Raw genomic sequence first — 135,046 nt, forward strand, 5'->3', positions numbered from 1 at the left:
AAGATTCCCCTCCACAACACTCCTACATGACTCAATGGCATTCCTATTTGGGCCAGGAGCTCCCACTCTCTCTGTGGCTAATTATATGGTTCCATGCAGCCAAATCATTCTATTATTTAGGAGACTAGAGTCATTGACTGCACCAATTAACAACCAGGTGAACCTTTTTTTCTGCCGTGTGGTCCCAGTGGAATTCTTATGACTCCAGTAAGCCACCTTCACTTGTGTCTATTCTTTTTCGTGAAATTTGGCAATTTCTGATTTACAAGGCTTTTTTTCCCCCACTCTTGTCTTCTTGTCCGTTTTGGTCTGTGCCTACGTATCCCCCTTGTTTGTCTCCTAAAAAAAATAAATAAATAAAAAATTGCCGACTCGAGTATAAGCCGAGGGGGGCTTTTTCAGCACAAAGACTGGGCTGAAAAATTCAGCTTATACTCGAGTATATACATATTTTTATGATCCGGTTATTTTTTTTTATTTTTTTTCCTTAAATGTAGAATGTGAGCCTCATATAGGGATCACATTATACATTTTTTTTAAAAAATCTATCAGTATTTCTTTGTAGAATGAGAGAAAATCCATGCAAACACGGGGAGAACGTACAAACTCCTTGCAGATGTTGTTCCTCGTGAGATTCAAACCCAGGACTCCAGAACTGCAAGGCTGCAGTGCTAATCACTGAGCCACCGTGTTGCCCCAGTTATTCTTTTGTTTCTTGTGAAACAAAACTTTAATAAAACACAATTGGTAAAATAAAAAGCAAAAAAACAAACAAAAAAAAACTCCACCGGAACACATTTCTCGGTTGGCAGATCGGAACCCCAATATATAGTATGTAACCCGAAGATATCGCAGTCATGTTTGACTGGGGCATCTCAAAGGTTAACACCTGCGATCAGAACTCAGCCCCAACCACGGGTGATAGGGTCAGCCGACTCCGCTAAACATGATCCGCACACAGTTTCTGGGGAAGGCATGGAGCTCAGAATCACATGCCTTGCTGTTCCTACCTGACAGGACAGAGACTAAGTAGCACATCAGACACAAAAACTAACAGTACTGATTGCTCAGGAATGGTGGGAGCTATAGAAAAAATTCCAACTGTATAAGAATCAATCAGTGGAGCAGCACCTATTAACATAAGAAGAACTGGAGTTGATGAAACGTCCTCCTTGATGATGATGATCTGTTTGTAGCCAGGTGACTACTATGGTTGGTGACTGGCTCTAGCAGGTCCTTAACCTTTCAGCAGTTTTTGCATAAATGAATGGTACAGTGTAATGATATCTCTGAGCCACAGCACTACCTTGCTGGAGCACAGAAATTAGATTAGATTGTCAGGTTAAAAAAAGAGAGAACAGGAAAAGAACTACAAGAAGAAGTAGTATTCATTATCTGATAAGATATTTTGGCCTTGTCTGACAAGGGCATGTGACTTCCTAAAAGTGGATATAGCTTATGATGATATTGTGCCAGAACTGCACCAAAACTTTGAGCCCTTAAATCCAACATGCACCAACTTTATCATCCAGCAACAACCACTGTGAAAGTTTACAGTGTCTCAGACATGGCACTTCTTTCCACCCAGTAAATTTTATACTACATTAGAAAGTCTAAACTATTTGTATAGATAGTATAGGAATCCCTATACCAAAAACAATGGGGGAAATTTATCACCCCATCTTCCCCATTTTTCTGCCATAGATGGGTGGTAATTTGACAAATCTTTGGCTGAAGGCACTTTCTTGCATCAAAGTAGTGTCACAATCCCCCCTCCCCCCAGCGCCTTGCTCACCACTTTATGCCAATGTGGGGAAAGTACCTCTACTGCCGTTGTTATAACGGTGTTTGGAACATGGTGTGGCATCATCCATTCCCCCCCTCAGTTTGAAGAACAACAAAATTTAGAAGCAGAGCTAACTATTCAATTGAAAGAGTTAGAAGTAGGCTGTCTGGAACGCTACACACAGGTCCTAGGTTGGACTAGTAGCTTGGCACCCCAAATAGCCCAGAAGAGGTCCTCTTTAAAGTGTACCTCCAGCCACACTCTCCTGTACAATCAGACATCAGGAAGGAAGGTAGAGTATTGCCTGAGGCAAATTTTAAGTAAATAAATGACTGGACATGCCAGTAAGACACAAAGTCAAGTTAAAGATTGAAAAGTTTACTTATAGTATTCAGTGAAATAAAAGGGGTTAAATACATTTACAATAAATCAAAGCTCTAAAACTTTATATGTTGGTCTCTAAAATAGACATTACTTGCATAAGTATAAAACACATGGTCAAGCAAAATATGTTTAATTAGTATGTCAGTCATAAATAAATCCACAAAGGTACTTTAAACAGAATTTTTTTTTGTCTCTGGGATAAATGTATTTATAGAAGGACTCGACATTCATCATATTTCACACTTCAGTAAATTTTTTTTTTTGTACTTACATTTTTTTTTATTTTTTTTTTACACTTTACAAATGACTATATACATGATATAGTTTAGCTCTATAGAGATATATACCAAGTCTAAAACTTCCCGGTCAAGACTGCCAAGAGATCACAGAGGTTTCTTAAAATGTAGTAAACACTGTATCGCTGGTCTTTGGAGTCTCTTCATATCCGGAAGAAGAATAGATGTAAAGAGAAAAATTGTTGCCAAATGTAGTCATTCATCACATAAAATAAACACAGCACCAAAATGCCACACAACTCAACACGTATATTTGTCTAAAATGTAGACGCCAGAGTGACACCCCTTACCAACAGCTTGAAAATTGTACAAAAAAAGGACTAAAGACTTTGGTGTATATCAATTCGGTTTCTTATGAACAAGCTACACCAAATGTCGGGACTCTCCATATTCAGAGTATTTATTTTTTTCATTTAAGATAAGGGTGCCTTTGCATACCCTCGTCACTTGCATATTTGTTGTTGAACGTGAAGTAAAAATTCATAGTAGGAGAATGCAGCTTCTGAACGGTCTTCAATTAAATGTTGGAAGAAGTCGGTCTTTCCAACGCTGTCGTCCCTGAAATGACAAAGATGAATTGCTACTACGAAGCGGAACGAGGCAAGTATTAAATTGCTTTCCAGCCACACAAGATTAACATTTTATGGGATTTTTAAATAACAGGATTTTTTAAAAGAAATTTTAAAGGCATCAAAGATATTCACATAGAAGCCAAAAGTAAAAGCCGTAACAACTTTTCATTTTCTGGCAGCATTTGTTTAATAAAAGTTTTTCTGGCAGCATTAATAAAAGTTTGTAATCTACTTTATTAACACATTTTGGTCCTTTCTCTGAAAACCTGCATGTCTAATTGTTTCCATTTCTGTAAAAATCAAGGAAAACTGGTACTCTCTCTGTAAATAATAAAAGGTAGAACAGCAATGACACCAATGTACTTTTTTAGGTTTTATAGACAACTGTTTGAAGGGATCCCTCTATACCTGAACTTCCTTAAATTACACAAAAGCCCACCCCTCACACCTAGCGAAAGCAGTGTATAGATTTCAGCTCTCAATACAATAAGAGAAAGAATAAAGTAATGCAGGATTTCACATAAAAGAGACAAAATTTGCTAACAAAGTATATTACAGAGTTTATTAAAGGGAGTCTATCACTTCCTACGAGCATATTCCACTGTCACCACCATGTTGCAGAGCATTTTGCAGTGATAAACAACATACCTTTGATAACACTTTTGTAGATTTGGAGAAAAACAACTTTGAAATCTAATGTAAATGAAGTTGGTATACTGGGGGAGCACTGCTCTATCTGGCTGAGGATGGGCAATATAGGAGTGGGAGAATCAATGGGGGGGGGGGGGACAGGCAAAGCATAGTTGGGGTCTGAGCAGCAAGATCAGTGCGGTGGGAGCCTAAGACCTGCCCAAAGTCTCTCATTTGCATAAAATTTCAAAGTACCGTATATACTCGAGTATAAGACGACTTTTTCAGCGCATTTTTCATGCTGAAAAAGCTCTCCTCAGCTTATACATGAGTCAGGGTCCATGGAGCACAGAAAACTGGAAGGACCTGGAAGGGGGAGGTCCTTTAGTGCTACTGCTCTGTCATTGGCTTGTCATGAGGTCACGTGACTGATGTCATGAAAGGTCCTGTAGCCACTGGTATGTAACATCTGCAGATAAGATTGAGTCTAAATCCTAGTAGCTCCGCCCACACCAGAGTCCGATCACATGGTCATGACGTCATCAGAGGTCCTTTAGCACACTAGGATTTAGCATCTACCCTGCAGATGAGTGGCCAGGATTCATTGTGTCTTATGGAAGATGTCTGTTGTATGGAGGAGAGGAAGCTACAGTAAAGTGACACACACAGGGACCTTCCTTTAGTTACTCTGCCTATTAATGTCAGGCATTTGGGGTTATTAATTTAGTTTCAGTAACTCCATGTGCCTCACATTAATAGCAGTTAACCCCATCATGTCCCTCATATTAACCCCTGTGTGCCCCCTTATAAGGGTTACTAATATGTGAGACACATGAGGGTACTAATGAAGGACCTTAATTATTACCTCCATATGTCCCACATACCAGTAACTCTTATGTGAGGCACAACGGGGGTAAATGTGAGGGACATGATGGGGTTAAAGGGGTTGTCCCATCACAAGGATCCTATCTATACTGCTTGTTAATGTGGATGTAAGACTTTTCCTAAATACACTGTTTCAGCAAAACTGCTTTGTTTGTCCACTATCTTACTTTTTTCAATTCATTATTGACACAGCCCTTGACTTATCTGCTCAAAAGTCAAGTGATGTATCTGCTGCTCTCAGGGGGGAGGGAGGAGGGGCTAAGTGCAGGGGAGCGAGACTGTGTTTCTAGCTATTCCTGTGTCTACACCACATGACCTAACTCCCTGCTCTCAGATAGGGGAGAGGAGCTGCTTTCATTTCTTCTGTTCTCCCAGTTATCAGGCTAGCTAATTCAATTGTGTTCATTATGGCAGAGACAGGCAGTCTCTGTATGTAAGACAGAATGGAGATGCTGCTGCCTGTACTTCATAGTCCAATATGGGTGGGCAGAGCTACACGCTAATTTGGGGGCGGAGCTAAACAGCAGGTTGCATGTGAAACTCCGCCCACCAAATGATGCAAAAAAACAGGAAGAAAGAAGATTTTACAGCAGTGAAGACTGCTGAGTATGCGACGTGGGAACACCCCTTTAACTGCTATTACTATGATCCCCATGGAGTTACTAAGCTGTAATGAACATGACCAGACTTTTTATCTGCAATGGTGGATTTCCCCCCCTCGGCTTATACTCGAGTCAATAAGTTTTCCCAGTTTTTTGTGGTAAAATTAGGGGTCTTGGCTTATATTCAGGTCGGCTTATACTCGAGTATATATGGGTAGTTTTTCTCCAAATCTATAAAAGTGACACACAAAGATATACTGATTATCACTGCAATGTGATCTGTAACATAGTAGAAGTATTGGAATGTGCTTGGGGAGGTGGTAGACAAATATTGTGCAAAGCTTAGTTTTGCTTTAAGGTTAAAAATGCACATAAATCAATTCCTCATATTATTAAAAACAAAACAAAGTATACATTTCTGATTATCTCAAAATCGCAGTAGTGACAAGATGCTGATCTTTAGAATGTGACAAAATAGAAAAAATAAAGTTTACAATGTATCTAGTATATTGGAATGGAGAGGTCTGTAATTTTTATTGTAGGTACGCTTCAAAAGTGAGAGACAGAATCTAAGAAATCCAGAAAATCACAATGTATGATTATTAAATAATTAATTTGCATTTTATTGCATGAAATAAGTATTCCATACAATAGAAAAACATAACTTAATATTTGGTACAGACAGCGGCCACAAGAAAACGGCCGCTTACTCCAGGCGGGCATGCGCAGTTGGCTCTGCCCAAGGCCTAACAGCAGAGCCGACTGCACATGCATAGAAATTTGAAGCCAACTCCGGAAGACGACGCGCAGAGAGGCTGCTCCTGAAGAAGATGGAGGTGGCGCTGGAGAGTTGTCTCGCAGCATTGGGGACGCCCCAAGTGCTGGGGACCGCCCCCAGTGCTGTGAGAGAACTCATTTGCATACAGACAACAACCGGGATTTCTAATGGTGGGAGAATAATAGCCTTTCTTAAGGCTATTCCTATGAGTGAGCGAGAAAAAAAACTTGATTTTAATGATAGAATCCCTTTAAAGAGATCAGACATTTCCTGTAGTTCTTGACCAAATTTATCCACACTTCAGAAAGTATTTTGCCGAAGCCTCCAGATTTCTCAGGTTTTGGTGCTGTCACTGGGCTACATTGAGTTTCAGCACCTTCCAAGTATTTTCCATTGGGTTTACGTGTGGAGACTGCTTAGGCCTCTCCAGGACCTTGAAATGCTTCTTACGGAGCCACTTTTAGTTGCCCTGGCAGTGTGTTTCAGGTCATTGTCATGCTGGAAGACACAGTTTCTACACGTCTTCAATGTTCTTACTGACTGAAGGAGGTTGTTGGCCAAAATATTGCAATACGTGGCGGCATCCATCCTCCCTTCAATACAGTGCAGTCGTCCTGTCTTCTTTAAAGAAAAGCACCTCCAAAGTATGAGGTTTTCACCCCCCATGTTTCACGGTTGGTATGATGTTCTCGGGATTGAACTCATCTGACCACGACTTTCTCCCATACCTATTCTGGATCATCCAGATGGTCAGTGGTAAACTTCTAATAGGCCTGAACATGTGCTGTAGTGAGCGGGGGAACCTTGCGTGCTCTGCAGAATTTTAATTCATGACACCGTATTGTGTTACTAAAGGATATTTTGGAGTCTCTCTTCAGCTCATTGACCAGGTCCTCTCGTGTAGTTTTGGACTGATTCCTGACCTTTCTCAGAATCATCCTTTCCCCATGAGGTAAAATATTGTCATCTTGTGTTTTTTCCATTTTCTAATAATTGTGCCTACAGTTGCTGCCTTCTCACCAAGCAGGTCTACAATTTTGTCCTTGGTGTCCTGTCTCGACCATGGGGGAAAGGTTGGAGTGTGGTTGAGTGTGTGGACAGGAGTCTCTTATACAGGTAATGAGTTCAAACAGGTGCAATAAATACAGGTAATGAGTGCACAGTAGGAAAACCTGTAAGAGGTCTGTGAGAGACAGAATCATTGCTGGTTGGTAGGTGATCAAATACTTATTTCATGCAAATTATTTAAACATCAATGTGATTTTCTGGATTTTTTTTTTTTAGATTCTGTCTCTTGCAGTTGAAGTGTACCATGATAAAAACTACAGACCTCTCCATTCTTTGTGGGTGGGAAATACTAATTTTCCCCACTGTATGCTTTTATTATGAAATAATAATCACACTATTCAATAACCACTTATACACATACTTACTTCAGCACATACAAAACAGGGTTTAAAGGTCTGTCCTGCTTAAGCCATGCAATAAAATTTCTTGTTCTTTCTGATGCCACTGTGTCCAACTCTGGAAGCTGTGTCTGCAAAAGACAACCTGGATCAGTGAACTAAATTATGCATGATATGTAAAAAATTGAAGAGACGTTAATGAATTCATTAATAAATGTGTATAGGGCAATGGCTTTGTCCCATGCAAATGAAGCTGCAATACCCTGCACTTCAGGCTAGATGGCATGCAGGTAGACAGACCGATGTAAACAATGAAGATGCCCTTATTTGTGCATTATGGCCCCTTCCAACAGCAAATCTGCGGGGTTGGATTGATGGTTAGGGGACAAAGGGTTGGACCCATACTGATTACCGTATTTTCCGGACTATAAGGCGCACATAAAAACCTACGATTTCCTCAGAAATTGTAAGTGCGCCTTATAGTCCGGTGCGCCTTATATATGGATGGAAGCGGCGGCAAAGTCTGCGTGCTGCTTCCATACATACATAAAAGGCACCGTAAGGGTGCATTCACACTACGGAACGCCAGCGTGTATCACAGCCGTACACGCCGGCGTTACAGCACGGCTGCCGGACACTTCCCATTCATTTCTATGGGAGCCGGCATGCGAGTGCTCCCCATAGAAATGAATGGAAAAAAGCAGTCCATTCATTTCTATGGGGAGCGCTCGCATGCCGGCTCCCATAGAAATGAATGGGAAGTGTCCGGCAGCCCTGCTGTAACGCCGGCGTGTACGGCTGTGATACACGCTGGCGTTCCGTAGTGTGAATGCACCCTTAAAAGTTATATTAAACTACCCCCCCCCCCCGTTTAAAATAAAACCCTGAAACAGAATGTGAAACTTACCGAACGGTGCAGGGTGGGCGGGCATTCAGGCCTCCTCTTCCTCCGATGTCCTGACCACTTCCTCCGGCGCTCGCGAACTGATAATGGCCTGGGCGCATGCGCAATATCATAATGCTTCTACTACGGCTACTGCGCATGCGCCCAGGCCATTATCAGTTCGCGAGCGCCGGAGGAGGAGGACGGAACATCGGAGGAAGAGGAGGCCTGAATGCCCGCCCACCCTGCACCGTTCGGTAAGTTTCACATTCTGTTTCAGGGTTTTATTTTAAAACGGGGGGTAGTTTAATATAACTTTTACGGTTGGACTCTATCAGCATGATTTTGCTGATAGAGCCCCTTTAACTCCTCGTCTGCCGAGCGCTTCCAATAGAAGCGGCTGGCACGCGGGGGGTTAAGCGGCCGCTGGCAAAGTCTGCGTGCCGCCGCTTTCAATAACATATAATGCGCACCGGACTGCGCCTTATAGTCCGGTGCGCCTTATATATGAACCAAGACGGACTATAAGGCGCTCATGGGCAATGCGCCTTATAGTCCAGTGCGCCTTATAGTCCGTAAAATACGGTAGTTATTGATGGCCTTTCCTAATTAGAAATATTCTGATCCTGATTAAAAAAAAAAAAAATTAAATTAGTATAAAAACAGGGGTTTTTTTTTAATTGTAAGATATGGTGAAAATTGCCATGCTAGTTTAATGGCATATTGATAAGAATTTACATCTATAACTGGTGCAAACTATCTCAGATTTATGCCAGCACCTAGCTGTAGTAGATTTGACTGCCAGCAGTATGGAGGACCACTGAAACATCTATTAATAATCTCCATTCTCATCTCTACGTCAGTACACAGGGGGATCAAAACTGGTGTAGGAAATGCCAGTCCTAGTCCTATAAAGTTTCCCAGTATTGCTCAACGCTGTATAATAGCTACTGTATATTAACAATTAGTTACATAGTGGGTCATAATGTCTAACAATGTCCGTGTATGTGTACACAGGAGAGTAAAGACAGCATCCAACTCCATCTTCTATTGCAGACTAGCAGTGAACTGAATGTACTCAAAAGCATGTGCTTTTCACAGTGATTGGGGAAAGGAAAGGGGGTGGGGGTGTGAAGGTTGTCGTCTTCATAACTATGGATTCTATAGTAGAAGTCATTGCACACATGATAAATTCCACCAGTGGCTTCTGGCAAAGGAGGAGGAGCAGATTCTAGGAGACCCAGCACTACCGTGCATAAGCAAGAAAATGAGATCCCCAGGTAAATACTGCACAGTGGTTCTCAACCCCCCCCCTAAATAAATAAATGGTTAATAATATAATTGAATACAAATAATAATAGAATTAAGTTTACCATTTTTTGTGGCACTGATGCATAGTTTGGGAACCCTAGAACATCATTCAAAAAATTGGTGTCACAATTCCTTCCAATCCAAAGGTAAAATGTCTAGATAGAAAAAAATATATATACATTTATAAAAACAAACAAAACAACATTCATATTTATAGAGATTAGAGTTGCTGTGTATAAAATGATACAAAAATTAAGATGATGAAACACAGTATAAAGTATATGCCTGACACTAGAACAACATTAGAATGTAATACATTTTCCAACTATCTGAATAACTTCAATCTTGGGTTTACAAGAAGTCCAATTTGTAGGATTTATATGCTTAGTGCATTTGCAATTACCAAGCCCTGACAAAGAAGTGAACATATCACTGCTTAGAAATGCATACTACAATGTCAAACATTTACATATTTTAATTGTATGGGAATGTACATGCTTCATCATCTGCATCTGCCCAAGGGCACTACAGTTCCATTACTTATCTCAAAGATATTGGCTGCTTTCAGGACAATGTCTACACATTTGACACACAAAAAATCTGAATAAGGCAACATGCAAGGATGGCATAGTCGGCACATGAATGACATCTTTGTGCTCCTGATGCCTCCAATGCCCCCTCACACGGTCATTAAACCTGGCCAGTAAAACGGACAGGTATAGCACCTGTTCTGAGTTTTCCCCCGGGCATATGTGTGTGCGGCTATAGAAATGAATGGAGTCAGTGCTAAACATCATCTAGTCTACCTTTTTCAACACTTTTATGGAGGGGACTCCCATCTTACTCCTATCCCAAAACCTGGGAGGGAGCATCTAGACTGTTTCCCAAGATCCTGACTTCTAGACTCAATGAGTGCTTTCCTTCACTGATAGATAAGGTCCAGGTGGGATTTTGTCTCGCCATCAAAGCAGCGACAACACTCTGAGGATGACTGATCTGATAGATACTGCTTCCAGATCAGATTCTGAACTCTTCTGTATTTTATCACATGCTATATTAGCCCTTCTTGATCACAGGAACAGAGGATTGTGGGGGGTGGGTGTCAGATGGCAAAGCCTGATTAATTACTAGAAGTGGCCTGCCAGCTCTGATCATGGCCTTCTGTTGCTTCCTGACCAACCCTATTACCATACCTGTGCTAACCTCGTTATTTCCCAAGGGGTTTCCTGTGAGGCAAGGGCCTGAGGCAGACAACTCCAGACTATCCGGAGCCAGGCCTCACTCACAGAGATATGGTTGTTATGATGATATCGCCCCAGGAGAATATGTTACGGTTACCCCAATAAATTCCTCAGGTGCACAATGTGAAGACACACGTTCCAAGTCCAAACATTGTGTAGTTGAGGGAAAGGGAAAGACACTGAACTCTTTACCCAAAGGGGATTGGGGTGTCATCCTTGGTGACTACACAATGAGGACCTCACTACAAACCCCATTGTGTCACTGGCTTGGCCCTATAATAACAGAGAAAACAGTGGCAATCCAGCACTTGAAGATCCGAAGTCAGAAATAAGCTAAAACTTCACTTTTATTGTAGTGGAATCATGCTTCCATTAAAATCTTTGTGCAGGGGTCTTTATTTACTGCAGCAAGCAGTAAATAAAGACCCGGGACCCCAACAGAGACTATCTGCTGGACCTCCGGATCAACAGAGAGGTAAGTATATAGTATTTCTTATGTTAAGTTTTAATATGAACTAGGACACCCTGTAGGCTATGGCTCCACATAGCGGGCGCAGCAAAAAAGTGTTTCTTCTGCAGATTTTCTGCTTCCATTATACTAGAGGGAAACCGTTGGCATTTCTGTAGGTATAATTGACATGCTGTGATTTCCAAAACCGCAATGTTTTAACTCTTATAGGAATTTCTCGGAACTATTACTTCATTTCACTTATAAAATGTTAAACATGTCCACGTGACATAGAAGGAGCAACGATTGAAAAACCCTGAGTGTAATGCCTGGTGTCAGGGGACAGAAGGAGAACAGCAGTGGAAAGTATACTACAAATAATGTGTAGACTAATTTATGAGTCTCCTTTATCATAAGTAAAAAAAATCTGTCCAAAGCAAAGAGAATAAAGAAAGTGTACGGCTCACGGAAAAATACTACTTTAAAGGGGCTATCACTGGGAAAAGTCATTTTTAACTAATCACATCCTTGATTAGGCTTTAGAAAGGCTACTTCACACCTACCTTTAGTATGTAGATTGCCTCAGTGGTTTCTGAATAAGTCAGTTTTTATGCATATGCTAATGAGCTTAGAGCCAGCACAGGAAGTTCCCAGCAGCACTCATCTCTTCTATTATCTTCTATGTGTGTGAAAACAGGAAGCTGAGTCATCAGCAGCAGCCGCCTCCCATAGGAAACAATAGCAAAGGGGGTGCACAATGTATTGTACACCAGTCTAATTAGCATATGAATAAAAACGGACTTATTCAGAAACCACTGAGGCAATTTACATACTAAAGGTAGGTGTGGAATAGATTTTCTAAAGGCTATGCAAGGATGTGATTAGTTAAAAATAACTTTTCCCAATGATAGAGCCTCTTTAATACTATTAAAATCTAGTGGACAGGCAAAAGAAATTCTTGTCAAGAAATATAAATGAAACCAGTGCATTGTACTTTGGAATAATAAAATGCTTACTGTACATGCACATTTCTGAAGTGTCTTTATAACTAATACACGTTACATTTATTACAAGAGACAAAACCCCTATAAAATACCAGGAATAAACAGACTCCTTCAAGAGACTTCTCATAAGAATAATTCTAAAACTTCTGGATAGAGTGTAGCTATTGTAAGAACCACCCAGGCCCATTGTGAAGACTCTTTGTTTATTATGTAGAATGGACACCGGAGACAATAGCACAGCCAATAACTGAGAACAACTGCTCTCAATACTTTTCCTTTTTCTCTTTTTAGCTATAGATTTAGTTTGAGATTAGCAGCATTCTTCCTTCAGACACTATTTAGGGATGCATGCGCATCAGTTAAAAGATGCATTTTTATTTATTATGGGATTCTATATTAAGATACACTGATGTGAAGGATGCCAGCTTGTGCCTATGTCCATCTTACATTCCTTTCTCTGGCGCTGCTCAGGGCTCGCCTCACTCCTTTTCAGAAAACAGATTTCTAGAATGGTATGAAACGACTTCTTTGTGCCTCATCCAATAGTTATGTGCTAAAAACTATGTGACATGTTTCTACCCAATCCTGTTATGTTAATTATACTAATTACAACTTCTTAGTCTCAGCAATGGATAACCACACCTACAAAGTATAAAAACCTCACTATCCACCATTAAAGACCAGAATCCATACTGGTCACATACTTGCACCTTGTAACTCTGTGTTTCTGTGAGTTGCCTAATATATCATTATATGCTAATGTGGACATCAATAGGCCCGGTTCGCATATGTGTTCGGTATTCCGTTTGGGGAACCCACTTGCGGACCACCCTGAACGGAAACATATACGCATTAAAAAGCGGTTAGCTAAGAAACCACACAGACCCCATAGACCATAGGGTCCGTGTGGTATCTGCTCAGTCTCCACACAAATCATGTGGAGAGAAAAGTACTGCAAGCAGCAGTTTTCTCTCCGCATGTCTCATGCGGAAACCACACAGACCCCATTAGTCTATGGAGTCCAAGTGGTTTCTTAGCTAACCGCTTTTTTATATGTATAGGTTTCTGTTTGGGGGTCCCCAAGCGGACTCCCCAAAAGGAATACCGAATGCAGATGTGAACCGGGACTTAGAGCAAATCGCAATCACACCAATATGGAATTTAGACTGAGTCCTACTTGGGACAATGTTGACAATATCTGTAAAGAGCTATGGAATATATAGGTGCAATATAACAAATTAGACACAAACAGAAAGCCAAAATCTAATTCAATTTTGCCTTTGACATTTTAAATAACTTGCTAAATGGGCAGTAAAAAAACAGATAGGCCTCTACAGATAACATACTGATGACCTGACACCCATACCCTGCATAGAGCAGCTATTTTGGCAGCTTCTAGGTGCCTGAAATGGTGCAGTGGATGGAAAGCGTGTGCAAGCAGCTCTTATGCAAGTAACAGGAACAGCGCAACACTTACCCAGAACCACCGCTATTCAGTGGACAAGGCAGTGTGCGATTCCTATTACTTGAATAGCAGCAGTCTGGGGCCACTCCTCATACACTGCACTTCTGGTGAAAAGAGGCTACCAAAACAGCTGATCCGTGCTGGGTCCAGATGTGAGACACTGACAGATCATGACTGATGTCCTATACTCCAAACTCCATTAGGGACTTTTAGCTAAGGGTATTTTCATACAGAGGAAAAGGTGGCGGAAACTTTTTCTGCCATGTGACCTTTCCGTGCGGCTAGCCACAACAGGATGCCGATATAGCATCAGCATTTCGTCGCGGCATCCGGCTCCTGATTAGGCCCGAATGAATGGGCCTAAACAGGGGCGTGTCTCGAGTGATGGATGCCGTGGCTAACTCAGCCGTGGAATCCACAGCAAGATAGGACATGTCACTTCTTTTTTCTGCTACTAGCTAGTGGGAATAAAAATGAGCAGGCGAATTCCACGTCAAAATCCGCCTGCAAAAAACTCCGTATGAACATACAAAAAGGCTTGACTTTGCTGAAACGCAGGGGGTTTTTGGTTGCAGATTTTGCTGAGTTTTTTTAAGCTAAAGCCAGAGGTGGATTAAGCAGAAGGTAGAAATACTTCTTATACACTCACCGGCCACTTTATTAGGTACACCTGTCCAACTGCTCGTTAACACTTAATTTCTAATCAGCCAATCACATGGCGGCAACTCAGTGCATTTAGGCATGTAGACATGGTCAAGACAATCTCCTGCAGTTCAAACCGAGCATCAGTATGGGGAAGAAAGGTGATCTGAGTGCCTTTGAACGTGGCATGGTTGTTGGTGCCAGAAGGGCTGGTCTGAGTATTTCAGAAACTGCTGATCTACTGGGATTTTCACGCACAACCATCTATAGGGTTTACAGAGAATGGTCCAAAAAAGAAAAAACATCCAGTGAGCGGCAGTTCTGTGGGCGGAAATGCGTTGTTGATGCCAGAGGTCAGAGGAGAATGGCCAGACTGGTTCGAGCTGATAGAAAGGCAACAGTGACTCAAATAGCCACCCGTTACAACCAAGGTAGCCAGAAGAGCATCTCTGAACGCACAGTACGTCGAACTTTGAGGCAGATGGGCTACAGCAGCAGAAGACCACACCGGGTGCCACTCCTTTCAGCTAAGAACAGGAAACTGAGGCTACAATTTGCACAAGCTCATCGAAATTGGACAATTGAAGATTGGAAAAACGTTGCCTGGTCTGATGAGTCTCGATTTCTGCTGCGACATTCGGATGGTAGGGTCAGAATTTGGCGTCAACAACATGAAAGCATGGGTTCAACCTGCCTTGTATCAACGGTTCAGGCTGGTGGTGTCATGGTGTGGGGAATATTTTCTTGGCACTCTTTGGGCCCCTTGGTACCAATTGAGCATCGTTGCAACGCCAAAGCCTACCTGAGTATTGTTGCTGACCATGTCCATCCCTTTATGACCACAATGTACCCAACATCTGATGGCTACTTTCAGCAAGATAATGCGCCATGTCATAAAGCTGGAATCATCTCAGACTGGTTTCTTGAACATGACAATGAGTTCACTGTACTCCAATGGCCTCCACAGTCACCAGATCTCAATCCAATAGAGCATCTTTGGGATGTGGTGGAACGGGAGATTCGCATCATGGATGTGCAGCTGACAAATCTGCGGCAACTGTGTGATGCCATCATGTCAATATGGACCAAAATCTCTGAGGAATGCTTCCAGCACCTTGTTGAATCTATGCCACGAAGAATTGAGGCAGTTCTGAAGGCAAAAGGGGGTCCAACCCATTACTAGCATGGTGTACCTAATAAAGTGGCCGGTGAGTGTATATTTCTCATTCCATTTATGGCCATTTTTGGTTTTGGCTCGGCACCTCGATTGATGAGTTGCTCACAGCAGGTGATACACTGATAACCATACCAGGTTTACTGCTGATCACCTCCCCACTCACTTGGGAGCTAAACTGCAGTGTCTTAAGTTCAGTCGCTAAATAGAGAAGATAGACTTAGAAGAACTCTGTAGTAGGAATACTCCCACCCACTACCAACAGCAGTGAACGAGTTAACAAACATCAGCCTAATACGGAGAGACCTGGCAGTGTGTAGAATATTACAGAATAAACAGATTAAAAAAGTGAGAACATACTGAACCAGCGTCCATGAGAAAAGCTCCTTCCCTCTCAAGTTTCTCGGCAGATAAATGCTGAAGATGTGGCTGTGGTACAACTAAGTCATTAATAAGAATAGCTCCCTGTGAAACAAAGCATAACATATAATCATTATTCTTACACTTATTGCCCTGACTAAAGAAAAATGAAAGTGTTTAGAAAGCAGTTAATACACAATAACACCACTTATTTTTCCCATTGTCTCTCCTCTTGCAGTGCATTTCACATTACAGCACAAGTGTGAGATAACTGGGAGTGTGAAACCTACAGACCATTCTATGGCGGCAAAAAAATATGGCGTTTTTGATGCAGTTTCAAGACTACAAACAAAAGTATACCTTGCTGAAGAAAAGAGATTTGCCAGATTCCCCACAAAAGTAATATCCATTTCCCACTGTGAAATAAATACATAAATTCTCCTTTTTTGAAGTTGCAAAACTGAAGTGCTTGAAGTATGCTTCACAGGTCAAGAGTACAAGGGAGCACACAAAACTGCATGCCTTTAAAACAGAATAGAACTAGTGACATCCCATATACTGGGCTAGGAATATTGGGATGGCACTAAAGCAGGAATAAAGCTGAAAATGAGAGTACCCACTGCATTGCAACCTATATCTGGAATATATAGAGAATACATAACAAGGGCAAAGTTGCCCATAATGACCAATCAAGTCACTGTTCAAAACACAAAAATAAGGTCATAATTCCACACGGACTTGTGGGATAACACAGAAGCAATCTAAAAACAAAGCAGGGACACCATAAAACACATTTATGGCTACAACGACAACAGTAATTATATGAGAAACAATCAGTCTACAGCTGCACAGCCCAAAGCCCATCCTTAAATTGCCTAATATTTCATGCAGACGTTTTCTTACCTCATCTGTAAGCCTGTCTATTCGGTAGAGGCTTGGGTGAATCATTTTCATCAGATGAAGTAGCGGCTGATATTTCATCTGGCACATTGCAAAAACGCGATCATCCAGACGCGTACAGGTGCCAGTCCTGAAGGCTTTCTGTGGAGACGGTACAAATAAAATGATTCTTTCAATTGCTATCAAGTACATTAACAATGTGTCAGATGACTCAGGCAATCAGAGCTTTACAGCTATTGAATTCCATTATCTGGACTGACAGAACAGTGGGAACGCTAGCGGAATCGCTGAAATAAACCAAATTTCATACATAGTTTACAGAATGAGTCCTCAGCAAATTGCACAGAATCAGGAACATAGAAACATTTGATTTGGTTATAGTACCACATCAATGAGTACTACATATTGTGCATGGCCCATGAAGGGATGGAGGGGGAGTTTGGGAGGTAGAATTAGTAACAGTCGGTGGCCCACACACACTGTGGCTGGCACTAAATTATGTGCCTCAGATGATACATATCCTCCCGTATTATTCTCCTCTCCCTTTATTCTAGCCTACTTTATGGTGCAAATAAAACAGAAATATATACCGGTCAAGTTTCCAAGAATTCAGTTATTTATCCTCCCTCCTATTCCCAATCATGTCTTTAGCTTACCCACTTCCGGACCACCCATTGGGTATATATGTCCGGAAGGTGGCTGCCTTGTTCTGCAAGGACATACTGTTACGTCCAAGCAGAACTCAGCAGCTGCACGAAATCAAGCAGCTGCTGAAACAGGGAGCCGGCTGTAACTTCATCATCTTTCCTGCCTTCTTGATCGCTGTGTATACAGCGCTCAATGAGCGATGTATACACAGCTATGGGCGCCGCCATGATGCGGCCGCCCTCTGACCTGGCGGTCACATGATCCACCGGGCTCAGCGTCTTACAAGAGCTGCTGGGTCCTACAGGACCCAGATCAGCTCTATAAACTGTACAGTAGCGTGCGGGAGGCTGTATTCCTCCTGCAATAGAGGCTAAATGTACCAGTCCCAGTTGCAAGGGAAATCAGTCTCCAACACAAAAGAAACAGTGAACAGATGTCCTCAAAGGTCTATTATGACCTTATGGGGACACAATGAAATAAATGAATAAAAAGAGGACTTTCCTGAAGAAGATGGAAGCGGTGCTGGAGAGTTCTCTTGCAGCATTGGGGATGCTGTTTGAGAGCTGGGGACAGCCCCCAGTACTGCGAGAGAACTCATTTGCATACTGACAAAAAACGGGATTTATACCCAACTGCGGCACGGAGAAGACATCTAAAGGTGGGAGAAGAAAAGCCTTAAGGCTATTCCTATTTGTCAAAGAGAAAAAAAATGATTTTAATGGTAGAATCCCTTTAAAACCTGTTTGTAGGTAATCAGTATATAAAGAGAAAACCCCACTTTACACAATTTTTGATAACTCTTCCCAAATAAATTTTAAAGGAAATCTCAATGACAACCAGGTTGGTCTGGCCAATTGCCAATGCTAGTTTCCTTTAACCTTATGAGCTTTAGAAAATGAACACATACCTGCTTCAGAAGAGCTAGAATATATAAAGGGAATAGTTTAAGAGAACTGGGTGCAATGAGGGTGGACTGTTGTAGGTTTGAAAGCGTTGACTTGTAGGATGACAGGGAGTCGACCACTGCATTTATCAAGGCATCTCTAGCATCAGAAAGACTGGATGTAATTGATCGATCTACAGCTGTAAAAATTGAAAGACAAAATAACAGATGAAGAAACGCAATGTCAGGGTTCAAGTGGTGTGTGTAACTAAGCAGAGCTCCATGTATGAAGTGACAAGGCATCCCTGTAGAACCAATTGCTCTACCTGTACCAAAGTATGAATAATACAGAATATTAACATGGAAGTATCTCCTGTAACAACACTTTTAGATTCCTTATTATTTTATAATTTTAATATGTCATGGAATGAGTATACTTTTGTATACACTCTGCCAAGACGTAGAAACAAAAGATATCTAGGCTAGACAAAGCTCTGTGAGCAAAACAGCCTATTATTTAGCAGCAATGCATAATTCCAGGCTTTCTAGCTCACAGAGCATTGTCTGCAGCAGAAACATTTGTATTCACATCTTAGAAGGACTAGATACGTACAGACTTCAGCAAGAGTGTTTTCATTCACTGACAGCAAACAAAATATCATGAAAATAGTGAAGAATTCAAACAAAAGATTAGAAAGTTATAGAACTTTTTACTTACACAATGACTAAGCGTTAACATTAAAATGAAACCCCCACTTAAACAGGTTATCCAGCTTTTCCAAATTGATGCCCTGTCCATAAGAAAGGATATCAATTTTAAATTGGCAGGATCCGACTGCTCACTGTTTCCTCATGACAGCATGACCTGCAGCACCCACCCATTCTACTTTTAGTAGCGGTCATTCTAAGTACTGAGACGGTTTACCCATTCTAGTCTATGGGACAGCCACTGCAGTACTCACAATCAGCAAGATTTAAATGGATCCTATCATTGGATATCCTTTTTTCTGAATAACACATAGGAATAGCCTTAAGAAAGGCTATTCTTCTCCTACCTTTAGAAAATGGCCGCTTACACAGCTTACTGTGTAAGCGGCCATTTTCTTGTGGCCGCTGGCATGCAGTCGGCACTGCCTGAGGCCCGATGGCAGAGCCGACTGCGCATGCCTAGAAGATTGAAATCCAGGATGGAAGACGACGCAGGGAAAGGGGATTCCAGAAGAAGATGGAGGCGAGTTCTCTCACAGCATTGGCGATGCCCCCAGTGCTGCGATAGAACTCATTTGCATACCAAAGAAAACCCGGATTTCTACCGAACGGCAGCGCGGAGAAGACTTCTAAAGGTAGGAGAAGTATAGCCTTTCTTAAGGCTATTCCGACGTGTTAGTCAGAAAAAAAACGTATCCAATGATAGAATCCCTTTAAAGGTAAGGCAAGTGAGCAATCTGGTGTACACAGTCACAGGGTGATGCCCTACTCTAAGTAAGTGTGCTCATCAGTAAGCTACATGCTGATTTCAACATGTATTTCATGCTGAAACCTGCCTCACACTGAAGCTGATGGGAATCTGGGCTGCAGTTCATATGCTGAGTAATTTTTGGTGTGTGTAGACACATATGGATTAGCTACATAACTCTGGCATGTATTTGCAATAGGATCTGCAGCAGACTGTACGGCAAATATATGAGAGAAAAGTGTTCGGTGAAGCTTTTAGCTTTAATATAGTTTTATCTATGGAAACACAACAGAGTACAATGCAAGATGTATATATAATACAGATGTATATATAATACATGAGATTTAGAAGTTCTAGTTTATAATATTAAAAGGAGTCTATCACTGCTCACAACTACATAAATTTAAGAAAGGTATGGTTTTTATTCTGCTAACAGTATCTTCAGCGCTATGGGAGCAGTTTTATGTAGCTGGAGGTAGTGATAAACTCACTGTAAAAGTCAATGTAATTAAGTAATAACTAATAATACATATTGGAATAGAGGGAAAACCACATTTTTCTCATTGAAATAGATATATATCTTGGCAACAGCATCCTTAAAGAGGACCTCTCACCACCTCCCCCAACGTTTTGCATCCACTGATTCTCAAGGAATTATTTGTATTTCACCATATGTGGTGCCCTGGACTTCAACAGACAGCTTGGGGGCCACCTAACAGTATAATTGTGGGACTAGAGAACACTAGAGTGGCATCTATTGAAGGATGCAAAGAATTGGAGGAAAAAAGCTCCTCCTAAGTGTATGATCACACAGAGCTTTTTGGAGCGGATTTTGACACAGCAATGGGAGCCGCTCACTTCTTTTTTTCACTAGCTAGTAGCTGAAAAAAGAAGCTAACTGCCCTATCTTGCCGTGGATTCTGCGGCTGACTCAGCCGCATCGTCCGCGGCACAAGACTACCTCCCGATTAGGCCCATTCTTCAGGCTCAATCCGAAGCGGAATGACGCATGGAAGTGTTCACACGTGGAATGCAAATTCTGCCATGTGAGCATACCCTAATACCATCAGGAAATATGCTTTACAATTGTTTTATATTAAAGCAGGTAGTCTTTCATCAAACCATGCTGCCCTACGTAATGTCAGGGCAAAAAAAGGTCACAAAATTATTTACACCTGACACACAATTTTATCCAGTGTATCCTTAAGGATAGACTCTTCCCCCACTTATGCCCCAATAATTGAAATGCTGCACTGTATTTACATCCATCTGGCTAACACAATGACGGTGTTATTTCTGATCTTTTTTATTAGCCCAACAGCACAATAAGAAAGCTGTTCTGTCCCTGAAATATGTTGCCCTTATACAGTCTGATGACAGGTCTGATTTAACTTGTTATTGCATAATGTTTTCTATGAATATTAGGATTATGAATTCTGTGGCCTCTGGATGACATATTGAGGTCGAATCGAGAATAATCTTCTAAAACTGAAAATATTTGTCACTAAGCAAGCCCTAGTTATGTCACAAAAGCTTCTCAGAAGTAACATGTTTAGGAGAGACACATGCCTCAGCATCAGTACTATGCCTTACTAAAGGAGTGAATAATGACAACATGTAAATACTGTATTCTTCAATATTTTCCACCCAAGGGGTGTGTGTGTGTGTGTGTGTGTGTGTGTGTGAGAGTGAGAGAGCGGGCTGAGTAGTCAGTGTGTATTAAAAAGCAAAGGTGCCAAGAATCAAGTTTGCACTAGCGTCATCTTTTCAGCCCCCAAAGTATAATCGGAGGCCCCAGGGAAGCATTTAAAAACATAATAAACAGTGCAACTCTCCTCTTCTGGGCTCCAGTTCATTGAGATGTTTCTGAATGAAGTCACGTCGTTGTCATGATGGAAAATGACAGCAGGGTAACCCACGTGACATTATGCCGACATCATTTTGCGTGAAGGTGTATCACAGGCCTCAGCAGTCATTCAGAGACAGGAGCCCAGGTGAGGAGAGTTACACTGTTTATTACATTTGATCACCTTCTCTGTTGTAGGTGGCAAACCCAAGAATTTGGTGTACTTCCTATCCCGAAATATTGGAAAAATTCATAAAGAAAACCATATAGGCTAGTACAAGGCATTATACTGGGTGCGTGGAGGGGCCACTATGAGGCATTATACTGTGTGCGTGGAGGGGCCACTATGAGGCATTATACTGGGTGCGTGGAGGGGCCACTATGAGGCATTATACTGTGTGCGTGGAGGGGCCACTATGAGGCATTATAATGTGTGCGTGGAGGGGCCACTATGAGGCATTATACTGTGTGCGTGGAGGGGCCACTATGAGGCATTATACCGGGTGCGTGGAGGGGCCACTATGAGGCATTATACCGGGTGCGTGGAGGGGCCACTATGAGGCATTATACCGTGTGCGTGGAGGGGCCACTATGAGGCATTATACCGTGTGCGTGGAGGGGCCACTATGAGGCATTATACAGTGTGCGTGGAGGGGCCACTATGAGGCATTATACCGTGTGCGTGGAGGGGCCACTATGAGGCATTATACTGGGTGCGTGGAGGGGCCACTATGAGGCATTATACCGGGTGCGTGGAGGGGCCACTATGAGGCATTATACCGGGTGCGTGGAGGGGCCACTATGAGGCATTATACTGTGTGCGTGGAGGGGCCACTATAAGGCATTATACTGGGTGCGTGGAGGGGCCACTATGAGGCATTATACTGTGTGCGTGGAGGGGCCACTATGAGGCATTATACTGTGTGCGTGGAGGGGCCACTATGAGGCATTATACCGGGTGCGTGGAGGGCCCACGACGAGGCATTATACTTCGGTTTCATATTCTTATTAAGACCAGTCATGCATTAGAAAAAAATCTGATAAACTGTATAAATGACTTACCCATATTTGCCAACAAGCAGGTAATAGCCTGAACATCTGCTCCAGCAAACACATCAGGTAGTGAATTTACCACGGGCAAGCACAAGGTGTGCACACGTATCCTCCGCTGACCTGTACGAAATTAATACATTGAGTTCACAGTATATTTAAAGACAAATTTTTCATGCTTTTACACAGTCATGTAAACATCTTACATGTGCACAAGTTTATAAGGTAAAATCAGGGAATGAGCACATTAACTGTGAAGCTATGGAAACAATGTAACCCTGCAGTGCTAAGCTGTTTGTCACTTCCATTCTCCTATATGGGAGTAACATGAATTGCCATTCCTGTAAATTCTGGTCAAAGGGGTCAGAACAGAAAGCAGCTGGCTGAGATGGGAATAACCCTTTAAAATGGTATTACATGACCTCCCTTCCTCTATCCAAGCCTACTTTCACACTGCTGGTTAGCATTCAGCTAGCTGTGGTCAGGATGAATGTGGAGTTAGAGAAAAATCCATTTTGTCTATTTCCTTATCAATGCAGTGGACTGATATAGAAAGTGTTCTGTCTGCATTAGTTAATCTGAGTTCTACAGGATATTGTTCTGATAATCTGAAGGATCAAAAGAACAGAAATAAAATTATAGTGCGAAGTTAGCCTGTCAGGGATTCTCACCTATACACCAGAAAAATGGCGCTAGCAACAACAACATAATGATAATTATAAATAATTATACTTTTATTTATATAGCACCAACATATTCTGCAGCACTTTATAAATCAGAAGGTTCATGTACAGACAAAATGAGAAACAACATATGAAACAATAGGCGAGAGGACACTGCTCATGTGAGCTTGCAATCTTAGATATATTATCACACAATTTTGACTTTAAAAACCCAGTCGCAGTAAAAATGTGCCAAAATTTGGTACATTCCTGGTGAAAAACATGATCCTCAGTGTTAAACCAAGGAGACATAGCTTAGACAAAAGGAGGCCTGATTTGGCTGTAAGGGGCATGGCTTGAAAAGAAATAGTGGCAGATTTACCATTTAAAGAGGACCTTTCATGTCTTCAAGTACATGTAGTTCTATATACCGCTGAATTCAGCGCACTGCCGGCTTTCCCATTATGTGCCCTCGGGCTGGAGATATCGGTGCTGTTACTGATCTCTGTCCACTGTCAGTAGGGCGTTCCTGACAGTCTAGCTGGGGGGTGAGGACCCCCCCTTCCCCCCGACAGTTCTCATCCATAGGCTCTGTACTGTCAGAGGGGGTGTTCCCTACTGCCCAGCGATATCGATGAACTGTGAGGAACTCCGCCCAGTACAAGTCTATGGACGAGTACAGTCAGGGGAGGGGCATTTTTCACAGCTTAGCATAATTGCTGGGTGGTAAAGAACGCCCCTCCTACAGTACAGAGCCTATGGATGAGTACTGTCAGAAGAGGTGTTCCTCACAGTCCAGATAGACTGTCAGGAATGCCCTTCTGATAGTGGGTAGAGGTAATTAACGGCACCGTATCGGGGCACATAACGGGAAAGCTGGCAATGCACTGAATTCAGTACACTGTTGGCTTTCTAGCAGTATATAGAACTACATGTGCTAGAGGACATGAAAAGTCCTCTTTAAATGGGGTATTCCCATCATGCTTGTTCACCAACCTGCAAGCTGTGTGCTCTCTTCACTTCCTGGTTTTCTCGGCACATTGGTGGGCGGGGTTTCACTTGTTCTGCTATGTTTGAAGTCAGTAATGAGGGATTGGATGTAAATGAATTACCACAGTATGAAGGTGATGTAGAGGCTGATGTAGCAGAGCCGGATTTGAGTCAGTTTGTAATACATACAGAGATATCGGACTCCCTATCTCAGCCCTTATCAGCCAAATTCAATTAAACTGACTGATAAGTGGAAGACCAGGAGATAAGAGCTCAGAAATCCTGGAGCACTCACCTCCCCCCTCCCCTATCTGAGGAGATCCGTTGCTTGTCTGTGGCAGAGACATACACAGCTCAGAGCTGCTCCCAGCAATCAGCGGAGAGAAAAGTCCTGCACAAAGGACTTTACATTCTGCCAGTTTCAGCATTAAAATGGCAGACACCCGACGGAATCCATTATAGTCTATGTGGTCTGTCAGTGTCCGCAAGTGGCTGCAGTTTTGGCAGTCAGGCTCTCCATTGTTCAGATTCCCTCGGTGGACCTCCAACTAGACTCTGGTATAACGTGCCATAATATGACATAACTTGGTGCATCTAGCTTGAGGAAAAAAAATGTACTTGTTCGGCAAGTGGGCATGGCATAGTAGTAAAAGGGGGGTTTAAGATGCAAGAAACCTTATAACATTCGAGCTCAAACTATATCAAATAAGTTGTGTAATCTGGACGACAACTAGGTGACTGACACTGGATAATAAAGACTGTGTCTAGTCTAAGATAAATCTGGTGGCTTTTCCGAATGTCTGTTCAAGTTTAAACTATTCAAATATTAGACAGGATAAGTAAATTTGTCCTGTAAATCTGAAAAATTTTGGCACAAACTAGGTCAATCAGTAAGTGGTATGAACTTTTATGCAGTCTAAATCAGGGCTCGTTCACATCTGTGCCTGGGACTCTGTTATCTGCACAAAACTGGGCAGGAGACGGAAACCTGCCGGCATCTTTCAAACTCATTCATTTGAATGGGTTTGAAAAGTGTCTGGACGTGAGCAGCGGTGAGCATTTTATGCTGTGTGCGGCGAAACCGGATTTTTAAACCGGGCACAGAGTCGGACATGCAGTACTCCGTACAGGTGGCCCTCAAAGTCCAAGACCAATCAGGTAGCAGAGGAGTGGGGTAAGGCGCGCCCAAACCAGCTGGACATAAATTCTTCCAGAATCCTTATTGACAAGGCACTACGCGTTTCGGGCACTAGCCCTTTCTCAAGTGCATATAGGACTACAAGGAACAAACCGTACACATATATAAATTAGTCATATACAGGAAAAAATATCTAAAAAATTATTATAAACCCTAAGATATAAGCAAAAACATTGAGATTAAAATAAACAGATTGTCACCAAGAGTGCGATCAAATAGTAGTGGACAGATTAAAAGCTCACAACATGCCATATAAACATATAAACAATAGACAAGGCCTAGCCATGTACCACATATAAATAGAGGTTAAGAGGAGACATATTAGTATGGGGATTACAGCAGGTGTCTCTCTGAGGCAGTCGTCCCCTTGCATTCCACACAAATCCAAATAAAACAGGAGAGGATATATTAAGGCTCCTAGTATTCCGCCACAAACAATAATCATAATAAACAAACGTTCAGGGGCTTACCTGTTTAATTCGTCTGCAGCGTCTGACATGTGTATAGTCGGCACTGAAGCACATGTGGCTTTAAGTAGAGCCCACATAATTCGCGGTTGGAAACGGCCAGCGCGCATGCGCAGATACTCGATGACCAACACGAGGACTGCCGACCCGGCGTTCTAGTGTCTTTCTCTGCGCATGCGTGTATACATTGTTTAGACTTGGCTCCACTCGTCAAAAGGACGAATCGTGTGAGCTGTTTACTGTTTTATATATATGCAAAAGACAAAGTGATTCCCAACCCTTCAGAGTATAGCTATACAATGAATGGTTAAAATCAGCATAACCGAATTTGTTAAAGATATCATAATGTACCAATTACATAAATAAATAAATATAAATACATATATATGTATATACACATCTACATGCATAACATATAAAAAAAATTAATCAAAGAAACATACTTCCTATAAAAAAAGCACACATATAAGACAGGAGAATTCTACCCGAAATATATATATGACTCTGGCAGTCAAAAAATAATATATAAATAAATATAAAATTTGGACATTATAAAACAGTTCGTACAGCATTAATACATATCCAGAAGGTATTGAGAGTTTCTATAATTTTTATATAAAATAAAGCGGAAAGAAGGAATTTATACATTAATAAAACGGGGTCATACAGTATAAAACCAAGAGAGAGTGAAGGCATTAATACAATCAATATTTAGTGATGTCCTCCAGAGTCTCATTTAATCCTATTGGGGTAAGCGTGTTAATTTCATATATCCAACAGATCTCTCGTTTATTAAAATTGCCAAAATGATTTGGTGTCCCTTCAGGAATCTGATCTATATTACAGTGTATTACAGTGAATTCCCCAAAGTCACAAGTGTGAAATTGGGCTCCATGTCTGGAAACGCTATGATTCAAATTCCTTCTTTACGATTTATTTTATATAAAAATTATAGAAACTCTCAATAACTTCTGGATATGTATTACCCCCTTCCTGACATGCGCCGTAATAGTACGGCGCATGTCGGGTCTGTAACTATGGCGACCGCCTGGGAGCCGGGCGGCCGCCATAGCCGCCGGGTGTCTACTGCTTTAAGCAGTAGACAACCGGCTCTAATGTCTCCGATCGGTCCCCGGACCGATCGGAGGCATTAACCCCTCCCACTCCACGGTCAAAGGCGCCAGAGGCGCCATTTTGCCGGTGATCGCCGGCTCCTGGAGCATGCTCCAGGGCCAACGTCACGTTGCCATGACAGCTGGGAGCCTTTACAAGGCTCCCAGGCTTGTCTGCAAATTCTCTCTTATGCAGCCTGCAAAAGAAATGATGATTTTTTGCAATGCATTAGCATTGTAATGCATTGCATTAGTGTTCAGACCCCTTGGGGTTCAACACCCCTAGGGGGTCTAATAAATGCAAAAAAAAAAAAAAGTTTAAAAAAAAATAAAAAAAATATAAAAAGTATTAAAAGTTCAAATCACCCCCCTTTCCCTAGAACACATATAAAAGTAGTTAAAAACTGTGAAACACATACATGTTAGGTATCTCTGCATCCGAAATCGCCCGATCTACAAATCTATAAAAATATTTTTCTTGTTCGGTAAACGCCGTAGCGGGAAAAAGTCAAAATTGCCAAACCGCCGTTTTTTCACTGTTTTGATTCTGATAAAAATTTGAATAAAAAGTGATCAAAGCAATAACATTTCCCGAAAATGGTAGAAGTAAAAAGTACACCCGGCCCCGCAAAAAAAGACGCCCTATGCATCCCCGTACACTTACGTATAAAAAAGTTACGGCCGTCGGAATATGGCGACTTTTAGAAAAAAAATTTTTTAACACAGTTTTGGAATTTTTTTTAAGGGGTCAAAATGTAAATAAAACCATATAAATTTGGTATCCCTGGAACCGTACCGAAACACAGAATATAGGGGTATATAGAATATATCATTTTGGCTGCACAGTGAACGCCGTAAAACCAAAGCCCGTAAGAAAGTCGCAGAAATGCATTTTTTCTTCAAATCCTCCCCATTCTGAATTTTTTTCCTGCTTCCCAGTACATTATATAGAATAATTAATGGTGGCATCATGAAGAAAAATTTGTCCCCCAAAAATTAAGACCTCATATGGCTCTGGGAGCGGAGAAATAAAAAAGTTATGGGGTTTAGAAGGAGGGGAGTCAAAAACGAAAAACGAAAATAAAAAAATGCCATCGGCGGGAAGGGGTTAATGCTGTACGAACTGTTTTATAATGTCCTAATTTTATATTTATTTATATATTATTATTTTTTGACTGCCAGAGTCATATATATATTTCGGGTAGAATTCTCCTGTCTTATATGTGTGCTTTTTTATAGGAAGTATGTTTCTTTGATTAATTTTTTATATGTTATGCATGTAGATGTGTATATACATATATGTATTTATATTTATTTATGTAATTGGTACATTATGACATCTTTAACAAATTAGGTTATGCTGATTTTACCATTCATTGTATAGCTATATACTGAAGGGTTGGGAATCACTTTGTCTTTTGCATATATGTAATACAGTGAACAGATCACGATTCGTCCTTTTGACGAGTGGAGCCGAGTCTAAACAATGTATACACGCATGCGCAGAGAAAGACACTAGAACGCCGGGTCGGCAGTCCTCGTGTTGGTCATCGAGTATCTGCGCATGCGCGCTGGCCGTTTCCAACCGCGAATTATGTGGGCTCTACTTAAAGCCACGTGTGCTGCAGCGCCGACTATACACATGTCAGACGCTGCAGACGAATTAAACAGGTAAGCCCCTGAACGTTTGTTTATTATGATTATTGTTTGCGGCGGAATACTAGGAGCCTTAATATATCCTCTCCTGTTTTATTTGGATTTGTGTGGAATGCAAGGGGACGACTGCCTCAGAGAGACACCTGCTGTAATCCCCATACTAATATGTCTCCTCTTAACCTCTATTTATATGTGGTACATGGCTAGGCCTTGTCTATTGTTTATATGGCATGTTGTGAGCTTTTAATCGGTCCACTACTATTTGATCGCACTCTTGGTGACAATCTGTTTATTTTAATCTCAATGAATGTTTTTGCTTATATCTTAGGGTTTATAATAATTTTTTATATATTTTTTTCTGTATATGACTAATTTATATATGTGTACGGTTTGTTCTTTGTAGTCCTACATGCACTTGAGAAAGGGCTAGTGCCCGAAACGCGTAGTGCCTTGTCAATAAAGATTCTGGAAGAATTTATGTCCAGCTGGTTTGTGCGCGCCTTACCCCACTCCTCTGCTACCTGATTGGTCTTGGACTTTGAGGGCCACCTGTATGTTTAATTTTTTGCGAGCCTTGGCTGTCGCAAGGGGATTAGCTGCTGCCACCACGCTTTAATTCTGTGTGCTAATAGTGTTGTGATTTGTCACATCACAACACAACAAGGTAAGGGGCTTTAATTTATGCCTATTGCCTCATCTTATCGGGAATACTACACTATTGGCGCTCGGTGTCTCCCTCTTTTCTTTTTTCATGCAGTATTCCGTGTCAGGTTTAAAAAAAACGGTTTCGCCGCGGAGAGCATAAAACACTCACCGGCGCTCACAGCCGGACTCGGCATGACTGGTTTCCATCTTCTGCATGCATGATAACAGAGTCCAGACACTGATGTGAACCCAGCATCAGAGCCAGTCACTAAGATAAATCTGGTGCATTTTCTGCCAACATACACAATTTCTATTAGTGAACGTGAGCCACTATGTTGCACACTGACTCCCATAGGAAGTCAGTCATGCAAAAAGAAAGGATGAATAAGGTTTCACTCTTTCAAGGTATAGGACTTAAAATGACTGTCCACAGCCAAATTTTATCTTTTGGAATTACATATTTTAAAAGGATGATTTTATTTCTGTCTAACCTATAAAACTATTAAATTTTTTTTATTTTCTGGCACAAAGATTGGGAAATATTGCCATGTTTTGCACATCTCAGACCACTCCCTTTCCTGATATGCCCCACTTAGACAAGGTTTAAAAAAAAAATAAAAAAAAAAGATTTAAATCAATCACTCATCATGCAGGCCAGTTTTGGGTACAAAATTCTGTCCCATTTTCATTAGTAAATCCGTATAGTATGAGTCCATGCCCATTGTTCATGGAGGTGCTTGGACAATATGATTGTGTTTTATATGCAGATCACAAAAGATAGTGTCTGCTGGCCCGTGATCTGCATACTAAGGAAGGCTGGGACGGCAAAGAATTTGTCCTCCAAGTATGCTTCTCTGTTTTTATGTGACAATTGTGGCATTTGAGCTCTGCGTTAAGGATTTCAGCTCTCTGCTAGTTCAAGAAAATAAGGCTTCAAACCAACTGCATTGAATGCTTAGGAATGGTGAGGGCTGCCAAATAGGTGCCGATTCATTAATTCCAGCAGGGCTTATTATACATTAAGGGAAACAAAGAACTAAACTTGGTGTAAGAGATAAAAGGAGCACTTTAAACATTAGAATTACATTATATTTTTTTTCCCTCCTTTTGTATGTAATACTTATATATACTTCAATTCCTCATTGTGCTACTAAGATATAGCATAGGTATTGCCCAACAGGGATTAGCAGAGAAAGGCACTAGAAGCCTCTACTTAAAACCTGATAAATCAGCGATCATAGAGCTCCTGCTGCAGGTTTTCTTTGACCCCAGTCAATCACAATGGTCCCCCTCAACCATGGGGTATCAGCAGTGATGGTGTAATTGAGCAACTTAAACTTCCACAAGTCCTAAAAAAATTTCACTTTAGCAAATAAATAAAACAAGCACAAAGTATCTGGCCCATAATACCTCAAAAATAAAATACCTTTGCTAGATGTGTACAACAGGGCCACCTGACAACAAGCCAAAGAGGTGTCTGTCAGACTTTCTTCTAAAGACATCTGCACTGCAAATCCAGCATCCTCATTGATATTGGCAAGTGATAACAGGTCCGTTGAACGTACAAAGAAATTCCCATGAAAAGTATGTATTGCAAGGCCTGAAAAAGAATATGGATGAATGACACAACACCACAGTTGAAAAAAAATATAGTAAACAAAAGACAAAACTTAAATGGGTTTCACATACTACTATTAAAGAGGACCTTTTATGTCCTTGGGAACATGCGGTATTATATACCTTTAGAAAGCCAAGAGTGTGCCGAGTTCAGAGCACTATCGGCTTTCCTGTTATGCGCCCCTGGTGAAGAGCTATCTGTGCCGTTACCATAGCTCTTCAGTGTCAGACGGGTGTTTCTGACAGTCTGCGGGGAACGCCCCCTGACAGTAGAGTCCATAGCGCTGTACTGTTAGAGGGGACGTTCCTTACCGCCATGCTGCGGCTTTCCACTCCGGATTAGGCCCAAATGAATGGGCCTAGCTCGGAGGATGCTGGCGTGAGGCGGACACCGCGGCTGAATCAGCTGTGGAATCCGCCTGACGAAAGGGCAGCTCGCTTCTTTTTTACGCTAGCAGGAACAAACCGCTAGCGGAAAAAAGAACGCTAGCGGTCTACAGAGACCTCTACTGTGAGGGTAATATATAAATGGCAGTGGAACCGCACACTGATGACTTAAGGAATATGGGTGCTAGCAGTCAAAGAGTCCTGCGACTCGTGTACAGTATAGACAAATGCTGCTGCACACCGTAAATAGGTGAAAGGGTGAAACAGAATTTTATTTTTGGTACATTATTTTTGGTACATAAACGCCATGAATAGATTTGACAAGCATAAAGAAAGTACTAGATCAATAAATGAACATAACGTTTCGGTCATTTTGGACCTTCATCAGATCGGATCTAGTATAAAGAAAGCAGAGTGCGCAGCAGGGTCATGGCGTCACTCTGCTTTCTTTATACTAGATCCGATCTGATGAAGGTCCAAAATGACCGAAACGTTATGTTCATTTATTGATCTAGTACTTTCTTTATGCTTGTCAAATCTATTCATGGCGTTTATGTACCAAAAATAATGTACCAAAAATAAAATTCTGTTTCACCCTTTCACCTATTTACGGTGTGCAGCAGCATTTGTCTATACTCTACTGTGAGGGGGCAGATTTTGAGGAGGATTCTGCGCCAAAATCCGCCCCCTCTTGCCACGTGTGAACTAGGCCTAAAAATGAAAGAACAGTGAGACTGCAATGGATCATAAATGATAGCCTGGAATAAATATTGACATGGCAATTTGCATTAGGCAAGTAATGTATTTATAAGTTAACAATGACAGTGTTACTAATAAATCTGTAATATGGGAAACCACCCATACGCTTCTGAAAATCTCATTTACGAGATTAAAGTTCTGGCATTACTATAAAACACCTCTAGGACAAGGGACAGCAAAAGCTAATTTACCAAATTACAAATACCTTTTGTACAGCGGATTCTCATTACTGCTTCAAAACCAATCTTCCTAGTAAGATAATGATCCAGATCTCGCTTCAATTTATCAGCTTGAGCTGGACTGTGCTTGTGATGGAATGATGGATAGTAATAGATGCATCCAGCAGAGTACTTCGACATACAACCTGAAAAGAAATTATCAATAGCATAAAGAAATTGTTTTAAGAGCAAGCTGCCAAGATATATAATACATAAATATCACGACATACCACAGATAACTGTGAAACCTCAATGACTATAGAGCAGTGGATAAGAACAGTACAAAATCAGCAATGAATAGTGGATATGTACTTTATTTTTGTTCAGCTAAACTGCACAAAAAAAGTGCTAAGTGACAGTTTCTCTTATAAACCAAAGGCTAGTTTACACGGGGATTGTGCGGTGCATATTCTGTCGCAGCTTTCTGCTCTGGATTCAGCCCAAATGAATGGCCCTAGTCCGGAGCGTGCTGTCGCGAGGCGGACGCCTCGGCTGAATCTGGCGTGGAATCCACCTGAAGAAAGGGCAGTTCACTTCCGCTGGAAAAAAGAACGCTAGTGGTCTACATAGATCGCTATTGTGAGGAGGCGGATTATGACGTGGATTCATCACCATAATCCACCCCCTCTTGCCCCGTGTAGCAAGCAGCAGCAAAAAAAGCATTACGGATAATACAGCAGTGAAATACACTGCGCTTTTTTCCTGCATCACTCTTGACAGAAAATTTGCAGTTTTCCCCTGGTTTCTTTCTGGTTAAATTATACCTATATGGAAAATGTCAGCGCTTCTGTAGGTATAATTTACATGCGGCGAATTCCATAAATGCAACGGTTTTTGAAATCACAGCATGTCCGCTGTAGATAATTTTCTGCTATGTGGTGATGGGATTAGCCAGAATCCCAACTACTGTGAAAGTACTGTAAACTGCAACCAAATTGCGGTGTTTATGTTACATGAAGCCATAGTCTAAAGGGGTTTTCTGGAAGTTTCATATAGATGACCTCTCCTTAGAAAAAGTCATCTGTATGTGATCTGTGGGGGGACAATACAGAAAAACTGCTTGACGCTGCTTCTGCTTTTACAACAGTGATGTCACATTTGCCACTAGGCCCATCTACAGTTCTGTCCCATTCAAATGAATGGTGCTGGGCTGCAATACCAAAGCACAGTCCCTATGTAATGTAAGGCTCTGTGCTTGGTATTCAATAAAGTCAGTGCTTATATGAACACTTCAGTCTCATTAAACAGATGATCATTTGGGTGCTAGATGTCATACCCCCATCGATCTGAGACCCCTGCAACTCTCAGAAACCCATTTTAGGCTACGGCCTAAATGCAGCTTTCTTTTTTTTGCAAATTTAGCTGCAGCTTTTTTTTTTTCACAAGGTCAGTATTTAGTATCTGTTTTAGCAAGCCAAAATCAAGAGTGGAACTTACAAAAGAGACAAATTTTAAATGGAAATATTTGCACCAGTTATGTACAACCACTACTTATTAGAGATGAGCGAACACTGTTCGGAACAGCCGTTCCGAACAGCACGCTCCCATAGAAATGAATGGAAGCGGCTGGCACGCGGGGGGTTAAGTGGCCGGCCGCCGGCAAAGTCTGTGTGCCAGGTGCTTCCATTCATTTCTATGGGAGCGTGCTGTTCGGATCGGCTGATCCAAACAGTGTTCGCTCATCTCTACTACTTATGTTGGATTACAAATAACACTGCAAAATACTGACCAAATAATCCATGAGAAAATGGCCTTAGCCTGTATTCACACCATGCATATTTTATTTATTTATTTTTAATCCATTAAAATTTTTTGAGTGGATTACACATTGAACATTGAAGAGAGCGAGTAGTATTCGATCGAATACCTCCCCTGCATAGGTATTGGTGTAAAAAAAGTGCCAGGGAAGGTGGGAGGAGAATCAAATTGTTACTGCATTTACCACATGGTATTCGACAGAGTACACCAATACCTATGCATGGGAGGTATTTGATCGAATACTACTCGCTCATCTCTAGTGTTCATGCATGTAGAATATTTGAAAACCCCCGGTCCACCTATTGGAAAATAATTTTCCATAATTACAGCATGCCATATTCAGTCAGCCATTTCTGTTGCATACTTTATGGATTTAGATCTGTGTAATGCATAATCACTGAGAGGTGTAGGGAACTATGCTTAGCGAATACACCAAGTCATAAAATCTAGGAACCCCTCAGTAATTGGAGATTTTGGCCCTCAGCGAATACCGTATTTTTCGGACTATAAGACGCACCCAGGTTTTAGAGGAGAAAAATAGGGGGAAAAAAAATTTCAGGCAAAAAATGGTAAAATATTTAATGTATGGGAGTTGTAGTTTTGGAACAGCTGCAAGGCCACATTGACAGGTGACCCTGCAGCTGTACGGGGATGTATAGGGCGTTTTTTTTTGTGGGGCCAGGTGTACTTTTTAGTTATACCATTTTGAAATGTTTATTGCTTAGATCACCTTTTATTTAGATCAGCTTTTTTTTGCTCCAGATTTTTCTGGATTTTTTTTTTTTTTAACCTAAAGAGAAAAGTGTCTTCAAAAACAATGAGAAACGTATGCTGTCATCTCTATATTCTCCTCAAGCTTGACATTTATAAAAATAGGTCAGAAAATGTCTGAAGTGGTTACCAAAGGAAACACCTGCTGTTTTCCATAGAAATATTTATTTGGGCCTTTTGCAAACCATTACGCTGGGTTCACACCAGCGTTCAGTCTCTGTACTCAAGTTTCCATCTTCTGCCGGCAGAAGATGGAAACCTGTCAGACTGGGTCCGGCCGTGAGCGCCAGTGAGCATTTTATGATCTCCGCGGCGAAACCAGACACAGAGTACTGCATGTCCGACTTTGTATCCAGTTAAAAAAAAAAAAACCTGTTTCGCCGCGGAGAGCACAAAATTCTCACCAGCGCTCACAGCCGGACACTTTTCATACCCATTCAAATGAATGGGTTTGAAAAATGCCTGCAGGTTTCCGTTTCCTGCCAGTTTCGGGCAGGAAAAAGGAAACCTGAATAAACGGAGACCGGGCGCAGATGTGAACGAGCCCTTATGTGTATACACTAGAATAGGTAAAATTGAATAACTTGCCACTTTATGAACATGTATACTTAGAGTGGCCAAGTGTGCCTACTTTTTGTACATAACATAGTGAAACAGTTTAGTATCCAGTATACTCTTCTGCTATTGGGGAGCACCATAGATACAAGACCTGGAATAATGGAGACCTGGTGACACACAGAGCAGGAACCCAGCTATGTGTGTCAGAGTTTTCAATCACAATGATGAATCAGTTTAGTATCCAACCTGTCTGCTACTCTTCCTCTTGTGAAATCTGCCATTGGGCAGGCAAAATAGATATAAATTGGGGAATGATTGAAACCTGGTCATAAAGAACCTCCACTTACAGTCAGTTGTATATTTTAACCTGACTATATCAGAAGAAGATCAGGGGATAATCATACTCACATACTCATTCTGCTCTGGTAGGGATTATGGGTAAAAAATATGCAAATCTGTTTTCCAGGATGTAATTAGGAGAACAGTGCCTCTGTTTGCTGCCCTCTAGGGGCAGCCCCCATAACATCATGCATGACTTGTTTAGTGAGCCTAATAACATAATGCAGGGATTATTATCAAACTAGTATTTCTATTCCAAAAGGAACAGATTCCCAGCTATGGACAGTGCTGTTTCAATCTGTTGGATCTCCTCAGCATAGCGTAGGGATACTAGTTTGGCAGAGTGAGAGACTATAGACAAGGATCAGGGGATAATCATACTCATTAGGGAGAGTGTGCACATTCAACCTAGAGGGCAACAAACAGAGGCACTGTTCTCCTAATTACATCCTGGAGAACAGATTTGCATATTATTTACCCCTAATCCCTAGCAGAGCAGAAATGGCTTGTAAGTCTCCGTACGCCTGTGTAGGTGCACACTCTCCCTGATGAGTATGATTATCCCCTGATCCTGGTCTATAGTCTCTCACTCTGCCAAACTAGTATCCCTACACTATGCTGAGGAGATCCAACAGATTGAAACAGCACTGCCCATAGCTGGGAATCTGTTCCTTTTGGAATAGAAATACTAGTTTGGTAATAATCCCTGCATTATGTTATTAGGCTCACTAAACAAGTCGTGTTTGTTTTTGTACTGTGTTAGCCAGTGGGTATGAAATATAAAAAACAAAAATCTTGAGAGTCTTCAGTAGATGATACCTTTTTTTTAATGGCTAACTCAGAATGAATGCACATCGCCATACAATTAGAGAACAGAGAATGGACCTCCCCGTGCCAAAACATTTCTGCAGTGAAGATCATAATATCACCAGTCACACGAAAATTTTGATTTTAAGAGGGAATTTTAAATCAAGGAAACAGCGACTGATTCATGAATACAAGAGCATGACTCTATTTAACACTCTGGAGAATGGAATGAATGTCTCACATGGGTTCATGTCATGCTACAGAAATCACTGAACTAAGACAGCCATAAAGATAAGAACGTGGGACCTGTGAATTGTTTACATATTTATACTAATAAGCTTTTTCTCCTCATCCCCCTCCCTCCTGAAATCCTATCCCTATGTGTCCTGTTGTACATAAATATGCAGCCTTCAGAAATTGTTCTTAGTTATATATGAAGAAGAAGAAGCTTTGAAACGTTATATTCTGTCATCATTATGAGTTAGCCATTAAAAAAAGGTATCATCTACTGAAGACTCTATAGTTTTTTGTTTTTTATATTTCATAAACGAGTCGTGCATGATGTTAATGGGGCTGCCCCTACAGGGCAGCAAACAGAGGCCCTGTTCTAATTACATCCTGGAGAACAGATTTGCATATTTTATATCAGAAGAACTAGATAATATTATATGATTCTATAATGTATGAAAGATTTGACAAACCTAACGATGCCAGATCAGAATATTGAGAACTGAGAAGAAATAAGTCCACCGCAGTTTGCTGTCCGGAACAATCCAAAGCCAACTTCTTATAGAAATCAGTGGCAGGGCCCAAGTGTTGTATTCCCTTAAGAAACAAACAAAATATTAGAAGCAATTACATACATATACAATAACATAAAATCTTAACTGTCAGGGCAACCTGGTCACCAATGTGGGTAAACATTTGTGAATGGCACCAAGACTATACACAATACCTTCAAGCTGGATCTCTGGTTTGGATCTTCTCTAGACTGCAGAGCTCCGGCTCCTAAAGATGGCAGCTGCGTCTGAAATACTGATATTCTTCCTCCAGTGGGAGACATCAATTTACAAGCTCCTTGAAGGGCAGGGCCAAGAGCACTGTGCGTTTCTCTTGTGCTGGTAAACAAGGCAGGTAAGGCAGTCAACAAATCTTTGATAAGCTAAAAACAGCAAAAGAAGAAAAAAAGTAAAATAATATTTAGTAAAACATTGATTAACAAAGAACAGTATCCTCATTAACCATAAAAATGAAGACGACTAGAGTGTACAGCATTCACATGTGGCAGAGTTGTCGAGGTCATTGAATAGGTCTTGCAAATCCATGCACACACTGTATTCATACACAGTCCAGTCATATTAATGTGACCACCGCCTACTTTTGACATCAACGTTAAATAACCAATTGCAGAAGGCACGTGTGTTATCAGCCATCTGGGTGCACTCATCATTGTGGAAGGCACGATGGATCAACATAAGTATGCATCTATCCTTGCGGACCATGTTCACCCCTACATGTGAATTGTTTTTCCTCAGGATAATGGCATCTACCAGCAGGACAATGCAACGTGTCATTAAGATCACAGTGTACGTGCGTGGTTCGAGGAGCACCAGGATGAGTTTACCATACTCCTTTGGCCAGCAAATTCCCCAGACTTGAACCCAATCGAGAATCTGTGGAACCACATTGATCGGGTTCTTCGCGCCATGGATGCTCAACCGCGTAACCTAGCACAGCTGGCCACGGCACTGGAGTCAGCATAGCTCAACATCCCAGTGATCATCACCACAACATCCCCTCTCTTCCTGCACGTCTCGCAGCGATCCACTCTGTGAGAAGTGGTTATTGTGGATTTTGACAGGTGGTCACATTAATGTGACTGGACTGTGTATATACGAATTAGGTTTAGAATGTCATTATATCATTAAATTACCGTACCATGTTCATAAAAGGAAAAAAAAATGTAAAAAATGATATCTATAAATTCTAAGGCCAGTTTCTGACAAGCGTATTATTACTGCATTAGCCGTGTCTTATATTACTAACAGGTGACATGACTGAGGGCCGATAATGCTATTGTTTGTCTGGTTAGAAATTCTGAAAGAAAACTAAAGAGAAGAAAGAAAACTCTCACCTCTAAGCTTTCATGAAGATTTACGAGTAATCCATCAGGTGTCGGCAAGAATATTTCTGGGAAAAGCAAGACAGTGGAATAAATTACAAAAACTCCTAACCCACATGTACATGGAGCAGAAAGAAGGCAATACAGAAATTATAGTGATAAACTGGTGAAATGTCCTGGCCACCTAAAAAGGAAATGTCGAATAAATTTAATGCTTAACTCTCTGTGGTCTGTGGAGTCAGAATTGGGACCGATTTTTGGTGGGAGTTATAAAAAAGTTTATTTTTTTTAATGATATTAAACAATGATTGATACTGTAATTAATTGCATAGTTATCTCTACTGCTTCTGACTGACTACGGCTGGCAGCTATTTGTGAAGGAGTCGGAGTTAGGCTGTGGAAAAAAAGAGTAGGTGGTTTGGCTGCACAACTCTGCTTTAACCACTTAATGATACCGCCAATTTTGCCATAGTTTTTGGCTTTTTTTCATTTTTGTCCTTAGAGCAATAACTTTTTTTTTTTTTTGCTTCCATTGACATAGCTATATACAGCTTGATTTTGATGACATAAGTATTTTTAACCCCTTCCCGACATGCGCCGTAATAGTACGGCGCGTGTCGGGTCTGTAACTATGGCGACCGCCCGGGAGCCGGGCGGCCGTCATAGCCGCCGGGTGTCTACTGCTTTAAGCAGTAGACAACCGGCTCTAATGCCTCCGATCGGTCCCCGGACCGATCGGAGGCATTAACCCCTCCGGCGCTGCTGTCAAAGGCGCCGGAGGCGCCATCTTCCTGGCGGCGCATGGGCGCCGCCATTTTGGCAAGGATCGCCGGCTCCTGGAGCATGCTCCAGGGCCGACCCCCCGTTGCCATGACAGCCGGGAGCCTTGTTAAGGGCTCCCAGCCAGTCTGCAAATTCTCTCTTTTGCAGGCTGGTGTATACAGCCTGCAAAAGAGATGATGATTTTTTGCAATGCATTGCAATGCATTAGCATTGTAATGCATTGCATTAGTGATCAGACCCCCTGGGGTTCAACACCCCTAGGGGGTCTAATAAATGCAAAAAAAAAAATTAAAAAAAAAGTAAAAAAAAAAAATATATAAAAAAATATAAAAAGTATTAAAAGTTCAAATCACCCCCCTTTCCCTAGAACACATATAAAAGTAGTTAAAAACTGTGAAACATATACATGTTAGGTATCCCCGCGTCCGAAATCGCCCGCTCTACAAATCTATAAAAATATTTTTCCTGTTCGGTAAACGCCGTAGCAGGAAAAATAGTCAAAAGTGCCAAACCGCCGTTTTTTCACTGTTTTAATTCTGATAAAAATTTGAATAAAAAGTGATCAAAGCAATAACATTTCCCGAAAATGGTAGAACTAAAAAGTACACCCGGCCCCGCAAAAAAAGACGCCCTATGCATCCCCGTACACCTATGTATAAAAAAGTTATGGCCATCGGAATATGGCGACTTTTAGAAAAAAAATTTTTTAACACCGTTTTGGAATTTTTTTTAGGGGTCAAAATGTAAATAAAACCATATAAATTTGGTATCCCTGGAACCGTACCGAAACACAGAATACAGGGGACATGTCATTTCGGCTGCACAGTGAACGCCGTAAAACCAAAGCCCGTAAGAAAGTCGCAGAAATGCATTTTTTCTTCAAATCCACCCCATTCTGAATTTTTTTCCTGCTTCCCAGTACATTATATAGAATAATTAATGGTGGCATCATGAAGAAAAAATTGTCCCGCAAAAATTAAGACCTCATATGACTCTGGGAGCGGAGAAATAAAAAAGTTATGGGGTTTAGAAGGAGGGGAGTCAAAAACGAAAAACGAAAATCAAAAAATGCCATCGGCGGGAAGGGGTTAAACAGAACCATTCGGGAGTACAAGTAATGCAGCAAAAACTAACTTTTTTGTGTTATTTTGCTATGTGTGCAATCACAATGAAGAATATACTCGCCATGGACCCCATGCTAATGATGAAAATATTCGTCTTATAGTGTATAGGGGTTAATTAACTGGATTAAGAGAAATATTAATGTAAGATTATTACTTATAGGAGTGTGTCCTCACCGAGAAGAGTCTCAGTTATGGTTGTGATTTACAGAAACAGCGTGGCTCTATTCTATGTTGTTTCCATAATTCCCACTCACTTCTATGGGAACAAAGTTTAGAGACAGGCTGTTTTTGTAAAACACAATAATCAGGATCAGGTAAGTTAGGCACTGAGACTTTGGGAATATTTTAGAAATAGGTGGGGGTCCCACATCTATCAGCATTTATCACCATATTTATAAGCATATTCTCTGAATATGGCGTAAATGTGTTTCATGGGAAAACTTCTTTAGGCTAAGGACTCAGACAGCAGGGCGAAATGAAATAGCACTGCCAGAAAAAACATGGTGGAAATGCATTGCGTTTTTTCCTGCATCACTTTTTACAGAAAGTCTGCAGAGGTTTCCTCTGCTGACTTTCTGCTTCCATTATACCTACAGCCAAACTGCCGGTGTTTACGTAGGTATTAGGAATTTGCAGCATATCCACTGCACAGATTTATTTGCAATGAGTAGATGGGATTCTAGCAAGTCCCATCTACTTTGTTGGGACTGTAATGCTACGTGTTTTTTTATGCTACGTGGGGCCCTGGACTTAAACAGTATGTCAATTTCTGATGACACTCACTTTAAACCATCACTTCAACCAAACGCAATTTATTCTACCCCAATAAGTAAATTCAGCTTCTGCAGCTGATAAAATATAATACTGCATGCTGCACTAATGACCTTTAGGTGGAGACTACCCCGATGCCCACTATGGCACTAGATTTGTCTTACTCTTGCATGCCGCAAGTCTCATTTTTAATTGTATGTATTTGAATTATTTCAATAAAGATATCAGTTTTTATGATGCGTCTGTATATATTATTTTGGACATTACATATGTTAACAAGTATTAACTCTTAGCAGGAACAGTATGGGATGACTGGTCAGATCTATCCCTCCAACCTGGAATCTGAGGCTTGTTGAACTGGTTGTTAGTGCTTGAAACTCCACCAAAATCTTGGCATTTTCCCTAACATATATGTATTGCGCTTGTTCCTTATTCTGCCATGGCACAGCCTTACTTCATCTCTCTAAAAACTCACCATCGACATCAGACACGATCAGCATTTGTGGCTGTGAAAGACCTTCCTGTAAGTTGTAGAAATGCACAGTGCTGTCAAAAGTTATGAAGCCAATCTTTGTTCTTGAATCTCCCCGTAACCTTAAACAAAAATTGAAGTACAGGCAACATAAGCACAACAAATAAGGATACATAATTCTCATGCAAGAAATTATATATTGGTAATGTGCCGATGATTATACGCACTTGTCTAGATTATCCAGAAGCGACTGAGAGAAATATTGGAGATAACCAGATTCAACAGCATTGTAGGACACATCCAGAACAAACAGATAAACTGCAGGTGGTGGAGGTCGAAGCTATGGGAAAGATAAAAAATAAGGATCATTTAACATTATAAAGTGAGAAAAATCCTCCATGAAAAACTTTTTCTCTCCGTAGGTTTCTGCGGCAATATCTCCAACAGAGACTCTATGGCAGATGTGAACCTAGCCTAAGGCACAGAGAGCCAGAAAAGTGCAAAATGAAAATAAAAAATTAGCTTCTCATTGCACCTCCCCCCCATATTGACTTTTTTCAGTACATCATATAAAAGAGGTTAACATAGTGGATAACAGGTATGCTTGGATGACAAGATAACCCCTTTAGTGCAAGTACAAGCAATAGCAGATTCCATAGCTGAGCTTGACATCAAATAAGAACAAATATAGTAAATAATTATAGATATGACAAGTTACAAAACAAACAAAGCAGTGATCTGGCACTTCATTAAATGTCCATTATTTTATTACTAAGCCATTAAAATCCATGTATACAAGCAGACAAGCACAACCATATAGAATCAATGCAGTGCACCCCTGAAAAACACCGGTTTACGTGTTTCAGATTTACCAGTCTTTAGTCATAACCCAGTCGTCTTGTATACTTTTTGGATTTTAATGGCTAAAATAATAACAGTGCTGGATCGCTGCTGTTTGGACAGTGCATTACAAGTGCACTCTTTTAGGTGAGTTGACCACTATTTTTCTTCTATATGACAATTTTATTTACAAGTGTGATCTCTGATGGATATAACATTTGGGTTAGTCTTTAACACATTTTAAAAGCCATAGCTTTAATTTGAAAACCCATCCTCTTTCAATAATAAAACAGATGTAAAATATGCATAAAGTATTAGATCACAAAATTAAACAATTTGAGGCCGTACTGAGATTCTTACCATGTAATCTGATGAAGCAATGAATTCCACTGAGGAGTTCAGAACCTCAGGTCGTTTATGTGGTTCCCCATAGGATCTAGTAACTGGATTGTACATAAACTCTTCTGGTACTTGAAATAAAACAATACAAATTTTACTAAAAGGCAACAATAGAAAAAGAAAAAAATCCCAAAGAAAATAAAATTAAAAAAAAGCCACCATACAAGCAATTACATACAGTTAAATCAAATCCAAAACATAAAAAAGTCGTAAATATCTGATTGAAGAATGGAGCTACATGGGCCCATACAGTACACACAATGTGCCAGTAAATTAAAAAGGAGCAGCCCTCACCTAATGTCCACAGGAGCAGTATATCCCAGCACAAGTTAAAGGGGCTCTATCATTGGGAAAAGTCATTATTAGATAAGTACATCCTTGCATAGCCTTTAGAAAGGCTATTCCACACCTACCCTTTGTATGTAAATTGCCTCAGAAGTCTCACTGTGCACTGTCTGCTCTATGTGTATGTATAGCAGAGGCTGCTGTGCTGATGACTCATCTCTGCTATACATACACATAGAGCAGACTGTGATCACAGACACTTCCGTTGCACGGTCGAAGCTCAATAGCATATGTATAAAAACGGACTTATTCAAACACTACTGAGGCGATTTACATACAAAAGGTAGGTGTGAAATAGCCTTTCTAAAGGCTATGCAAGGATGTGCTTACCTAAAAATGACTTTTCCCAAAGATAGAGCCCCTTTAAGAGCAGTACACTACATGCAGGTCTGCTCCACAATACAGAATAGAGATACTAGTTAGTCAATTCGTGCATGCACTACACTAATCTACTTGCTGCAATGTGAGGTGCTAACTTACAGAAACTTTGACCACTGAAATACACACAATCATCTGCCACAGATGTGTAGCTTTTAGGAAAAGTCATTGAAAACTTAACATAATACATGATAATTGTACTAGACTATTCCTGAGAGAACGGGTTATAACCAATATGGCCATCGTCACAGCAACACGACTGATATTCTGTACTGTTACCTGTGATTTGGAAAACAGGGGATATATAAATCCAGGTAGCTAAGCAGATATGTCAGTCTGGCTTTGTCTTAGTAAAATAGCTGAAACATTATACTTACCATCATTTACCCTGTAACAAAGATTACATTTCCACCTTCTCTGATCAATAAAAGATACAAACGGATTGATGTATGTTCTACAACTCCTGCATCGTACGATGGTGCTTGGGGATATGGTGGGGATACGCTAAACATCACATGGAAGAAAAGGAGATACATTTAAGTGTTATAGACACATTGCACCAAGACACCTGACATTTCTGGGTATCTACAATTTCTTACTGGTTTGCTTTTAAAAGGATGAAGCATCAATCCAAGGGGGAGCTTTGCTTTGTTTAATAGAGCCTGAGTCTGTGGAATATTTGTAAGTGTGCACCTAAAAAACCTGCAGAGAAAGGACCCAGTTTTATGTAAAATTTTGTTTTATACCACAAAATATAACAAAGAAAAATAAAATGATCAAAAACCATCCAATCAGATTAAATACTAGAAAATGCACAGAAGTTGGGCTAACTGTTCATAACATGAGAAATGGAATGATTCACTAAAACAGATATGTCAGGAGGGGTGAAAAGTAAAGTGCCCATTTGTATGGAGAAACAGTCACCAATGTGTGCTGCCGCCCCATTCAATATCTACTGGACTGACTAAAATAGCAGAGCTCTGTACTTGCCAACAAAATAGGCAGCACCACCAACTCAGAAGAAAATGACTTTTATTTGGTCTATGGGCAACATTTTAATCCATATGTCCTAGATCTTTCTCAAGCACTCTGAGCTCTGTACTTACCCATCTCCATTATACCTATAGAGACTGACTGGAGCATGAGGAACATGGAAGCACTACATTAGGCTAAATGCAAGTAATAACATCTTCAATGAGCAGCTCCCCTAGCTTTAGGGGAGAGTCATCAACAGCTCAGACGTGCTCCAATTTTTACATTGCTCCCATTGACGTCTATAGGAGTTATGGAAACAGCACAGAGCAGTGTCACCCTCCTAGATCCAGAATTCCTGATCTTATGGTCAGGACTTGCTGCCATGATTTGTTGAGATGGGAATACACCTTTACCTTATTCTTGGTGCAATTTGTGCCCCAGTTTTCTCATAAACCTTCCTAAATAAGCTGTCTATAAGGCTGCTGTCGATATTACCTAATTTTCGAAAGTCTCTGAATGACAAAAAAAGTGTCTAGTTTTGCTGATATACAGGAGCAGAGAGTGCATTGTTGTATAACACCCCCCCCCCCCCCCAAAAAAAAAAAAAAGAGAAAAATAACTGTTAAAAAAAAATAAACAATTTACAGGAGATTCATTTGCATCAGTCTCTGGAGTCTGAGCTTGGGGAGCTGAAGCCAACAGTAGTAAACAACAACATTCTCTCTCGTTACAAGGCAATACCTACTCCGGATTGCAGTTCAATTTTTTAAGGTCCGCATTGAGATTTGGGGCTGGAGGTGGTAAAGATGATACCGGAAGGAGGTTCCGATCCTGAATAAGGTTGACAGGACGAAGACTCTCAGGTTGCTGGGCTTGCTGCAGACTTAATCCTGCTAGTGAGGCAGGTAATTGATTCATGCCACTGTAGTGCTAATACACAGGGGTGAATAAGAGGGAAAATACATTCAATTATTTCAAGAGAATTTCCCAGGGGAATACATTAACACACAGCGTAACAGTATGAGCCATCACTGCTACATTATAAAGCAGGGTTAAACTACATAAACACTCTGACATTGCAGGACAGGTGACCTACAGTGTATGGAAGTATTCAGACTATGTTGGGAAAAAGGAGTTGGTATACTGGATTTTACAGAGGGATAAGCCGCTTCTAGAGGTGTCTGGCAGTGCCTTTTACTCCTCATCCTATTGAAAGCACATGCATCCTGGATCAAGCCATGTGTGAATGTATATCAAAGAATCCTTTGGCATAGCCATCAACAAATAGTGAAATTGTGACCATTTCACCTTAACCAGAAATAGGGTCCACATTACTTAGAACGATTACCAATGCAAATACAATATTTACAACAAAAGACAGTGCCTTACTTTCATGTTTACCTATAATAGACATTAAGACAGACAATGTCTGTCCAGTACTTAAGGGGATTCACAGTTTATTATGGATTATACAGATAATCCAATCTTGAAACAAAACCATATTCCTCTAAACAACAATTACACATACATGTACACACGGATGCATACAAGAGGCAAAAAAAAGGACATCCAATTCTATGGTTCACATATAAGTACAAAATAAGAAAACGTGTGGTCCTCAGCATTTGGCAATCTCTAGCACTTGCGCTGAAATGAATGGAGTGTTGTGTGTGCTGCCTGATAACTGGAGAGAGGGAAGTTATGGTAAAATTGAATATGCCGATCTATGTTCTTTTTAGCTTATAACTTGACTTTTCAGCAACAGAAAGCTTAGTGAGGTGCACCATAGGAAAGGTCATTAGTACATCAAACACATGATGGAGTCAGTTTAGGGTGGGAATACATCTGACAAATTTGCAAACCTACATCTGAACAAACCACAAGACTTCTGAAACAATAACCTTTGGAAAGATGAAACCAAAGTGGAGATGTTTGGCTATAATACATAGCATCAAGTTTGGTGAAAACCACAAGAAAGCATAACACCACAAATGCACGGTGTTTTGCAGCTAAAAGAGCTGGGCACCTTACAGTCTTACAGCATATCAAAGCATTCTGAGAGCAAAATGTAAGGCCATCTATCTAACAGCTACAGCTTGGTCAAAGCTGAGTAATGCAACAGGACAATAATTCCAAGTATAAAAGCAAATCTACAACAGGATGGCGGAAAAGCAAAATAATCATAGTGTTGTGTTGGCCCAGTCAAAGTTCAGATCTCAACCCGACTGAAAAGCTGTGGCAGGACCTTAAGGCTGAGGCCACACATTGCAGCGAAAACAACACTGCCTTTTAAAAAGTGATTTTTTTTTTAATCTACTCCCCATAATTTCTAAAAGAAATTCAGCAGAAAACACAACGTTTTTAAAATATGTACCATGTTAATTTTACTTGAAAAACGGTGCATTTTCCCCAAAAAACTTAGCAAAAAAAAAAAGCGTATTCAGATTGCTATTTCAGCTGATTTCCTCAATGAACTGAAGCAACATTGTAAAGAGTGGGCCAAAATTCCACCAGAAGAATGTCAGAGACTGATAAAGTCATACTTCCAAATTATGCTAAAGGAGATTCCACAAGCTATTGATTCGTGACTTGTAATTTTCACACATGGCTTTTTGATTCTGGATGTTTTTTGTTAAATAATGAAAATGTGGAACCTGAAATGTGTTGTTGCTCACCTAACGTTGTATTAAAGGGGTCGTCCCATCACAAGGATCCTATCTATACTGCTTGTTAATGTGAATGTAAGACTTTTCCTAAATACATTGCTTCAGCAAAACTGCTTTGTTTGTCCACTAGATCACTTTATTCATTTTTTTTTTTTTTACACATCCCTTGACTTATCTGGCCATAAGTCAAGTGATGTATCTGCCTGCTCTGAGAGGGGAGGGAGGAGGGGCTAAGTGCACGGGAGCGAGCCTGGAGGGGGGGTAGTTTACACTTTGGGGGGGGGGGGGGGAAGGGGCCACCAATACAGACCCGGCATCCGCTGTAATAGAGAGGTGGATGCCGGGGAGTGTAGACGCCAGCACAGGTGAAGCCAGCAGTGGCAGGAGTGATGCTGATATTCCGGAGGGGAGGGGGGGAGGGGGGGGCGGAGGAGCGGAATAGTAGCATTGCTCCTGCTGCTGCTGGCTTCACCTGTGCCGGCATCTACACTCCCCGGCATCCGCCTCTCTATTACAGCGGATGCCAGGTCTGTATTGCATTGTGAAGGCTGTACGTCCGATGCCTAGTGCATCGGCAGCGCACACGCAGGGCCAGCAGCATAGAAGCGACGACTTCTTGCCGCTGGCTTTGCATATGTAACCCCGCCCACCAATGACACAACAAAGCCGGAAGACAGAAGAATTTACTGCAGCGAAGAGTGGTGAGTATGCGACGTGGGACAACCCCTTTAAGACCAAGGACCAGATGTTCTTTGTTATGTCCTGATACGTAAAACCATAGAATTCTAAGATGGTGTACTTTGTCTCATAACTGTGTATATTATAGTACACTAAGTTACAGTTACAATGGGCACTCCAAATTGCGACATAACTTTAAAGAAAATAACGTTCTTAATGTTTACCACATTTATAAATAGATGTGTAGCCAATATTATTACTAGTGGCTTTATTGCTGGTGGATTGTCTGGTCTCCCGTCATCTCATGTAACCCGCACTCCAATTGTCTGAATCTTATTCTGTTGTGTAGACTGGTATTCAGTCTCTTTGCAGATGGTCTCAGCCTTCCTTCAGAGAGACTGACTCCCAATCTACACCGCAGAAGCAGCAGGATTCAGAGGCTCAGGATGCAGGTCACCTGGTATTATGGGTACCAGCAACGGATGATAAATCAGTCGAAAATCCACTGGTAACAAAATTAATTGCACAGCCATTTACCTGAGGAAAAACAGAGTAATAGTCATATAGCCATAAAATGTCCTTACAGAAGCATGCTGTGAATAATTTGGCTGATGAACAGGAGTACTAGGCTGGGAGCTGTGGGGACTGGCTGCATTTTGATATCCTGGCTGGAGAGCTGGGTACCCATGGCCAAATGGTTTGGACAGCCTAGACACATTAGAGGCAGCATTAACAGGAGCCTGGATGTTTGCCGCAGGAGGCATCTCTATAAATGCAGGGGGAAAAAAAATACAGCTGTCAGTGACTGCGATTATACATGTGAACCTATGACACTTAAGACCAGGAGAGGGCACTTCACCTGTGTATCCTCCTCCTTCCAACACATCATAATTTCTTGGCTCGGATGATGCACTGCTGGTCGTGGAGGAACTTTCATCAATACCTTAAACGATAAGAACAAACAATGTAATCTCCTTGTAAGAACCAGAATTAGCATATTATGAGGGCACCAAACTATGTTCACATGTGGTCGTGTTTCCAGAAATTCAATGTCAATGCCATGTGGAAGATTCGGCAATAGCCTTTGTATTCCTTAGAGAGTATGTTAACTTTCTTTACTACTTCATAAATCAATATTTCAGGTGACTGCAACAGCTCCGGTAAAATTATTTATTAAAGAAAAGTGCCTGTGTCTTTATTTACTTTCTCTTGTTTCAGCTCTTATCTTGTACTGCTTTCAGTGATCCTGTCCAAACACATGATCTCCATAGACAGATCAGCTTACAATGAATTCTATGGAGACAGGAGAGGCGGAGGACTGATAAACAGGGTAGAGTGACACTTTAGATCGTCTACATCACATAATGAGTGAATACCCTTACAACAGAGTAGTATAATAATTCGCCTGATAATCCAGCTCCATTCTAAAATAAAACAATCACTCATATGCCTCTGCCTCTCTCTCCATAGACTTTTTTTTGCCACCTCCTTAAACCTAAACAGACTTCTGCCATAGATAAACAACTTACACAGAAAAACAGAACAACGTGAAATAAAATCAGGCAATTTACTTTAATAAAAAATATTACAAAGCTTACTACTATCACGTGCACTAGTGATTCATGATACAAATTAATAGTAGGTATGTTAACCAACTTATCATGCTTGCTTATGACGGCACCATGCTATTAATGGACATCCAGTTTTGCAACATCTAAGGCACAGCGCATGTTGTGTAATGATTCAACCTTCAAGTATCTATGACACAGCACCCCTGAAGTCCCAGGAAGTGACTCAGTGTATTTTACTACATTGCTAAAACCAAATGTCACGACTTATTCATATTTCATAAAGTGACAGCATATCACCAAGGTCTTCACGTTCATTAGAGGTAGCCTTCCCCACTGATTGACCGCTTTCTCCCTACTACAGTACCTAGGGAGAAAGCAGTCAATCAGCCAAACTCAAATATTATGAGCTCCAGAAAGCCCTCAAATCATTGAAAGAACTCAAGTGTCTGTCTCAGTATCAACTAACAAAAGTGTGATTAAATGGAAACTAATGCAAGGAAATCTGTAAAAGACAGAGGTGCATGTCGCTAATTTAGCTTTATAATTACGTCAAGTGATGCCAGAGATTAAAAGAAAACAAAAAAAAGAGAGACTATATAAAATAATGATGTTCAGCCATGTAGGAATATTAAATTACAATTTCTTATATTCCAGTTGTTTTTCCATGTTCCATAAAAATCCTCTACATACACACCCATTAGCAAAAAGGAAGGAAACAGGAAAGGCTGCAAAGGGCTTCCAAGTGAATGTTCATTATGAAAGGATCGTTTCATGGGGATATTCATAATATATTATATGGGAAGAATATGCAAATCTGACTTCCAGGATGTAATTAGGAAGCCAGTGCCTCAGTCAAGCAAACCAATAGAGTGACGATATTCCCTCAACCCTAATATATTATATTCATTGAATATACTATACCTGCATTTAAGGGGCAATCCAATCGTAAGACATTTATGGCATAGCAACAGGATATGCAGTAAAAGTCTTACAAATTCAGCTTATTTAGAGAGGACCTTTCACCATTTTGCCCACAGGCAGTTCTATATACTGCCGGAAAGCTGACAGTGCGCTGAGTTCAGCGAACTGTCGGCTTTCCCGATCTGGGCCCGGTGTGAAGAGCTTACGGTCCGGTACCGTAGCTCTTCTATGGTCAGAAGGGCGTTTCTGACAGTTAGCCAGAGACGTCCTTCTTCACAGCACAGCCAATCGCGCTGTGCTGGGAGAGCCGGGAGGAACGCCCCCTCCCTCTGCTCGCAGTACTCGTCCATAGACGAGCATTATCAGGGAGGGAGGGGGGAAGTTCCTCCCGGCTCTCACAGCACAGCGCAATTGGCTGTGCTGTGAAGAAGGACGTCTCTGACTGAGTGTCAGAAACGCCCTTCTGACCATAGAAGAGCTACGGTACTAGGACCGTAAGCTCTTCACACCGGGCCCAGATCGGGAAAGCCGACAGTTCGCTGAACTCAGCTCACTGTCAGCTTTCCGGCAGTATATAGAACTGCCTGTGGGCAAAATGGTGAAAGGTCCTCTTTAGTTTTTTTTGTGTGGCTCCCACAAAATACTGTGGACTGTGGTAAATGCACAGCAGTCTACATTTACAGTGTTTATGGTATCCAAACCGCAGCCCCCATGCCCCACACAGGTATGAGTTCCAGAGGTGGGGACTGCATCTGAAGTCCAAAATGGAGAGAACTACTGAATATTAAAGCAGAAGTGCATATTGATAATGTCCATCTAACATTATTATAAGCTGGGGATGCCATACTGGACTCTTTGTTAGTCAGAAAAGACAGGCTGGGCTCCCTGACTGAATGATCTTCAGGCTCTGGCTTGACATCACCTTTGGCCTTGTCTCACGCTGTGCGGCCAACAATTGCAAAGTATCGTTACGTTCACTACAGCTAATGAAAGTGACTTGTAATTTGCTAAGACATTGACAGGATGATCACAAAAGTTCCGAAGCAGATGATATTTTTTGTGATTGTGTTGCAGTAATGTAGGAGTTGCAATGTGATCACTTTAGCTTTCATTAGCTGTAAGGAATACAGTGATATCCTGCGTTCTTTGGCCAAAGTTCCCATGTACCACTATCCTTACTCAAAATGGTGGGATAGAGAATTCCATATCAAAGGAAGATTTGTAATGGTCCTGTGTATAAAACAACATCTATGATAAGCCTGTTGCAAACATCAAGTAGAATAAAGCAGGTAATATATAACTATATTCTTGTGAGATTCCCTCTAATTTCTGCCACGCAAATACTGCAGTATGTCAGACACAGTCATGTCAAAGGAGAGATCAGGTTAATGATTAGGATTGTAAAAAGCTAAAGCAGACCTGCTTCCTCATCATCCTCCTCCTCTTCCTCATCATCTGAGCTGGATGACAAGGGAGTTGGTGCAAAGTTAGCTTGATTATTGACATATCCAGCATACTGCATGCCTGTAAATTATAGAAAGCACAAGAAAAGTCAGACAGACAGAAAACACACCATACTGTGTAAAGGACAGAAGGCTCACACAGGATCAGGTTGTCAAATAACATTCCAAACCAAGCGGCTGTGTCAATGAAGATCTCTGATGGCACATTAAAGGCGTTTTCCAGGCTATAGATGTTGATGACCTATCAGGAAATAGCACAGCATACCAAGCCTAAAGCGATGGCTCCATACACTGTGTACTGGCCAGTTCAGATTCCTGCAGCTCTGCTCCCATGTATGTGAATGAAAGCTGAAATGCAGTAACTCAGCACAGCCACTACACAGCGTGCAAATACATTCTAGCTTTGTATACCTTGCTTATTCTGGCAGCCACGGTTGCTGATATCAGCTGGTCTGTGGGAGTTCCAGGTGTCTATATGATGATCTGATATGGACGACCTATCCTAGAAAGAGGTCATCAACATCTAAAGGGTGTAAAACCCCTTTAATGCTTTCATAGCAGCAAACCTGCAAAGAATTGTAGAATAGGGAAAAAAGGGTCTAATTTTTGAGGTCTGACTTCTGGGACAGTGAAGCTTCCATTAGTGTTTCATGTGAATGGAGCTATGCACTTCCTTGGGACTGCGGGAAAAGCAGACTTCAGCACTCCTATATAAGTGAATGGAGCAGCAGGCGCACACACACACCACTGCTACATCACAGGAAGCACTTAGGGTCCATTCACACGGAGGAAAACGGTGTGGAATTTCAGCGCTGAAAAAAAAGCCTTCCATTGACTTCAACGGGTTCCTTTTTCTGCTAGCAATGAAATTCCACACCAAACTCCTCACCATTTTCCTCCATGTGAATGGACCCTTAGGGAACATTCTGGGTTTCTTGTTCCCATGGAGTCCTCACATTTCATCCTGTGCAATGGTACTAAATGTTTTTCATGAAATAACCCTTAGAACTGTCACTGGAGACTAAACCTAAGGGCATGTTCACATGAGAAATTAAGGCATGTATTTTAGTGTTAAACAGCAGATTCAGGACCATTTTTTGTACCTAGATACGCTCCAATAGCTTCCAATTGACTTAAATGGGAAATATGCACTGTTCTCCAGCTTCTGGATTTCGGAAATTTATTTCTCTTGAAAACAGCTATGTATTTTTCAGCTTGTAAAAAATCAATTAGCTCCAAAGGGGAATCAGCTCAAGGACCTAAAGGAACCATTTATTTTTCCAATAATGGGGAAATAAGTGTCTGAACATTAGGGGCCCATTCTTGGGGAGCTCCTCTGATGGGGTCCCGTAACTAACCTCCTTACTGCAAAACCAAAGCTAGGGGAAGTGGGAATACTCACCAAGAGAAACAGGTTTGGGGCTTATATTAAGAAGAGGTTGCTCTAAGGTCTTGTTCACATCTGCGTTGGTATTCCGTCCAGGGGAATCCGCATGAGGACCCCCCGAATGGAATACGAAACGCAATTTCAAGCGGTGTGCAGTGAAAGCAGACGGACCCCATTAGTGTATAAAAACATTGGTGGTCACTAGAGGTGATATGCAGACCAAAAGAGCAAAGGTAGAGAGGTGTCTAAGCAGGCATGTCTGGTTAGGAAAACAAATTAATCCCTTTTTATATACTGAATACAAGGTTGTCAAGACTAAGGGGAAACATATCAGTAGACAGAAAAAGATAAAATATACAGTTTTGTCATAATCTATTCTTAAAGTGATACCTTGAGCAAAAGATGTAAATACAGTTATTGCACAGAGTTCAGGGACCTGCTTCATTCTCAGGGTTCCAGCCTGTACATTCAAACCCTCTCCCATTGCCCGTCATTGAATTCCTATACAGGTTTCTAAGAAATGTGCCTACAGGAGCCAGGAGCGGTAATCCAGAAAACACAGATCCCAAGATTGATGGAGCCATGTAAGGAAGTGCCTGTATTCCAGCTGTATTTTCAGTCCCAATTAAAGGGGTTGTCCCATGAAAAGCATCCTATCTATACTGCTAGTTTATGTGGATTTAAGACTTTTCCTACATACATTGCTTTATCAAAACTGCTTTGTTTGGCTGCTATCTTAATTTATTCACTTCATTGTTGACACTGCGTTTCTATGGCCACTGGGCTTATCTGCTCATTTCCCAAGTGATGTAGCTGCCTGCTATAAGGGGGAGAAAGAGGGGCTGACAAGCAATGGAGCTCCTCAGATAGGGGAGGGGGAGGTGAGAGCTCCGGGATTACTGTGCTGTCTATCTTTAGCTTTTCCACTTATCAGCCGGTTTAATTAAATTTGGCTGATAAGGGCTGAGATAGGGAGTCCATTACCTCTGTATGTAATGCAAGCTGACTCAATTCCAGCTCTGCTACATCAGTTTCCACAACAGTTTCATACTGTGGTAATGCATAGCAGATAGCAGAGCAAGTGAAACCAGCCCATCAATGTGCCAAGAAATCCAGGAAGTGAAGAGAGTACAGAGCCTGCAGGCTGCAGAACAAGAGTTATTGGAATAACCCTTTAACCCTTAAGTACCATCATGGTGTCTATCATACACCACTACCATAGACATATCATTATGATAGAAACCATGATAGAACTTAAGGGTTAAGGATCAATGATCAACAGCATGCGAGGACAATTATCAATTAATCGGTACATGCATCCCTTGTGAACATGCAGGGAACCCATTCAGAGTTTGCACAGGAGAAAGTACCGGTCATAATTATAAGCATAACACATCCACAACTTTGGTTATGAATACTTATTAAAGGGGTTGGCCACTTTCAGACCAATATTGACAAACAAATGTACAATAAAAACAATTTTCTAATATTCTAACTTTCTGTATCAATTCCTCACGGTTTTCTAGATCTCTTCTTGCTGTCATTCATTCTGTTACTTCTAGAGGATAAAACTCTGACCATGGTCATGTGATTTACAGTCCAGGGTCATGTGATGAGCACACAGGTGAGCCTGTTAGGGCTAGTTCACACGTGAGTATAAGGGGAGGTTTTTGACAGCGGATTTCGCGTCCAAAACCTCCCCTTATAATGGTGGTCTATGGAGACCGCCAGGCTTCTGTTCTCCGCTAGCGGCGAGCTGCTGCTAGCGGAGAAAAGAAAGGACATGTCCTTTCTTCAGGCGGAAGCCGCGCTGTCTCAGTCGCACGGCTTCCGCCCCCCGTAGCTCCCTCCTATGTCGGCTCATTCATCTGAGCCGACAGCAGAGGGTTAAGCCGCGACAGCGATGGTCGCGGCGGGCGGGTTTTGACAAGAGAGAGACGCGGCTCGCCGCGTCTCTCTCTGTGTCAAAACCCGCGCGGGCAGTTCACGTGTGAACTAGCCCTTATAGTCACAGCACAATAATCTGCCTGGTAATCAGCTGCGCACCTGTGTGCTAGTCACATGACCATGGACCGTAAATCACATGACCATGGTCAGAGTTTTACCCACTATAAGTAACAGAATGAATGACAGCAAGCAGAGATCTAGAAAACTGTGAGGAATTGATACTGAAAGTATATTGGAAAATTGTTTATATTGTAAATTTGTTTGTCAATATTGGTCTGAAAGTGGCCAACCCCTTTAAGTGATAAATCTGCATAAAGCTTTTAATATGAAATATTAGAAGGATAGAAGAAGAATAATAGTTGTCAGTTCTCTTCTACCATATTTAAGATGGCTGCCTGTTGTTTTTTTTTTGCTTCCAGATGGTAGGGAAGACTAGACAAAATGTTGGACAGCCGCAAAAAGAACAGTGCTGTCTGTACTTTTAAAGGGGTTATCCGGCTTTTTAAAATGCATGTTTTATTATTAGCATAAGATAACAAGTTTGACTGCTGGGACCCCCGCAGATCAGCTGCTTCTCTCTAATTGTCCTGTATACTTTAATAGGACAATAATTACAGTACTTACTACATCAGCTATTAAGCGTACGGCAAATAAGCACTGCGGTTTGTGCTAGTAAAGGGAGGCAGCTGATCTACTAGAGTCCCAGCACCTAGCAATCTAAAATTGATTGAATCAACAACGATTTTAATCCCTTACTTTTATTCTTCGGTTCAGAGTCACCTGTTGGCTTATTTTTTGTGGGACAAATTGTACTTTGTAATGGCACCACTAAATATCCTTTGCAATGTACTGGGGTTATTTTATGGCATTCACTATGCGGTAAAAATTAATGTTACCTATTCTATGGGTTAGTATGATCACAGCGATACCAAATTTATAGAATATGTTTAATGTTTTACTACCTTTGAAAATCTTTGTAAAATATAAATTTCTTTGCGTCGCTATATTTTGACATCCATAACTTTTTCATCTTTATATGTATGGAGCTGTGGAAGGTGCCCATTTATGGAAAATAAGATGTAGCTTTTATTGATACCTTTTTTGAGTGAAAGGAGCGCTCTGAATTCTTTTTTCTTTTTATACTTTCAAAAAGTTTATTTTTTTTTTATTTACTTTTAGATTCCCTAGGGATCTTGAACATACTGTAGTGTATAGTGGTGAATGTATTGTAGCGTATAGTAAAAGCCATTCACCATTACACTCTGCAACATCTATCTATGGTACCTAAAACGTTAACTTCTGAGATCGGTGCCAGCGCAGATTGTGGCTGTTAGCAGCGGGTGCGTTGTATAGAGAGGGTTCATCTCCTGAGCCCTCTACATACAGTTATGTCATTGGTCATTAAGAGGTTAAAAAGCTAGCTAGCCCCTTCAACCATTCCATTAAATAGGTTTCAAGTAGGGGAGGTCAACAGTGTTAGATTGGTGGGGTTCGACTCCCAGGAGCCCCAGTAATCTGTTCTCAGCAGCCTCTATTTCAAGAACAGATTCAGAAGCAGACAGCTCTGTTCTCTGTTTAGTGGCTGTACTGAGTTACTGCAGATTAGCCCACACACACTTGTATAGCAGCAGAGTTGCAGAGCCAGCGGCTTATAGTGGCTGTGGAGATCAGCTGATGATGGGTCATCAATATAGTTTGCCTGAAAAAACCCCTATAGGTCGGGGCCCCACGGGACATAAACGCCGTGATTTGCCTGCAGCGGAGATGCTGTGGGAAAAATTGCGGCGTTTTACAGTGCAAGCAAAGGAGATGGGATTCATGTGAATCCCATGCCCACTTTGCGAAAGAAATTGCAGCGCGGACATGCTGCGATTTGCAAAGCCATTGCGGCTTTGCAAATCGCAGCATGTCAATTATATCTGCGGAAACGCCGGCGGCTTTCCCGTAGATATAATGGTAAGAGAAAGTCCGCGGAGGAAAACTCTGCGAACTTTCTGTTGAAAGCGCTGCAGAAAGAACAGCAATGCATTCACACCGTGGTTCTTTCTGCAGCGCTTTAGCACTGAGATTACAGCCTGTGGGGCCTTAGCCTTACAGACAGATCCATAAAGGGTTAAACCTCTCGCACTCTAACACAATGGGCATAGCTATGTGCACTGTTGGTCTTTCTGAATGGACGAAACACATGTTATGGCCAGAAGTCACCAAATAACTCTGTTTCATGTGGGACTCCAAGTCTACGTAACACATAAAACCCCTTGGGTGTGTATTCTTCTATACAGCTTACCATGCTGTACTGCTGTTTGAGGTGTATGTGAAGGAGCCAGCAGAGCCGGAGATCCTGATGACTGGCTTCCAGAAGCCATTGCCATTGAGTTGGGAGCTGATACAGCCGGTCTAGGTTGTACGATATCTGACGTCTGTCCTGGTACAGCAAAGGCAGGAGACACTAAAGAAGACAAAGTGGAAATTTACCATTGAGGGAGCAGTTAAAGATTTGCTGGTGTCTGCACAGTACAGTTTTGATCACATTAAAAAAATAAATAAAAAACACGTCACAAAAGCTTTATGCAAATACATTCAAAATAGGCAAATAAACAAAACAAACCTTTTTAGGGCTAGTTCACACAGGGACATGGACGCTGATTTTGACAGCAGATTTTACGGCCAAATCAGCGTCCATACAATGTCCACACTATGTGAACTGCTCCCGCCGCGACCATCGCGGTCGCGGCTTTCACCTCCGCTGTCGGCTCAAATGAATGAGCCGACATGGAGGGCGTTGCGGCTGGGCGGAAGCCGCGGCTCATCGCGAGCGGCTTCCGCCCAAAACATAGGTCACGTCGCTTCTTTTTCTGCTAGCGAGCTAGCAGAAAAAAATAAGCGAGCAGTTCACATAGGGATACATTGTATGGACGCTGATTTGGCCGCGAAATCCGCTGTCAAAATCAGCGTCCATGTCCCCGTGTGAACTAGCCCTTACTGTCAGTTTTTGCCACAAGAATTCCCAACATAATAGATAACTATTTTAGGGGGATAAAATTAAAACAAAGCCCTGGAAACAGAAGCCCTGGGAGAAGGAACTTATTTTATTGTATCCCCCTTATTTGCAACACACACAAATCTTCTAAAAGGAGTTGAACATCCACTTTATATACTACAGGACATATATATTTCATGTTATTCTCTTTTCCACAACAATGTCTAAATTTGCAATTGTGCATTCACATTGTACCTTTATAGGGGTTTTCTAAGACTAAGAAAATGTGACAACTAAAGACAGGAAACATTTGTTACAAGATAAGATAACACATAGTCCCATCATGGGGAAATTCAGTGTGTTATAGCAGCATAGATAATCCAATCCAATAATAATATAAAATAAAAAATGTGAGTACAAAAAAGCTCCACAGTAGAGGCATTGCAGTAATAGTGGGTACAGATAAAAACACACACATACATTTTATATATATATATATATATATATATATATATATATATATATATATATACACTCACCGGCCACTTTATTAGGTACACCATGCTAGTAACGGGTTGGACCCCCTTTTGCCTTCAGAACTGCCTCAATTCTTCGTGGCATAGATTCAACAAGGTGCTGGAAGCATTCCTCAGAGATTTTGGTCCATATTGACATGATGGCATCACACAGTTGCCGCAGATTTGTCGGCTGCACATCCATGATGCGAATCTCCCGTTCTACCACATCCCAAAGATGCTCTATTGGATTGAGATCTGGTGACTGTGGAGGCCATTGGAGTACAGTGAACTCATTGTCATGTTCAAGAAACCAGTCTGAGATGATTCCAGCTTTATGACATGGCGCATTATCCTGCTGAAAGTAGCCATCAGATGTTGGGTACATTGTGGTCATAAAGGGATGGACATGGTCAGCAACAATACTCAGGTAGGCTTTGGCGTTGTAACGATGCTCAATTGGTACCAAGGGGCCCAAAGAGTGCCAAGAAAATATTCCCCACACCATGACACCACCACCACCAGCCTGAACCGTTGATACAAGGCAGGATGGATCCATGCTTTCATGTTGTTGACGCCAAATTCTGACCCTACCATCCGAATGTCGCAGCAGAAATCGAGACTCATCAGACCAGGCAACGTTTTTCCAGTCTTCAATTGTCCAATTTCGATGAGCTTGTGCAAATTGTAGCCTCAGTTTCCTGTTCTTAGCTGAAAGGAGTGGCACCCAGTGTGGTCTTCTGCTGCTGTAGGCCATCTGCCTCAAAGTTCGACGTACTGTGCATTCAGAGATGCTCTTCTGGCTACCTTGGTTGTAACGGGTGGCTATTTGAGTCACTGTTGCCTTTCTATCAGCTCGAACCAGTCTGGCCATTCTCCTCTGACCTCTGGCATCAACAACGCATTTCCGCCCACAGAACTGCCGCTCACTGGATGTTTTTTCTTTTTCGGACCATTCTCTGTAAACCCTAGAGATGGTTGTGCGTGAAAATCCCAGTAGATCAGCAGTTTCTGAAATACTCAGACTAGCCCTTCTGGCACCAACAACCATGCCACGTTCAAAGGCACTCAAATCACCTTTCTTCCCCATACTGATGCTCGGTTTGAACTGCAGGAGATTGTCTTGACCATGTCTACATGCCTAAATGCACTGAGTTGCCGCCATGTGATTGGCTGATTAGAAATTAAGTGTTAATGAGCAGTTGGACAGGTGTACCTAATAAAGTGGCCGGTGAGTGTACACACACACACACACACACACACACACACACACACACACACTGTTACCGTCTTGCTATATATTTATTATAGCAGGGTATACTAGGCATGGATGAAAACTGCTAGGAGGTGCACACACACACACACACACTATATAAATAAGATATCTATGTATGTGCACAGACATATTTACCTATATACACGTATGTGTATACACTGCGTTCCAAATTATGCAAATTATATTTTTGCCTGATTTTCCTCTGATGCAAATAAGAGTCAGTATAATGTTCACATCTTCATCCGTTCCCAATGATAACATTTATTTTAACAAATTATAAAATCTAAATCCACTGTTCCAAATTATTATGCACAACAGAGTTTCTAAGCAAGTTATAGGTTGCAAATAAGTGAAGATGGTAATTTGCTGAATTTGCAATATTAAGAAGTGACATTTACTGAAAATAGAATATATATATAAAAAAAAAAAAAGATTCAAAAACAACTTAATAGGTCAATTTATATGCTAACATATGAGCCCTTCTTTGATATCTCCCCTTCACAATTCTTGAATCCATTGACCTTGTGAGTTTTTGCTTACGGTAATTTCTTAGCAGCCCTAGGAGGCTATTCTGACATCTTGAAGTTTTGATGTGAACTGCCTCCCACCCTCATAGATCTTTTGCTTGAGAATACTACAGAATATATTGGCGCTATATAAATAAAGTTATTATTACTCCAAAGGTTCTCAGTAGGGTTGACATATATATAGTTCACAATCTACTTTCCTACCCCCATGATTCATGCGGGCAGCACGTGGCAAGCACACGGACCACATTATAGTCTACTTGCAGTTGCATTCGGTATTCCGGTTGGGGGCTCCCCATGCGGACTCCCCGAACGGAATACCGAACACAGATGTGAATGAAGGGTAAGCAGGACCCGGCCTGATGCTGATCATGCATTCACATCTATTACAGGGGAGATGAACACAATGCTGAATGTTTCTCATCTCCTTCTACACTCCCTAGCCAAATCCTGTTGTCATCAGAAATAACATTACGTTCATGGTGGGCATGGCCCTAACAACTAAAGTCATGTGCACAATGAACAGCCAGTAAAGAATTGAAACAGACTGTGTTGCTCACACAATTCTGCAAAATGGTAGGAAATTTTTATGTGGTCTTAATTAGAAAAAAAATCATTTCAGCAAATGTTTGTCTATTTGACCAACTGCAGTTTTCTTGAACTGTATTTTTTACGTAAAATCCCAAAGTCTGACAGAAGCTATATTTCTCCCTGCTCTCACTCATTTCTACATTTAGCCAACAAGTTAGTTGTAACCAGTGTCTCATCCACAAGTAAGACGTGTAAAGTGCTCTAATTCACAGAGCTTTTCATTTAGATCTTGTAATCCAATGCAGCTTACACACACACTGTCTCAGCAGCTAATGCTTAAGATCAGCCCAACATCTGTCACCTAGACATTGGTTGGAGGAATCGGCTAGGATCACTAGAAGAAACAAGTCTATGATCTGAAACATGTAACATGCTAGATCATAGCATCTGACAGTACGGAAAGAAAAGGGATCGGTTTATCCTATTTAAATTTAGTCCCATTAGGTCCATTTTAAAACAATTTGGTACATGGTAGAGAGAAATCTGGTAAATGGAGTTGTCAATAGCAAAATCGATATCAAACTAATGACATGGTCACGTAAGCGGCCACAAAAAATGGCAGCGCGCATGTGCAGTCGGCTCAACCCGAGCGCAGAGCCGACTGCGCATGCGTAGAAATTTGACCCCCAGCGCCGTAAGAAGATGCAGGGAGAAGCCGTTCCAGAAGAAGATGGAGGCGGCGCTGGAGAGAGTTTTTTTTTGGAGTTAAAAATGGCAAAAAAAAAAATCACTAGCTTTGACTAACCATGGCTGTCAGCTATTTATAACAGTCTCAGACTAAGAGTCGGAGTCATAGTCCGGCTGTGGAAAAACTGAAGAGTCAGAGGTCTGGCCAACTGACTCCACATCTCCCAGAATTCTCAGATGTTCTCAGAATTGCTGGGAGTTGTAGTTCCACAGCAGCTGGAGGTGGCTTATCACTGAAGTTGATGTTACTCTGCATTTCATCTGTTTCATAGAGTACAAACCCCTGGTTTACTGGCAAAGCAGAAATGTGCTACTCATAACTGAAATGAAAAACTACAAGTAGGTTTTCAGGAAAAAGCGCTGTGTAAACCCAGTCTAAGTAAACCTGCTTTCTAGAAGCACAAGCAGGTGATGTTGTTCTCAGTCATCTCCCTTGGGAATATAACCTACAGGAGACACCTGCACACACGCTCAACAGTCGTACCACGAAACAAAGACTTTGAGGTTTCAAACCAACTAAAATAGACAATCCAGTTACACTATATGACACCACCATACAGTGAAACTGTGCAGTTCACTCTTACATCCCCAAACTCTTTGCAATGATGGCTGAGGGGGAAATACAGCAATGAAACGCCAATGGCTTAAAGGGATCCTATCATACAAACGTTTTTTTTTTCTGAGTAACACGTCGGAATAGCTTTAAAAAAGGCTATTCTTCTCCTACCTTTCGTTGTCTTGACCACGCCACTGTTCACCTGAAATCCTGGTTTTTAACGGTATGCAAATAAGTTCTTTTGCAGCACTGAGTGCGTCCCCAATTTTGCGAGAGAACTCTACCCAGTGCTGCCTCCATCTTCGTCAGCAACGTCCTCTTCTTCCGATGCAGGTTTCAGACTTCTAGGCCTCGGGCAAAGCAGACTGCGCATGCCCACATGCCACAAGAAAATGGCCGCTTACACAGTAAGCAAGCGGCCATTTTCTCGTGGCCTGTGGGCATGCGCAATCTGCTCTGCCTGAGGCCTAGAAGTCTGAAACCTGCGCCGGAAGAAGAGGACGTTGCTGACGAAGATGGAGGTGGCGCTGGATAGAGTTCTCTCGCAGCACTGGAGACGCTCCCAGTGCTGTTTGAGCACTGGGACGTGCCCCCAGTGCTGCAAGAGAACTCATTTACATACCGTTAAAAACAGACATTCCTATGGAACGGCGGCACAGAGAAGACAACGAAAGGTAGGAGAAGAAAAGGCGTTCTTAAGGCTATTCCGACGTGTTACTTAGAAAAAAAATGTGTTTGAAAGATAGGATCCCTTTAACGTTATAGCAACATATGCAATTACAGTTAGTAATAGAATAGAGCACACTTGTAATGATTTGGGGCATTTTCAACAATGGTCCATATAACCCCTGAGTAGTAATAGTGGTAAGGTAAGATCACCAGCTTATCTCTACCTTGGAGAAAGAAAGGGTCATGGACCACATAACAATATCCCAACGCTCTGCATGGCTGTGTGCCATTTGTCACGAAGCGCATTCATTGTATAACACACAGGGCCTGTTCAGCAGACTACCCATTGTCTCTTCCCACTTTTTTTTTTTTACAAATTCAAATACGCTCCTTCATGCTCTCAGGCTGACTGAACGCCCACATTTTGAGAACTTGGTATGCTACACATTTTAAGTTCCTCAAAAAGCATCTTCTAAGACACACAGCATTCTATACTATAACCTATAACATGCCCTAAAGAAGGCCTCATGCACATGGGCAGAGCTGTTGGCACAGACTGTACAAAAGAACATTGAATTCCTGCAGCTCCGCAATATGGCATCAGATAAAGCACGCAATAAAATCAGAAAAAAGCCGCAAAGGCCCATAACAAAGCACCACAGATATGTATGGATGCCATATTAAAAAGATTTTCCAATCTTGAAGTGCGCAGAGATCGCCACTTCTTCACAGGCCACGTGAGATCACACCAGTCACATGGCCTGTTCGCAGCTCAGTTTCTTTCAAGTGACACTCAATGAGAAGAGGGTAATAAGCCACAAAATAAAATAATTGCATACAGAGTTGGGACACACCCCATACAAATTACCATGGCAAATTTTTACTTCCCAATATCAAAGTGGTATACCGACAACAACTTACCTGCACTGGTCTGTTGATGGTTAGTAGCCATGGGCACGGCTTGGTTCTGCACAAGGCCATCCTGAGCTCTGTGCTGATCAGCAACAGGAACAGGGGGTGCACTTAGGCTGCGCAAATCTTGATGAAGTAAGTGAGGATGAGTAGATGTTGGCTGTCTTTGTGTATGGTTAGTCACCTGAGTGCCAGGCTGAAGGCCATGGGTGGGTATCACTTGTCCATATTGACTACTCACAGGCGTAGAGGTGTATGGTGCTCCTTGATATAAATGACTGGATGTTACAGGTACAGAATAGTGACTGGAATGAGTGGATAATCCCTGAGGAGGAAAGGATGAGGTGGTGGAATAAGAATAGCTGTAGTCACCAGTAAATGCAGGATATGGTTGCACAGGAGCTTGGTGCTGTGGTTGGGATACTGGAACATGATGACTTTGAGAGAGTCCATGATAGAACTGGTGAGAAGCTGGATCGCTATGTAAATGATTGGTCTGGAGAGGTGGAGCAGTTGCATAGTTTATTGAGTGATAGTCAATCCCATACTGGTTATTTGTGTAGGAAGGAGTAACTTTACTCGGCACTTGGGAGCAGAACGCTGGAGGAGCGCTGTTAGCAGATGGATAAAGCTTGTATCCATGAGGAGGCTGAGGCTGAGCTGGGCCTACAATAAATAAGACAAGATGTTTACACTCAAGAATAGAAAAAAAAAAAGACAGACAAAAATATCCCAAAGTCATCACAATGTTGTTCAAATGCTTCTGGCAGAGCATTAGCAGCACTTTTCTCTCCACTTTTCGTGTGGAAACAGAGTGGAAACCACATGGACCCCATTAAAATCTATGAGGTCCACGGGTTTGCTTTAGGTAACCGCTTTTTAATGCGTATAGGTTTCCGTTCTGGGAGTCGAAAACCCAAACGCAGATGTGAACCATGCCAGACTGCCTAAGTTTGCTCTGTGCTAACTATTAGTAAATCTGGGCCACTATCTTTTGTGCAAGCCAATGCTCTGAAACAAATTTAACAAAAGTTACATTTAATAGATTTTTTCACCTTCGTGTAATCTTACTTTTATGTGAATTAGGATTTCAGCAAATAAAGCTTATGTATTGAAATATGTAAAACATGGCTGTAGCGTCTCTAGTCCAGAGCACCAACAGTCTCCTTCATAAATGACAGCCATGGTCAGGTAGAAGGTGCAAAGCTCCGCCAGGTCACCCACAAAAAAAAGCTAACGAATTAATTCCTATGAAGAAAATTTGCAACAAATTCTGCAGAATATAATTATACAATTATATATAATTATATAATTGTATAATATGATCAAAAATAATGAATCATTTTATTTGGAAGCTGGAGTAAAAATCTTTTTCTGGTTAACTCCACGCAAAGCTGGCCCAGTCCGATTCCACAGTTCCAAAGTTACACGATTTTATAATATAGAACAGGGGTAGGGAACCTTTGGCTCTCCAGCTGCTGTGAAACTACAACTCCCAGCATGCTCCATTCACTTCCATGGGAGTTCCCAGAACAGCGGAGCCAGTATGCATGCTGGGAGTTGTAGTTTCGCAACAGCTGGAGAGCCGTACGTTCCCTACCCCTGATATAGAAGCTTAAGCTTATGTGTAGAAGGAGACCACAAAGCAACAGTAACTCACAGGATCCAACCAGTATTGGGTATTTACCTCCAACTAATGCCAACTCCATTTTTTTTTTCCTTTTCCCCTAAGGCTGGATTCATAGAGCCAAATACATCCGTATTGAAGTTGCAGAACCTGTCCTGGTTGCGGATCTAATGAGCTAAAGTAGTAGCATCATGAGGATCTGATGTTACAGCAGTATAATAAAGATTTCCCATGAGCAGATGTTAACTCAGCACAACCTTTACTACGAAACCATTGACCCAATAGTAGTAAAATATGTGCCACAATAATACATAGGAGACACTGGGGGGACTGTATCAACAAATCCACACCAATTTTCTGGGATAGATGGGTATAAATTCAGCAAATATTTGGCACACGTCTCTTTCCATGAGCCTAATGTGCACTGTATCCCTCGGTCTATGCTTGCTCACCACTATCTGGGCATAGCAGGGTGGAGAAGCCTCAGCCCAACATATTTATTAGAATTCGGGCCAGTTTTCTGGGAAGAGTTATACAGGAAACCCGTGTTAGTTCCTGGATAGTACAGCTTCCCATTCTAGTACTGAAGCATGCACCTGAGTCATCAGGACCGGAGCCTCTTAAGTCAAGTGTTCGTTGCGTCAGTCAGGGCCTTTATTAAGACATAGGAAATAGGTTTTATTAGGACTGTTGTTGCCTATGCCATACAGTAAGGTCACAGCTGCAGTCATTCACATCTGATACATGCCAGCACTGGGCACACAGATGCATGTATGGCATATGATCCGCACAGGAAAATAAGCAAAGATCCAGAACTGGATCTCATTGGTGTCTCAGTCCATATATATAGAACTAGTCTGGAAACTTGGATCCAAATACCAAACATAGTAGCAGAGGCATTGAGTCTGAACCTGACCATACATGCACAGATGTTGGATAACGCGTTCCTGTGACCCAATAAGAGGGCAATACACTGCTGTCAGGCTTTGTTCACATGTGAACGTGTTCAGTGTATGTACTGGCGGTACTACTCTTGGTGAACATGTTATTGAATAGAAGCAGGACAAGAGCACAGACAAATCTGACTGTGTAACTATACCGTGGCCAATGTACACATCATGGAATACTACCGGCACAGATGTGAACAGAGCCTAAGACATGACGATGACAAAACTTATCTGCTTTTCTCACCAAAGGACTCAAAGAAGTGTTTCGGAATAGCGGAGCTAGTGACTGCCATACAGGCCCCCATCCCAACACCCACAGCCAGATGCTTCCCCCTCCAATTCTGTCATCAGGATGGCCCCAGTTACATTAGGCTAAGGCCAAAGGTCATTCAGACTGTAACCAGTGACAGAGCAGCAGCCCCCACACAGAACCATCTGAAGACCCCAGTCCATGTGGGAGGGAGATCACAGCCCTGACAATCCTACCAAGGCTATTGTCATATCCTCACCACAGAGTCAGACAACTTAATAGAACACCCCCCACCACACACACACACATACATACATACACACATACATACATAGATACATACACACACACACACGACAGCCAGTGGGGTCCATTATGTGCCATTCGCATACGACACATGATGGATCTGTTCTGATTTTCTAACAGAAGCAACCTGTGAGGATAACGTGGGGAGCCTACGTGTATGTGGCTGTAGGGCTGGCAGGGCACACACGGGGCATATGGCAGGCTGCTCTGGCCTCCTACAAGAGCTGATCCGCAGTAACACTGAGGAACCGGGCTCTGATGTCAGCAGAAAGCGCCGGCCATGATGTGAACCTGTAATAGCCGCCACACATCACACCCCATGCCCACTCACCACATGACAACCCCCTCCTCTCACCGTTGTGCTGTGCGGCCGGAGGCCCCGGTGCGGACATAACTTCGGCTCTTCGCGCTGACGTTGTGAAACAAAAAGCAGCCCCGGGTAACAGGACCCTGCAGTCACCACCGCAACCGCCGGCTTGTGGGAGGAGCCCGAAGCCACTTCGCAGGGATACGGAACGTCACGTGATCGCAAAGCAGTCCTTACACAAGAGCAGCGCTGTAGGTGTTACAGCAGAGACGTGTTCGCCCTCCAGTGGCTGGAGGTGGTTGTAAAAATGACTTGAATAGCACTGGAGTATGTTTCTTACTATACATAAACTGTTAAACGTAAGGAGGAGCGAGCAGGGGATGTAGCTCAGTGGTAGAGCGCATGCTTTGCATGTATGAGGCCCCGGGTTCAATCCCCGGCATCTCCACTTCTTTTCTTTTCAAGTTATACTGTAAATCTTTGATTTATGTTATTGCTGTCTAGTATGATTCTTATGACAGTGTTCACACTAAGTACATTGATATAATAAATGAAGGCACCACTAGGAATGTTTTTATAGTGAAGGTTCTGACCACGGGGACTAATACTCCCCCACATAATTATACAGCGCTACAAGCGCTTCTCACTACATCACACTCCGCCTGTCATAGTCCCAGACTTATGGCTCCTTTATATGTAAATGTTCACATACTGTTGTCCCATATAGAAATCATTGACTATAAAGGTAAGCGGACCTACAAAGAAAATGGCCTGAAGACACAATAGACAGATAGGAACAATGAAAAAAGACATGTTCTATCTAACTAAGCTGAAATGCACGTGTAGGGGATGTAGCTCAGTGGTAGAGCGCATGCTTTGCATGTATGAGGCCCCGGGTTCAATCCCCGGCATCTCCACTCTATTTTCTTCTTATGTTCTTCATGGTTTTACCACTGTTATATAATCTTGCTATTGTATTATTGTATTGCATTTACTTATTCTGATAGGATTAAAGGGATTCTACCATTAAAACCTTTTTATTCGTGGATAAGACGTCGGAATAGGCCTAGAAGTTACAAGCCTGCGCCGGAAGAAGACATTGAAGATGACGCTGCGGACGAAGAAGGAGATGGCGCTGGAGACACTTATCTGGCAGCGGTGGGGACGCCCCCATCTCTGCGAGAGAACTCATTTGCCTACCGGTACAAAACGGTATTTCTAAAGAACGGCGCAGTGGAGACCACGTCTAAAGGTAAGAGACAAATAGCCTCTCTAAAGGCTATTCCGACGTCTTATTCACAAAAAAATAGGTTTTAATGGTAGAATTCCTTTAAGCTCAAGCAGTAAATGTATCATAGAGTCATTTTACTTTTACTATCTCCTGTTTTCATAAAATTATGACTTGTAAAACTTAACCTTTAATGGCTAACTTTTGAAAAGTAGAAAGAGGGACAAAATGTGTGGCGCGCGCAACGCGTTGCGGCTAATTTGGCTCTGCCCACTTTTATGTTGACTCTGCCCATTTTCATTCATTTTTCACCCGTAAATTATGTCCCCCCTCTATCTCTCCCCCAGTTTTATATACACCCTTAATATGCCCCCAGTTTCATGTCCCCCTCCATCTCTGTCCCCAGATTCATGTCCCCCTCCATCTCTGCCCCCAGATTCATGTCCCCCCATCTCTGTCCCCAGATTCATGTCCCCCTCCATCTCTGCCCCCAGATTCATGTCCCCTCCATCTCTGTCCCCAGATTCATGTCCCCCATCTCTGCCCCCAGATTCATGTCCCCCATCTGTACCACCAGATTCATGTCCCCCCATCTCTGCCCCCAGATTCATGTCCCCCATCTCTGCCCCCAGATTCATGTCCCCCATCTCTGCCACCAGATTCATGTCCCCCCATCTCTGCCCCAAATTCATATCCCTCCATCACTGCCCCCAGATTCATGTCCCCCCATCTCTTCCCCCAGATTCATGTCCCCCCATCTCTTCCCCCAGATTTATGTCCTCCCATCTCTCTCCCCAGATTCATGTCTCCCATCTCTGCCCCCAGATTCATGTCCCCCCCATCTCTGCCCCCAAATTCATGTCCCTTCATCTCTGCCCCCAGATTCATGTCCCCCCATCTCTGCCCCCAGATTCATGTCCCCCCATCTCTGCCCCCAGATTCATATCCTCCCATCTCTTCCACCAGATTCATGCCCCCCCATCTCTGCCCCCAAATTCATGTCCCTCCATCTCCGCCCCCAGATTCATGTCCCCACATCTCTGCCCCCAGATTCATGTCCCTCCATCTCTGCCCCCAGATTGATGTCCCCTCCATCTCTGTCCCCAGATTCAGGTCCCCTCCATCTCTGCCCCCAGATTCAGGTCCCCTCCATCTCTGCCCCCAGATTCATGTCCCCTCCATCTCTGCCCCCAGATTCATGTCCCCTCCATCTGTGCCCTTAGATTCATGTCCCCACATCTCTACCTCCAGATTCATGTCCCCACATCTCTGCCCCCAGATTCATGTCCCCTCCATCTCTGTCCCCAGATTCATGTCCCCCATCTCTGCCCCCAGATTCATGTCCCCCCATCTCTACCACCAGATTCATGTCCCCCCATCTCTGCCCCCATATTCATGTCCCCCATCTCTGCCCCCAGATTCATGTCCCCCATCTCTGCCACCAGATTCATGTCCCCCCATCTCTGCCCCAAATTCATGTCCCTCCATCTCTGCCCCAGATTCATGTCCCCCCATCTCTTCCCCCAGATTCATGTCCCCCCATCTCTGCCCCCAGATTCATGTCCCCCCATCTCTCTCCCCAGATTCATGTCTCCCATCTCTGCCCCCAGATTCATGTCCCCCCCATCTCTGCCCTCCAATTCATGTCCCTCCATCTCTGCCCCCAGATTCATGTCCCCCCATCTCTGCCCCCAGATTCATGTCCTCCCATCTCTCTCTCCAGATTCATGTCTCCCATCTCTGCCCCCAGATTCATGTCCCCCCCATCTCTGCCCCCCAATTCATGTCCCTCCATCTCTGCCCCCAGATTCATGTCCCCCCATCTCTGTCCCCAGATTCATGTCCCTCCATCTCTGCCCCCAGATTGATGTCCCCTCCATCTCTGTCCCCAGATTCAGGTCCCTTCCATCTCTGCCCCCAGATTCATGTCCCCTCCATCTCTGCCCCCAGATTCATGTCCCCTCCATCTCTGTCCTCAGATTCATGTCCCCACATCTCTGCCTCCAGATTCATGTCCCCACATCTCTGTCCCCAGATTCATGTCCCCCTCCATCTCTGTCCCCAGATTCATGTCCCCCATCTCTGCCCCCAGATTCATGTCCCCCCATCTCTACCACCAGATTCATGTCCCCCCATCTCTGCCCCCAGATTCATGTCCCCCATCTCTGCCCCCAGATTCATGTCCCCCATCTCTGCCACCAGATTCATGTCCCCCATCTCTTCCCCCAAATTCATGTCCCTCCATCTCTGCCCCCAGATTCATGTCCTCCCATCTCTCTCCCCAGATTCATGTCTCCCATCTCTTCCCCCAGATTCATGTCCCCCCCATCTCTGCCCCCAAATTCATGTCCCTCCATCTCTGCCCCCAGATTCATGTCCCCCCATCTCTTCCCCCAGATTCATGTCCCCCCCATCTCTGCCCCCAGATTCATATCCTCCCATCTCTGTCCCCAGATTCATGTCCCCCATCTCCCCATCTCTTCCCCCAAATTCATGTCCCTCCATCTCTGCCCCCAGATTCATGTCCCCACATCTCTGCCCCCAGATTCATGTCCCTCCATCTCTGCCCCCAGATTGATGTCCCCTCCATCTCTGTCCCCAGATTCAGGTCCCCTCCATCTCTGCCCCCAGATTCATGTCCCCTCCATCTCTGCCCCCAGATTCATGTCCCCTCCATCTCTGCCCCCAGATTCATGTCCCCTCTATCTCTGCCCCCAGATTCATGTCCCCTCCATCTCTGCCCTCAGATTCATGTCCCCACATATCTGCCTCCAGATTCATGTCCCCACATCTCTGCCCCCAGATTCATGTCCCCCCATCTCTGCCCCCAAATCCATGTCCCTCCATCTCTGCCCCCAGATTCATGTCCCCCCCATCTCTGCCCCCAGATTCATGTCCCCCATCTCTCTCCCCAGATTCATGTCCCCCATCTCTTCCACCAGATTCATGTCCCCCCCATCTCTGCCCCAGATTCATGTCCCTCCATCTCTGCCCCCAGATTCATGTCCCCACATCTCTGCCCCCAGATTCATGTCCCTCCATCTCTGCCCCCAGATTCATGTCCCCACATCTCTGCCCCTAGTGTCATGCCGTCCCCTCCTTCATCTGCCCCCAGTTTCACGTTCCACCTCAGTGTACACATTACACTTACCTTCTCCTCGCTCCCCCGCCGCTCTCTTCCCGCCTCTCTCTCTCTCGCACACAGTTGTAGATGCGATGTGACGTCATCACATCGCGTCTACACTGCCAGTAGCCCGGAGGACACGGCAAAGCAAGGAGCTGAACTGTGACAGCTCCTTGCTTTAGCCGCGTATGGATTCAACTCAGATATGCGTCCTCCGGACGCAGATCTGAGTTGAAATCGGGACATACCTCCCACCAACCGGGACTGCGGGACACGTCACTGGAATTGTGAATGTCCCGCGGAAATCGTGACGGTTGGGAGGTATGTAAATCCATTGTTCCAGTCTCTTATTATAATTCAATTTTATCCTATTATATCCATCCATAGTTGGTCCATATCAATTCTATTATATATGTACACTATAGATCAAACACTGCAGTCGATTGTTTGGTATATTGTGGGCATCAGGGACTGCATATAAAATATATTAAATACCATGCATCCTTCGGCTGCTTTCACTCTCCGTCCACTGCAGCAGTGTCTGGTGCCGGGATGCCTCCAGAACAGCAGATCTGTGTGTGTTCTAGGCATTGGACCTCACAGATCAGATACTGATTACTTAGAACAGTAGACTTCACAATAGTCCTGGAAACAAATCTCATGAGTCTTTGCCTAACTCTAATAATGAAGAGTTCTGGCCATTGGGGAATATACGGTATGGAAACACTGTGGAGTATTATACTGTGTTGGGCTACAGTGAAGAATTATACATTAAAGGGGTATTCCCATAACTCTTGTTCTGAAGCCTGCAGGCTCTGTGCTCTCTTCACTTCCTGGATTTCTCGGCACATTGGTGGGCTGGGTTTCACTTGCTCTGCTATCTGCTATGTTTGCAGTCTGTAATGAGGGATTGGTTGTAAATGCATTACCACAGTATAAAGCTGATGTGGAAACTGATGTAGCAGAGCTGGATTTGAGTCAGCTTGCATTACATACAGAGGTAACAGACTCCTTATCTCAGCCCTTATCAGCCAAATTCAATTAAACTGGCTGATATGTGGGAAAGCTGAAGATAGACAGCACAGTAATACCGGAGCTCTCACCTCCCCCCTCCCCTATCTAAGATGCTCCGTTGCTTGTCAGCCCCTCCCTCCCCCCTGAGAGCAGGCAGCTATGTCACTTGGGAAATGAGCAGATAATCCCAGTGGCCATAGAAACGGAGTGTCAACAATGAAGTCAATAAATTAAGATAGTGACCAAGCAAAGCAGTTTTGATAAAGCAATGTATTTAGGAAAAGTCTTAAATCAACATAAACTAGCAGTATAGATAGGATGCTTTTCATGGGACAAACCCTTTAAGCATTATATAGCATGGAGATACTGTGGAGTATTATACTGAGTGGAGTATTATACTGAGTGGAGAATTATACTGTGTAGGAGTCACTAGGGAGTATTTTACTACATGGGGACACGGTGGAGCATTATAATGTTTGGGGCCACTGTGGAACATTATACAATGTGGTGTCACTGTGGAGCATTTAACTGTGTGGGGTCATACTGAAGCATTATATAGTGAGGAGACACTGTGGAGCATTACATTGTATGTGGCTACTGTGGAGCAGTTTGCTGTGTGGGGCCACTGTGGAGCATTATAATGTATGGGACCACCTGGGAGCATTTAGCTGTGTGGGGCAATTGTGAAGCACTATATAATATGGAGACACTGTGGAAAATTACACTGTGTAGGGTCATTGGAGAGTGTTTTACTGTGTAGAGCCACTATGGAGCATTATACCGTGTGGAGACATTGTGGAGCATTTTGCTGTGTGAGGCAATTGTAAAGTACTATATAATGTGGATACACTGTGGAGAATTTTACTGTGTGGGAGTAACTGTGGAGTATTTCACTACGTGGGGACACGGAGCATTATAATGTATGGGGCCACTGTGGAGCATTATACAACGTGGGCTAATTGCGGAGCATTTAACTATGTGGGGCCATACTGAAGCATTACATAGTGTAGAGACACTGTGGAGCATTATATTGTATGTGGCTACTGTGGAGCATTATACTGTATGTGGGTCAATGTGGAGCAGTTTGCTGTGTGGGGCCAATGTGGAGCATTATAATGTATGGGGCCACCTGGGAGCATTATACTGTGGGACACTGTGGAGCATTTAATAGTGGAGGGCACTGTGGGGCATTATAATGCATTGGGGTACTGTGGAACATTACACTGTGTAGGGCCATTGGGGACCGTTTTACTGTGTGGGGCCACTGTGAAGCATTATACTGTGTGGAGACATTGTGGAGCATTATGTTGTGTGGGACCACTGTGGAGCATTATATTGTGTTGAGACACTGTGAAGCATTATAACTGTGTGGGGCCACTGTGGATTATTATATTGTGTGGAGACACTGTGGAGCATTATACTGTGTGAAGACATTGTGGAGCATTATACTGTGGTGGGCCACTGTGGAGCATTATACTGTGGGAAACACTGTGGAGCATTATACTGTGTGAAGACATTGTGGAGCATTATACTGTGTGGGGCCCCTGTGGAGCATTATACTGTGGGAAACACTGTGGAGCATTATACTGGGTGTAGACATTGTGGAGCATTATACTGTGGTGGGCCACTGTGGAGCATTATACTGTGGGAAACGCTGTGGAGCATTATACTGGGTGGAGACATTGCGGAGCATTATACTGTGTGGAGACATTGTGGAGCATTATACTGGATGGAGACACTCTGGAGCATTATACTGCGTGGAGATACTGTGGAGCATTACACTGGGTGGAGACATTGTGGAGCATTGTACTGGGTGGAGACAGCTGTGGAGCATTATACTGTGTGGGAGACACTGTGGAGCATTATACTGTGTGGAGACATTGTGGAGCATTATGCTGTGTAAAGACATTGTGGAGCATTATACTGGGTGGAGACACTGTGGAGCATTATACTGTGTGGAGACACTGTGGAGCATTATACTATGTGCAGACACCGTGGAGCATTATACTGTGTGGGGCCACTGTGGAGAATTATACTGTGGGAAACACTGTGGAGCATTATACTGTGTGGGGCCACTGTGGAGCATTAAAATGTATGGGGCCACCTGGGAGCATTATACTGTGGGGACACTGTGGAAAATTTTATAGTGGAGGGCACTGTGGAGCATTATAATGGATTGGGGTACTGTGCAACATTATACTGTATGGGGCCACTGTGGAGCATTATACTGTGTGGAGACATTGTGGAACATTATACTATGTGGAGACACTGTGGAGCATTATACTGGGTGGAGACACTGTGGAGCATTATACTGTGTAGAGACACTGTGGAGTATTATACTATGTGCAGACACCATGAAGCATTATACTGTGTGGGGCCACTGTGGAGCATTATAATGTATGGGGCCATCTGGGAGCATTAAACTGTGGGGACCCTGTGGAGCATTTTATAGTGAAGGGCACTGTGGAGAATTATAATGGATTGGGGTACTGTGGAACATCACACTGTGTAGGGCCATTGGGGAGCGTTTTACTGTGTAGGGCCACTGTGGAGCATTATACTGTGTGGATATATTGTGGAGCATTATATTGTGTGGGGCCACTGTGGAGCATTATACTGTGTGGAGACACTGTGGAGCATTATACTGTCTGGGGCCACTGTGGAGCATTATACTGTGGGAAACACTGTGGAGCATTATACTGTGTGAAGACATTGTGGAGCATTATACTGTGTGGGGCCACTGTGGAGCATTATACTGGGTGGAGACATTGTGGAGCATTATACTGGATGGAAACACTGTGGAGCATTATACTGCATGGAGACACTGTGGAGCATTATACTGTGTGGAGACACTGTGGAGCATTATACTGCGTGGAGACACTGTGGAGCATTATACTGTGTGGAGACACTGTTGAGCATTATACTGGATGGAGACACTGTTGAGCATTATACTGCGTGGAGACACTGTGGAGCATTATACTGCGTGGAGATACTGTGGAACATTATACTGTGTGGAGACACTGTTGAGCATTATACTGGATGGAGACACTGTTGAGCATTATACTGTGTGGAGACACTGTGGAGCATTATACTGGATGGAGACACTGTGGAGCATTATACTGTGTGAAGGCACTGTGGAGCATTATACTGTGTGGAGACACTGTGGAGCATTATACTGGGTGGAGACACTGTTGAGCATTATACTGTGTGGAGACACTGTGGCGCAATATACTGAGTGGAGACTGAGTGGAGTGTATAGCTCCACAGCATAGCATAGGTTTTATTTTTTCATGGTTTTTCTTTATTTTACTATCCCAGAAAATTCAAACAAAAAATAGCAGAAATGTGTCTGTTTTTCATATTTTTACAGTGCTACTAAAAAAAAATAAATAGTTTTCCCGGTTATGGTAATTTTTAAATAATTGACACTTATTCTTGTGTCACCAAGGCATGCCTAGAATCTGTGACATAGGTGTGGTGGTAGTGTGCTTTTTTTTTTCTTTAAACATTGCGTCCTCCATAAGGTCATAAAACTTTAGGGGCTTTTTAGCTTTCTATTCTCTTTTTTTGCTACATTTCTCCTGTAATTGGGGGGACCCAGTTATAGAGACATAATATTGTGGGGCAACTGCATTGGGACTTTAAAGGAATTCTATTATTAAAATCTAATTTTTTCTCGATCACACGTAGGAATAGCCTTAGGAAAGGCTATTCTTCTTCTACCTTTAGATGTCTTCTCTGCGTCGTCGTTCGGTAGAAATTTCGTTTTTTGGCTATATGCAAATGAGTTCTCTCGCAATAACTGGGGGCGTTCCCCAGTGCTCAAGCAGCACTGGGGGCGTCCCCAATGCTGCGAGAGAACTCTCCAGCGCCACCTCCATCTTCTTCAGGAACGGCCTCTCTGCGCGTCTTCTTCCGGAGCTGGTGCCATTTTCTTGTGGCCTGGGCATTCAAAGTCGGCTTTGCCCGAGGCCTAGAAGATTGAAACCCAGGACTGAAGAAGACACAGGAAGAGGGAGTTCCAGAAGAAGATGGAGGCATCGTTGGAGAGTTCTCTCGCAGCATTGGGGACGCCCCCAGTGCTGTTTGAGCGCTGGAGTCTGCCCTCAGTACTGCAAGAGAATCATTTGCATAGCGAAGAAAAAGCCGGATTTCTACTGAATGGCGGAGGAGAAGACATCGAAAGGTAGGAGAAGAATAGCCTTTCTTAAGGCTATTCCTACGTGTTAGTTAGAAAAAAGGGTATCCAATGATAGGATCTAGAGATGAGCGAGTAGTATTCGATTGAATACGACTATTCGATCGAATACTCGTATCGGTCGAATACCACGCGTGAAAATTCCATTGAATTCAATGCAAAAACCTCCTTGTGCTCCTCATCCTGCTACTTCCGGAACTTGGAGGATCCAATGTGTTGAACTTTGGTTTCTATGGAAACCGGAACAACATTCCTGTTTTTTCCCATAGACTATAATGTTATTCAATATTCGATCGAATACTACATGCTCATCTCTAATAGGATCGCTTTAAGTGATGGCGAACCTTTTTTAGACCGAGTGCCCAAACTGCAACCCAAAACCTACTACTTTATCACAAAGTACCAACACGGCAATTTAACCTTAATACTATGGCGATCCACAATTGTGGACCATTAAGGACTCACAAAATACAGTCCTGTGAATGGGGCTTTACAGAGCTTTAAATTTTGTAAACAACTTTGTACCGCATTTGGTACTTTTGAATAATTAATGTTCACCATTTACATCGCACAGGATCTATTTTATAGTGACCACGTAATGTTCTTATGACCTGTAATAATATCACGTCTGCTATAAAAACAGATACTGTGACACCTGTGCACACCCTCAAGCAGTCAGACTCCAAACTCCACTATGGTGAAGACCAAAGAGCTGTCAAAGGACACCAGAAACAAAATTGCAGCCCTGCACCAGGCTGGGAAGACTGAATCTGCAATAGGCAACCAGCTTGGGTTGAAGAAATCAACTGTGGGAGCAATAATTAGAAAATGGAAGACATTCAAGACCACTGATAATCTCCCTCGATCTGGGGCTCCACGCAAAATCTCACCCCGTGGGGTCAAAATGATCACAAGAACGGTGAGCAAAAATCCCAGAACCACGCGGGGGGACCTAGTGAATGAACTGCAGAGAGCTGGGACCAATGTAACAAAGCCTACCATCAGTAACACACTACGCCGCCAGGGACTCAGATCCTGCAGTGCCAGACGTGTCCCACTGCTTAAGCCAGTACATGTCCGGGCCCGTCTGAAGTTTGCTAGAGAACATTTGGATGATCCAGAAGAGTATGGGGAGAATGTCCTATGGTCTGATGAAACCAAACTGGAACTGTTTGGTAGAAACACAACTTTTCGTGTTTGGAGGAAAAAGAATACTGAGTTGCATCCATCAAACACCATACCTACTGTAAAGCATGGGGGTGGAAACATCATGCTTTGGGGCTGTTACTCTGCAAAGGGGCCAGGACAACTGATCCAGGTACATGAAAGAATGAATGGGGCCATGTATCGTGAGATTTTGAGTGCAAACCTCCTTCCATCAGCAAGGGCATTGAAGATGAAACGTGGCTGGGTCTTTCAACATGACAATGATCCAAAGCACACCGCCAGGGCAACGAAGGAGTGGCTTTGTAAGAAGCATTTCAAGGTCCTGGAGTGGCCTAGCCAGTCTCCAGATCTCAACCCTATAGAAAACCTTTGGAGGGAGTTGAAAGTCCGTGTTGCCAAGCGACAGCCCCAAAACATCACTGCTCTAGAGGAGATCTGCTGGGAGGAATGGGCCAACATACCAACAACCCTGTGTGCCAACCTTGTGAAGACTTACAGAAAACGTTTGACCTCTGTCATTGCCAACAAAGGATATATAACAAAGTACTGAGATGAAATTTTGTTACTGACCAAATACTTATTTTCCACCATAATTTGCAAATAAATTCTTACAAAATGAGACAATGTGATTTTCTGGATTTGTTTTCTCATTTTGTCTCTCATAGTTGAGGTCTACCTATGATGTAAATGACAGACGCCTCTCATCTTTTTAAGTGGTGGAACTTGCACTATTGGTGACTGACTAAATACTTTTTTGCCCCACTGTATGTAAGTCAACTGTAAGTTCCCTCGCATATTCCTATATACCCTGTTCTTTGTAATTGACAGACATTTGGATAGAGGAACAGGAGAAACTGAATGTTGTTATCCCATCTAAAGCACTAGTTTTGTTGTACAACTGCGCCATCATGTGGGGAGTTTAGAAAGTGCACTTTATCACAGAACCTAGAGCCATGATGGCGGACCTATGTTATGGGTGCCAGAGGTGGCACTCAGAGCCCTCTCTGTGGGCACCCATCTGTGGAACAGATTATACTGTGTGTGGGTCTCTGTGGAGCAAATTGTACTATGTGGAGGCCACTTTGCAGCTGATTATACTGTGTGGAGGCCACTGTGGAACAGATTGTACTGTGTAAGAGCCACTGTGAAGCAGTTTGTACTTTGTCTCTCATAGTTGAGGTCTACCTATGATGTAAATTACAGTCGCCTCTCATCTTTTTAAGTGGTGGAACTTGCACTATTGGTGACTGACTAAATACTTTTTTGCCCCACTGTATGTGGGAACCTACACTTGACACAGCAGCCAGGACATTAACTGGCAGTGCCGTAATCTTTTAGGTTTATTTCTATTAAAAAGGGGCAAACAAACTGCCCCCGCCGCAGCAGCAGCCTGATATATGGAGGGCCAGGAGGTTGTGGACTGTAGTTGCTTTGATCACAGTGGCAAGGATCTTGATCAGATTCTGGCATTCTTCCTCGGCTGGTACAATGCTGAATGGGCCTGCAGGGTGTCTAATGGTGATAATAATGTTTCCTGGGGAATATTCTAGTAGTAGAGCCTTCCCGACCTGTTAGCAGGTAGAGTACATGTGATGCAGCTGCAGGAATAAGCCTCAGGGGACAGGGTTGCAAACACAGTAACTCAAAGTTTACTGATTATGAAAGAACTGCAGGTCCTCTGCACCACCACTATAGTATACAGAGCCAGAAACTGTACACTGTATATGGAGCTGTACACTGTAGCGGTGGTTCCAGTAAACTGCATCTTTGCTCCTATTCACTTCAAGAGGATCAGAGCTGTTTCCAGCCATTTACATCGTATATTGTTTTCATCAGCCAAATCAGCTGATTTGTATGGGTTCAGTGCTTTGGGCCTATAAGGTAATATCCCAGACGACATGACGACTGGGACATTACCATACAGGCCCGAAGCCTGCTAGGATTAACATCGGATCAGATTAACACTGGAGGTGAGTAACAGTGTTTAAAAGACCCTTGAGTATAATAATAGTTCATGGATGTGCAACTGTGGGGCATAATAAAACTTGAAGGGTCCACTGTAACCTCTATTATGCCCCAAAGCGGCCCCCTTGCAGCCTCTATTATGCCCCACAGTCTAATGTGCCACTGTGGGGCATAATATAGGCTGCAGTGGGACATATATATATATATATATATATATATATATATATATATATTGGGCGCGTGGAGAAGTGAGGAGTCAAAGTTGTCTGTGTTGTAAACTTTACAGAGTCAAGTCACAGCTGCAAGAAGTGGTCATGGCAGTCCAAAGGGAGGAGACGGGAAATGTGGGAAGACGTCTCCTGTGAGTATTACTGCACAAAATATTACTGCATTATATTTATTGTAATGTTAGTGCTAGCACCCCTAACGGCCCTGCTACCTGAGGTGGACAATCATAAGATGAACACCCCCTGGGCTCAATACGAGGGTGGGGGGCGTCTGTTGATCGTCCGCCTCAGGCAGCAGAAGGGTAGGTTCACCACTGGTTACACCCCTGGTAATAATCTTGGTGCTAGCAGAGTGCTGTTGCAACTTGTTGGGTTTGCTTCTTCTTCATTTTTGCCTTTTTGTTTGCATCTATAAGTTTGATCTTCTTTTTCAGAAACCTGTGTGTATGAACCCAGCCTAACTGCTTGCCAACCACAGAACTAATTTAAATGTATTGTGAGTTTGAAACCAACTCTAACAATGACTTTTCTATGGTGCAGGAATATTAATCTTATTTATTAAGGATGTCTGTTTGCTTTTCCTCTTACTAGGCTGTTTCCCTCCTCCTTATCTTCACTCAGACACATAAAGTCTTTATCTGTATTCCGCTCACACACAGAACTCTGTGGAAAGGGGAGGGGGAGAAGGAGGCTGTTAATTGATTCACTACCTCATTCTTTGCAGTCGTAAACGCTTGTCTTGAAGGGTTTCCTCACTCACAGAGTAGTACAGTGTAGCAGCTGCAGCTTTAAATGTGCCTTTTCCAGCAGCCTTCTCTTCCTCTCTCCCCTCTCCATAGACTAATATGTAAAAATTAACTCAGCATGATAAGTTGAGAAGGAAACATATTTCTTAAATAAGATATAATACAACATTTCTTATATTCACCTGCACTATTCATTTATGAAAAATTGCCTTATAATTGAAAATATGCTTCACCACTATCCACTTCAATACCGGGTCAATTTGTGGTCCAGGACCAGACACATTTTAAGTTTTTTTTTTGTATGTGTGGTTTTGAGGGCTGTAACATTTTCATTATAGGAGTATGTCCTTGCAGAATAAGTCAGCCACCTTCCAGACGTATATACACAATGGGTGGTCCAAAAGTGGTTAATTATTGTTGGAAACACCTTCCCTATACGGAGAAGGGAATGTGCTGCCAACAACTATGATTTTTATGTTTGCATAAAAGATGCAGCTATAATTTAATCAAGGGACATGTTCACATGAGGCAATGATCAGGAAAGAAATTCATATGTACAGTTGTTTAACCGATCATTGGCCTATGTAACTGGGCCTTAAGTCTAACCCAATAATCTGAATGACACACAGCAACCTCCAAGACTTTGCTCATGCTGCGCTAATTCTCTAGAATGCGCTTTCCCACTCCCTAATCACAGGTGTCAAACACAAGGCCAACAGGCCAAATCTATCCAGTGACCTTGTGTCTTGTGGCCTGTAACACAAGGTCACTTTAATGGTGCAGCTTTACATTGTTTGCACTTGCGACTGGGTCCTTAAGCTATGAGACCTTATAGGCCCCCTCACCACACCTATCTACAGGTGTAGGGAATTTCATACTAAACTCTTCTTCCTGCAAAGTGCTGATGTGGCACTGGGCTGTGCATCTCTTTTAATGTCCTTCCAGCCATGTTGTCTAATTCTTTATGGTAACAATTGCAGTACCATAGTACAGGTAACGTTACCCAAGAGGACAACTGAAGAGGTGCAAGTGCAAGTTTGTTCTTTAGAATGGATTAAGCTGGACCAAATCAAGCTTTTTTACCTTGTTTGTCACCTCTATTTATTTCCTGATTGTAAGCTCATGAGCGCAAGAAATACTGATGTCTAATAAGTTCACGTGAATTGCACAGTGTTTCTTTTTTACTTATTTTTTTTTACATTTTAGGGTGGGTTCACACCTGCGCCCAGTCTCTGCTTTGTGGGTTTCTGTCGTCTGCCCAAGAAACTGGACAGGAGACGGAAACCCATCAGTCAGTGTCCGCCCGTGAGCGTCTTCTGGTCTCTGCAGTGAAACCGTTTTTTTTAACCGGACACAAAGTCCTGCATGTCCGACTGTTAAGAAAATCAGTTTCACCACGGAGAGGCTGAAGACGCTCACGGGCAGACACTTTGCAAACCGATTCAAATGAATGGGTTTGAAAACTGACTGCTGTTTTCCGTCTCCTGTCCAGTTTCTCGGGCAGAAGACGGAAACCTGCAAAACGAGGACCGGGCGCAGGTGTGAACCCGCCCTTAGTTTGTTAATACGTTACTACCATCTGACCACCATGACTAGAGAGCTTCCTATTTTTACCTCCTTATAAATATCGGCTAATAGAAGCATTTCACTGGGTGCAGACTCTTGCACTGATCACAGGAAGACTACTAAACCATAAATAATTTTAATCCTCTTGTTTCCTGTACTGTTATTAATATCCTTTTGTATTTCTTAGGTAAACCTAGAACAACGTTTAATCAGGAACTTGCCAAGCAACACAACATGCATCATTTTCCATGAAGCATAATAGACAATAGTTTACATTTACAGAACACACATAGTTGGTAGCAGAGGTTTAACAAATATACAAATTCATGAGTGCTGTCTTGTTCATTTTTTGGCAAAGCTTTTGATATCAGAATGTGTTGTGTTACATACAGCTGCGTGGTTCATCATTATAGTTCTTTTACATAAATATTCCAGTAACATAAACCCTACATCAATTTAATTTGGAGGGGGACATGTCATGTTTTAACATTCCCATTGTATTGTGCTATTCCCAATTGTGTATTTATGTGTAAGTAAGATGTTGTAATTGTTTGGTGAGCATTTATGATGCTGAATGATATTACACTTCTGGTTAGCTGTTTCACCCAAGTTTGCTGTTCTTGACGTGATCTTCCTGAAAGAGGGTGCTACATTTACAATCTGAGGATCTGTCCACCGAGATATGAAATGAAATGAGTCCCTAGTAATTGACGGGCGCTCTATCCAGTAGCTTCAGTAGGTCAGCAATCACTCACCCATTAAATTGAAGCATTCCTTCATGGGAAAAGCTGGATTCTGTACTGGAAAATTTTGCCAATGGCCTTGATCCAAGTCTGCTTGGCTGGATGACACGAGTTGAACTGTTGTGTTAAAGACTAGAGATTTCACTGGTGTCAGTCGCCTCTTTCAATGCATAATATCAGTCTTGTGACCCTGGTGTTGATTTAGTTTCATAGCACAACCAGCAACTGCAGGAACATCTAAAGTATATTTATATGTTTCGTACAATGTTTTTTTAAAATATGCATTCATATCCGATTCAGAGACTGTGTTTACTTTAGGTCAAATCCAGATGGTCAGACACTCAGTGGTATTTGAGTAAGCTTGTCTGGAATACAGAATACACTCAGTTAATTTTTATGCATATGTTTTACATCACGTACAGATATGTCCACCCTTAACATAAATTTGGTTAAGGACTCCATATTTACTGTCATATTGAGTGCCCATTCAGCTGGCTTTGTAAACATTACATTTTTTGGATTGGTATCTACTTTCAGAAGTGACCAGAAGCATTAGACCGGTTGACCTGACACACTAAAACACAAAGCAGCAAACACATTTTTAGTTATCACCTTCTGCAACACAGCCTCTATTTTGGTGCCATATCAACCTTAAAGGGGCTCTCAATCTAAATTTACTTTTAGTAAAAAAAGGTCAGATATTCATTCATCTTGTGATCTAAGCATTTTATTTTCAAAAGTACATAAAGAAAATAGTATTGACTTTTTTGCCATTAAATTGATAAGGCAATGGCAATACCTTCAATGCCTACTTGTACAGTACTATCTAAGGCAGCGGTTCTCAACCTGTGGGTCGCGACCACGGCGGGGGTCGAACGACCAAAACACAGGGGTCGCCTAAAGCATACCTCCCAACTGTCCCGGTCGATGGGAGGTATGTCCCGGTTTCAACTGATCAGCGCCCGGAGGACGCCGATGAGTTGAACACACAGGCGATTAAAGCAGGAGCTGTCACACGCTGTGCTGCGGCTTCTGCATGTGTAGCTGCGATGGGATGACGTCACATCGCGGCTACAACTATATGAGTAAGCGAGACTGCGTAGAGAGCGGTGGGAGAGCGTTGGAAGGTGAGTATAAGAGGTTTTATTTGTTTTAAAAAATAAGGTGGAACATAATGAAGGGGCAGATGAAGGGGGGGACGGCATGACACTAGTGGCAGAGATGGAGGGACATGAAACTGTGGGCAGATGAAGGGGGGGCCGGCATGACACTGGGGGGCAGAGATGGAGGGACATGAAGCTCTGGGCAGACATGGAGGAACATGAAACTGGGGAAGAGATGGGGACATGAAACTGGGGGAAGAGAGGGGGGGACATGAAACTGTGGGCAGATGAAGGGGGGGTACGGTATGACACTGGGGGAAGAGATGGGAGGACATGAAACTGGGGGCAGAGATGGGGGGACATGAAACTGGGGGAGGAGATGGAGGGGGACATGAAACTGGGGGCAGATGAAGGGGTTATATGAAACTGGGGGAGAGATGGCGAGGGAACATATAATGTACGGGTGACTGTAGGAGGATTATACTGTGTAGGAGCACATGAAAAATGAATGGGTGGAGTCAACATAAAAGTGGGCGGAGCTAAATTCGCCAAGGCGCGCTGCGCGCGCCACGTATTTTGTCCCTCTTTCTAATCTTCAAAAGTAGGAGGTATGCTTAAAGCCATCAGAAAATACATATTTCCGATGGCTTTAGCCACTCAGAAGCCGCACTACTGTCTGCAGCAACACTATTCAGCTGGAACGCACGCCGTTATGGACGCACATTCCAAACTGAATTGGGTCACCGCAACATGAGGAACTGTATTGCGGGGTCACGGCATTAGAAAGGTTGAGAACCACTGATCTAAGGCATCCTGTTGCTTGTGCTAAAAATATCATACTTTCATCTCTTGTAAGAGTAGTAAATAACAGAAGCATAGAGAAATGCCTACGACCACTAACTAGAGTGTCTGACCTTAAAAGGTACACCTGATCTGCCTTGGTATGGTCCATTCATCAGGGGTAAAAAAAAGTTTAATCTAATTCCACAGCATCATATACTCACCGGCCACTTTATTAGGTACACCTGTCCAACTGCTCGTTAACACTTAATTTCTAATCAGCCAATCACATGGCGGCAACTCAGTGCATTTAGGCATGTAGACATGGTCAAGACAATCTCCTGCAGTTCAAACCGAGCATCAGTATGGGGAAGAAAGGTGATTTGAGTGCCTTTGAACGTGGCATGGTTGTTGGTGCCAGAAGGGCTGGTCTGAGTATTTCAGAAACTGCTGATCTACTGGGATTTTCACGCACAACCATCTCTAGGGTTTACAGAGAATGGTCTGAGAAAGAAAAAACATCCAGTGAGCGGCAGTTCTGTGGGCGGAAATGCGTTGTTGATGCCAGAGGTCAGAGGAGAATGGCCAGACTGGTTCGAGCTGATAGAAAGGCAACAGTGACTCAAATAGCCACCCGTTACAACCAAGGTAGCCAGAAGAGTATCTCTGAACGCACAGTACGTCGAACTTTGAGGCAGATGGGCTACAGCAGCAGAAGACCATACCGGGTGCCACTCCTTTCAGCTAAGAACAGGAAACTGAGGCTACAATTTGCACAAGCTCATCGAAATTGGACAATTGAAGATTGGAAAAACGTTGCCTGGTCTGATGAGTCTCGATTTCTGCTGCGACATTCGGATGGTAGGGTCAGAATTTGGCGTCAACAACATGAAAGCATGGATCCATCCTGCCTTGTATCAACGGTTCAGGCTGGTGGTGGTGGTGTCATGGTGTGGGGAATATTTTCTTGGCACTCTTTGGGCCCCTTGGTACCAATTGAGCATCGTTGCAACGCCAAAGCCTACCTGAGTATTGTTGCTGACCATGTCCATCCCTTTATGACCACAATGTACCCAACATCTGATGGCTACTTTCAGCAGGATAATGCGCCATGTCATAAAGCTGGAATCATCTCAGACTGGTTTCTTGAACATGACAATGAGTTCACTGTACTCCAATGGCCTCCACAGTCACCAGATCTCAATCCAATAGAGCATCTTTGGGATGTGGTGGAACGGGAGATTCGCATCATGGATGTGCAGCCGACAAATCTGCGGCAACTGTGTGATGCCATCATGTCAATATGGACCAAAATCTCTGAGGAATGCTTCCAGCACCTTGTTGAATGTATGCCACGAAGAATTAAGGCAGTTCTGAAGGCAAAAGGGGGTCCAACCCGTTACTAGCATGGTGTACCAAATAAAGTGGCCGGTGAGTGTATTTTATTATAGAAGGCAGAGCTACTAAATACAGTATTTCAACAAGAGAATTTTAAATTGAGACAATGTATCTGTTAGGGAATTGCCACTGGAGCAATTCCCAAGAAATGCAGGAAATGGCAGATACTAGAGTAGTAGAACAAGCACCCTAAAACACTCTGCACCAGGAGATAGATCTAAGGCACTCCAAACATTCTTCACCAGAACCCGACGCAAAGTTGGTTGGATTTATGCTGCATTTGGACCCAGGTTATCATCCTAGTAGCTCAATGCAAGAAATAGATGTCCTGTAATCTGAATACAAAACCAAGTCCCACAGTACAACTTACTAGACACATCAAAACAGGAAAGCTGAATATCTTATCCAGCCCAGGTTCAATCCAAGGTCAGAGTCAATGCCAAATTAAAAAGACACGAGAATATCAAGTCAAGGTCAGTATAACAGCAACAAACAGATATGAACAGATTTCTAGATACAAACTTAATAATAATAATTAACTAATAACAGGCATCTGGGACACAAAGAACAGGCTTCAAATATCCCTCTTCAACTGAAGATACATTCAGCATAACAAAGCTCTGACAGCTATAAATATTTGTTGGCAATGTGATATTCATAACAGTATCTTTAAACTGATCCTATCAGGCAACCCTTTACTGTGGTACTTTACTTTGCTGCCTGTCTTAATACATTATTGTTGGGTTCCACTACTCTGCCCTAACAGCATCTGAATCTATTTGAGCTTCAGTTTATATTACCTGGAACATCAATACAATTTGGCATGTAGCCCTTTATATTTGATTTCATACTTTCAATATTCTATACTGCTGCACAACATAATATATATATATATATATATATATATATATATATATATATATATATATTCAATAAAACAGTAGATAGTAAATTTTTCCCTAGAAATTTCAATTCAAGTATGAATAATTTCAATAAAACAAGAGTGTATTGGAAAAATAACAAAATATATAGATGCCCATTGTTTGTGAAAGCAGTACTGAAGAACATTATATATATGGATTTTTTTTTACAATATTTACTCTTTTATGAAGTGACACACTTATAAAAACAGTAAACAAACACAAATAAGGAAAACTAGTAAACAAGAACATAACATCTGAAGACACGACAGAGTATGATCATTTCACTTCCAGTTTGTGGTTGACAAACCCCCAAAGTTTTTATTTCAGGTTGAACCTGAAGCTTTGGAAAATTCGGGTTGAATCTGGTTAGATCCAAACTTTGTACTTAGACCTTGTCCCTGCTAGCTCCTCTGTCTGCTGCTATTGTATTACTGACCTCTGGCTTACCCTTTTGACTATTCTATTGGATTTTGATTCTGTACTGCGTTGCTCCACTGTTACTGGACCCTTGACTAGCTGACCTTCTTTTGTTGTTGTGTGTCTTGTCTTTATTCTGTTTTGTCACTTATTTAGGAAGAGCCCATGGACCCGTTGCCACCTATTCCTAAGAATAGGACCGGCAAACAGGAAGGGACATCGGGGGGTTTCAGCTTAGGGCTCAGTCTATTATGCCCCTCCCCCCCAGGGTTCTCCAGCAGCTACTGGGGAATTGCTCCTATTGAAATTTCCTTACACTGACAGTTTTTACCTCTAGCTGGTCATACTCAAGGGTCTAATATCTCATAAATACATCATTGAACATCTACACAGAGTCGATATCATTGAACACTGTTTTCAGTGTCTATTGTTGGGGTCTGGGGTTGCTAGGTGGGGTGGCATAGACACAAAAGTCCAAATTCTTTAGTCCAAAACAAAGGTAGAATTTATTTTCACTCAAAAAGGTAGTGCAGCAACAAAAGGAAACAATACAAAAATAAATACCTGCCCGGCTAGGCTCTTACTAAACTTAGAATAGGTTACCTCACCTAGAATAACAGAAATCAAAACCCAGTAGAATCATTCAGGACACAGCTCCAAAAATATGACCTCTCTATTGGCTGTCCAGCCAAGCTCTGCCCAAAGTCTTGCCGCTGTAGCTGATCTTTTAAACCTCACTGATGAGGACAATTCACAGCAGCTGACAAGCTGCAGATACATCCTCAATGTGTGGACTGGAGGGGGTCGGAATGAGAGGTCCCACTACCAACCTATCTGCCATTTCTAAAAATCCAGCCCAATAGAGAGAACTTGAAATAACGCTCAGCAGACAAACGTTATCTGCTGAGAACCAGTCTTTCTGGAGTTTTTCATCTCACCCACCTGAGTAGTCTGGGTGAGATGTACACCCCCTCCATGAGCTGACCAGCCATCGGCTTACATATCCCCTCCTCTTCTCCAGACTGGAGGGCTGGGCATTTGTGACCATCATACAAAGGACCCGTGACAGGGCATCAGTATTTCCCAATAATTTCCCTGGCTTGTGTTCTACTTCAAACACAAAATTTTGCAGAGACAGGAACCATCAAGTAGCCCTAGCATTTCTGTCCTTATTAATCTTCATCCATGTAAGGGGAGCATGGTTAGTGACCAATTTAAACTTTCTGCCCAGGAGGTAGTACCTTAGGGCATCCAGTGCCCACTTAATAGCCAAACATTCCCTTTCCACGATGGTGTAATTTTTCTCAGCAGGAGACAGCTTCCTGCTCAGGTACATCATTGGATGCTCCTCACCATTTACCACCTGGGACAGCACCGCTCCTAGACCTGTATTTGAGGCATCTGTCTGCACCAAGAAATCTTTCTTAAAGTCAGGGGTGATTAGCACTGGCTGCTGGCATAGAGCTCCCTTTAACTTCTGGAACGCCTCCTCTGCCACTGGTGTCCAGTGGATCATCACTGACTTCCCACCTTTCGTCAGGTCAGTGAGAGGAGCTGCAATAGAGGCAAAGTTTTGCACAAACCTCCGGCAGTAGCCAGCAATGCCAAGAAATACCAACAAAATTATATTTCGGCTCCAACTCACCATTTTATACCGAAGTCTTCAGGGTGTACGATGTGTGCTTTGGGACTTCGACAAAGCCGGAATAAATATACTGGTAGGTGAAGAGGGTACACATCCACAGCATGTGGATGTGTACCCTCTTCACCTACCAATGCCAAGAAATGCCCGGACTTGCTTCTTGGTCAGTGGTCTTGGCCAATTTTGTATTGCCTCCACCTTATTGGTTTGGGGGTTTTATTACCCCTTTGCCAATGACATAGCCCAGGTACCTGGCTTCCTCCAGCCCTAAAGAACATTTCTCAGGGTTGATAGTAAGGCCTGCCTCACTTATGGAGTCTAGTACTGCCTGCACCTTACAGAGATGACTTCACCAGTCTGGGCTATAAATGACCACATCGTCCAGGTAAGCTGCTGCGTAGTCACGATGTGGCCGCAAGATCTGGTCCATCAACCTTTGAAAGGTAGCAGGAGCTCCATGTAAACCAAATGGCATAACCCTGTACTGGAACAGCCCTTCGGGAACAACAAAGGCAGTTTTCTCTTTGGCTTCTTTAGACAAAGGTATTTGCCAGTAACCTTTTGTAAGGTCCAGTGTGGTTATATACCTGGCATTACCCAACTTTTCAATAAGCTCATCAACCCTGGGCATGGGATAAGTGTCAAACTTCGAGATCTCATTCAATTTTCTAAAGTCATTGCAAAACCTCCAAGTACCATTGGGCTTTAGTATCAAAACATTTGGGTTAGACCACTCACTTTTGGATTCCTCAATTACACCTAACTCCAGCATACGTTTATCATCAGCTGACACTACTTCCCTATGTGCCTCTGGTATTCTGTAGGGTTTGAGGTTTACTTTCCTCCCAGGTTCTGTCTCTACATGGTGCTCTATCAGGTGTGTATGCCCTGGTAGATCAGACAACTTACGTTTATTTTTCTGCAGGAACTCTTTTGCCTCTTGTTGTTGGGGCACTGATAGGGTCTCATTCTCATGGACTGGAGGGATTGCTAGCAATGAATCACCCACTTCTGTATTTGAGGCCACCAAGGTTTCCCTCTGATTCCAGGGCTTAATCAAATTCACATGGTAGATTTGAAAAGGCTTCCTTTTCCCTGGTTGGTGAACCTTATAGTTGACTGGACCTACTTTTTCCACAATTTCATATGGGCCTTGTCATTTCGCTAAGAACTTGCTTTCCACAGTAGGCACCAAAATAAGGACTCTGTCCCCTGGGTTAAACTCTCGGACTCTGGCAGAACGATTATAAATTCTGCTTTGGGCCTCTTGTGGTCTTTGCAGATGTTCTTTTACAATTGGCATAACTGTTGAAATGCGGTCCTGCATTTGAGCTACATGCTCTATGACACTATGATATGGGGAAACCTCAGTTTCCCAGGTTTCCTTGGCTATATCAAGTAAGCCTCTAGGGTGTCTACCATAGACTAATTCAAAAGGGGAGAAACCTGTAGACGCTTGGGGAACCTCTCTAATAGAGAACATCAGGTATGGCAACAGGCAATCCCAGTCACGACCATCTTTTTCTACTACCCTTTTAAGCATATGTTTTAGCGTTTTTTTTTAAAGCACTCCACTAACCCATCTGTCTGCGGGTGATACACAGAGGTCTGTATGTGGGTAATATTAAACAGCTTGCATATCTCCTTCATCACCTTTGACATGAACGGTGTGCCTTGGTCGGTCAATATCTCTTTAGGTATGCCTGTTCTTGAGAACATGTAGAACAACTCACGGGCAATACTCTTTGATGTCGTATTACGCAAGGGAACCTCCTCAGGATAGCGAGTAGCGTAATCCAAGACAACCAGAATATATTGGTGACCTCTAGATGACTTGACTATTGGACCGACTAAGTCCATAGCAATCCTTTCAAAAGGTACTTCAATTATGGGCAGGGGAACTAAGGGACTACGGAAATGTGGGGCTGGAGCATGTACCTGACACGTAGGACAGGACGCACAGTAGTCCTTCACTTCCTTGTACACGCCTGGCCAATAAAATCTTTGAAGAATCCTCTCCTGTGTTTTCTCAGCCCCTAGGTGTCCCCCAAGCACATGATTATGGGCCATATCAAGTATCGCACGGCGGTATGGCATCGGTACGAGAAGCTGCTCCACAATTTCCCCATTACTTTTTGCAACCCGATACAAGAGGTCATTATTCATAGCAAAATGTGGGAATTGGTGGTCAGCATCAGGTTCTTGAGGCACATTGTTAACAACTGTCACATTATCACGAGCATTAGCAAGAGTGGGATCTCTCAATTGTGCAGTACCAAAATTATCCCGTGAGACTTCTAATTCAGGTATGTTAGGCTCAGGAGCTGGGGAAAAGGCATCCTCCTACTCTCCAGCTAGGACCTGTAACGGAAAGGTGTCACCCTCCTCATGCACTTCAGGCGTAGGTGGGGTTTCCACCTTTGGCTGTGTGGTTGTACCTTTTCCCCACAAATCCCAGAACAAAGGGAAATCACGTCCCAAAATCACATTATGCATAAGGTTTTTTACAACACCCACTTCATAATAAACAGATCCTACTATAGTCTCTATTGTGACCTTGGACATGGGGTAGTCCTTGACATCCCCATGGATGCAACAAACACTCATACGTTTGTCCGGGATAAAGTCCCCAGCTATCAAGCTGCATGCTCCTGAGTGACCAGGCTACCAGAGTCCAACAATGCCTGGACAGAATGACCATTCACCACAACTTGGCAAATAATATCAGCGTCACAGTCCATTGGCTCAGAGGTGAATGAGCACTGGGTAGCAATATGTCCCCCCTCATGGCATCTCCAACACTGTACCAGCCTTGGTTTCTCCAGCAGAGAGTCCCTTCTTGAGTTGGTGGACTGCCTAGAAAACATATCTTGATATCTTTTCCCACCGCTCTCAAATAACGAAACAGTCTTACCGGGAGGTGCCCTCCATCAGGTGTTCCTGGGGGATGGTCACGCTGTAGGGTCATCATGGAGTTTCACCTCAGTCGCCAGGTACCTCTCCAGAAGGCTGATGAGCTGGTTGGCATCTTTGGGGGTCCCCATGTCCAACCAGGGGGAAGAGCTCTGGTGAACCGGTCTAGGACCACCTTCTCCACCATCTTTGCAGGGGTACAGGTTTCTAGTTCCAGCCACTTTTTCACCATGTGAATCAGGTCGTACATCTTGGTTCTGGCAGGCTTGTCCATCTGGTAGCACCAGGTATGTACCCGGCAGGCACGGACAGCAGTGGTTACCCCCAGCCGAGCAAGAATTTCCACCTTTAATTTGTCATAGTCCTGGACATCCTGCTGGCAGAGGTCATAATAGGCCTTCTGTGGTTCACCGGTCAAATGGGGTGCAATGACGTCTGCCCAGTCAGCAGCTGGCAGTTTCTCCCGTTCAGCCACTCTCTCAAACATAGTCAGGAAGTTCTCCACGTCATCATCTGGGGTCATCTTTTGCAAAGCTCTTTCCACAGCCCGCTTCTCATCTCTGTGCTCTACAGGTCTTTGCGGGCCAGTGACACCAGTCTCTTTAAGGAGCGCAATTTGCTCCATCAGCAAACGATTAGTTTGTTGTTGCTGCACATTGGACTGTACAAGATGCTTCAGTATCTCCTCCATAGTCTGGATCTGTATAGTGGCAGCAGCCTTCACCCAGGACATTAAAAAAAAAAATTATCCTGCAAGGAGTGGACGTGTTGTTGCCCCTAGCAACCACTGTATACCCACATCCTCCACCAATTGTCAGGGTCTGGGGTTGCTAGGTGGGGTGGCACAGACACAAAAGTCCAGATTCTTTAGTCCAAAACAAAGGTAGAGTTTATTTTCACTCAAAAAGGTAGTGCAGCAGCAAAAGGAAACAATACAAAAATAAATACCTGCCCGGCTAGGCTCTAACTAAACATAGAATAGGTTACCTCACCTAGAATAACAGAAATCAAAATCCAGTAGAATCATTCAGGACACAGCTCCAAAAATATGACCACTCTGTTGGCTCTCCAGCCAAGCTCTCCCCAAAGTCTGCTGCTGGAGCTGACCTTTTAAACCTCACTGATGAGGACAATTCACAGTAGCTGACAAGCTGCAGAAACATCCACAATGTGTGGACTGGAGGGGGTTGGAATGACAGGTTCCACTACCAACCTACCTGCCATTCATAAAAATCCAGCCCAATAGAGTGAACTTGAAATAACACTCGGTAGACAAAAGGTTATCTGCTGAAAACCAGTCTTTCTCCATTATCTGACCAGCCATCGGCTTACACTATGTTAACTCTGGAAATTGTGTAATAGTGATTCACCCCTGGTAGAGTCCGGGCATGACCCTCACACACACTTCTTATTGTTGTCATGGAACCATGGAGATAGTCTTAACACAATAATATTATTTATGGTTGTTATCCGGTTATGTCACACAATATCTTCTTCTAATATTACCCTAATAAACGTTACATTTTATTTTTGTTCATTTTGAGAGGCCTGTTGATTAGTCCCTATTTTCTCCACAAGATTAGGCAGTGCCCTATAGAGAGATATTCCTTCTTTTATATACCTGTACATCCTGGATTTCTGAGTCTTTCTAATTCCTGATAGATTTCAGCAGGTGTCATGACTTTCCATGGCTTTTTGCACCTCTCTTTCTTCACGTGTTCAATACTTTTCCCCTCATTTCTCATTATTACAAATAAATTCATATATGGATATCTATGGTTTGATGTCTTTGCTTGTGTGGATCGGATGAGTTGTTCCCAACATATGGTGAGAATTTCACGCCAATAGCAACTTTAGAAAAATATTTTATCGAGGGCATGTCCATCCTTTTGGAAGCACCCAGATGTGGTTTAGAACTGTCTTGCTGAAATATACAAGACTGCAAGGCCTTCTCTGAACTGTGCACTGACAACAAGCTGGATGACCCCTGCATGACAGACATGGTTTGCAGAGAGAATATCAAATTTTGATTAATCTGACCACAGAACAGTTTTCAATTTTGCCCTAGTCTACTTTGAATGAGCTGTGGCACTGAGAAGATGGCAGCGGTTTTAGATTGTGTTTCTATATTAATTTGTCTTTGCATGATACAGCTTTAGCTTGTATTTGTAGATTTGTACAGGAACTAGATGGTGGGATATTTAAAGTCTTGCAATTTTACATTTAATAATATTTTTCTGAAAATATTTCACAATTTTTAGATACAGTTTTTAACAGATTGTTAAACCTCTTAACTTCTCTGCCTCTCTAACATGCTCTTATTACACATTAGTACCTCATAGTTTTCCAAGATGTGTTGCAGCTATCACTTTCCAAATACGTTAATTTTTTACAAATTGAATGGAAAAATGTCTACATTTTACCTTCTGATGTGTGTTCTATTTTCTGTTGGGTAACTTTCAATTTTTGCTATGTGTTCTACTGTATGTTCTATAGTAAATAAAATATAGTTACATCGGATTTATAAATCATTGCACCCTTGCTTTCTTTATATTTTACACTTCATCCCAGATACTGCTGATATTGGACACAAAACAGAAATATCAGGTTTAGGCAAGTGTTGCTTTTACAGGATAAAAGAAATTTTCTATTGCTTTCATGAATGAACAAGACTTATCAGTAAATGATGCTCTCTGTGTATCTATGCATGATATGATAACCCCGACAGAAGTTATATCACAAATGAAACAATGAGAATGAACTGTATACTATCCTGCTGTTTTCTATAGTCTTTGCTGCATTATTCTTTCACAGCTCATTGAAAATCGCAGAACACCCCGTTTTATGCAACCATTAAACTAAAGAACTAGTTACACAAAGACAGTACACTTTATTCTAGAGGACAATGAAATTGTCATATTTTATAATAGTGAGGAGGACATTGAATCACAAGAAGGTCAGAAGCTCTCTAGTGAGGAGAGCATAATGTGATGTCTGTTACATTAGTCTTTTTTCTATCATATTCTCCATTATGCTGAATAGGAAGTAAATAGATGTGAGAGGTTCTCCCTGGAGTGCAGAATTGAGAAGACATGATAAAAGCAATCAGACAGCAGAATACCTTTATTTACTGGGAGAATGTAAGAGAAAAAGAGTAGAGCCTTGGTAATATTGCATTTTATATACAGAAGCGAGTAATGTGAAAAACGGGAATAAACAAGTCAAACAAGGGAAAAAATAAATATATGAGCCTAACTCCCCACCAAAGGGCAGGGTCAGACTAGCGAGTAGGGAAGCAGATAGGCTCATGCTCTGAAATAATATTAGATTTTTATGGACTGGTAGCAGTTAAGTCCATTCAGCGCAGACGGGTCTATTAGGTGCTGTGTACACTGCATCTGAGTAACTACATATGTATTAAAAGCAAAAGGCTCCAAACATATCCACCAAATATTTCCATGTGGCTCTATTACCCATAGCTTATCAAAAGAGTGGTTTTAGGCTTCTGTTCAGCCAGCAAGCAATGCCATATGAGTTAATGAGTTTCTATCTTTTCTTCACTTTATCCATAGTGCTGCTGTTTTTTTTACCATGTGGTATGCTATTTTTATTCATATGAGATACTGAGTCATATGTCCAAGATTTATATAGGAGGTATGTGAGAAGGTTTTCTCCATATGCTGCTGATATAAGGCTAGATGTAAGAACCTAACCAACAGTCTTATTTAAAGGGATTCTCTCTTAAAGGCTATTCATCTCCTACCTTTAGCTGTCTTCTCCACGCTGCTTTTCGGTAGAAATCTCATTTTCCGTCTTTATGCAAATGATTTCTCTCGCAGCACTGGGGGCAGACCCCAGCACATCCTGGACTATATTGCATCCCCAATGCAGTCCCCAATGCTGCGAGAGAACTCTCCAGCGATGCCTCTATCTTCTTCTGGAACGCCTCCTTCCTTCCTCCTTGGTTTGAATCTTCTATGCCTTGGGCCTTGGGCAGAGCTGACAGTGCATGCCCACAGGCACAAGAAAATAGTCGCTTACACCGCTTATTTTAGATAGTCCATCAATATTAGAAAGTGGATAAATCCTTAAAAGGAATCATATCACTCACACACAATTTTTTCTAGGTACCACGTCGGAATAGCCTTAAGAAAGGCTATTCTTCTCCTACCCTTTGTTGTCTTCTCCGCTCCGACGTTCGCCTACAGTCAAAGTTTTTCCCAGTATGCAAATTAGCTCTCTCGCAGCACTGGGGACGGGCTCCTGCGCTCAAACAGCACTGGGGGCGTCCCCCATGCTGCGAGAGAACTCTCTCCAGCGCCTCCTCCATCTTCATCAGCAGCGTTCTCTTCTTCTGCGCAGGTTTCCGACTTCTAGGCCTCGGGCCTTGGGCAGAGCAGACTGCGCATGCACACAGGCCATGAGAAAATGGTCGCTGTGCAATACTGTGCAAGCGACCATTTTCTCGTGGCCTGTGGGCATGCGCAGTTTGCTCTGCCTAAGGCTCGAGGCCTAGAAGTTACAAACCACCGCCGGAAGACGACATAGGAAGAGGATACTGCTGACGAAGATGGAGGCGGCGCTGGAGAGAGTTCTCTCGCAGCATTAGGGACGCGGGACGCCCCCCCCCCCCAGGTGCTGTTTGAGTGCTGGGGCCCGCCCCCAGTGCGGCAAGAGAGCTAATTTGCATACTGAGAAAAAACATGATTGTAGGCGAACAGCGGCATGGAGAAGATGACGAAAGGTAGGAGAAGAATAGCCTTTCTTAAGGCTATTCCGATGTGGTACCTAGAAAAAATTGTGTGTGAGTGATAGGATCCCTTTAAAAAGCTGATAAACGGTTGAAGAAAGAAAATTCTAAAGTTAAGCAATTATCATAGGTAAATGTTACTTTTTGTGCTTGGCATTATTTTCTAACCAATCAATCATGAAAGATTATTAGAGGTCACAATGACTGAACACATTTAATCCAGTGGCCATCTTCACTGACAGCTCACACTGGACACCCTTCTAGAGGAAGCCTTTCTTCTGGAGCTCTAGAGTTTGGATGGCAGCCCAGAATTCAGCTGGAATTAGTTTAATTAAATATACATTTCTATGTCTGCAACTGGGGATTAAACACACAAGAGCTGGCAATTGTATGTACTATGTACATGCTTATGTTTAAACAGGTGTGAACAGAACCATGTATATTTTTAAGGTGTCTGGCCCCAGACATTCTGGTTTAGACTGAAATGCCACAGTTGAGTGTTTCCTTGCCATTTGTTAGTTCATCTTTTATGGCGCTCTCTGTGGTTTGCAGCCTGGCGCCCATCCAGTGTGAAAGAAAATGTCAAATTCACTACCTGCAGTTTACAGACAGAATGGTAAGACTCCACTCCCATCCCTCCACACTTTGATGCTATTCTGGTTTGTGGCTTGAGAATCTGATCACACATATAGTGGTATACATCTTTGTAAACTGTCTCACATCTCAGTTCATTATCCCTTCTGCACCTGCCTGCAGTCCATTACTCATTTTTGTACAAAGATTTTATAGAACAGGTGCAAATTAAACACATTCATATAACCCTAACATTTTAATCACACTCCTGCTTTATATAGAACTGCATTAAATGGCTATATCAGCTATTACCGTCAGTCATGGAAATTCATATTTTGCTGTGCTTTGTCTGCACTTGTCAGATCTAATACTAAAGTAATTATGTTTATATCTCGAATAATCATTTCAATTGAGCATTTCTCCACTAGAGATAGACATAGTCATATTTGCAAAGCTGCAATTAAAGGATCTCTGATATTTAGGTGTAAAGCATATCATAGTCTTATATATTAGCAGAAAGAGTGATCTAAACATGGAACAGGGAATATGGGGAAAATTAGAGGCCCCATGAATTCTACCCCAGGGGGGCGGAGCCTGACCGCTGAACGAGACGGCCGCTTAGCATCAGAGCTCCCGTCGGCTCGGCTGGAGAACCTGTTTATTTCGCACTTACCTGGTCCGGAGATGGTGAAGCCGCTTAAGGAAAAGGTGGGGGACAGACTGGAGACCCCGAAATCCAAGAAAAGTACCGGGGATCTTGACAAATTTCTTCGTAAGAAGGCCCTAACTTCTCCAGCGCACATTCACAAAATGGCGCCGACGCTCCCTCCTGCAGAGGACCAAGACGGCCTAGACGACTCAGACCGAGACAGCTCTGGCGGCGGAATGGAGGTATCGGATTTACACGATTCTTCCCCTATTTCTCGTGCTTATTTGAAAAAAGTGCTTTCTCAGGCCCTAGCACAGGCCCTCTCCCCTGTAATGAAAGAACTGGGGGATATTAAGGCTGAAGTTGGACGTATGGGGGAGCGCCTAGACGTTGTGGAGCATACACAGACAGACATTATTTCTTTTTGCACTGCTACTGAGCAATGCTGCAAACAACAACTTAATGCATTGAATCTGGCCTTAGAAAGAATAGAAGACCAGGAAAATAGGGGAAGGCGCAAAAATATAAGATTTAAAGGCATTCCAGAATCGAAACCACATCAAGACTTGCCTGAGGTAGCTATGAAACTTTTCACTAAGCTTTTGGGGGAAGAACAGGCAGCCTCCATTTCCATTGAGCGCATCCACAGAGCCCTGCACCCCATTCCACAAGATGGCGACCCACCCAGGGATGTAATTTGTGCTTTACTTTGCTATACAGATACGGCGGCAATATTTAAGGCTGCTAGATCTCACAAGGATTTATCTCTAGATGGAGAACCAATCCTCTTATTTCAGGACTTAGCTCCTTCTACTTTGTACAAAAGACGTTTAATGAGGCCACTCACTACTTATTTGAGAGAGAAGAAGATTTTGTTCCGCTGGCTCTTTCCTTTCGGTATCCAATTTCAGTATGAAGGCAGACGCTGTACCATTAGAGTCCCGGACGACTTGCCTGCAGCATGGGACGTTCTCCATATTGAACCCATTCGTATTACGTCGTGGCTATCAGTCACGGATGAACATTTGGACTTTCCAAAACTGCCCTCTTTGGAGCAATGGTCTAAAGTGTCCAAAGGGAAAACATCGAAAATTCGTAAATTTACCTAAAAGAGCTGCATTGGTATTTATGTTCTGCTGTTATTTGCGATTTTGTCTACCTTTTATATAAGATCCTCACCTATCCAACTAGAGGCTGCTCTTTATGAGACTTTATAAGTTTTTATGCTTATAACTTTTTGACTTTATGTGCCGTTTCCGTTCCTGGTAATATTTGCTATGCTGTTTTTATAGTTCCATATGGTTCTCCAGTCGACATTGACGATCAGGTGATCATGTACTATTCGTGGTCCTACATAACCTCCGCTTCCTCTCTATACCCCCCCGAGATTGTTTACCCTTGGTTTTCATTTTTGATTTCCATCATGTTTTTATATGTTTGGCATAGTTATTCCATGTTCTTCGGGTCCAAAGGTGCTAGTCTAACATTACTTAAGATAAGCTCTCCTGATAGCTCTTTCTGCTCAACCCACATTGATTTTACATGGCATCTATCAAAGTGACATCATGGAATATTTGTGGTTTGAATACGCCGCAAAAAAGGTCCCAATTGTTGGCCTTACTAAAGAAATTTGGCTCAGATATTTGTTTTTTGCAGGAAACCCGCTTTAAGGCCTCCTCTGTGCCAAAACTCTCAACCATCCGTTACAAACACTGGTTTCATAGTTGTAATGTTAAATCCTCCAGAGGGGTGTCGATTGCAATAGCTAAGACAGTCCCCTTTGAACCCTTGGTGGTATGTGCCGATCCAGAAGGGCGCTTCCTTTTCGTGAAAGGTAAAATAGGTAATCAGATTTTCTCATTTTGTAATGTATATGCTCCCAATGTGAAGCAAACAATGTGGGTTTCACAAACGCTTGCTAAATTTCGGGACTTTGCTGAGGGAATAAAAATAGTAGGAGGGGATTTTAACATGGCAATGAATCCTAGTTTAGACTCCTCTCCGCCCTCCAAAGTACATTCTCAAAAAGCCCTCTCTAGGTTGCATAAATCGTTACAGGAGACAGGTATTATTGACACTTGGAGAGTTCACCATCCCTCCTCTAAGGATTTCACCTACCAGTCCCCGATGCACTCCTCTTCTCATAGACTTGACTATTTGTTTATTTCGCTGCCGTATCTTAACATGGTTACTCTTGTTCACATTGGCTCTTTTACTATTTCAGATCACACACCGGTCTCCATGTCTCTGGCCCTCCGGGAGCTCCCCCGCAGGAGTTGGTCCTGAAGGCTCAATGAAACTCTTTTGGACAACCAGGGTCATGTGGAAGCACTTACTACCTCCTTGAAACACTTTTTTGATGAGAATCCAGCTTCTGATACGTCCCAGTCAATTACTTGGGAGACCCACAAGGCCTTTATACGGGGTGAGTTGATCGCTTTAGGGGCGAGAGTTAAGAGAGAACGCATGTCCCAACTAAATAGTTTATTAGCAAGGATTTACACTCTAGAATGTCTTCAAAAACGCTCTCTTGCTATCTCGGTCCAGTCTGAATTATCACAACTTCGTGTGCAATTGAAAGACCACCTAAATATCCGGCATGCCAAAAATTACCAATACTCTAAATTTAAATATTATGCTCATGGAGATAAGGGCAACAAAATTATGTCTCACCTCCTTAAGAAACGAAAAGAGTTATCTTTTGTTAGTAAAATTGTCCCTGATTCGGGCCCGGCTGCAACTTCTACTGAAGAGATAGCCTCTCAATTTCAAACCTTTTTTCAAAATCTCTATAACCTCACCCCAGCTCTCGATCCTTGTTCTACGGAGACTGTCTCCCGGATTGATAGTTTTTTAAACGATTTGAAGTTGCCTTCCCTTTCCTTGGATCAAGCCGCTCTGTTGTCAAGCCCTATTACACAACAAGAGGTTCAGAGCATATTGAACTCGCTGCCATTAGGGAAAAGCCCAGGGCCGGATGGTCTCCCAGTAGGTTATTATAAAAAATTTGCTTTAGTTTTACTACCACATCTTACCAATTGGTGTGAGGAAATCAGGTCTACTGGCTCCTTGCCACCACAAGCTTTAGAAGCAACAATTACGATTCTTCCTAAGGAGGGCAAAGATCCATGTAAATGTGGAAACTATAGGCCCATCTCATTACTTAATGTGGATGTAAAATTGTGGGCAAAAATTCTGTCTACACGCCTTCAATCTTTCCTCCCTGAATTGATTAACCAAGAACAGTGCGGCTTCGTCCCTGGAAGAGAGGGCAATCATAATTCCTGCAGAGCCCTCCACCTAACCCAATACGCTTTACACCATCGCTTACCTTTAGTGCTCCTCGGCACTGACGCCGAGAAAGCGTTTGATCGGATAAACTGGCTATATATGTACCGCACTCTACACAGGTTTGGGATCCCCGAGGATTTTATTACAGCAATCTCATCCCTATATTCATGTCCTCGGGCTAGGGTCAGGGTAAATGGCCTCTTGTCTGAACCTTTTTTGATCAAAAATGGGACCCGCCAAGGTTGCCCTTTGTCCCCTACCCTCTTTATTCTGATAATGGAGACTCTTCTTCAAGCTATTCGAGACCACCCACACATCAAGGGTTTTAAGGTGGGGGAAGTCACACATTATAGTGCTGCCTTCGCGGATGACCTGCTTCTGTTTGTTTCGGACCCTATAAACACCTTCCCGCATATAATAAGACTGATTGAACGGTTTAGTACACTCTCAAATTTCAAAATTAACTACTCTAAGTCGGAAGCTATGAATGTTTCACTCTCTATACCTGAGTTAAGATTTCTCCAATGTGGTTCTCCTTTCACTTGGCAGCCCTGTAAATTGAAATACTTGGGTATTTACCTCACAAAAGATCCAAAGGCTCTCTTCCAAGCTAACTACACCCACCTTTTTAATTCCGTTAAAACCTACCTATCTTCCCTGTCAATTCCCAGTATATCCTGGATGGGTAGAAAGAATCTACTACGTACCTTCGTGTTACCCAAATTTCTTTATATGTTCCAAATGTTACCTATACCAGTCCCGAAAGTATATTTTAAAAGGGTCAGATCTTTGTTTATCTCCTTCCTTTGGAACGGTAAAAAACCTAGATTGTCTTTTGATAGGCTGGTCTTCCCGAAGGAATTTGGAGGTTTTGGCATGCCGGATATAGCAAACTATTATAAGGCGGCTTTACTTAAACGCTGGCTTCGGTTGCATTCGGAGGGTCAAAAATCCTTGGATGTATTATTAGAGCTAAACTCTCTTGACTCTCGCCAACGCGCAGGCCTATGGGGTGTGACCCCTTTTTTGGATTCTCCTTTTCTAATATCTAATGCCCTGTCTAGGGTTTTCAGGGAGACTCACGAATCCTACCCCCTGATTGGTTCCCCTCCACCGTTATTACCTGGTGATCTTGCTCCTTTTCTTCTTCGCTCGGGTGCGAGGGAGGTGTCAGAGGCATGGAGACTGGTCAAACAAGTGAGACTGAAAGATATTATTGCTTGGGATCATGTCCCTACACAAATCCTAGAACAGACACACACCTTCCTACAGTCCTCTGACCTGAAAAATTCTCATTTTCGACTCAAATCTATATATCCCTCTATAGCTTCACCACCCTGGTTTGAGAACCTTTTGCTCAGAGCAAATATATCTAAAGGTATTATCTCGTTACTATATAAATTCCTGCTGACTTCGGGGAAAATAGTAAAACCAGCTTATATTTCTAGATGGGAGTCTGACTTAGGCCGTACTTTTACTGAACCAGAAATAGCTCATATCCACACCAAATCCCATGGATTCTCTCCATGTGTGAGAATCCAAGAAAATTCTTATAAAATTGTAACGAGATGGTATCGTGCTCCATCAGATCTTCTGAGAATGGGCCTGCGTAATAACGATATATGTTGGAGATGTGAATCACCAGGTGGCTCCCTAGGTCATATGTTCTGGCACTGTAACAAGGTGCGTAGATTTTGGTCCCAAGTAGAAGAGATCCTCCGCAAAGTCGGACCCCCCAATATTAAGCTTTCACCAGTATCTGTTCTGTTGGGTTTACCAGAGAACTTTTGGGCTCCCACAGCTAGAAACCTAGTCACATTATTAGTTCAAGCAGCAAAACTCCTGATACCCCTACATTGGCTAGAGAAAGACCCCCCTACTATAGAAGAATGGGTACACAAAGCAGATGAACTAGCCAGGTTAGAAGAATTATATAGCTGGGAGCTACGAAAACACCAGGCTTTTAAAGACCTTTGGCAACCATGGTTTGCTTTCAGGAGACAATCTACCTTCAGTTAACACTCAGCTACTACGTAATCTGCTTATCAATGGTATACTTCAACACAGCACTATTATCTATTGGTATCTTTGGACCTTTAACAACCCCCTCCCCTCCCCCCCCCCTCCCTTTCCCTCACCCTTTTTACTATTTTTGGCTTACTGATACTTTGCTTTGGTTCATTATGACTGCTTCCGCAGCTGTTATCCTCTGTATTTGATTTATTGATGTTGTTCATTTACTTCAATAAAAAGAGAATTTGAAAGAAAGAATTCTACCCCAGATTGTAAACTGTCTATAGTCTGTTACCAAAACTTTACATGTGATAGCAATATATGACATATAGCATATAGCAGCAAGATATGCTACTCTGGATGTAAAATACAGGCTATAGGAAGGAATACAGGGCAGTTATCCAGCAAGACAGAACCTGGACAGAGCCAGGTTACAGGATAGTATACTATAGATCAGGAGACATATCCAATGATTTGTAATTGCACAATAAGAGTAACCAGGAGACACTTGTTATTTGGTACCTAAAGTATATACAGGACTCTGGGTTAGTTCACATCTGTGTTTGGTAATCCGTTCGGGGAGTTGGCATAGGGACCCCCAGAACAGACTACCGAATGCACTGGCAAGCGGTGTGCAGAGAAAGCTCACGGACTCCATAGACTATAATGGGGTCCGTGTGCTTTTCGCGCACTGCCCGCACAAATCTACTTTTACAATCTACTTTTCTATCCGCATGTTCTGTGCCAACACCGCATGGAGAGCACACGGACCCCATTATAGTCTATGAGGTCCGTGTGCTTTCACTGCACACCTCTTGCCAGTGCGTTTGGTAGTCTGTTCGTGGGGGTTCCCATGTGGACTCCCCTAAAGGATAACCAAACACAGATGTGAACGAGGGGTTAGGGAAACAGAAGACAGAGTCCTAGGATTGTATGGTAGGAATCAATCATCATGAACAAAATCTGTGACAGATTGAAAAAAGAATATGTAAAAATTGTGGCTATTCAAAAAAAAAAAAAAAAAGCATTAATACAAATAAAGTCTTAAGTCACATTAAATGGTGGTTGCAGTACAAGTTCAGATGTGTGATGATAAGGGTAAGTTCACATGGAGATTTTTGGTCAGGATTTTGAGGCTGTATTGGCTTCAAAATCCTGACCAAAAAGACGGCTCCCATTGAAAGCAAGCAGCTCCCAGAAAAGAAGCGAGGTACTCATTCTTCAGGTCGTTTTGCCTCACGATTCTGCCTGAAGACACACCCTCCTCCGGACTAGGCCCATTCATTGGACCTAATCCGGAGCGGAGTGCGCGGCTGGATGCCAATGCAGTGCACCAGCTTTCAGTCGCGGCTTCCCGGCTTTTGGTCCGGAACCTGAGGCGGCACAAAACTGAACAGGAATAAGATCTGAATATTTCGGCCCGGACTGTTGGACCGCACACAGGACTGTGTAATTTGTGGTTCGGCAGAAATTAATGGGTTATTGTGCTATCCGGGAAAAACCTTGATAGCACTCTGAACCACGCTATGGTTGTCTGTAAGGGACTTTAGTCCTGCTTAATAAATGTAGGATCTGTTTTACCAGGAATGTTGGTAAACTGGGAATATCTTTGGCAAACCAAACCAAAATGCTTTGTGTATAGATTTTCCACAATATGACATTTATACACTTTAAAGTATCATTTTGTGCTCTAAAAACAACACTGGGCGCACATTTTCGGAATGGCGCCGGAAATGGCTCCGTACAGCTGATTGGTCTGAGGGCTGGGTGTTGGCCCCCTACAAATCAGGTATTTATGGCTTATCCTGATGATAAACCATAAAAAAATTATGCCTGGGCAACCTCTAACATATCCCGCATTTTTAAGCGGGTTCGGGGATGGAAACCCCAAATAGAGTATAAGCGCTGGTGTGAACCTAGCCTTAGTTATAAAGCATGCAGAGCAAATGTTACAATTTAAAATCAATAGATGAATTGGTGCTTCACATTTCACTCCTCATAAAGAGTTAATAGAAGTGAATGAACTAGTAATATGTACAGTGTTGGCCAAAAGTATTGACACCCCTGCAATTCTGTCAGATAATACTCATTTTCTTCCAGAAAATGATTGCAATCACAAATTCTTTGGTATTATTATCTTCATTTAATTTGTCTTCAATGGAAAACCACAAAAAGAATTCCACATCAAACATAAAAAGGGGGTGGACAAAAGTATTGGCTCTGTTTGAAAAATCATGTGATTCTTCTCTAATTTGTGTAATTAACAGCACCTGTTACTTACCTGAGGCACTTAACAGGTGGTGGCAATAACTAAATCACACTTGCAGCCAGTTGAAATGGATTAAAGATGACTCAACCTCTGTTCTGTGTCCTTGTGTGTACCACATTGAGCATGGAGAAAAGAAAGAAGACCAAAGAACTGTCTGAGGACTTGAGAAGCAAAATTGTGAGGAAACATGAGCAATCTCAAGGCTACAAGTCCATCTTCAAAGACCTGAATGTTCCTGTGTCTACCGTGTGCAGTGTCATCAAGAAGTTTAAAGCCCATGGCACCGTGCATGTCTGCACACAGCTCCACAGGCCAGAGGATTAGATATGCGCGTCTGCACACAGTTGTACACACCATAGGATTAGATACACGCGTCTCCACGCAGTACCACATGCCGCAGGATTAGATACGCCCGTTTACACACAGTTCCACACGCCGTAGGATTAAATACGTGCCTCTTCACACAATACCACACAGAGGAGGATTACATACGTGCGTCTGCACATAGTACCACACTTTGGAGGATTAAATACATGCCTCTGCACACAGTGCCATACGCCAGAGAATTAGATACACGTCTCAGCACACAGTACCACACGGGGCAGGATTAGATATGCGTGTCTACACACAGTACCACACACCAGAAGATTAGATACGTGCGTCTGCACACAGTTCTACACGCCATAGGATTAGATCCACGCATCTGCACACAGTACCATATGCCGTAGCATTAGATACGCACGTCTGCACACAGTTTCACACGGAGGAGGATTAGATACACGCATCTGCACACAGTACCACATGCTGGGGTATTGGATACATGTGTGTACACACAGTACCACATGCCAGAGGATTGGATACACGCATCTGCACACAGTTCCACACACCAGAGGATTAAATATGCATGTCTGCACACAGTACCACACACTGGGGGATTGGATACATGTGTGTGCACACAGTACCACATGCCAGAGGATTAGATATACGCATCTGCACACAGTTACACACACTGAAGGATTAGATACGTGTGTCTGCACAAAGTACCACATGGGGGAGGATTAGATATGCACCTCTTCACACAATACCACACACCAGAGGATTAGAAACACACATCTGCACACAGTACCACATGCCGTAGTATTAGATACGCGAGTCTGCACACAGTACCACATGCCATAGGATTAGATACACACATCTGCATACATCTCCACACACAAGAGGATTAGATACGCCACCTTCACACAGTTGTACACGTCATAGGATTAGATACACGTTTCTGCACACAGTACCACATGCCGTAGGTTTAGATACGTGCCTTTTCACACAATACCACATGGGAGGATTAGATACATGCATCTGCATACAGTACCACACACTGAAGGATTAGATACGTGCGTCTGCACAAAGTACCACATGGGGGAGAATTAGATATGCACCTCTTCACACAATACCACACAGGGGAGGATTAGATACGCACATCTGCACACAGTACCACATACCAGAGGATTGGATACGCACATCTGCACACAGTTCCACACGCCGTAGTATTAGATACGCGAGTCTGCACACAGTACCACACACCAGGGGATTGGATACATGAGTCTGTACACAGTACCACATGCCAGAGGATTGGGTATGCGCATCTGAACACAGTTCCACGCACCAGAGGATTAGATACGCACATCTGCACACAGTACCACATCCCATGGGATTAGATACGCACATCTGCACACATTTCCACATGCCAGAGGATTAGATACGCACGTCTTCACACGTTACCACCCGCCGGGGGATTGGATACATGCATCTTCACACAATACACACCGGAGGATTAGATACACACCACTGCACACAATACCACACGGGGGGAGGATTAGATACGTGCCTCTGCACACAGTACCAAACGCCAGAGGATTAGATACACGCCTCTCCACACAATACCACATGCTGGAGGATTAGATACGTGCCAATGCACACAATACTACATAGGTGAGGATTAGATACCTGCGTCTGCACACAGTACCACACGGGGAAGGATTAGATACATGCCTCTGCACACAATACCACACGCCAGAGGATTAGATACGCATGTCTGCACACAGTTTCACTTGCCGGAGGATTAGATAAGCGCCTCTTCACACAATAACACATGGGGGAAGATTAGATATGTGCATCTGCACAGAGTACCACATGAACAAGAATTAGATACTTGCATCTACGCACATTACTACATGAGGAAGGATTAGATACGCGCATCTGCACACAGTACAACACGCCAGAGGATTAGATGTGCGTGTCTTCACACAATTCCACACACCGGAGGATTAGATACACTCCACTGCACACAATATCACATGGAGGAGGATTAGATACGCACATCTTTAGACAGTACCACACGCCAAAGGATTAGATACGTGCGTTTACATACAGTACTACATAGAAGAGGATTAGATACGCAAATCTGCACATATACGTACCTCTTCACACAATACCACACAGGGAGGATTAGATACGTGCCTCTGCACACAGTACCATATTCTGGAGGAATTAGATAGATGGCCCTGTACAGAGTATCACACGTTAGAATTTTACTCCAGGTTTCCATAGCAACCCAGCCATTTGTCTTCACTGATGTGTGTCAGCTTTAAAGAAGCAGGGCACTGTGGATGACACTGTTACACAAGGTCACATACACACAGCTTTACTCCAGGTATCCATAACAACTGATCACAGGTTTTTTTTTTTACTGATATCCAATATGAGATACACATGATCACGTGACGCTTATACACACACACACAAACGACATACACAATACACCAGTGTAAAATTGGACAATTCTTATGGAGCCACTACACTAACAAAAAATTTAATATACCCATGCGAAGCCGGGTCCTCCTGCTAGTAGACTGATAAAAGAACCAAACACCAGTTCCTTTTTTAGCTATAATATAACTGTATACATAATGTGTCTCTTATACTTCTCTGCTTCTCCAAACAGTTTTAACACAGTTACAAAACAAAGTCCTGGATTCGAATGACAGGAGCACCACACAAGCCACAGGGACAGTTTAAGACAAAGTGTGGCTCTGGGCAAAATTAAAATGCCTCTAGTGTGCTTACTGTACATCTTATGATCTGGACTGCCTAGGAGTCAATCCTGGAGATTAGGCCACAGAAAAACAGATGGAGCTGTGGCTCCAACTGGGTGGATCAGAAATGTTACAAAGCTCCATAATGCAGGCTAGCTGAGTCATGACATCGCTAGCCACAGCAGTGACAACCATACTGCCTGGCTGTCCCCATGTCTGTGCTTAGTGACTGATCGCTAGACATAGAGAGACACAAATACAGTTGGGTGCAAATGATAGTTGTACAAAGGGACCATGAATCTCCAACCAGGGATAAGGCTAACCTTTCTGCCATAGAAGCAATCTGCAATAACAAACATATAAGTAATTCTATCTATATACAGATGCACCCTCCACTGTATAATACTCCTTAATGACCCAACGTTACATATTAAGCTCCTAAGTGTCCTCATCCACCGTATAATGCTCCTTAATGCCCCCATTCACTTTGTAATGCTCTTTAAAAGGGATCTATCATTGGGAAAAGTCATTTTTAACTAAGCACATACTTGCATAGCCTTTAGAAATGCTATTCCACACATACCTTTTGTATGTAAATCGCCTCATAGTTTTTGAATGAGCCCATTTTTATTCATATGCTACTGTTCCCCATGCTACTCCTCGGGTCCTGTCTTCCTTGTCTTCAATCCCGTGCCAGAGCATGCTCACCGCCAGAGTATGCTCTGTTCCCCTGCTACTGCACCGGCGTGGGATTACAAGCAATGACGCCAGAAGAAGAAGACGATGAAGACGGGACCCGAGGACATCACTACAAGAAGAAAGAAGATGTAGGCGTGGCTAAAGATGACGTTGGACCGTGTATTCCCACCCAGCATGCATAATACGGTATGATTACCATATTCTTTTTTAGGGTATTATTTTAAAACGGGGGGGGGGGGGGGGGGGGGTAGTTTAATATAACTTTACCGATGCCTGAATAGCCTTTTTTAAAGGCTATTCATGCATATGTGGGGCTCTATCAGTATAATTTTGCTGATAGAGCCCCTTTAAGTGGAATTTATGTCTTACATTTTACTTAAATATAGTTTATATTTTGAACATCATTTGTGATACTGTTTGGTCATAAATATGCACTGCATGTTTCATGTGTTATTAAACAGGCAGGAATATGAATTTGCATTCTCGGTGAATCAGACAAGGCCTTGGCTGCCAGTTGTTTAATGTTTCGCCTCTGTCAAAGTCCAACTAAGCCATAAAGCTTGTCAGGCCAGATACACCTGTCTTTCTTGTCAGTTTCCTGCTGCAAAAGCCTGCCTGCTCTGAAACTGGAGATGTAAAAATGGATTTAACTAGCCTTATTGTAGAAAGAAACATCTAATGGACTTGATGCAAATGTTTTGTGGTTAGCATTCAGACCACAACACAGCGACAACAGCTGTGAAATTGTATTGTTAATTGACAACAGAAATGGCTCATATTACACAAAGAATGCTGTGCCGTATTCTGTGTCTTTGTTGTATATGTAATATTTAGATATTATATCTGATGGACATATCAAAATAAGTTATTGTGGAACAAAATATGGATTCTTTTGGTCCTGTTGGTGTAAACTATTCATCATTCTATATATCTGATATATAAGGGGTTATACAGGATTGCAAAAACATGGTTATATTCTTCAACAAATAACAGCTATAGTACAAAAAACCTGTATACAGGTGTGGCACTATTAATGGACAGCAGTCATGTTTTTTTCTAAATCTATACAACACTTTTAACAGCTATTGTACTCTTATGATACGGAAAATGGTCAATACTATGGTAATTAAATATACCTATGTATTTAGACCACAGAGTATAATGATTGGAGACTCAGAGGAGATGATTAAGTATAAAAAAAACAGTGTTACTTACCTCTCCTGGGCACCAGTCCTTGAGCCTTTTCTAGTCTTAGAGAGACATAAGAGAACGACGACAGTGTAACCCATGTGATGTTACGTTGGTGTCATTTTGCATCGAGACGTTATTTGTCATACCCCAGAGTGTAATAATGATACATGGGTGGCGAACCCCAAAAATTCCGGGTTATTCTGAACTCAACATTTTTGGAAAATTCATAAAATCATATGGGCCTCCATAGGGCATTATAGTGTGTTGAAGGGCTACTGTGAAACAATATACTGTATGGGGGCCACTTGTTTGTTTTATATTGTTTGTGCCTCTGTCTGTATACAGTGATGTCTGTAAGTGTTGACACCCCTGAAATTTTTTTTGAGAAAATGAAGTTGTTCTTCCAAAAAATTATTGCAATTACATTTGTTTTGTTCTACACATTTATTTCCTTTGTGTGTATTGGAACAACACAAGAAAAACGGAGGGAAAAAAAAAAGGCAAATTTGACATAATTTCACACAAAACGCCAAAAATAGGCCAGACAAAATTGTTGGCACCTTTATAAAATAGTGGGTAAATAACTTTTATCAAGCATGTTCAAACTCACCAGTGGCAAGTAACAGGTGTGAGCAATATAAAAATCACACCTGAAACCAGATAAAAAAGACATAATCAATCTTTGTATTGTGTGTCTGTGTGTGCCACATCAAACATGGAGAACAAAAGAGAGAGAACTAAGGCCCAGGATCACCAATGGTGCAGCCCTGAGACAGGGAAGAAATTGCTGTCAACTTTCTGAAAGGGAAGAAAGTGCTGAGCTGAAGGAAAAGTTGAGGTTAGTAGAGCCTCTCAGCCTGGTCTTTGCAGTACACAGGTAGACAATGTACCAATTGGGACTTACTTATATCAGCCACAATATATCTAGAAAGGGAGGGAAAGTATAGTATCATTACAGTGGAGTTATCAGGCACTAGACTTAATGGGAATTCCCTTGATGTGGAAAAAAATAGTTACCGGACTCAGGACCAGGGGTGTAACTACTGCAGAGGCAGCTGCCACAGGGCCCGGGCCATTAGGAGGCCCGGTGTCAGCCGCTACCGCTGCGTTCTTTTTTTTTTAAATAGGCCGTTACGGGCCCTATTTACTTGCCGATCCTGGCTGGGCCGGGATCGGTGACACCGCGGGCCCCACAAATACTATTATACTCAGGGGACTTTGCAGACCCCGAATATAATGATAGGCGGACCAGGAGAGGTAAGGGAACGTAAAACACACTGTTACTTACCTCTCCATGATCCTGCCAGGCCTCCTTCCTACTTGTCTAACGTTTCTGACGTCACATGAACCTGGCCTGCTTCCCGGGTCATGTGACATCCGACGTCATAGAAGAAGGACGGCAGCGGAGAAGAAGCGTAGGAGCCGGGGGACAGGTAAGAAACAGTAATTTTTTATGGTTTTATTCCCCCGGGTCTCCGATTATTATACTCTGGGGTCTGAAAAGACCCCAGAGTATAATAATTGTTTATGGGTGTCCACTATGGGCTATAATACTGTGTGCAGCGGACACTATGGGGGATAATACTGTGTGCAGGGGCCACTAAGGGACATCATACTGTGTGCAGTGGCCACTAAGGGACATAATACTGTGTGCAGGGCTTACTAAGGGACATAATAGAGTGCGGAGGAGGCAGTCGGTCGAGGTGTTCGGCGTCCCTTGTCAGTTGGGGGGGCCATGTCAAAAGTTCGCCACGGGGCCCCGCCATGCCATTCCTAGTTATGCCACTGCTCAGGACCATCACCCACTGTGGAGTTCCCATTGCCTTACAACCCCTATCTAAAAAGCTGCATCTATTGTTGTTATCTCAGTTAAGTTTCATCATTTGGTTCAACTGCACTGCTGCTTCTTGGGTCATTCCTGCCCTTATCATCAGGGCCCTGCTGACCACCATCACCATGTATAGAAAAAGAGAGGACATCTCACAAATGGAAGAGAGACAGTTGTATGATTTAGCATGACTACCCCTGTGTTCATAGCCATATCCATAAAGACGTGGCTTACTTGGAGAATAAAACGTTATTACTGGCTGAACAGATATCGCCAAGTATTTTCTGTCAGGAGACACTAGGATGTGTAGAGCACCTTCGACTCAGACAGTGCTGGGAATGTAGTGTCAGGGGATTTGAAAACACAATTTTGTTTTGGTAGGTACCCATCTTTAGCCAGTTTAAGTATATTACTATATTCCTTTGGCAACTCTGGTGTGAAGAAACTTGAGTTACACAGTTCCCCAACCGCAACTCTTTTAGCAGCAAATGAAACAATAATTGAGATCTTGCCTTTCCACAGATTTCCAGGGTGTAAGGGGGCACATACAAGCTCATCTCCTTTCTTTGAATTCAATTGTATTGTGACACCGACACTATTTGCATGCAGGTGTACTAACTTTCCCAACAGCCCTAGCTACCTGACTCCCTCTGTGAGTGTGCTCCAGTTTTTTTAGGATTAGTGTGCTCACCTGCTAATCTTCCTCCTGCCAATCCCTATCTGCTTCTCTAGTCACACGCTGGCTGAGCAACTTTCGTCTGTCTGTCTCATATTCTGTTATTAGAGGCATATCTGACACCAGATTCATTCATGGATGCATTAGTCCTTCTGCCTTGTATTCCTGTCTATGTGGATGCTTTTGTCCTCCTACCTGGTAGCCTTGTCTCTGAGGACGTCTTTCCTTCTATCTACCATGTCTGGACACGGGTCTTTCTGTCTCCTATGTTTGTATGAAAGTCCTTCCATCTGCCATATTTGGAGGCTTGTCCTTCTGTTTTCAGCCTTCAGGTTTCTGCCATACATGTATCTCAGCTACCTAAGACTTTTAGGTCTTCTGCTTTAAATGTTTGTCCTACAGCTTCTGCTTTGTTTGTTCTTATGCTACCTTTGGCCTAGGGGCCTTCCATTATATATGCTACCTTTCATATTGTCCTAATTTGAATTCCTGTATTAAAACTAGCCTCTGTTATCTGCATGTTTCAGCCTGTGCCTGATTTAGTAACACTGTTATTTGTCTGTTATCATGGAGCCTTGCACAATAGTCCCTGACCTGCCTGATCAGCTGATACCAACACCAAGATGACCTTATGGAGTAGCTACCTGGCAGTCTCCTTGCAACCAAATTCAGATCTCAGTATGGGGGTTAAAGGGTGAATAACAGGGAGTCTGCATCTACACCTTTAGAGGTGGCCTTCGGGCAAACCATTTTATTAGCATAGTGGGCCTAATATGTGTTGCCTGTTGCATGTATTGGTGTCCCTAAGATGCAGAATATCATTGTGTTGTCAGTGTTACTAGGAATAATGGCTCATCACTAAATTCCTTGAAAAATCAATTGGAAAGGAGAGAGAGCTCAAGGGAAAAGAGGAGGAGTAACTGTTACAGTTTCTTTATTATGTGTCAACACAACTGGCCACTGGGGAACATTATTAGTAGAGATGACCAAACAGTAAAATGTTCGAGGTTCGATATTTGTTTCGAGTAGCCCCTCAATATTCGACTACTTGAATCGAATATCGAACCCTATTATAGTCTATGGGGGGAAAATGCTCGTTTCAGGGGTAGGCAACATTCGATCAAATTATACTTACCAAGTCCACGAATGAGGGTCAGGCTGGATCCTCCGAGAAGTCTTCTCTGTGCAGCGTCCCGCGGCATCTTCCGGCTCTGAATTCACTCTTCCAGGCAACTAGGCTGGGTAGAGCCGACTGCGCATGCCCGCAGTACAAGTGGACATGCATAGTCGGCTCTGCCAGGCCCGATGCCTGGCAGAGTGAATTCAGAGCCGGAAGACGTTGCGGGGAAGCTGCACGGAGAAGACTTCTAAAGGTAGGAGAAGAACCAGTGTTGATTGGCCGACTGTATAGCATTCGGCCAATCAATGCTGGTTCTGCATCAAACTTTTCTATTCGAATAGCGAGTGGTACTCGATCGAGTACAAGTATTTCGAATACCGTAGTATTCGATCGAATACTACTCACTCATCTCTAATTATTAGTTTTCTAGGGACCACTGGTGAGCTACAAGTATTTGAGGACCACTTGGAAGCATCATCAGTTGTCTGGGGGCAATGGGGAGCATTATTAGATGTTTGGGAGCCACTGGAGAGTACTACTAGGTGCTTTGGGGCCACTAGGGAGCATTTTTAGGTGTCTTGGAGCCACTAGGGAGCATAGCGATGGTTAAAGATTAATTTTGTGTTGGATGGAGGTGGTTGAGTGTGACGTACAGGACAGTGTAGCTTTGAGGGTGCATTTACACTGTACAGCTGTTGAGCAATTATAACTGCATCAAAACTGCAAAAAAAAGTTCATGCAGTTTTGATGTGGTTTTTGGTGAGATTTTCTAATTTTACAAGTGAAACAAACTTATTTCAGATGTTCTTGCTGTAACTTCAAAAACTGTGCTAAAATCAAATCAACATTCGCATTTCTTGTCTTTTGGTAAAAATTATTTGGTAAGAGTGCCCCAGGGAAGTGTGTTTTCCTGAGATGTCCAGAGTCTGAAAAGATTGAGAAACAGCGCCTTCAGGGTACATATATATATCCTATTGTTAGTATGATGGATGGGGACACCAAAAGTGTATTCCGCACAGGACATCCTCCATCTATGTTATTGTCCATGATTCTAGATTGCAGTGTGTACCAATTCTACATGGATGTGATAGTCTGGTATCCACATACTTTTGACCATACTGTGTATCCTTGTCCATTACAACATCCATTCTTTACAATGCATTCAGAGAACAAAATAATGATGCATAATAGAAAAAAGGAATATGTCAAAAGTGACACCCCTCTTTATTAAAACAGATTTTTTTAAATTATAAAATGTATTTTAATTTCTAGGACTGAGATGCAAGGACATATTGGTTTGAACACTTTGGATGGCGAGGAGTTTGGAGTAATAGGTTTTAGAGTCTCTATTGTGTGAATCAAAGCCTTCATCAGGTCAAATGTGACTATGACTTAATTTCCAGTGCAAATGGCCATCGGGTTGGATTTCAGTCATTTATAATCCACACTATGAGTGCACTTAGCAAATTTTCAAGTCTGGAATTTAATATCTTTTTTTCAAGAAGGGAAATGTGCAAGAAAAATAGAAGAAATTGGTACGAAAGAAATGTTTTCTAGAAGATACTTTAGGAATTAAGTAGATCTGCTCAAAAAACAATTCGAACAGAATCACTTTACAATGTTCATCTGTATCTATAATGTAATAGAATATTAAAGGGATTGACATTTTTGGTGGTAGTTTGATGGCTGTAAACTCAGCTTGACTTCTTCCGAAGGCTGTAGGGTTATCCTATTGCAGAATCAACTCTTTCTGTGGCAACTTGTTTTCGTGGTGGGTCTATCACCTAGCACCATGCTGTCAATGTCTGTCACAAGTTGGTTCCTTTAGGCCGGGGCCCCATATGGCGTAAACGGCAGCATTTTACAGTCCCTGCAACGTGGATGGGATTCTAATGACTCCCATCCACACACTGCAGAAAAATTACCTCAGCAGAAATGTAAATTGTACCTACGAAAATGCCGGCATTTTTCCTTCAGTTATAAATGAAGAAGAAAGTCAGCAGAGAGAACAGTATGCTCTGTAGCTCATAGAACGACAAGACTGTACTGGACATGCGCAGTACATTCCTTCATTCGGTAAACCAAGATGGCTCATGGAGCATGCGTAGTATGCTCAGCCATGACCCAAAGTTACCAAGCATACTGCACATATGTGAGATTTCAAGAAAGGCACATGGAAGAGCAGCACTGAGATTCTAGTAACCCACTAGCACGAGGACGGGGGGCTCTACAATTAGAAGAGGCGGCATCTAACGATAAATAGGTGGGATCCAGCAATGATGCAGCTGTACTCTGTGAAGGAAGTATAAGCCCCCTGTGTTCTCTGAAGATGCTACCGCTAAAAAGGAAAAGTCACTTTGTTCAAAATCTACAGGATGCATCTTGAAAATAAAGGTACTGCTAGAATAGCCTTTATAAAGTCTACAATACATGGTGTTTAGTTAAAAAACTTTTTTTTGCAATGATAGACTCCCTTTAATCTCTGTACTGTCAGGTGCATAGTGTCAGGCTGAAACAGGAAAGAGTCCCTGATTCAGAGCTCTGATCAGAGGTGGACAGTGTCAGAGCTCAGAATCGCACCCCTTGCCTGCTCCAACCTGACAGTACAGAGCCTTAATAGCATATAAAACACAAAACTAATAGAGACACAATACAACTATGCTGGAATCAGTGGAGCAGTAGCTATTACATAATGCAAACATTGGCAGCGGAAGTGAAACAGTAAATGGCATTTAAGGGCATCCCCTTGCCTCTATACCTTTCCCACTGTAAGATCCTTCCTCATAGTAAGGACAAGGTACAGGGAATATTTGGAAGACAATATATTTTTGTATTTTTGTCCTGTGACAAGCCATGCCCCTTTAAACCCGGCAGCTTGGCATACTACACCATAAACTGTCCCTAGAAAACATTCTTGCATGTTGGCAATTATGCCAGTCTGACAGATTTGCTAGTGAACAGCATTCTGCAGTTTGCTATATGTTGTGGTACATATACAGTACAAAATCTTGCAAATAAAATATTTATTAAAAACCTACCTATGGTATCAATAACATTAAACTTCTGTAATTTTCAACCATTTTTCTGTATATACAGTTTACTGAGGCTTGTATTTTCTCTTTTATTTTTTTTAGTTGCACTGATAAATCTCCGGTGTGATACTATCTTAGACAAGTATCAGAGAACGTATGTGCTGAATATATGTTAGCATTAAGCTCCGGGTGCACTCCCTATCACATGATCTGATACAGGCTGGAATGCCACTGACAGGTGCTGCAACAAATCTTTCTGCAATCAAAGGATCAAAATAATTCTGTAGATCTTTTGAGAAACAGTTATGATCCAGGTTTTATGGCTGGATAAAAGGACTATGTAGACATTAAGCCAGACATCATAGTGGTAAACTGTCTTTTTCTGCTTACTCAATCCTACAGTGATTTCAAGTAAAAATGAAAAATCTGATGTTCATCGTGGGCACAAGCCTTGTATGTGTCATTTGTACATCTGTCCAGACAGTTTTTCAAGAAGAAGATTGCTGCATCTGTATAGTTCCAGTTCTACTTTCTGATTATCCGACGCTTCATCTGATTATCAGCATTTTTCAGACATCATTTTACACATTATCATATGTATTATTAGGAACAAGTGCTTAAGCCCGTAATGTAAACTGCTATTATTTGTGGCAGACGTTTTCCCATATTGTCTGGTATCTAATAGTTTTCTAAACATAATCCTTTACGAATCAAGGAGTCAAAAAAGTTTATGAATATTAAACATGTGGTTAAATGTTGAAAATTAATTTCCCTTTTACCTGGAACAACTCCTGTTAAAAGGTCTCTAGAGGAACAGTTCACATGGCCCACGCTTCAAAATGAATTTCCTTTCGCTAAGTACAGAACTGCAAATAGGTTTGGGACTACAAATATTCCTCCCAACAGTACTTCCTAACTTTAGTGCTTCCACAGGGACTGTTGTGAAAAGGAAAAAGTCATTGTATCAACATAAACTTGATGGTTCACTTGCAACGCCTGAAATTACTGTTTCCTACTTAGGAATTGCCTAACAACATGTCTAGGTTCCAAAAATCACTGTTTTTCTTAGATTTTTAGGTTATTTAAGAACGTTTTTCAGAAATACCAACTGAATAGCGGAAATTAGTGATGATACCACCATAATTTATATGCAAAGTTGTATTCCCAGGCTTGAGAGAGCCTCCATGCCCCATCAATGATTCTTGCAGAAATAGGTTGTTCTATAGAGCTTATGGAATCTTAAAATTGCAGTGTTGTCCTATTTTGCAGTAAGGGATGATTAAATAGGTACATTTTGGTACAGCATCTATAGGTTGTGTTCACATTACCTTTGGATATCCCGACTGGGACTGATCTGTCATATGCTGGACATAACCCCCTTGATTATAATGAGATCCAGAGGCTATCCGTAATGATGGCTGTCATTTTGCTGGCAGCAAAAGTCCTAAATGCAGGATCCTCATTCAAAACCTCTGACACAGATGTGAACATAGCCTTAGAGGACCCCTGTTTACCAGCTAATTTCAACATGCCATTCTTTTGACTACATGTCATGCTAGGAATGCCGTAGGAAATATCAGGGTATGGTCACATATACAAATTTGGTCTCGATTTTGAGGTTGTGCCAAATTCTCTCCTGATTTTTCTTCTCATTGTCTTCAATGGGACACAGAAATCAAAACAGGACATTGAAAAAAGAAGCATTCAACTCAATATTACCATAGATTCCATCACTGATCAGCCAGCAAGACTCGCAGCTGATCAGCCCCATTCATTTAGTGAAAGCCTAAACTCTGCTTTGTCTTTCTGCTGTGGAGAGCCATGGGAAGTAATAATGAAAAGTAAACTGAGACAGAAGAGATACCCCATAGTTTGATGCAGTTCCTATGCAGCAAGAGGCATAGCTAGGATTTCTAACGGGGGAATTGAAACACATCTGAGTGGGCCCCCTACTCAGGTATACTAATATTCCCAAAGACACTCTAACTTCGACAGATTAAACTCTTGGATGCCCTGATCAATAGCCAGTATGGCATCCAGTTGGTCCGGGGACAAGATTGCCCTCCCTTCAATCCCAGGTCCAAGGAGTTGCCTTGGCAGTCAGGAGGCTGAGCATCATCCTCCAGGCTTACTATGTCCATCACACATAGTGAGCCTATGTGTACTGTGCTGAAATACATTGCACTGGGGATCAGAGAGTCCCCTTGTGGGACAGGTAAAAAGTAAAAAACAAACAAAAATACACCTATAGGCTCCGTTCCCACGGAGTAACACACCGCGCATTCAGACACGTATACACGTGTCAGAGTGTGAGCGCTCAAAACAGATCCCATTCACTTCAATGTGTGCAGCTTACAGGCGCTACACATTGAAATCAATGGGTTAAAAAGCCTCCCATTGATTTCACACATGTGCCGGCACACATTGAAGTAAATGGGATCTGTTTTGAGCGCTCCCACTCTGACACGTGTAAACGTGTCTGAATGCGTGGCGTGTTACTCCGTGGGAACGGAGCCTTACATTTAAAAAACACATGACATAAACAGATACAGTACAAACCAAAAGTTTGGATACACCTTCTCATTCACAGAGTTTCCTATATTTTCATGACTATGAAAATTGTAGATTCCCACTGAAGGCATCAAAACTATGAATTATCACATGTGGAATTAAATACTTAACAAAAAAGTGTGAAACAACTGAAAATCTGTCTTATATTCTAGGTTCTTCAAAGTAGCCACCTTTTGCTTTGATTACTGCTTTGCACACTCTTGGTATTCTCTTGATGAGCTTCTAGAGGTAGTCACCGGAAATGGTTTTCACTTCACAGGTGTGCCCTGTCAGGTTTAATAAGTGGGATTTCTTGCCTTATAAATGGGGTTGGGACCATCAGTTGTGTTGTGTAGTTGTGAATACACAGCTGATAGTCCTACTGAATAGACTGTTAGAATCTGTATTATGGCAAGAAAAAAAGCAGCTAAGTAAAGATAAACAAGTGGCCATCATTACTTTAAGAAATGAAGGTCAGTCAGTCCGAAAAATTGGGAAAACTTTGAAAGTGTCCCCGAGTGCAGTTGCAAAAACCATCAAGCGCTACAAAGAAACTGGCTCACCTGAGGACCGCCCCAGGAAAGGAAGACCAAGAGTCACCTCTGCTGCGGAGGATAAGTTCATCCGAGTCACCAGCCTCAGAAATCGCAGGTTAACAGCAGCTCAGATTAGAGATCCGGTCAATGCCACACAGAGTTCTAGCAGCAGACACATCTCTACAACAACTGTTAAGAGGAGACTTTGTGCAACAGGTCTTCATGGTAAAATAGCTGCTAGAAAACCACTGCTAAGGACAGGCAACAAGCAGAAGAGACTTGTTTGGGCTAAAGAACACAAGGAATGGACATTAGACCAGTGGAAATCTGTGCTTTGGTCTGATGAGTCCAAATTTCAGATTTTTGGTTCCAACCACCGTGTCTTTATGTGACGCAGAAAAGGTGAACGGATGGACTCTACATGCCTGGTTCCCACCGTGAAGCATGGAGGAGGAGGTGTGATGGTGTGGGGGTGCTCTGCTGGTGACACTGTTGGGGATTTATTCAAAATTGAAGGCATACTGAACCAGCATGGCTACCACAGTATCTTGCAGTGGCATGCTATTCCATCCAGTAAAAAAAAAACAAAAAAAAAACAACCAAATGCACTAATTAACATATTTTGGTCCCACTCACTTTTCCCAAAAAAATAGCAATAAAAAGTGATCAAAAATTAATATATATCAAACAATGGTGCCAATTAAAACCACAACTGTGCAAATAAAGAGCCCTTTCATATCACCATGAACAAAAGGTAAAAAAGTTATAGGCGTCAGAATACGGTGATCCCGAGAAAATCCTTCATTTTCATAAAGTGATGTTTTATTTGTAAAAGCGGTAAAACATGATAAAATCAATATAAATATATCACTGTAATGACCTGCTAGACAAAGCTGCCATGTCATTTTAATGCAAAAAAACGCTATAAAAACAAAATGTAAAAAAATATGATAGAACTGTATTTTTTTTTTGTTAAAAACTTACTGTAATCTTTTATCCTATATGTTTAACCCTATAAAACCTGATAAATTCTAGCAGCGCTAACATAAGTTGATTTTACAGGGAACTCTTGCATTTTGTTAACTATCTCAGTGCCAGAATCAGTGATTGACTTTGCATTTGATTGTCTTTCCACTTTTCTTGTGAGAGCACTTTACAGTTCATTGGCTTTTGATATGGACATGGTCATTGACATGGGTTGCACCTGAGCTTGAAGAACAGAGCACAACAGAATCCCAAAGTACTCAGAGGAGGTCTGCTTAATGTTAGACATGTTGGAATGTAGAGAGAATGGTACGGTGTAATTGCTGCTAGCTCTCAAAGCATGTTTTCTAATTTAATCATGAGAGATGACCGCTTTGTCAGAGCTCCTAGATCCTTTATCATGTCCTGCTTAATCTCATACAATATTCTGAAAACCAGACGGGACATGGTATACATGACTGTCCACATGAAAGCTGCACAGGTTGCGCACAGGCTTTAGGTTCCTGTTCCACAGCCCACACTTGCTGAGCATATGTCTTTTGCCATGCCAGATGCATTCTGTGGGAAACAGATCAATGTATCTACCATGGACATAAAAGAGAATTTTGCCTGTACATGTGCTTTGCATCACATTTATTCAAGGCTTGTACAATATACTATACTGCTGTTATTAAAAACTGTTCATTCTGATATTGTACTATCTAAACAGGATCTCTAGAAGATCTAATCATTGACAAGCTTTACCACGTGAAGGATATCATCTTTCTGTTTTCAGATGCTGTTTTTCTTCCACTTGTCTGTTTATTGTTCTGATACATACCAGTATATTAGTATGTTACCAGCCCATCAGCCGGACTACTTATACAGTGTTGGCCAAAAGTATTGTCACCCCTGCAATTCTGTCAGATAATACTCATTTTCTTCCAGAAAATGATTGCAATCACAAATTCTTTGGTATTACTATCTTCATTTAATTTGTTTTCAATGGAAAACCACAAAAAGAATTGCCAAAAAGCCAAATTGGATATAACTCCACAGCAAACATAAAAAGGGGGTGGACAAAAGTATTGGCACTGTTTGAAGAATCATGTGATGCTTCTCTAATTTGTGTAATTAGCAGCACCTGTTACTTACCTGAGGCACCTAACAGGTGGTGGCAATAACTAAATCACACTTGAACCAGTTGAAATGGATTAAAGTTGACTCAACCTCTGTCCTGTGTCCTTGTGTGTACCACATTGAGCATGGAGAAAAGAAAGAAGACCAAAGAACTGTCTGAGGACTTGAGAAGCAAAATTGTGAGGAAGCATGAGCAATCTCAAGGCTACAAGTCCATCTCCAAAGACCTGAATGTTCCTGTGTCTACCGTGTGCAGTGTCATCAAGAAGTTTAAAGCCCATGGCACTGTGGCTAAGCTCCCTAGATGTGGACGGAAAAGAAAAATTGACGAGAGATTTCAACGCAAGATTGTGCGGATGGTGGATAAAGAACCTCGACTAACATCCAAACAAGTTCAAGCTGCCCTGCAGTCCGAGGGTACAACAGTGTCAACTCATACTATCCGTCGGTGTCTGAATAAAAAGGGACTGTATGGTAGGATACCCAGGAAGACCCCACTTCTTACCCAGAGACATAAAAAAGCCAGGCTGGAGTTTGCCAAAACTTACCTGAGAAAGCCAAAAACGTTTTGGAAGAATGTTCTCTGGTCAGATGAGACAAAAGTAGAGCTTTTAGGGAAAAGATATCAACATGCAGTTTACAGGAAAAAAAAGAGGCCTTCAAAGAAAAGAACACGGTTCCTACAGTCAAACATGGCGGAGGTTCCCTGATGTTTTGGGGTTGCTTTGCTGCCTCTGGCACTGGACTGCTTGACCGTGTGCATGGCATTATGAAGTCTGAAGACTACCAACACATTTTGCAGCATAATGAAGGGCCCAGTGTGAGAAAGCTGGGTCTCCCTCAGAGGTCATGGGTCTTCCAGCAGGACAATGACCCAAAACAAAAGGACTAGAAAATGGTTTGAGAGAAAACACTGGAGACTTCTAAAGTGGCCAGCAATGAGTCCAGCCTTGAATCCCATAGAACACCTGTGGAGAGATCTCTTGATGGCAGTTTGGAGAAGGCACCCTTCACATCTCAGGGACCTGGAGCAGTTTGCCAAAGAAGAATGGTCTAAAATTCCAGCAGAGCATTGTAAGAAACTCATTGATGGTTATCAGAAGCGGTTGTTCGCCGTTATTTTGTCTAAAGGTTGTGCTACCAAGTATTAGGCTGAGGGTGCCAATACTTTTGTCCGGCCCATTTTTGGAGTTTTGTGTAAAATGATCAATGATTTGACTTTTTTTTTCATTCTCTTTTGTGATTTTTCATTGCAAGCAAAATAAATGAAGATATTAATAGCAAAGAGTTTGTGCTTGCAATCATTTTCTGGAAGAAAATGAGTATTATCTGACAGAATTGCAGGGGTGCCAATACTTTTGGCCAACACTATAGGTACCTACGTCATCTCCATTTAAGCTAAGGCCAACCACAAGGTAGTCAGACAACCTGGTAATTTTCACCACACCTCTGCCTATTGTTCACCTATTCTTAATAAGGGGATACCAAGGGACATAACCTGGAAATAAACACTTTATGTGGAATTTAAATATTAAGAATACGGTTTTACCTTAGACTTTGCATTCCAGTTTAGGCATTGCTTACTCTTGTAAAAGCCTTTCCAGGAATTTATGGGACTTTCCAGGAATTAAATGATGCCCTATCCTATGAAATGATAACCTATCCTCCAACAGCCCCAAAAGGTTTCAATGTTCACATAACTGCTACAATCTCCTCAGTACTTACCAAGCACATTGCCATACATTTGTGCAGTGGCTGTACTTGGTATTGCAGTTTAGATCTTTCACCTGAATGGGCCTGAGCCACGATCAGTTCATGTGACCAATGAACATGACATCACAAAGCCTGTGAAATAGACTTCAAAAGACTGATCTACGGGGGTCCTGGGTTTTGGACCCCCACAGATCTTCAACCGATGAGTTAACCTGAAAATTGGTCATCAGTTAAAAAGTGTTCAAAAACTCCTTTAACTGCATCCTATAAAGCTAACCTTATGTATGTGTGTCCAAAAAAAAAAAAAAAAGGAAAATAGATTTTGAGACTCAGGCCTTGTTCACATCTGCGTTTGGTAACACATTCGGGGAGTTTGCATGGGGACCCGCAAATGGACTACCAAAGCATTGGCAAGCGGTGTGCAGTGAAAGCACACGGACTCTATAGACTATAATGGGGTCCGAGCGCTTTCCTCGTGGTCTCCGCACGAGTCATGCGGACAGGGAAGTAGATCATGAAGTACTTTTCTGTCTGCATGTTCTGTGCGGACACCACGTGGAAAGTGCACGGACCCCATTACAGTCTATGGAGTCCGTTGTGCTTTCACTTTAGACCTCTTGCCAATGCGTTCGCTAGTCCGTTCAGGGGTGTCCCCATGCAGACTCCCTAAACGGATTACCGAACGCAGATGTGAAATGAGCCTCAGACATTGGTGATAATCTCTGCACAGGGCTGTGAAATATGTTGATGATGTGTAAAAAAACAGAAATAAAAAAAACACCCCTTTGTTTGCTAAAAATGTAGTTCCTAGAGATGTGAAACGTGTACACATGGGGCTTCAGCACAGGCTCTCACCACCCACTAGCTATTGAGCTCTAAGACCTTGTGGGCAGGGTCCACTATCCCACTGTACCCTTTGGTCACTATGTTAGTCTACTGCACATACTTGTTTTTGCATATTTTGTATGTAAAACACTGTAGAATCAACGGTGCTCTAAAACTAATAATAAATAACAGTGGCCCCATAGCTGTCATATGAATTGTCTGCGGCACATACAGTATGTCCTTGTTCATAAGAATTTGGTGGTCATAATTGCTAAGAAATCATGTAGGCGGTCAAAGCCATTTGGCCATTTAAAAGATAATCAAGACAATATATTCCTCACTATTACTGGCAAATTTTTATTCAATTTTCAAATTGTAGACTTTTTTAAATTCTATTTTTTATTATTTAGCTATTATTCTCTATTCATATTATAGGGGCGGCCATCTTGCCTGAACTAATCTGTTAAAGAGGACCTTTCATCAGATCGGGCACATGCAGTTTTATATACTGCTGGAAAGCTGACAGTGCGCTGAATTCAGGGCACTGTCGGCTTTCTCGATCTGTGCCCGGTGTAAAGCGCTATCGGTCCCGGTACCGTAGGGCTTTACAGTCAGAAGGGCGTTTCTGACACTTAGCCAGGAACGTCCTTCTGCCTCGCGGCGCCTATCGCGCTGTGCTTTGGAGTGGGGAGGAACGCCCCCTCCCCTCCTGATAATGCTCGTCTATGGACGAGCTGTGTGAGTAGAGGGAGAGGGTGTTCCTCCCCGCTCACACTGTACAGCGCGATAGGCGCCGCGAGGCAGAAGGACGTTCCTGGCTGTCAGAAACGCCCTTCTGACACTAAAGCGCTACGGTCATGGGACCGATAGCGCTTTACACCAGGCACAGATCGGGAAAGCCGATAGTGCGATGAATTCAGCGCACTGTCAGCTTTCCAACAGTATATAAAACTGCATGTGCCCGATCTGATGAAAGGTCCTCTTTAACAATATTTAATAGTATGCTTTACAGTGTAGTCATGGCCTTAGGCAACAATAGTCTGGGCCTGACTAACTGAGGTCTATGAAAGACTTTTCTAGGCATGCTCTGTGCAGGGATAGGGAATAGATAAACTATCACATCATCTATTGTCTGTAGTGGATGCAATGATGGGTCACTATGTGTTTTACCTATAGAAGTGTAATCTTCAATTGCTATGCTATCTGTCTTATTTTTTATATAAATGAGATGACTGCTGCAATGAAAATTGGTCAGAAATGGAAAGTGTCAGTATCCAGAGTGAAAATTGCAGTATATAGTATTTTTTTAAAATAGATAATGACATGGAAAATTAATAATAAAGTCATCAAACATTCTCAAAAAATATGTTTCACGTAAAAAACTTGGCTTAAAAAATAGCCCATTTTTGACACATTCCCTTTAAATAATTAACTGTATCATGTGAAAAAGTCCTGGTCATGGGACTATAATGGGGTCTGCCAGGTTTCTGATGATTTTATACTGAAACCTGCAGAAACCCGGTGGACCCCATTATAGGGTCAGCGGGCTTTTCATGTGTGACTGCTTTGTAAGCGGACAGGGTTTCCATCTTTTGGGTCCCCATGCATTAGTCTGAACAAAGTGCCAATAACGTAACCATATTAATGTATCATCTAGCACAGCTATTGATATCCAGAAACATATCAATGCTTATCAATATCAACAGCGGCAACATAGCTGTAATTTCCCAATTGTAAATCTATAGTTAAGTCACAACTGTACTATTCTGCCCTAACAATATTCACTCATCCTTACATTATTCTCATCCCATCTGTCACCTTATTTGCAACATAGCGTTCAGTCTTTATTAGAGATGAGCGAGTAGTACTCGATCGAGTAGGTATTCGATCGAATACTACGGTATTCAAAATACTCGTACTCGATCGAGTACCACTCGCTGTTCGAATGTAAAAGTTCGATGCAGAACCAGCATTGATTGGCCGAATGCTATGCAGTCGGCCAATCAACGCTGGTTCTTCTCCTACCTTTAGAAGTCTTCTCCGATACCTGGCAGAGTGAATTCAGAGCCGGAAGACGCCGCGGGAACGCTGCACGGAGAAGACTTCTCGGAGGATCCAGCCCGACCCTCACTCATGGACTTGGTAAGCATAATTTAATCGAACGTTGCCTACCCCTGAAACGAGCATTTTCCCCCATAGACTATAATAGGGTTCGATATTCGATTCAAGTAGTCGAATATTGAGGGGCTACTCGAAACGAATATCGAACCTCGAACATTTTACTGTTCGCTCATCTCTAGACTTTATCACTTAGACAGCCCCTTGTGCTTTTCCATGGCACCTTGGGAGTTTGCGAGCTTTGACTACTGAAACAGCTGTTAATTATATGAGCTATAGGATTAAGTGATGTCATCAGAAAGTCAACAGCTGAGCTGACAATGGAATAAAAGCCTTTTAGTGATGTATATGATGAGACACAACAGAAGCCTAAATCTCTGTCCTTAGTGTTATTTAACATGACATGTTTACGCTTATTGTAATTATTGCTTACAAAATAAAAAAAAAACTTTTTTGATGTTGTTTTGTTAGTCCCCAGCAGAGGGCACTCTTTAAGTGACAATTTTCTGTACATTCAGACTGCACCAATTTGTCAACTAGCTGGAAGGTAATTTTCAGCACTTTACCATTACCTTTAATAGTGAAACATTGTTTGTTGTTTTGGTAAATCAAGTTCATTATGTTTCCTAACTGTAAGAACATTACTACTGGAACTGATAGAACATTTCATTTATCATTAGCCGGTTAATCTCTGTCCAATCTCTTCAACTATCCCCTGAGATAACAGCACATGCTTGTGGATTGTGCTATTAGTAGTCACAGGACAATTTCAGAAAGAAATTAGCTAGAGAAGAGCCAGTAGACAGTGGCCTTCTGACATATATACTGTAAAGGGAGTCTACCTCCACCAAAATCACATATGTGCTGTTGTTAGGGTGCATTCACACAGAGAAAAATGGCGCTGAATTTGGTGTGGAGTCCACGTCAGATTCAGCGCTGAAAAAATTCTAGCAGGAAAAGGAACCCATTGAAGTCAATGGGAGGCTTTTTTCCACGTGGATTTTTAACGCCTCAAATCCTCGCAAAAAAAAAATCCGTGTGAATAGACCCTTATAGTGCACACATTTTTTTTTTTTGTGTAAAAGTGTTGCTGAGAAATTCAACTTTTATTCCACATGCAAATAGACTGTTAGGGTAAGTTCACAGAGTTTTTTTGGTCAGGATTTTGAGGCTGTATTCATCTCAAAATACTGACCAAAAAAACAGCTGCCATTGAAATCAATGGGAGCCACTCAGGAGTTTTTTTCTGGGAGCCGGCTTGTTCTGGCTCCCGGAAAAAGAAGTGACATGCTCATTCTTCAGGCCGTTTCGCCTCATGATTCGGCCTGAAGACACTCCCTCCTCCGGACTAGGTCTATTCATCCCTAACTTGAGTGCAGGAAACAGCTCATTTGCATATAGAAAAATGAATTTCTCAGCACAAAAAATGTATGTTCACTATTCCAATAAATGGCTCTACAACACCATACAAATGGTTTTGGAAATAGACACCTTACAATCCCCCAAGGCTAGATTCACATGACCGAGTTTCACCTGTGCAACTTGGTCCGTCTGTTCACCAGATTTACCGAACTGAACTTCATGCTGGGAAAGGGTCTCCTACCGTGTTTCCCCTTAAATAAGACAGTGTCTTATATTAAATTTTCGTCCTAAATATAGGACATGTCTTATTTTTGGGGGGTGTCTTATGGAGCGGGGGACAACTCGCTCCATAAGACATGCAGGAGGTTAGGGGAGAGGTAGGCTATTTACCTTCTCCATCTTCATAGCAGCGCTGGTGCTGCTGTTGATCGCGCCAGCGGAAGTGGTGGGCGGGGCTTAGCGAGGCTGCCGGCAGTTGCCAGAGAGCCTCACTTTGTGGGCCTTGCAGCCAGCTGAATGCTGTGCAGTGTGTTCCATGTGCACAGGAAAGCCGGCTGCTGCCTCTGTTGTGATACCACTGATCTGGCTGCTGTGGGATGAGCTGGGAGAGCCAACTCCCTGCAGCATATGCACAGCAGACATCTCCCAGCTCTTCCTACAGCAGGGACAGTGAATACAACCTACGTTATCACAGCAGAGGCAGCAGCCGGCTTTCTTGTGCACACAGAACATCCCGCACAGTGTTGCAATGGTTTTTGGGGGGTGCCTTATATTAGGCAATTAAACAGAAACCTCCCCCATGCCTTATTTTCGGGGATGACCTTTTTTCTGGGAAACACGGTAGCATCATAGTCCCTGCCTCCCAGTAACAAACTGCCCTGTTCTAGAGAAGGCCATCAAACTGTGGGGGCAATAAGGAGGGAGAAATTATACTGTAGGCACCAAAGGAGAGTGAATTTATACTATGAGGGTAACTGGAGGGAGACATTATGATGTTATGTCTGTAGGGCCACTGGGAGGGGACAGTTTTATGTGTGATGCCAATGTAGGGGAATTATGCTGTGTGAGGGCCACTAAGGGGCATTATATTATGTGGGGGAATCACAATATGTGGTACAGTGCCGCTTCTGAAGGAGATCTTAAACAATTTTTTGCACCAGTGCCAATATTCTCTGGGCACCCTGGAGGACTACACCCAAAAAAATTTGTACTAAAAATTTGTGAGCTAGTCAAAAAAATTTTTTTATAAAAATAAATAGGTTTTTATTTTACTTATTTATATGGATCCGACATACTCTGTAGAGCTTTATAGATATTGTCAACACTGTCCAAATCAGGCTTCACAATCTAAATCAAAAAGAACACAGTGAAGTGAGACATATTTCACTATGTGATGATCCGCAGGCCAGACGGGCAATCTGGCAACCATATGAGTTATGTTGTCAGTAACAGTAAAGAAACCTAACAATTTTATTTAATTTTTTTTTTTTTTTTTTGGGGGGGGGTACATCACTAACTTTGCATGCATATGCCATTTTGGTTGTGAGGGGAAGGGGGGCACTTTATTAGTCACTACTGCGGTGGGGGTGAGAGCCCTGTGTGAACAGACGTAGATGGGGCATGCACTAATTATTGGCTCGATTCAGCTGTGCCGATACCAACACCCTGTCCAAGTGTGTTATTATCTATCTGTTCACTCTGGATTTAGTATCAAACACCTGAATTACTACCAAGGCAATGTATAGGGTCTTTTTTTATGGCTATAGCTAGCCTCCTGCTTTATAATAGTAGTCCCTAGGGATCTCCCTTTTGCTTGCAGTGTAAAACCTAAGGAGCTAGTCTAGACACTAGTAGCAGGATAGAGCACTATGGACTGACACGTTATTACTGCCCTGGTTTATTACATATAGGCAGTGGCGTAAGTACCAGAGCAGCAGCCCTATCCACGCTCCTGCTCACTTGCGCCTCTGCTTCATCTTGTGACCCATATCCTGCCCCTGGGGCTCCATTATGCAACTGTGACCAGGGGCGAGGATTGGTAACCCCAACAAATACTGCTATTATTATACTCTGGGGTCTTTTCAGAGGCCCAGGGAAGGTGAGGGAACATAAAAACCAATGTTACTCACTTCTCCTGCACTCCGAGATGACTGTTTGCAATCTTTGGGCATCTTTAGTGACGTCCAAGATGTCACATTGCCCAAGCAGGTGTCATTATGCATCGTGATGCCAGCCCAACCCATGTAATGTCTGTGCTGATATTGAAAAAAGCCAAAAGCAGTAGGGAGTGCACCGAAGCCCAGGAGAGGTGAGTAACGGTGGTTTTTATGTTTTTCACCTCCCACTATAGGGGATAATACTACTCGTGGGGTCACTATGGGACATAATACTGTGTGAAGGGCCCACTATGGGGCATAATATTGTGCACAGGGTCTACTGTGAGACATAATACTATGTAGAGGGAAAACTGTAAGACATATTACTGTGTGGAGAGTGTAATATTGTAGGTGAACTCAATTGGCCCTCCACTTATTATACACTGGGGTCTGGGGTCTGAGGAGACCCCAGAGTATAACAGTATTTTGTGGGTGATAAATCCCAAAAGCTTTGTGTTTGGACAAACACGAATCTTATGGAAATGTCTGGTCAAGTCCAATTTTAAGTCAATCTGTTCGCCCATTCCTAATAATCAATTGCCTGACAATGCAAAAAATACATGTACATCACTTCATTTGTGTAATGACAAAAAAAATAAAAATAAAGCACAACTCTTCTAAGACTTTGTGCTCCATTGATAGTGGACATCTGGTTGCTGTGATAAAGTAAAGCTGATTGGTATCTAGAACAGGGCATTTATTGGGCAGTCCCCTTTTAGTAGCTAATACAAGCCCTAGGTTGTCTACACTCCTCAACATTGAAATTGCAACACCAAGAAGAAAAAGTCTTGGAATTATGGAAATCTCAAAACTGATAAACATGTTAATGATATGCAAATAAAAAAAAAAATTCTAAATATCTTAAGTATCAAGAATTAGTGCCATGCACAAAAATCTATGCACTCAAGTGCCTTGGCATGCAATCAATGAGGTTATTTATCGCTGTCTATGTAGGGATTTTATTTTACTGTTTTTCTTTCGATAAATTAATGTAATTTATATTTTTTCTGGGCAGTTTGTACTTGGGAACTATTTTTTGGTGATATGATGAAGATATATTGTATGGTAGTTATTGTAAGTAATGCTGGATCTTCAAGCACTAGAACAGATGCATCTAAAAAGGGAAACTGTCATATGGAAACACTGTCTAATCTGCAAGCTGCATGTTCTATAGTACGGGGAGTTAAGCAGATCGATACATAGTTTCATGGGGAAAAATTCCATATAGTTTGTCATTTATCCATTAATATTCTTGTTCTTTTTATGTTGAGAAGTCAAGGACACGGCCCTATCAGTTATCAATAGCTATCTCTTTATGCATAGACTTAGAGGGGGTCATCAATCACTGATCGGACCACCTACTTGACTCCTCAGCATAGAAAGAGCAAGGATTTACTGATCCTTTTTCTCCAAGCCTATAGCTCAATATGCTCAGCTTCTGCTGCTCTGTAATATTCTTTCTACAGATTGCATTTTACTTGTGAAAGGTTCCCTTTAAGGGTATGTTCACATCGGCATCCAGTCGCAGCATCCCACTCCTGAATAGGCCTGAATGAATGGGTCTAATCGGGAGGGAGTCTCGAGCCGCAGATGCAGCATCTGACTCAGCCACGGAATCCACGGGAAGATAGGGCATGTCGCTTCTTTTTCCCGCTAACTGAAAAAAATTGTTAGCGGGGGAAAAAAAAAGAGAGGGACTTCCATTGAAATGAATGGGAAGCCTTTTTGCAGCTGGATTTTGAGGCGGGTTCCACGTCAAAATCCGCCTGCACAAAGCTCCGTGTGAACAGACCCTAACATGGCCACAGCTAATTTGTCATACTGACTAGAGATCCAATTTTTCTGTGTTGAGATTCTGCCCATTAAAGATATTGCACATTGAAGTATATATGCAACAGGTTCACTGTTGCACATATATTTTCTTGTCCCATACCATTCATATGATTGTCAGATCTGATGGTAGAGCCATCTGCAGTGGGCACCTCCTAGTGACCCCATTTACTGATGTAGATAGCTCCAAGTGTGATATGCATTACATGTTATGGCGGTTTTATAGAAATCTGAGTATTGCAATCATTGAGTGAGACTGGGTAAGCTGGCACTGTTATATTCAAGATTACACAGCCCACAACCCTCTTCTTTATTTACCAGGCTGGTGCACTTGTGAAAATAATACTTGTACCACTGATGGAACGTACATCACAATGTTAGGTTCATGACAACTGATGACAGTTTAAGTGACAGCCAAGTGTTTTTCTATATGTTTCCAATCTGGGCATGAAACCCAAAACTCTGGTTAGTTTAACTTAATATTCAGATAGGAAGACTCTATGAATATACCCATTATTGCTTGAGTTATAAAAAATCTATTTAGTTTGATTTACAGATAAAGCAATATACACCCACTTCTCAAAAAGATACATGTTTCATATTATATTTGTCCTATTCCATATGAGAAAAACCTTTTAGAAAAATCACAGCAAGGCTGGTAAGTATGAAAGGGGCTTTCTGTTTTTCAAGGAACTGGGCTAAATATCCAGCTTATATTTGTGTATTGCTTGGTATAGAAATGAATTTATTAATAGCATATACAGTACATTGTCTCACTTGTATTCGCATCCTGGAAAATGGACTACTGTTTTGTAACTATTTTTTGTATGGAAAAAAACAAAGGTTTTACTTTTCTTCAGGACCTCCAGGGGAACATTACATATGGAACTTTCTCTAAACCAGCAGCAGAAAGGTTCATTAACTTGTAAAATAGGATTAGTCTGGAATGAAATATATACATTAAATTGGAAAAACAATTAAGTAATAGGAAAAGAATCCAAAATGGTAAAGCAATCACTAATATATCAACTATTCACTCATTGTATGCATAGATGCAGCTGTGAATAAAGATACAGAAGATAAATAAAATATCTTATTATATAAGACATCCTGTAGAAATTTATAACTGCTATGCATACAACAGTTAGTTGTGATGGACATAAAAACCCAAACTACCTAAATATGATAAGTCTTCAGATATCTGCCATATTCTGTACATTTATAGTGAAAGGTTACAGTAAAGTCACATGTATACAGCAGACCTAGATGCCCCAACCCATAAAATTGCAGACAGAGTACCTATAGCTATACTAACAAAGCAGTGGCACTTCCTATAAAGCCAAAAGGTGACTTTGCAATGCAAAGTTTATAATGAAAAACTTGGACACAAGGAGGTACTGAGTGGGACCATAGACTTCTATAGTTCCACACAATTAGAGCCATAACATACACTCACTGGCCACTTTATTAGGTAGACCATGCTAGTAACGGGTTGGACCCCCTTTTGCCTTCAGAACTGCCTCAATTCTTCGTGGCATAGATTCAACAAGGTGCTGGAAGCATTCCTCAGAGATTTTGGTCCATATTGACATGATGGCATCACACAGTTGCCGCAGATTTGTCGGCTGCACATCCATGATGCGAATCTCCCGTTCCACCACATCCCAAAGATGCTCTATTGGATTGAGATCTGGTGACTGTGGAGGCCATTGGAGTACAGTGAACTCATTGTCATGTTCAAGAAACCAGTCTGAGATGATTCCAGCTTTATGACATGGCGCATTATCCTGCTGAAAGTAGCCATCAGATGTTGGGTACATTGTGGTCATAAAGGGATGGACATGGTCAGCAACAATACTCAGGTAGGCTTTGGCGTTGCAACGATGCTCAATTGGTACCAAGGGGCCCAAAGAGTGCCAAGAAAATATTC

The 135,046-nt window shown here is 42.4% G+C and overlaps 1 protein-coding gene and 2 non-coding genes across 5 annotated transcripts; 2 read left to right on the top strand and 1 right to left on the bottom strand.

Annotated features, from left to right (window-relative positions):
* Positions 1 to 2,199: 2,199 nt before the first annotated feature.
* SEC24B (SEC24 homolog B, COPII component) lies at positions 2,200 to 67,795 on the bottom strand. Of its 3 annotated transcripts, none has more exons than XM_075286871.1 (24): positions 67,635 to 67,795; positions 64,159 to 64,809; positions 57,724 to 57,885; positions 52,059 to 52,163; positions 49,007 to 49,090; positions 48,732 to 48,913; positions 45,549 to 45,733; positions 44,428 to 44,530; positions 44,206 to 44,332; positions 43,067 to 43,176; positions 42,094 to 42,206; positions 41,870 to 41,988; positions 38,729 to 38,784; positions 37,550 to 37,756; positions 37,296 to 37,419; positions 32,349 to 32,507; positions 30,807 to 30,980; positions 22,663 to 22,773; positions 18,323 to 18,498; positions 16,771 to 16,908; positions 15,868 to 15,972; positions 9,596 to 9,688; positions 7,367 to 7,470; positions 2,200 to 3,024 (listed from the first exon to the last, which is right to left on the bottom strand). In XM_075286871.1, the coding sequence occupies exons 1-24, from the start codon at positions 67,669 to 67,671 to the stop codon at positions 2,910 to 2,912; spliced, it is 3,540 nt and encodes a 1,179-aa protein (XP_075142972.1). In that variant the 5' UTR covers positions 67,672 to 67,795; the 3' UTR covers positions 2,200 to 2,909. The 3 variants fall into 3 exon arrangements, with proteins under 3 accessions (XP_075142972.1, XP_075142963.1, XP_075142980.1); XM_075286862.1 differs by having other exon boundaries at positions 64,159 to 64,815; XM_075286879.1 differs by lacking the exon at positions 52,059 to 52,163 and having other exon boundaries at positions 64,159 to 64,815.
* Positions 67,796 to 67,962: 167 nt separating this feature from the next.
* Positions 67,963 to 68,034, top strand: TRNAA-UGC (transfer RNA alanine (anticodon UGC)). The gene has a single exon. It is a non-coding gene; the product is annotated as a tRNA-Ala (tRNA).
* A 397-nt stretch (positions 68,035 to 68,431) lies between these two features.
* Positions 68,432 to 68,503, top strand: TRNAA-UGC (transfer RNA alanine (anticodon UGC)). The gene has a single exon. It is a non-coding gene; the product is annotated as a tRNA-Ala (tRNA).
* The last annotated feature ends 66,543 nt before the right edge of the window (positions 68,504 to 135,046 follow it).

The sequence above is a fragment of the Leptodactylus fuscus genome, chromosome 1, assembly GCF_031893055.1.
Source record: "Leptodactylus fuscus isolate aLepFus1 chromosome 1, aLepFus1.hap2, whole genome shotgun sequence".
Lineage (NCBI taxonomy): Eukaryota > Metazoa > Chordata > Amphibia > Anura > Leptodactylidae > Leptodactylus > Leptodactylus fuscus.

Bases quoted from the DNA above. Each gene is read 5' to 3' on its own strand.
- SEC24B (XM_075286862.1), bottom strand. From the start codon at position 67,671: ATGTCCGCACCGGGGCCTCCGGCCGCACAGCACAACG. The intron at 16,909-18,322 runs GTATGTGTTCAT...CCGTCTCCACAG, and splicing joins TTCTAGCTCTTCTGAAGCAG to AAAGCCTTCAGGACTGGCAC. The intron at 7,471-9,595 runs GTAAACTTAATT...TGTCTTTTGCAG, and splicing joins CATCAGTGCCACAAAAAATG to ACACAGCTTCCAGAGTTGGA.